General features: G+C 42.4%; 4 protein-coding genes across 7 annotated transcripts; 1 reads left to right on the top strand and 3 right to left on the bottom strand.

The window, feature by feature from the left end:
* Positions 1–16105: 16105 nt before the first annotated feature.
* On the bottom strand, positions 16106–52083 carry LOC106606354 (uncharacterized). 2 transcript variants are annotated; one of them, XM_014202515.3, is made up of 8 exons: positions 51655–52083; positions 34261–35096; positions 28299–28460; positions 23156–23321; positions 20949–21082; positions 20661–20782; positions 18521–18626; positions 16106–18324 (listed from the first exon to the last, which is right to left on the bottom strand). In XM_014202515.3, the coding sequence occupies exons 1-7, from the start codon at positions 51731–51733 to the stop codon at positions 18530–18532; spliced, it is 1596 nt and encodes a 531-aa protein (XP_014057990.1). In that variant the 5' UTR covers positions 51734–52083; the 3' UTR covers positions 16106–18324; positions 18521–18529. The 2 variants fall into 2 exon arrangements, with proteins under 2 accessions (XP_014057990.1, XP_014057985.1); XM_014202510.3 differs by having other exon boundaries at positions 18525–18626; positions 51655–52082.
* Positions 52084–73264: 21181 nt separating this feature from the next.
* On the bottom strand, positions 73265–75433 carry calhm3 (calcium homeostasis modulator 3). Its single transcript, XM_014206760.3, has 4 exons — positions 74869–75433; positions 74612–74739; positions 74313–74440; positions 73265–74058 (listed from the first exon to the last, which is right to left on the bottom strand). Exons 1-4 carry the CDS (start codon positions 75153–75155, stop codon positions 73606–73608), a joined length of 996 nt encoding a protein of 331 aa, XP_014062235.1. The 5' UTR covers positions 75156–75433; the 3' UTR covers positions 73265–73605.
* Positions 75434–75844: 411 nt separating this feature from the next.
* Positions 75845–92888, bottom strand: LOC106606339 (lymphoid-specific helicase). Of its 2 annotated transcripts, none has more exons than XM_014202496.3 (23): positions 92738–92888; positions 87152–87252; positions 86893–87014; positions 86660–86782; positions 86273–86314; positions 86149–86173; positions 85971–86032; positions 85840–85881; positions 85481–85705; positions 85201–85383; positions 84890–85033; positions 84407–84603; positions 84189–84285; positions 83935–84096; positions 83667–83809; positions 83171–83315; positions 82918–83001; positions 82656–82775; positions 79828–79944; positions 79553–79712; positions 77466–77562; positions 77254–77330; positions 75845–77028 (listed from the first exon to the last, which is right to left on the bottom strand). In XM_014202496.3, the coding sequence occupies exons 1-23, from the start codon at positions 92743–92745 to the stop codon at positions 76943–76945; spliced, it is 2562 nt and encodes an 853-aa protein (XP_014057971.2). In that variant the 5' UTR covers positions 92746–92888; the 3' UTR covers positions 75845–76942. The 2 variants fall into 2 exon arrangements, with proteins under 2 accessions (XP_014057971.2, XP_014057978.2); XM_014202503.3 differs by having other exon boundaries at positions 86893–87011.
* Positions 92889–118742: 25854 nt separating this feature from the next.
* On the top strand, positions 118743–129761 carry LOC106606324 (RING finger protein 122). 2 transcript variants are annotated; one of them, XM_014202480.3, is made up of 6 exons: positions 118746–119947; positions 121546–121702; positions 126886–126928; positions 127133–127174; positions 127326–127408; positions 128021–129761. In XM_014202480.3, the coding sequence occupies exons 2-6, from the start codon at positions 121593–121595 to the stop codon at positions 128139–128141; spliced, it is 399 nt and encodes a 132-aa protein (XP_014057955.1). In that variant the 5' UTR covers positions 118746–119947; positions 121546–121592; the 3' UTR covers positions 128142–129761. The 2 variants fall into 2 exon arrangements, with proteins under 2 accessions (XP_014057961.1, XP_014057955.1); XM_014202486.3 differs by lacking the exon at positions 127133–127174 and having other exon boundaries at positions 118743–119947.
* The last annotated feature ends 2464 nt before the right edge of the window (positions 129762–132225 follow it).

Raw genomic sequence — 132225 nt, 5'->3', positions numbered from 1 at the left:
CAGCAGTTCCTGCAAGAGGAAGGCATTGATGCTATGGACTGGCCCGCCCGTTCCCCAGACCTGAATCCAATTGAGCACATCTGGGACATCATGTCTCGCTCCATCCACCAACGCCACGTTGCACCACAGACTGTCCAGGAGTTGGCGGATGCTTTAGTCCAGGTCTGGGAGGAGATCCCTCAGGAGACCATCCGCCACCTCATCAGGAGCATGCCCAGGCGTTGTAGGGAGGTCATACAGGCACGTGGAGGCCACACACACTACTGAGCCTCATTTTGACTTGTTTTAAGGACATTACATCAAAGTTGGATCAGCCTGTAGTGTGGTTTTCCACTTTCATTTTGAGTGTGACTCCAAATCCAGACCTCCATGGGTTGATAAATTGTATTTCCATTGATTATTTTTGTGTGATTTTATTGTCAGCACATTCAGCTATGTAAAGAAAAAAGTATTTAATAAGATTATTTCTTTCATTCAGATCTAGGATGTGTTATTTTAGTGTTCCCTTTATTTTTTTGAGCAGTGTATTACAGTCACACATTATTTAGATAGTCCGGATCCGGATAGTCATATTATCAACAAACTATATGTTGATAAGCAACTGCTTGCTAAGGTTAGGGTAAGGGTTAAGTTTAGGGTTAGGGCTAGGGTTAGTAGACTTCTTCAGGATCGGTGGATCCCCTGCGGGACAGTTGAGCTAACGTAGGCTAATGCAATTAACATGAGATTGTAAGTAACAAGAACATTTCCCAGGACATAGACATATCTGTTATCGGCAGAAATCTTAAATTATTGTTAATCTAACTGCACTGTCCAATTTACAGTAGCTATTACAGCGAAATAATAACATTCTATTGTTTGAGGACAGTACACAGTTTTGAAAATGAAAAGTTGTTAATTAACAAATTAGGCACATTTGGGCAGTCTTGATACAACATTTTGAACAGAAATGCAATAGTTCATTGGATCAGTCTAAAACTTTGCACTTACACTGCTGCCATCTAGTGGGCTGGAATAATAAATTATGGCCTTTCTCTTGTGTTTAAAAGATGATGATAGAAAAAAAAAATACAAAAAACATTTTTTTTTCTTTGTATTATCTTTTACCAGATCGAATGTGTTATATTCTACATTCCTTTCAAATTTCCACAAACTTCAAAGTGTTTCCTTTCAAATGGTACCCAGAATATGCATATCCTTGCCTCAGGGCCTGAGCTACAGGCAGTTAGATTTGGGTATGTCATTTTAGGCGAAAATTGAAAAAAAGGGGGCAGGTTCTTATTAAGGTGACCAGATTTCTGAAATGAAAACCGGGGACATTTCCAGTTCGGCGGTCAATATATAATTAAAATATCTAATGTTATTGTCTATGAAATAAAAAAGGGGACAATTACAGTTTCATGTATTTAGTCTAACATGCACACTGTGATAGACAGAGAAAACAACTATATTACAGAAACACTACAGACAAGACAGAACAGCCTTTCAGTGGTCCTGGTAGTCTGGGTAGAATAAGAGCAGAAGAGAACATGAGCAAAATTTAAGAAAACAGAGAAATGTCACTCCCTGATCTGTTTCACCTGTTCCTGTGATTATCGCCACCCCCTCCAGGTATTGCTTATTTTCCCCGGTGTACATTTACATTTTAGTCATTTAGCAGACGCTCTTATCCAGAGCGACTTACAGTAGTGAATGCATACATTTCATACATTTTTTGTTCCCGTACTGGTCCCCCATGGGAATCGAACCCACAACCCTGGCATTGCAAACACCATGCTCTAACAACTGAGCCAACTGCGCCCTGTGTTTCCTCTCTCTCTGTGCCAGTTTGTCTTGTATGTTTAGTGAAGTCAACCAGTGTGTTTTTCCTGTACTCTTTTTGCTATTCTCCTTTTTCTAGTCCTCCTGGTTTTGACCCTTGCCTGTTTCTGGACTCTGTACCTGCCTGCCTGACCATTCTGCCTGCCTTGACCACGAGCCTGTCTGCCACTCTGTACCTCCTGGACTCTGATCTGGTTTTGACCTTTTGCCTGTTCACGACCATTCTCTTGTCTACCCCTTTGGATTATTAAACATTGTAAGACTCCAACCATGTGCATCTGGGTCTCGACTTGTGCCTTGATAAGAAAATAGAATATGTGAAATACTTAACAACATAAATAAAGAAATAAGATGATGATGAGATTGGTAACTACATAATATACTTAAACCAACATAATCTGTATATTTCTCAGAAGAATGTATTTTCTTCAGGATTGCTCTGTCTTTGGCCAACTTCTCCATGACCTCCTGGCAGGGGAGGTTGAAGTTTGTCTTCACAATAAGCATGGCCTTGATGGTAGGAACAGTGACCCTATTTCTTGCTGCTGTCCATATATCATTAATTTGGGAGAACACTCTCTCGACTGGTGCATTACTTCCAGGTAAGCCCATGACAACAGACGCAAATCTAGCCAGGTTAGTGTGTGGGATGTCATTCTCTTTGAAGTGGGTAACCACCGTGCTCCATCTCTGACTAAGCGATGTCTCAGAAATCTTGCAGGCCATTAAGCTCGTCAAACAATGCATCCTCATTGATGGTCACATTGGGGCATTTGTACATATTTTGGATTATCTGTGTGCTTTCCCCATGCTTGAAAGTAGTTCACAGCCGTAGTGAAGTATGATCAGGATGTTTTGAGAAAGCTCTCTTTAGACATGGCTCCATTGTCCTCTAGCTCTCTCAGAAGTCCTCTGACCAAAACTGGAATGAAGTTGTCATCACGTCTTGCAGTCAATTTTGCCTCAACGTTTCTTAGAATTGCAGCTGACTCCACAGCACAGCTGTCCTGGCCTTTAAGCATCTTGATCGTGTCACTGAATACGGTCAGGTTTCCATGGACAAAGGCCAGCCAAAGTTCAGTCAGTGGATCTTCGAACGTTGTTCGCAGGACAACAGGGTATTTGTCTTCAGAAAGAAAAAAGGATTTCAATGGCACATACATTTTCAGCACTCTTTCTAGAGCAGGGAGCATGGACAGCCAGCGAACATTGCTGTGTCCTAAAATGCCAACAAACTCACAAAAGCTCTTCAGTCTTTCTACTCCGATGGCGAAAGTATGAACATATCCAAATATCTTTGTGAGCAGGTACTCAACATCAAGGGGAATCATATCCAAAGCTGTTCTGGCCGTGTTATGAATGATATGGGCAGGACAACCTAAGCCAATCACCTCCCGCTGCAGAGCATTTTTAATTTTGGTATGGACATTGACCCTCCCCAGCCTATTCAGTCCTCCAAAGTTGGTATTTGTGTTGTCGGCAGAGAATGAATGCCACGACTTTGTTTTTCCAGGTTACATTTTTGGATGCAATTTCCTCTGCTGTTTCTCCTTTCAATTCAACAAAATCAAGCAGTTTTGTTTGCACGGATGTGCGGCCATCATATATCTTACAATATCTGACTACTATCGGCAGCAGCTTTACATGTCCACGATTGGACGCATCAATGGACAGGGACACAAATTCAACTTGGTCTAGGTCCTGTGTTACCAAAGTAGTTGCCCATGGTGCTAACACGTTACTCACTATGGCTTCACATTTTGTCCTAGCACATGTAAACTTTGGCTCATAAAGCTTCCGTGCCAGTTGTGCTGGGCAGTCCATAGATCTGTAACTATGATTGTGTCGCATAGTGTGGTATGCAAAGACACCCTCCTGCACAGCTAAATCATATTCTTCTTGGGAAGCCTCTACCTTCTTGACGATTTAACTCCCAGCGCTTGTGGGACATTTATTTTGAAGGCACGTATGAATAACAACAGCACGAGGACAGACAGTGACTGACAGGCTGACACGCACATCACATTCTTACGAGGCATAACCCCAGACTTTGAAATTACAGTCAATGAAGAGCACAGCCACAGGGAAAGATTTATTGGAGGAGGTTAATAAGTGTGTGGCAAAGCTTGGACTGAGTTTTGAAAAGTTATCCAGTGTGACCACTGATGGGTGCCCAAACCTGACAGGAAAAAAACGTTGGCCTTTTGAAAAGGATACAAGATCAAGTAGCTGAGCTGAACCCAGATCAGAAAATGATTTTCCTGCATTGCATTATTCACCAGGAGGTGCTCTGTAAATGTGTTCTGAAAATGAGCCATGTGTGGGGATACAGTCACTAAAGTGGTAAACTTCATAAGAGCAAAATCTTTAAACCACAGGCAGTTTGTCTCACTGTTGGAAGAGACAGAGTCGGGTCATGCAGATCTCCCCTACCACACAAACGTGAGATGGCTGAGTTTGGGGAAGGTGCTTTAAAGGGTGTGGGACCTGAAGTCAGAGATTGCTGAGTTTTTGCAAATTAAAGGAAAATATGTGGATTTCCCTCAACTGCAAGATAAAGAATGGTTGGCTGATTTTGCCTTCACCGTGGACATATTGGCCCTCATAAATGAACTGAATTCCAAACTACAAGGGAATGTACAGATGTACAGCCTTGTCAAAGACTTCAAGGGAAAATTACTCCTCCTGACCCGCCAAGTAGAAGCCAACAATCTCACCCACCTTCCGGCACTACTAGTCTGTTCCCTATCAGGTGACCAGTGGGAGAAGTATACATCGCTGCTGTGTGCTTTGAACGGTGTGTTTTCTCGTTGTTTTGAGGAAAATTACATGCTGTTGATTTCCTCTCCTTTCACCTTCCATGTGGATAATGCTCCCACTGACCTGCAACTTGAGCTTATCGATCTTCAGTCTGATGCAGTGATTGGAGAACTATTCAAAACAATGTCCCTGACCAGGTTCTACGCATCTCTCAATGAACAAAACTTTCCAAAGATTAGGAGTCATGCTCAGAAGATGTTTGTACTGTTTGGGTCAACCTATGTATGTGAACAGACATTTTCAATGACAAAATATAACAAGTCAAGGCACAGATCATATCTTACTGGCTATCACCTCTCAGCACTCCTGCGCATAGCGACGTCAGAAACTATACCTGACTTCACTGCTCTAGTCAATGCCCATCAGAGACTTCACTCCTCACACTGATTGAGTAGTTTAAAATGTCATCTCTCTCTTTCTTGTGTTTTTGTGCATACCCGTTAACAAGAGTTCTGTCCGTGGTGCTGAATGCACAGTGGTACTTTTCCCTCTGTGTAGTTCATTGCATGTTTAATAATGAAAATACCTGCCAAAATGAGAACATGGATGTGGTTTATTTCTGTGCATGTTATAAAAGTAAAATAAGTAGCATATCTGAACGTGATTTACAGTAGATATATCTGTCAACACAGTCATACACATGATAATCCTGTAATATGATGGCAAAAATACTATTGGTTGGACCTCTATTTACCCTGGACAATCATTTTGGGCATGTTGCTTTGAATGTGCTGAAACACATTTCTGAGGACCGGTAATTTTGGACGGATATATTTCCCATATATGAATGTTGTAATGTTGGTATCGGTGCAAATATATGATAACATATAAATATATAATAATATATAAATATATAATAATGCAGCATTAATGTATTTTACATAACTCCAAAAAAGTATGTGCACCCTTAACTTATTGAGAAAAGCTCTACTGCAGCATATGGATTTGTAGATGTTACCAAAGTGAACCCAATATTTTTTCTCTTTATAATTAAACATCTTTTCAAGACCTAATACCAGTTCAACATTTTCAAGGTTGTTGATTTTGGAAGTAGTCACACCATTGCGATGACATCACAATGAATTGAAAAAAGAATAAACATTTTAGAAGCATTACAGACTGACAACATTTTGCAGCAATAACTATTGCATGTCATTTTGGTCATTTGATTTGCGTTCTGTGAAAACGTGGCTTTGTGGAAATCTGTGTCATTCTGTAAACCACTCAAATTTTGCCTTACGAAGATTTTAGGGAAGCAATGGCGCCCTCATCTGACCAGAGACAAGAGAACAATGCCTTGAAACAGGTAGTCAAAAATAAAGATTTCAACCTTCCTTTAGTAGGGAAAGGGGGATACCTTCAACTGAAACATGTCTTCCACATTTAACCCAGCTCTGAATCAGAGAGGTGCAGGAGGCTGCCTTAATCAACATCCACAGTGCCTGGGGAACAGTGGGTTAACTACCTTGCTCAGGGGCAGAACAACAGATTTTTACCTTGTCAGCTCAGGGATTCGATCCAGCAACCTTTCGTTTACTGGCACAACGCTCTACCTGCCACCCCTAGGTAAGGTATCTGTGTCAAATTGTAATATCTAAAATATGAGAAATCAGGGATACACAAATAGAAAATGGTGACCTGTGATTGATGTTATTATGTGTTGCTTTGGAGGTTCTCAGATACAGGCCTGTGGTGCAGGCTCTATGGTACATGGCCCTGGGGGGAGATGAGGCTCTCTGCTTGGCTCTGATTGGCTCTGAAAGAGAAGGTATTGTATACAAGTCAAGTGCTAATAGCTTTATGATGGTAAGATATGGGGTCCCGTCTGGCTCAGCTGGTAGAGCATGGTGTTTGATTCCCACAGGGGACCAGTACAAAAATGTATGCATTCACTACTGAAAGTTGTTTTGGGTAAGGGCACCTGCTAAATGTATGTTCATGTTTACCCAAAACATACTGCACAAGTCCACATGAGGGGACGTGCCAGCAAGACTCAATCTCAGAGGAGATGTACACTACATGACCAAACGTATGTGGACACCTGCTCGTCGAACATCTCATTCCTAAATCATGGGCATTAATATGGAGTTGGTCCTCCCTTTGCTGCTATAACAGCCTCCACTCTTCTGGGACGGCTTTCCACTAGATGTTGGAACATTGCTGTGGGGACTTGCTTCCATTCAGCCACAAGAGGATTAGTCAGGTTGGGCACTGATGTTGGTGATTAGGCCTGGCTCGCAGTCAGCTTTCCAATTCATCCCAAAGGTGTTTGATCAGGTTGAGGTCAGGGCTCCGTGCAGGCCAGTCAAGTTCTTCCACACCGATTTCGACAAACCAGTCCTGGTTGGACCTCGCTTTGTGCACAGGGCATTGTCATGGTGAAACAGGAAAGGGCCTTCCCCAAATTGTTGCCACAAAGTTGGAAGCACAGAATCTTCTAGAATGTCATTGTATGTTGTAACGTTAAGATTTCTCTTCACTGAAACTAAGGGGCCTAGCCCGAACCATGAAATACAGCCACAGACCATTATACCTCCTCCACCAAACTTTACAGTTGGCACTATGCATTGGGGCAGGTAGTGTTCTCTTGGCATCCGCCAAAAACAGATTTGTCCGTTGGACTGCCAGATGCTCTTTAATTATTTGTTCCTTTCATTTATGTTTATTTTAATATTTTTTCTTAAAACTGCATTGTTGGTTAAGAGCTTGTAAGTAAGCATTTCACTGTAAGGTCTACACCTGTTGTATTCGGCGCATGTGACATATACATTTGATTTGATTTGAAGCGTGATTTATCACACCAGAGAACGCGTTTCCACTGCTCCAGAATCCAATGGCGGCGAGCTTTACATCACTCCAGCCAACGCTTAGCATTACGCATGGTGACCTTAGTCTTGTGTGAGGCTACTCGGCCATTGAAACCCATTTCATGAAGCACTCGACAAACAGTTATTTTGCTGACGTTGCTTCCAGAGGCAGTTTGGAACTCGGTAGTGATTGTTGCAACCAAGGATAGACTTTTTTTTTACACGCTTCAGCATTTACACGCTACACGCTTCAGCATTTGGCAGCCCCATTCTGTGAGCTTGTGTGGCCTACCACTTCTCAGCTGAGCTGTTGTTGCTCCTAGATGTTTCCACTTCACAATAACAGCACTTACAGTTGACCGGGGACGCTCTAGCAGGGCAGAAATTTGACAAACTGACTTGTTGGAAAGGTAGCATTCTGTGACGGTGCCACGCTGAAAGTCATTGAATTCTTCATTAAGACCCTTCTACTGCCTGTTTGTCTATGGAGATATCATGGCAGTGTGCACGATTATATACACCTGTCAGCAATGGGTGTGGCTGAAATAGCCAAATCCACTAATTTGAAGGGGTGTCCACATACTTTTGTATATATTGTGTATTTCCCTTGCTATGAGGTAAGATAAGTTGGTCCATAGACACTTGACACTGGATTTATTCAGGGGATCTTCTGTTGTGACAATGACTGTACCTCCAGAGCATTGTAAGCTTGGAGAGGAGCTTCTCTGTAGGCTACACAGATGTGGGAATATCCCAAAACTGGAGGTGAGCGCTCTGCCAATAGCGCTCAATATGTGCAAGGATGACATACCGTGTCTCCATGACAACCAAGCTGACCAGTCAAGGAACATTAACACTTGGTGAAACGTCCCCCTGTACTCTTATCACAGCCCCTACCTGCCAGAAAGTGAGGATGATGCTTTCATCAATATCAAGTTCAATGCGATCCATCACGCATTTGAGGTAAGCAATCCCCTTACTGGTCATGTGTCAGGCAGAGAAAGACACATAAGCTGAATATAGTGCCACTCATCCATGTCTGTTTCCTGCACCACAGCACATCCTCAGAGACCCATGGGCCAAACACATCCTGAATGAGACAGGAAAGAGCCTGATATGAGGGCTGCTAGCTTTAACAGGAAAGTTATGTAGCTAGTAGTATACTGGAAAAAAGATGTTCTGTGTGGGGAATAAATGCTTTGGTAGGTATTCTATACTTGCATCGATTATATTAGCTGGCATCAAGAATATAACTTATGACATCTACTGTAAGAGCTTGGCATTTATCAAGACAAGCTCTGAAGGTTTTGAAGTTGTAACTCTCCCTGCTATGTGAAGTGGTGGGTTTAATAGCCCTGTCTATCTCTCAGTGGGTTTGTACAGTACATAATTCTCTATGCATCGCATGTTTGTTCCTGAATTCCTCTGGAGGTGGGCAATAGGAAACAGCCTATTTTCCTCAGAAACACCACACAGTAAATATCAGATATGTCCCAAGTTAGAATTATGCCATTAGACGCCTCTGCGTGTTTGTTTGGGTGTTGTGTGTTGATCTCTGTAGAGCTCAGTGGGTTTTGGTCTGGTATGAGAAAAGCTCATGGCATTCACTGAAAATCCAACACTCGTTGACGAGTACCAAGAGGCAGGGGTGAGCTGCTGTCATAGAGACACATTATATCAGTACCATCCGAGCTCTCACTTTTATACAGTATGACCACATGCTATTGTCAACGTGTCATAACATGAATAGCCACTTTATATTCTTAATTCTATTTGTATATTAGTGTTAAGTGCGCTCCCAACCCTCATAGCAATACATTTGGCCTTATACAGTACAGTGGGAAGAAAAAGTATGTGAAACCTTCAGAATTACCTGGATTTCTACATATAAAATCTTCATCTAAGTCACAACAATAGACAAACACAGTCTGCTTAAACTAATAACACACAAAGAATGATAATTCATGTCTTTATTGAACACACCACGTAAACATTCACAGGGCAGGTTGGATTTAATAACAGGTTGACTCTCCTTTGGCAGAAATAACCTCAACCAAACTTTTTCTGTAGTTGCGGATCAGACCTGCACAACGGTCAGGAGGAATTTTAGACCATCCCTCTTTATAAATCTGTTTCAGGTCCACAATATTCTTGGGATGTCTGGTGTGATCCGCTCTCTTGAGGTCATGCCACAGCATCTCAATCGGGTTGAGGTCAGGACTGACTGGGCTACTCCAGAAAGCGTATTTTCTTCTGTTCAAGCCATTCTGTTGTGGATTTACTTCTGTCTTTTTGGGTTGTTGTCCTGTTGCATCACTTAACTTCTGTTGAGCTTCAAATGGCGGACAGATAGCCTTACATTACAGATAGCTCCAGGTCATCTATAAGTCTTTGCTAGGTAAGCCCCACCTTATCTCAGCTCACTGGTCACCATAGCAGCACCCACCCGTAGCACGTGCTCCAGCAGGTATATTTCACTGGTCACCCCAAAGCCAACTCCTCCTTTGGCCGCCTTTCCTTCCAGTTCTCTGCTGCCAATGACTAGAACGAATTGCAAAAATCACTGAAGCTGGAGACTCATATCTCCCTCAGTTTAAGCATCAGTTGTCAGCGCAGCTTACAGATCATTGCACCTGTACATAGCCCATCTGTAAATAGCCCACCCAACTACCTCATCCCCATATTTTTATTTTTTTGTCCTTTGCACCCCAGTATCTCTACTTGCACATTCATCTTCTGCACATATATCACTCCACTGTTTAGTTGCTAAATTGTTATTATTACCTCCCCAATCTTACTTAATTTGCACACACTGTATATATACTTTCTATTGTGTTATTGACTGTACGTTTGTTTATTCCATGTGTAACTGTGTTGTTTGTGTCGCACTGCTTTGCTTTATCCTTGCCAGGTCGCAGTTGTTCTCAACTGGCCTACCTGGTTAAATAAAGGTGAAATAAAAAATAAAATAAAAAAATAGAACATTCTCCTGCAAAATGTCTTGATAAACATGGGAATGCATTTTTCCGTCGTTGATAGCAAGCTGTCCAGGCCCTGAGGCAGCATAGCAGCCCCAAACCATGATGCTCCCTCCACCATACTTTAACTTTTTAGTGTTGTGTGTTCCTTCCAAATAACTCAACTTTAGTTTCATCTGTCCATAGACTATTTTGCCAGTAGCACTGTGGAACATCCAGGTGATCTTTTGTGAACTTCAGACGTGTTTCAATGTTTTTTTTTGGACAGATGTGGCTTCTTCCATGGTGTCCTCCCAAGAGGACGTATTGTAGACTCGTCAACAGAGATGTTAGCATCTTCCAGAGATTTCTGTAAGTCTTTAGCTGACACTCTAGGATTCTTCTTAACCTCATTGAGCATTCTGCGCTGTGCTCTTGCAGTCATCTTTGCAGTACGGCCACTCCTAGGGAGCGTAGCAACAGTGCTGAAATTTCTCCATTTATAGACAATTTGTCTTACTGTGGACTGATGTACATTAAGGCTTTTAGAGATACTTTTGTAACCCTTTCCAGCTTTATATAGACAAGAAAAATACAATAATTTGTGTGTTATTAGTTTAAGCACACTGTGTTTGTCTATTATTGTGCCTTAGATGAAGATCAGATCAAATTGTATGTCAGATTTATGCAGAAATCCAGGTAATCCCAAAGGGTTCACATACTTTTTCTTGCTACTGTATCTCTATAGAACATTGTTCATCAAAGCACCATGTGAACCTACACAATATACTAAAGCTATTAGAGCTACCTGTATTGTTAAAAGGGTCTGGGGAAACCCGAGTTAGACGTAAAGGGAGCAGTAAGATTTTCCCTGCAGTAAATCATCCTTACCAGAAAGAATTTCCTCCATATTTCACTGAACAATGGCTCTGCTCCCTGCCTGCTATCTTTAGAAGCACATGTTGGGCTTTTATTACATAGTTTACGAGTCCATTGTTCAGGAGCACATTCCAGACGTCTTAAAGCCAACTCTATGCACCCCATAGATCTCAGAGGGCACCAAGTAAACAGTGCACTTATTTTATTCTCATAATCAATAACACATATATTTTTTTAAATCATACATGCACTCAGTATTGATTCTAATGGGATTTCTACAGATGATTGGACATACTTTCACAATGGTAAAACTTGTATCTTATGGTAAACACGTGAAGGTAAAACTTTGTATCTTATGGTAAACATGTGAAGGTACAACTTTGTATCTTATGGTAAACACGTGAAGGTAAAACTATGTATCTTATGGTAAACACCTGAAGGTAAAACTTTGTATCTTATGGTAAACACGTGAAGGTACAACTATGTATCTTATGGTAAACACGTGAAGGTACAACTATGTATCTTATGGTAAACATGTGAAGGTACAACTTTGTATCTTATGGTAAACACGTGAAGGTAAAACTTTGTATCTTATGGTAAACACGTGAAGGTACAACTACGTTCTGGTCAGTTTCAGCACGTAATAAGGTGAACCCACCGCCCACAGTCACTGTCTGTTTTAAAAATGTCTTCACAGACTGTGATGTTCTATGCCTGGCCACAAATTAAGAAGAAGATGGAGTATTTAATGGTAGGATAAAAAAAAACGAGGGTGTGGGCAAAATAAATTCAATAGTATCAATATTTTTCCTTTTATCATACATGCATTACCACATATTACCAGAAGATGTCAGAATAGTTCTGAGGTAATGGAGGCCTGGCCTGGACTGTACCATCCACCAACTGTATGAGGTGTTCAACTACACAGACCCAAAGATTATGTGGGCAGCCTATGGACCACAGAGCAAAACCAAATAATTATACATCCTTCTTAGGGTATGTGACTTTTTGTTTCCCTTCTCTCAACTGTGAGTGAGTTAGCTTGCTTTCTCCTCGGTTGTTCTGTATGCTGAAGTCATTTACTATTGTATAGTATCCTTTCTATGCCAATAGATCCAGTTGCAGTATTTGTCTTTGATACAGACCTACTTAACCATGACGTGGCGATCAAATACTTTTCCTTTGCCTTCAGATACCATTCTTTAATTCTGTCTTTTTATCTGACAAAATTTCAGCCTGGACAGAAAGAGGTATGAATCTCTGGAGTCACTGGCTGTGAAGGTCCTTTCTGATTGGAAAAGGCTTTTCTGCTCACTGTAGTCCTACCTGGATGAAGATCAGTAGTCATTACCTATTAGTGCTGTGATAAACTGAGTTTATAAATGATATGGCCACACATTGATTAATTCACCTGCGTGCAGCTAACTAGGGGGGAACTGCACAGGTGCGAGTAGGACAGGGTAGGAAACCCAGTTCTCTGGTGTTGGGAGCTATTGCGTTGTGGACGCTGCAAGGAGAACTCCTTCATTGTGGTAAAGCTACAGCAAGAGTTGTTACCAGTATTGTTGGGCAGAGCCCAAAGAACAGTGGGTGTATAGATGCACAGACTGAGTGTTGGGTATTAGACCGAAGAGTACCGCACTAGCTAACATAGGTTAGCCTGGTTTATGCCGAAGATGGGAGTGTGCGAGCTAGGACAGCGTTTGGCATTCATTTGACATTTTAGTCATTTAGCAGACGCTCTTAGCGACTTACAGTAGTGAGTGCACCATTTTCATACTTTTTCCCTGTGGGAATTGAACCCACAACTCTGCGTGGCAAGCGACATGCCCTAACAACTGAGCCACACAGGCATTTGTTTGAAGATTTAGGAGCTGCGTAACCATTTCACACAGACTGTGTTTCTGGGCCTCGGCTGAAGAGTGATTAGTACTAGGTTGGAGGGTTGCTCACATGAACTTTGTCAGGACTTTGGTCTGAAGAAGAGTACGGTTTGCACTGTTCAATAAGAGACCGAACCTGGGTGGAGCCAAAAAAATCATTGCCTAATGGAGACAAACATTGCCATTGGCGTTCCGGCTAGGGATGTTGCGGTGACTGGCCTCTATTAGAAAGAGGAGGTTCCCATGCGCTTTCTATAGGCTAGGCCTACTATATTTATTTCTCAACTTTCCTAACATTAAGAACATTGCTTATGCTTTACAACAGGAGTATTGTCTACCTGGCTGGCATGAAAATGAACCACTGGAAAAGCTTCCTCCATTTGCTATTTAATAGATGACATGTATTTTCTTTCCTGCTGCCCCTGTTTAGAGACAGGTGCATGATAATGGTCCATTCTAAGTCAAAACAAATTTCACACATATTATTTAGTATATGTAAAGACAAGATTACATCAAGAATAGTCTGATGGGTGACAATATTAGCCTATTTCTTGTGAATTATATATTATCACTTGTGAATGATGCCCAGCTTAAGGCAAGAATCCTAGTCGCACACCTCATGTAGCCTAGCCCATAGGCCTATATGTTTTGATAAGGTTTGTATCACAACTAAAGTGGCCAAATAACTTCTTAAAATTAAGCACATAAATCAGATTTACAAGTGGTGTAGAGTCTAACTGGTGTACATAAGCAGTGCGAGTTTCAAGTTTGGGGAAGATAATTTTCACCGTATAACGTTTTACCTTTATAATAAAAACATTACATGCATAACCGCATTTGCGGTCACTTTGATAATGGTGTTTTCCCGCTAATGGAACATTCGCGCTTATAGTCTACTGCCTTGTGCGCATTGCTGAGCTTGTAATGTGAAGAAATAGGCTAATAGTTTATCAACATTTTAAGCTAAACTTTCTGATCTGTTATGTCAGCCACATTGTGTAAAAAGGTTTTTTTTGGTGCTAGTGATTGTATTCATTTGGGATCTATCACATCCCACAACTGTCCCAGTCTATGCTTGGAATATTTATTTCTCGCACAGAATAGAATAGGTCAACGGGGGATAGTAGATTGACATAGGCTAATTCGTTAGGCCTACTCATCTTGTAGGCTGACGAAAAATAAATGTGGACAGTTCATCCAATATCTTCAATATGGACCTTGGAAATGGATAAGGACGCACGCAGTTGCTTCCCCGATGTCTGTCTTCACTTGTAGCCTGTGAGAAAGACCCATCATGTGAGCCATGTGAAGCATTCAGGGAGAAGGTCGCAAGGCAGCACTCCGGGCGAAGGGCACAACGGCCACTAGCCGCAAAAGGCATGGATTTTTTTAAGGTGCATTACGGCCATACAAAGGGGATGCCACCAGGAAATGCCAGGCATTAGCAAGTGCTTGTCAAATTGTGAATGAGAGACCGATGATGTGTACAGCCTGCGTAAAAAAACAAAGCAGAGCTCGTGCTTTTCTAGCAATTTTTTCCAAATCATCATTAGAGTCTCATCATGCAGCCTTAGAATGTCTTAAACATCTAAACATAAAGCCCAACATTTGTAGAACAACTAAAGTTACATTAATAACTCTAAATTAAGCATATAGGAGTACATATTTTTTTGTTAAGTGCTCAACACAGAATAGCTGCATGTGCGCACTCCCTCAAATCATTTGGTGAAAATATCCTTTCTATTTTATTCAGCTTTGTTCAATTGTATTCTCCATACTGTAAAATAATACCACGGAATTGTAAGCAAATCTTGTCTGCTAAAGGAAGTAGTGTAGCCCACAGCCATTTGGAATAGCCAGATCAGAGTCTAACATAAGGACAACTCAGAGTATGTGATTCTGTTCTTCTGAAATAGACTACATTATCTTCATATCATGTTTCTTTAGACCTGTCTAAAATAAATAATGGATTTATTGTGAAGGTGTAGGCTATATTACATGGATTTATTAGACTTTTTAAAATGTAGATGTTCCAAAGGTCTACATCAGTGGCTTGTAGGCTATGTGTGGAAGCCAGGAGATGCTAAATGTGTTTATGTTAATTAACGGTCAATTACCGTGAGACCGACAGTTATTTGCTTGACAATCACCGGCTGACGAAATTTCGTGACTGGTTGATATTCTATGTGTTTAATAAATGGATTACTGTGAACTACAAACTCCGTGTTGTATCCATTGCACACTCTACCCTGTGATGGAAAGTGTTATGTTTGTGCTTTTCTATTTACCAATTTCTGTGTTCAATGTTTGTGCTGTTCTAATAACCAATTTCTGTGTTCATGCAAGTGACTGATTGAACGTGCCTGGGAGGAATCCTCACTATCAGTAGAGTAATTTGGTAGTACTCCTAGAACCTTGTTTTGAGAACACAAGGGATATCTCAGTTTCAAGGTCTCAGCTTGGAGAGGAAGCCTTGTGAGGTATTGGTCGGTCACATGCATGAACCAAACGTTAATGATGAATGAATTATGAATGATGAATAGCTAAATCATGCAAATATAACTTGTGTAAGCAGTATATAAGAGAACTAACGGGACTGCCCCAGGAGAGCTAACTTCAGACCGGTATTTTATGCATCTAAGTTTGACTGTGACCTCTCCAGCATGCTGTTAATGAACAATGATTCATTTAAGTTTGGATATCGGGTGTCCCTGTGTAGAATTTCCAAGAAAACCCCATAGTAGGTTTTACTGTAGAATGAATCATAAATAGAGGGGAATCTCTAAGGGCACCCTGTTGAGTATATCTTTCCACTTATTTGGAAACTCTAGTTTCTAGTGAATGAGTGATCTTTACATCTTTCTTTCCATGAGAAACATGATTTGCTTTATATCCTGCAGGACAAGGTGAGTGGTATAAAATTACTGAAAACACAGCATTTCATGTCACTGGAAATGTCAACTTTATTTTGAAAAATAACTTTGAATAATGATACATTATGCATATTGCGATATTCCATCCATGTACAACTTACTGTAACTCTACAATATACAGATATCACAATCTTTAGTCTTTAGATCCCAGTCCTGACAAAACATGTAGGCCTATCATGCATATTGACAGCATTTACTGCCTCTTAAGTTGCAACAGATTTATTTTCTACTTGATTAGAGTATTTAGAAGTACATGAATTCCGTATGATACAGCTACAGCTGTGCTACATGTACAGCATTATTATTTTAATAGGAGTACATGTTGACCATGATGAATAACTCATTGGTGTTGTACAATACTGTTGTTCACATTGCTGAAGTACATACTGGATAACCAACTGTTTTGTTCTTTCTGTGGGATTAGTGTTTTCTAAAAACTGATGACCTCCATTCCTGTTTTAAACAACGCTGAACAGTTTTGAGCATTTGGAATTTACTTCTGCTGTATTTCAATTAGATGTCAAGGCTTTGAAGCCATTTTAATAATCCTTTTCAAAGTTTCTGTGTTGAACTTTCCTTCTGTAGTTACCCAGTGAGATTTCCAAGGTACCATGGCACTTGCCTGTCTGTTATCAAAGGAAGCTCATAGTGATGTAACAAAGGTTGCAAAATTCCAGAAGCTTTCCCCAAATTCCCAATTTTTCAAGGAAGCCTGTTTGGAAGATTCATGGAATTAACGAGGGAAAAGCAGGAAATACTGGGAATACTCCAACCAGGATTTCTGGAAAACCAGGGAATTTAACCGTGGTGTAGAAAAGCTAAATCACCGTTAGCTTGTTAACCAGACTTGCGTGTCACAATAAAAAAAAATATGTCTTGAAGATGAACATATGCAACAGCAGCCTCTGATAAATACATGTTGCAGTGATATGAAATTATTGTTTTTTTCTTTACTATTTTTTTTTTTACATAAATGTTTGAGAGGAACATTAAAAAACCTTGGGGCAATGCATCACAAACGTTTTCTAGCGTCCTCAAAGTGTTTTTTATCATAAGGGATCTGGAACCCCGATCTCCAAAAAGTATACATTTCCATCATATAAACATAGGAATTTACAGAGGCATAACTCCCCTCCTGTACATAAACAATGGCTGTACACAATTAACTTTTGTTATATACAGCACATTCACACAACATCACCACGATCTGTTATCCCTGTATAGTGCATGCACACACAGCCTCGTAGGCCTACACTCAAAACAAGAAGAGAATTCATACAAAATATGTTGAATAGTTAAGTACAATCCTGAAATATGTATGATATGTGTATGTTTCACATTTGTTCAAGGGGGCATGATAGCCAAAGCGATAGTTCACCCAAACACAAAATGACATATTGGTTTCCTTACCCTGTCATGGGACCGATATTAGTATTTTTCAAGCATCATGTTCAAATCATCTATGTGACTTTGTTGAGTTTGACAAGCAACTTTAGATACTTTCAAATTATTGTTACATTTTCATTTTAGTCATTTAGCAGACGCTCTTATCTAGAATTTAAATCATGTATTGATTTGGGCATGATGTGCGAATACATTCGGTCCCATGACTTGAATGGGATTTGTGCCACAAATGCTAAAATGCTAGCATGTTGAAACAGTGGCAGGGAAACTAAACCAAAGGATGCATTGCTGTCATAGCTTGTCCATAGACTGCTTACAGTGTAAGGAAACCAATGTCATTTTGTAAATTGTGTGAACTATCCCTTTACTTTCACCCCAGAATATTGTCTAGGCTATTTCTTAGTTGGAACAACCATATCAAAGAGTTATTGTTTTCTCCAACACATAGTACTGAAATGTCAATAACATAACATATATTTAGAGAAAGCATTACAATATGAATTGAATAGAAAACGATTATAGTACAAGATTAAATAATTTGTATCGTATTCATGTACATTGTGGAGTACATGCATGTCTATTCTCATAAAAATACCAATGTTCCCTTATCTGAAACAATAAAATCCCTTAGTTTGAATTGTATCTCATCCTCTTTTTGTTTTCTTTTCACTCCTCACTCAAAGTTTTGTCATCCATCACAAGTGTTATTTCTCACATCCCTCCTTTCACACTACTCTCTCTGTCCAGTCAAGAATCTGTGCAACTTCACTTTATCCTCTTCCGGGTATTCTCTTCCCACTTCGGGCCATCTGTTTCATATCTGAGTAGAAAACAAAGACGTTCAGTGTGGGCAGTGTTACAAAAGTGTTGCCTCTTCACCTCTATGGATATCTTTATTATACATGTACGCTGAGAATAGATCGTACGATAGCTGCTAAAACAGTTGTACATGCACAGCATGCTTCCAACATGTTTCACTACGCATTAGCAATATTTTGTGTCAGAAATTTGTGTACCAACAATGGTTATCGGGGCCACTGGAAGTCCAGTTTGTTCTGATGGCCCAAGGCGATCATGGAGTTCCTGTTTCTTCCTGGTAGGTCCACTGGTCCCAGGTCAGGGCTGTAGGGAAATGGGTCATTGTTATTGGTGCTCTCCAATGCTATTACAATGAGCAATGCATTAGTTTGCACAATGCTTGAGACCAGGATGGTTTTTCCACACGCATTTCTTTCCAAGAGAGGGTCTCCCTTTTGATCAATTCTGCATCTCTCTATATATCCTTGGACCACTCTGAAATACATGTGGAATTCGCCAACTCCTCCCTGCATACCTCAAACCTGACACTGCAACCCCTCCCCTATTTGTCTGGGTCCGTGCCAAGCTCCCTCCCTCTGAAGAGTGCCCATCCAAGTTGTGGAATACGTTGAAGGGCACAACGAATAGCTGTTCTTTCCTCAAGCTCTTCAACTCCCACCAGATTCTTATGTTCTACAACCCTCAAACAAAATAATACCACAATTCATCCACTGACACATCCCTCTTCGCATTAACAAAATAATAGAAAATCTTGCAGTGCCTGTTGTCACGTCCTGACATAGAAAGCTGTTATTTTCTATGGTAGAGTAGGTCTGGGCGTGACAGTTTTTTTCTTCTAGTTTAGATTTTCTATGTTGTTATGTTCTAGTTTTTGTATTTCTATGTTGTTTTTTGGGATGATCTCCAATTAGAGGCAGCTGGTCATCGTTGTCTCTAATTGGAGATCATACTTAAGTAGTTGTTTTTCCCACTTGGGTTTGCGGGAGATTGTTTTTGAGTAAGTGTATGTTGTAACTCTTCGTCAGTTTGTTGTTTTGTTCATTCAGTTTATTTGTATGTATTGCATAGTTTCACAGTTTAATAAAGAAAATGTGGAACGATACACACGCTGCGCTTTGGTCCGCTCCTTCATTCTACGACAACCGTGACACCTGTCATAGTTTAGTATTCGCCTAAAGTCGCTAAGGATGTCAATACTTTCTAACCCAAAATATCCACGTCTTTTTTGTCTACTCCAAATATGTTGCCGTAGATTCCTGCTTGCAAAAAAAGCTGCATACTGTTAGAGGGGGCCAATTGTGTTTTGTTATAACAAATGAGGGAGGTTGGTTTGTTTTCAGTGGTTTTGAGCTTAGGCCATTTAAACCCAGCGGTGCTAGTCACCAATTACAACCAGTGTAGAGAACCAGTGAACTTGGGAAGTATAATTTTACAGGCTTGTGCTTAGATAAAAACACTTACGCTTATCATATTTGCCTCAGTCATATTGAAATAAACGGTGCGTAGTTGCTCCCTGACACTGAAGAGTGCATCTGCTTTGTGTACAAGTCAGTTTTTTTTGCTTCATTGTGACATTTTACGGATGCTATTTAAGATAGATGCCAGTGGTTGTGGGCTAAGTTTTCCATGACGTATACTGAATGCTGTAAAATATTATAGCCGTGGTTATTACTCGAGATAATTTGTCAAGGCACACACTTCTGACAGTTGTGTTGACTGAGTAACAATATATTCTGGTTAGTGGTACGTTTATTTGATTTTGATGTGTTTAGCTTGGCTGATCATTTGTCACAGGGGAAAGTTAAAATCGCTACTTACAAGTGATGTGTTATAACTGCATTTTAAATAGCAATATAAAAGTAATTTTATTTAAGTAATTATCTCTAAATGGTAAGATGATATGAGTCGGTCGGTCGGGCATTTTCAGTATTTTCAGTGTCAATATTCTTTCTCGGAAGCAGTTGAATCATTCTGCAAACACAACCCATGATCTACTGCCAATGACAGTCTTAACTCCTCTTCATGCTAAGACTAAATTATCTAGAAATAATAGGCACACACAAAAATATGAAACTAAAGCGAGCTGTGATTAATAACTTAACCTCTCCTTCCTTGTATCATGATTAGCTCAAGATTTTCAAACATCCTTGAAGGACCAACAAGCTCCAACTGTTATTTTGAATTTTATGAAGTTAAATGTAATCCTAGTGTTAGTTGTGTGTTTGTTTACAGATACTGTAGTAAGAAATACAGTATTTCGAGTAGACTGAGTGTTTCCTTCGAGAGAGCGAGAGCGAGAGCGAGAGAGAGCACGGGGAGGGTGGGGGTTGTCCTCACCGGTAAAGCTGTGGACAGGATCTCTTCAGGGAGGTGGATGTTTGTCCCAGTCTGCTCTGGTTCCTCAGCTTGGTCTTCTTCACCAGATCCTTCACTCTGCCCCACGTGTAGTTCTCACTCAGCTACACAACCAAACACACATCTCTCAGCATTAACGAATAGGCGCTTTACCCACTGTTTGGTCAGGTAGCATCGTGTTGTGCTCATGTAGATATTTGCACCGTAAACAGGGGTTGAGGGTATTGTGCAGAGCCAGTGAGTCAGAGGAGGGATGTAAGAGTGACTCACCCGTCTGTGTGGGGTAGAGAGACCCTCTGTACTGTCAGAGAGATAGGAGCGCGTATCTCCCTCTGTGTAGCTCATCCGATTCAGGCCCCTCTTCCAAAGGGGCACCAGGGGCTGGCATCCACCCTGGTCACTCTCTATAGAGAGAAAGAGAGCGAGAGAGAATAAATTAATCAGAAGATCTGTTTATACGTGGTTATAGCATGCATCCTTTGTTCTGATCTTGTCCACATTCTGATTGTGCCCACATTTTCAGACCGGTGTAGACTGTAGATGATTGAAATACGCATTGTGATCTGATTGTGATCTTTCTGACCACCTACGAAGGTAGTCAGGCAAGCATTGTGTCTGGATACCTTACAAGTGTAGACGGATCTGGACAGGGAAACCATTTATTCATAATTATCCCACCATCTTAAATCATTGACAGGTGGCACCATTGACTTATGGCATCAATATGGGTCTTAAAATAAATAAATACTTTTTTTTTAAAGAATAGCTGGTCACATTGCAAACACATTGAGACACATTTTAATACCATGTGTAGACATATTTCTGAAAATGTGGGCACAATCAGAATGTGGAAAAGATCAGGACAAAGGACGCATGTTAGCGCCAGGTATAAATAAGGCTAGAGTCACAAGGGCTGGAACCACTCGCTGCTCATAGTGGGGGGAAACTGTTATGACACACGGTGATGGGAATCAGCAGTCCCAGAGGAACCCCTTATTTCAACCTGCCGCCACTGCCCACTCAACCTCACCAATCTGTTATCGCAGTACAGAGAGGACCGTTCGCCATCCTCCTACTCCCCAGCTCCAATTTCCTGAATCCTGCCTACCGGAAGAGCAAGAAATTCCTGAATCCATGGGACTCTATATGTTCCCTCCATTTAAAACTACCTCATCAGTATGTTTTTTAAACATTAGATCTTTATCAATCCAAACGCACAGATATTTGTAGGCTGGAACCCGCTCGATGAGGGAGCCGTCCAATGAGTGAATATGTAGCCCGTCTGAGAATTTGTTTTGTGAATTAAAGAACATCATATTTTTAGTTTTGCCCGCATTAAGTACATGTTTTAAATCAACGAGGGCTTTCTGTAATGCAACAAAATCAGATTGCAGCTCTAACATAGCTCGGTCAACAGTCAGTGCAATGGCATACATAAACATATTGTCTGCATAGTGATGAATATTACAGGATTGAATACATAGACCAATATTATTTATATACATAGTGAAGAGAACAGGTCCCAATACCAACCCTTGCGGTACACATTTCGTAATATAGTGGCAACTAGACTTGACACCATGAGAAAGCACACGTGTCCTGTCACGGGGTTCGTTAACTCTTGAGGTCCCGCTTGTCTCCATAAAGTTTGGTAAATCTGCCTTTAGTTTTAACACACCACAGTTATGGAATATCTTACAAAACAAATTACTCCTGGATTCCCTGGTGCCGATAAGGAAGTTTAAAACTCTGTTGTTAAATGAGTTTACTGAAGTGTGCAATTGTTTCAATGGACTATCATAACTTGTTGTAATAACCTGATGTAATGTATTTATCTTGTGTTTTATCTTTTGTTGTTGTGTTGTTGGAATTTCTGTTCTCAGGGCACCATTACAAATGAGACACTGGTCTCAATTGGTCTTCCCTGAATAAATAAAAGTCAATAATAATAGTCAGAACCACCACACTGTCACCAGCCCACCTGAGGGAATGTGAGCCACTTCGAAAACAGGAGAGTACAAACATTTGGGGAAATAATTATATTTCTGGGGGACTATTGTTGCTCGGAATGTTATATGAGATTATGAAAAGGTGAACATTGGGCGAAAACACACCTGGGGTCGTCGCCCGGTCACATTTTTAAAACCCTCTAATGATTTTTAAATAAACCCAGAAAATCCATTTCAGGAAAACTTAAAGGCAAACATTACTATAAATCGGTCTTGTGATTGTTTGTGACTGAATGATTACCACAGGAGCAGGTTATCAAGTGCTAATCTGCCTGCCAATGAAATAATACACTGTGGTTTTCTGAGGGAAACAAAAGGATAGGGCTGGAAACTTCTGATGAAATTACAGTCAAACTGGGACACAAATACTTTTGGAGAATGTATGGAATATCCATTGGATTTTGAGTGAGGAGAGATGACTGGAGGTAGATTATGGGTTGTTATCATGTTATTAAGTAGTTAACTGACCTCCCCTGGCTGTGAGTCCTGTGTGGTGTGTGACCTCAGGGATGGTGGAGAGGTCAGAGAGGGTGTCGCTCATGGAGGTGGTCAGGAACTCACTCCTAGAGTGTCTTTTCTGTTCATGGAAGGCCATGCCGGCCATTCCACAGCTACAGTGCTGCAGGAAGAAGTCCTGGGGGAAGAGAAGGTACAGGACTGTGAGTAGGAGGCATATGAAATGTATTTTACAATATCCGAATCGAGTTTGTTGTTTTTCTCGCTCGTTGGTCAAGAATGGCCCTCCAATACTGCATACTTGGCTCAGCCAGCAACCATCTGTTACAAATTCAGGAGAGTGAAAATGTGTTATGGCCATCACACTCTTGTATTTCTTGGCCTTATATGCTACCACATTTTTTATAAGAGTCTTTGGGATATCTGAGTTTATTTTTATTGTTTTAAACCTACTTTAACTTAATAACTTACTTTAATTGTTGTTTTCATACATAGTGTGTATTTACTATTTCTTTTCCAGACTGAGTTGGGTTTGTGCTAACCTAACCTCAAAGATAAACTTCTGAACTCAACATGAACTTGTCCAAAGTAGGCCTTATAATCTATGTGCTATGCCGATACATGTATGGTGAATCAAAGAACAATGAACGAGACTTTCCGAGTCATTGTGTGAAGTTGGAATTTGTCAGGAAAATGTTCACATCCGTTTATCCCAGCTGAGGAAACTCTGGATGTCACATCCACGCTAACGTAAAAGAAATCCCCTTATAGCTCAAACAACGCAGACACTCAGCAGTAGCATAAACGGAATAAAATGAAAGCCTGGAGACAAGTGTTGGTTTTTCCTGCTTCATTGTTAACATTTAAACGTGCAGTGTCACTTCTACAGTAGGGGGATTTTTCATCACGTGAAGGTTACACACTCGCCACTTGCACAAATTCAGAACCCAGGACCGATACCCAGGAGGCTCATTAGGTGAAGTCACTTCCTGATCTTGTGCAAAATAATTTCCTTCTCCGCACTGAAGTTACCTCTACCCTGGACACAAGGTGCAAACTTTACACTAGAATAACATCATCACTGGGCAGTGCTCTCTCCCAGAATTCCTTGTTTGAACTCTGAATAGCCTGTTACGAAACCACTGGACGTTTAAACATCAAAAATGGGGTAAATAGCATGATGAATGACCACTGAAGTCACACTCCACGGCTTTGTTTTTGTTTCGCGGAACTTTGACCGTAGTCTGACATCCCCGCTGGAACCACGACCACACTCTACACTCGGTGAAGACACCGCCTCTACTGAGAAGGGTCTTGGCCCAGGTTCCTGGCCCAGGTTCCATGGGCGATAACAGTATGGTCTTTGCACTCTCCAAGGACCTACCCAAACTGTGTGTGCTTAACCCTTAGAAGGAGGCAGCCCACATTTGGGGACTCAGAGAGCCGGCCACACCGGGCCTTTGACCTCAGAAGAGGATTCAACTTTTAAAGGCAATATGCCTCTTTGCACTCGGGAAAAGGGAAGGTCTAGAACACTCCAGCCCTGGAATGTTCCCTTCATCAAATCCTGTTCCTCAATAACCCAGGGACAGTCTGCAGATGGCTCCATTGTCTGAGGTAGTACTGCATTGAGGATAGGGAAAGGGGGAGCTTGAGTCCGTAAGAGTGAGCTCATGTTCATTGCTCACATTAGAAACTTGATTACAAGTCTTCTTCCACTCTAGTATTGACTCTTGCATTTCAGTTCATCACAAGAAACCCCAAAGCACGCTGGTCCTGGTAGAGAACAGATGAAGCTGGAAAAGAGGGCTCTATGTAGGTGGTAACTGGCCATTGTCTCATTGATCTCTGTGTTTATAATGAGCCCAGCGGTGACCCTGGTGTTGATTTGAATGGTGGGCTAGATGTGTGTAGGCACAGGGAACCATGGGTGTCGTTCATGGAGCTTAGATGTGTCCCAGCAGACTTGCTCCTCCTTTTGATGTGTCATCTATGGGGTTCAGCTTGTGGCGTAACCATAGAAACACTCACAGCAGGGGTAAAGACCAACCGCTTGGGAGGTCAGCCGGTGTGGTCCTAAAAGTCTTCTTTCAAGTCAGGGTTTGGCCTAGAGAGAATAACAACACCAAGTTATCTGGACAAATATCATTATCAAGGTGAAATCATGTCAGAATTTGATGACCTCAAAGAATTGTAAGTTCTGCTAAGATTGTTAAGAAATAGCTTTTGTAAGAGAGGATGCAGTTGTCTGAATGAGCACTTTTTGCGATCTCTCTCTTACTGTCCCCCTTTCTCCCTCTCTCCTTTCTCTCTCCCTCTTTCTTTTTTTTCTCTCTCTCTCTGTCTTTGAAGACTTTGTAGTGTATGCTCCTGCTGGGCTCACCCTTTGCTTCAGTGGAAAGCTTTTCCGGCCCCCAGGCCCAAACTGACAGGGATAGTTTGGAACAAGCTCTCTGAAACCTCCTTAACGTAGCCGGTCCGGTATTGTGCCAAAGTCTCAAAAGGAAAGGGAGGCATCCACACAATGCCAAAGTACTTTTCTTTAGAAGCACAGGCAACTGTCACAAGAGAGGGGGCAAAGTTGAATACAATGCAATAGGGTTGGGAGAAATCTTGTGCCAATGTTGTTTTTTTTCATATTCAAGGTCAGGTTTTCTTCTTATGTTGAGCTGAAAACAAAAACATAAAATTGAGGTAGCTTTGGGACTCTAAACTCTGCGAGCCTCATTTTCTATTCAAGTGTGTTAAAATGCCACCCATGTGCCCATGTTATTGCCATACTGATTTTTTTTAAATGACAATGCCACAACTTTTAAAAGCCATGAATAATAAAAAAAAAATGTCTCTCTGGCGTTGGTAAGATAACATTCAGAGCGAACGCATTCATCCTGTTTGGGAACGGAAAGTGAGAGCGAGGAGAGCTGGCCTGGGGATTTTATAGGTTACACATTGTTAACTGAGCAGAATTGTAGCTATTTTATGAGAGTTTACTGGAATACTACTCTAAATGATGCTTACTACAGAAAAACAAGAAACGTAATTTGCCCTATTTTACTGCTGACATTGTGCTTGCATTTCTACATTTTCATAGACAAAAGTTTAACAAACAAATGTGGCTATCTAATTTGGGATAGCTGTTAGAGAGTGATGTTACAGATACAGTACATGGTTAGCAAACATGGACATTATTTCAGATATAAACAGATGTAGATTTTTCAGGTTATCATCATGAATGATGCATCATTGGCCCAACCACAGACTCTAACTTCTCTGCTCTCTCTAAACAGGTGACCGGAAAGCCCCTGATGTTTGTTATTAATAAACATAAAAATACACGTGCCCCTATAAGGACCACTTTACCGTGCTATAAGGACCACTTTACCGTGCTATAAGGACCACTTTACCGTGCTATAAGGACCACTTTACCGCGCTATAAGGACCCCTTTACCGCGCTATAAGGACCCCTTTACCGCGCTATAAGGACCCCTTTACCGTGCTATAAGGACCCCTTTACCGCGCTATAAGGACTCCTTTACCGCGCTATAAGGACCCCTTTACCGCGCTATAAGGACCCCTTTACCGTGCTATAAGGACCACTTTACCAGGCTATAACGACCCCTTTACCAGGCTATAACGACCACTTTACCAGGCTATAACGACCCCTTTACCGTGCTATAACGACCCCTTTACCGTGCTATAACGACCCCTTTACCGTGCTATAAGGACCACTTTACCGTGCTATAAGGACCACTTTACCGTGCTATAAGGACCCCTTTACCGTGCTATAAGGACCCCTTTACCGTGCTATAAGGACCCCTTTACCGTGCTATAAGGACCCCTTTACCGTGCTATAAGGACCACTTTACCGTGCTATAAGGACCCCTTTACCGTGCTATAAGGACCCCTTTACCGTGCTATAACGACCCCTTTACCGTGCTATAAGGACCACTTTACCGTGCTATAACGACCCCTTTACCGTGCTATAAGGACCACTTTACCGTGCTATAACAACACCTTTACCGTGCTATAACAACACCTTTACCGTGCTATAACGACCCCTTTACCGTGCTATAAGGACCACTTTACCAGGCTATAACAACACCTTTATCGTGCTATAACAACACCTTTACCGTGCTATAAGGACCCCTTTACCGTGCTATTTATTGATTTATTTTACCTTTATTTAACAAGGCAAGTCAGTTAAGAACAAATTCTTATTGTCAATGACAGCCTAGGAACAGTGGGTTAACTGCCTTGTTCAGAGGCAGAACGACAGATTTGTACCTTGTCAGCTCGGGGATTTGAACTTGCAACCTTTCGGTTACTAGTCCAACAACGACCCCTTTGCCATGCTATAAGGACGTTCCTAAATGTGTGCCCCATATGTGTTCCGGGGCGGCAGGTAGCTTAGTGGTTAGAGCGTTGGGCTAGTAACCGAAAGGTTGGTTGATCGAATCCCTGAGCTGGCAAGGTAAAAATCTGTCGTTCTGTCCCTGAGCAAGGCAGTTAACCCACTGTTTCTAGGTCGTCATTGTAAATAAGAGTTTGTTCTTAACTGACTTGCCTGGTTAAATAAATAAAAACATGTTTGAAGACTGCAGTGGGCTGGACCCAGCTGTTCTACTTATTAAATACACTTTCCTCCGGCATGACTTACAGCTCCTACTGCCGTTCTGAAACCGCTGGATTAGCACTGGGACCTAATGGTGAGTAATCACTCATTTCAAGGCATGGCTATCTCTGCACCACCTGGGCAGCAGTCAGCTGCAAATCAAAGATCAATGGTCTTAGGTCTGCCCTGCACGACCTACAGCTACGTTTACAAAGTTTTTACAACATTTTTAGGAGCTTTGTATCTCTGACAAATTAGGTAGTAATTGAGATAAATCATAATACCGTAACATTAGAACATTCACACGGTTAAGACCCCTTTGTTTGCTATAACTCATTGAGAGAGATGGTTTGACCTTAAGCAAGCTTTGTCTCAGTACTTACTGTCTTCGCCCTCCCTGATCTGACAAGACTGGATATGTCATGCAAAAGCTATGTGGCGGAAGCCTATCTTTGATAAGATGCACAAGTCCAATCCAGATGTTTTAACCTGGGATTCTTCCCAGGGTCCCATAGCGCATAGTATTGTCTGTATGTGACTCACCTCTTTGGTCTTGGTCAACCTTCCATCCTTCTGCAGCCCACAGATCTGCTTCTGCAGCCTGAGGTTGTGTTCCTGGAGCTGACCAATCTTCTCGATGAGCTGGCAGATGTGCTCCAGGTAGCCCAGTCCAGAGCCCAGTGGGTTGGAGCTGGCCTGGTGGACCTGAGGAAACAGAGAGACAATTTGGTTGGTGAGTTTAGTGAGGTCATTAGGGCTCTGTAGGGCTACCATAGAGCGCACAATCTGGAACAAAGAGGAAGCTTGACTGCTGAGAACTAGTGGTCAAAGGTATTTGGTGAAATGATTCCAGACGTTTATATCACCCATCATTCCTGACAACCAGATTAAAGAAAGGGCTACTGATTTACTGATCCCTAATCCACAAAATGTTCCTGTGTGATAAAAAATATCTTTATGTCCTCTGAAATTCTTGGGTCCAGCTATAACATCGTCTTAAAAGGTGCCCCATATGATCGGTGGATTTAACAAGGTGATGTTTGATGAATGATGTAACCTGCCAGGCAGGTTATCCATCCACTCTGATATTCAACACATTTTTATATTTTATTCCATTTTTATCATAGTCATGTTTTTATGGGATATTTTATGACACTGTTACATGTGAACCATATAGACTGAGTCTGTTTTACTACTCCGGATCATTGTACAAACTCGTAAGTACATTTCCCCCGCTGCCGCGTGGGCCACTTGTCTTCACCTAGCTTCGTGTCATCGTTGACCGGGAGGAGACGAGTCAGAAAGTCTGAAAGGGATTATGTGTGACTCATATGAATTTATCTTAGGGTCTAGCCTCATCGTGACGGTATTGCATAATCTATCGACATACCATAGTGGCAGTGCATACATTTCTAATCGTTTGATGGATGGTAATGGCGGGTGGTTGTGGTATTCCCATGGTAGTTATGAAGATGTTCAATTTAAACATCAAATCGCCTATGAGGCCATTGGCTGGAGATGGGTAAGTGAAAGGTCTGCGATAACAATGTGAGACATAGTGCCTTTGAGAGGGGTGGAACAGAGGTTAAGTCATTGCCTTTGGTGTGGGAACACAAAGTCAGGTGTGTGCCATTTGTTTGTTTGTTTTATGGTGTGACCGTTTGCCCGAGAGGTGCAGATGCTCACGTTTGCAGAAATATGAAAAGGACATTCTGAGCAAATATTTATACAATCGTCCACCATTCCACAGTGTCCAAACAAAAGCAGGAAGTAAGCTCAGGTCGAAGCCTTTCTCCACCCAGAAGGCTTTTCCGTGCCACTTCTGTGAAACTCCAGTAAGGGATCTGTCCACTAATGGAAACGCAGGCCAAACAATGGGACAAAAAGTCATAACAGTCAGGAGAACTGACATCACTCATTTCCTCCGATGGAGAAATGAACCTTCTACCCATTACACACGGTCTTGACTTACTACTCGTTTCCCAGACAGTGGTTTTGAAGCATTACATTTTGTCAATGGCTCATGGAGATGTCCAGTACTGTCCTAGCTCTCCCCTTATCTCCCCAGATATGCAGGTGTCTGCCCAGGGCCTCAGCGATGATATGTCGGGTGGACAGTGAATTGGTGCCTGTTCCTCTAGCCTGTAGCCTGTAGCGTGTAGCCTGGCCATCCCAGCTCTGTTTTACAGGGGTTCAATTAAGATAAGGAGGAGATTCCTCCTCACACACAGTAAGTAAATGGGCAGAGGATATGAGACAGGCAGTCATTAGCAGTCTTCCTGGCAGAGGCGGTGATGGAAGCAGGTTGGGACTGATCTTATCACCCCTCCATGGCCCCCCATGGGTCATGGAAGGGGACTAGAGTGGAAAAGAGAGGGGAAGATATGTCCCCACTCCCTTCCTCAGAACTTCCTCTGGCCCCTTATGTTGTGAGGGGGTGATAATGTTTCAAACGTGGGAATCGCTGACGTGTGGAGGAAATGCCAGGCTTTGGCCTAGTTAGTGAATGACTTTTCACTTGGCTCTTTCCTTTAAAGTTGTGAAAGTGTAAAATAGAGAGAAAGGAGAGGTGCATGTGTTAAAATGACACTTAAGGGCAGGTCCATTTTCCAAAGCAAATACACAATGAGACAATGAGAAACAGAAATAAAAAAAAAACAACTGTGGGTTCTTTTTCTATTTTTCATATCATACAGTATCTAATGATTTTATTCATTTAGCAGACATTTATCCCGAGCGACAGCATACATGGGAATCGAACCCACAACCCCGGCATTGCAAGTGCCATGCCCTACCAAGTGAGCTAGACGCAACATAGAAAATATGAGCATGATATGCCAACATATCAAAGTTGTGGAAAACTGAGACTCTCCTCGGGTCTTGGTTCTGGACATTCCACTGCGTCTACCGCACCAAAAAATACTTTCCTAAACATGACAGCGTTGGAAAGGAATTGGCCGTCAGATGTGGGATGCACACAGAGATAGAGAGAAAGACAGAGATAGGGAGAAAGTCAGAGATAGGGAGAAAGTCAGAGAGAGGGAGAAAAGTATGTGCTGTACACGTTTACTCGTTTTCTATCCAGAAAGCTCCATTTATTTTCAGCACACAGTCTGGGGAGAGAGTTGAGATAATATTCTTGCCTCTCTGCTTTGTTGTTTATCTCCCAAGGCACTCTTTGGAGAACACTGTGTGTCAGTGCTGGCTCTGTCAAAGATTGACAGGAAAAGGGGATCTTGAGGATTTACAGAGAGACAGAATGTATGACGTAATTCCGATAAGGTAAAAATGCTGACAAGGTAAAAATCTGTCGTTCGGCCCCTGAACAAGGCAGTTACCCCACTTTTCCCCGGTAGGCCATCATTGTAAATAAGAATTTGTTCTTAACTGACTTGCCTAGTTAAATAAAGGTAAAAAAATATATAAAATAAAACATATGGGTTGGTGGTGAGATTAACAACACTAATGATGCTAGCTACCTGTCTCAATTAGCCACCAACCACACCTCACCAAAACGCTGGTCTACCTCAGTAGCTCTTACTACCTGCCAACAATAACCAGTGTAAGTCCTTGGGTGTCTTGCATCAATTCAGCAGCTATACTTCTCATGTACTCTACTTCTCATGTACTCTACAGATGCCTTGAGCAAAAGGGCATATAGGAACCAGCACCACAATACACACAGACCAGCTCATCATAAACAGACGAATCAGTGGAATGCATCTGAAGTCCCTAGGAAGTGTGTTTGGTACTGTACATCATGTGCATGTTTATGGGCTGCAGCTGAGGAATTCGACAGGACCGCCATTTTAATTAACCGGGGTTGCCGTCTTCTCCGGTCTTCATTATTTTATGACACCATATTCCACAGTGTTCCACACATCCTTCAACGGAGGGGAAAATATGCTTTGAATGCCCTGTGGTTCCTCCTACGGATAGAGGCCTGCACGCTGAAGATCAGACAGAGAGCTAAACACATCCATATGATAAATCTCTTCTCCTCATGGTGAAATATGTCGGCGCTGCGCTCTGCGCTCTTACGCTACCCTGCAGCCCTGTCTCCATATACAGTAGAAGGCAGTGTTATTGGTAACTAACTGACATTAGTGTTTTTATGTTTAGCATGCTTAGGGAACGCTCTTTTCAAAACATTTGATTGACAGACCATCTTGAGGCCATCATAGCACTTAAAACTATAAAACAGGGGCAGAGGGAGAGAGAAAGAGAGCCTTTGATGTTTGACTGGGGGTGGGGGGGGGCTTCCAATATCTAAATTCCTGGGGCCACAGAGCCCCATTTGGCAGGCAAAGGAATGGCATTATTAGCTGTGGTGACAAGTGATGATGATGATGAAGAGTTTTACCGCCGGACTGCCTGTCAGCAATACACCTCTAAAGTAAGCCACGGAAGGGCCCCCCAAAATATCCGCCACCCGCCGGCAGCCGGCAGTTCCCTTAAAGGGGCCCTAGAGGCTATCAAAGGGGCTTTATCTAGGTAAATATGTGAGTAATTTGAGCAATTTGACACCTGTTTGATGCGTCCAGGTAGACCGTCCAGCTCTGGGCCCAGGGAGCGGCAAGACCCAGATGAGAGAGAGAGAGAGAGAGGGGAGCTGGCTGGCTGGCTGGTTCTCCAGGACAATATCACCACAGTCATCTGCACAGTCACTCAGCACAGATGAACAGGTGCTGTTTGACATGCGGCAGCATGAAATAGGCCCCCGCACTGTAACACATGCCCTCTCCACCTTTCCTTTCAGTCTGTAAGCTACTAGGCCCTGTGTTAAGATTCCCCTGCTGTATGCCATAATACAGCCTTGTCTTCACTGGGTCTTTGAACGTGACATTGTTGTGAAAGGTCTTTGAGGGAGAGATGGGGAAGTATGTGTTAAGAGGTGCATGCTTTGAAGTATGGCCTAGTTTTTCTAGTTTGGCCACCTCAAATTCTTTAACAGATTAGTTTGCTCATTAATATTGGATTGTTGAACATTTTATGTATCATGTAAAGGATGTGAGATCAACTAACAGCTCGTGTGTCATCCAAGATATGATCTGAGGAGATACCCATCTGTGTCCTGGGAAATTGTCAAAAGGTCATAGATGTCATGGGCATCACTTTCACCTTGCCTTTCTTGACACAGCACACCAAACTGTCCACGGTAAACTTTTATAGCTCACGTATCCCTTACTGCCTAATTCAATTGATGACTAGGCTACTTACAGTAAAATAAATGTTAAGCAGATTTTTGGGGGGAGAAGATCAAAGCATCTCAGACTAAACGCCCATCTTCACTCAAAACCAAAATCGACCAGACATTCAGATGAGAGTGCATTTGACGCCGTATCAAAGACAGAGCTGAGAGCTGATAGTGACGTGTACAGCAGCACATCAAACAGGTTATTATGGGTTGGCAAAACTCTTCAACTGTCAGGTGCAGCTCTGCAAGACAACACTGTTTTGTCATTTGGAACATGAAAAATATGATTTTTTTTTTTTTTCCAAACATGAATGAGAGCACAGCTGTCATTCGCAAGCTTTCATTAAGGGAACGTGCCTCTACTGGTCCTATTGAATGGGTAAAGTAGCTTGTTGTTGCTCAGCTATCTCACTAAGGACAAGCTGAGGTCATAGCTATCTTCTTATTTTTACCTTTATTTAACAAGGCAAGTCAGTTAAGAACAAATCCTTATTTTCAATGACGGCCTAGGAACAGTGAGTTAACTGCCTTGTTCACAGGCAGAAGGACAGATTTTTACCTTGTCAGCTCAGGGATTTGATCTCGCAACCTTTCGGTTACTAGTCCAACACTCTAACCTCTAGGCTACCAGCCGCCTCTATCACAGATGTTCAGTATGAGAATACTGTATTTAATTATTTTTTACCCATAATTAGAGATTTAAGCTGAGTTCTTGTCATGTGCTGTTTGTAAAATCAACAAGCACTTATCTCATAACAGCGTGATGTTATCTTATTGCAATAATGTGATGAAGAGGTCTACACCTCTATGGGTTTGATTCACCCGAGTTCTAATCTAGCACGTACTTGTAAACTCAAAGACAACGTTTAGTCATTTCTCTCTAAATACACCCAAATTCCCTGAAATACTTTCCTAGAGCCGTGTTGTCGTTAGAGGTTCCATGATTAGCTGCTGACATAGAGACTGGAAAGGGTTGGTAATCAGGGATAATTAGAGAATGTACAGATCTTTGTTGTCCACACCCAAAATCCATCAAACTACTGAGGGCATCATGTTTAAATTAGTGAGAAGTCACCATAGTATCCCTGGTTTGAATCCTTTTAAGAGATGTGCGTTTTTCATATGAATGAAAAATGAGGTCCTTGATCCTGTTCAAGTAGCCAATACACTTAATGCTGCAGATGAAAGTACACAGATGGCATAGCTACAACACATTTCCCCATCTATAAACCTTTCTCGTTTATACATAAAACAGAATATAAAACATTGGGAGTAAATACCAAGTGTGGGGGGCGGGGATATCTTTACCTCACTCAGTCTACAGCATTCCTCCATATACTCCTCCAGGCTGTCGCTCGTCGTGCTTTTCCTCAGAGGCCGCTGCTCAAAGTTAACTCCTGTCATATCATCACAGGCCCATGTAGAGCACTGGCTCTTGGACCTCGTTTTCTCAGAGTTGATCCCGTCAGTCACAGCCCTGTTCTCACCCAGCTCCTCTGAAACCCTGTCACTGTCCTCAGCAGTGTCCTTCAAGGCCCTGTGTTGGGCCCTCTCCATATTTATGTCCTTTTCAGTTATATGAAAGTCTACCCTCTCAATTTCTGTGTTGAGTTCAGCCCCCGACTCCACAGTAGTACACTCCAGCACAGCACTGTCTACAGTCGTACATGGTGAGTCTCTCATATCCTCTGTTGGTTTGGTGTCAGAGCACTGTTCAATGGTGAGTAGTGGACCTGGGGTAGGGACAGGAGTATTGAGGTTACAGGAGTCATAGGAGGGTTCCCGGCTGTGGACCACAAAGCTCTGCTCTGAGCCGGTGGGTGTGGAGGGAGAGTTGGTTCCACTGGGCAGTTCCACTCCAGAGTCCTCCGACTCAAACTTGTACAGCATGGGAAGCTGAGAGTCTGAGAAAATGTCAGAGAGGTAGCCTGAGTTTGACTCCATCAGGGGCTGTCCAGGCATGTTATCCAGGTCAGCATTCCCCTTCAAGCCTTTGACAGGCTCTGAGACGTCCTGCTCAGATACTGACATGGAGATAGTGGATGAAGAATCATCAGCGTTGTTGAGGAGCTTCTCATGGAAGTTGTTGAAGAGCTTCATCTTGGTCAAGACAACCTCATTATCCAGCACATTGTCCCCCTTCCCTGTGAATAATGAAAAGCACAATTAGTAAAGCAGCTTTTTTTGCGCATTACCTGAGTTGCCTATTTCGAGTGTTCCCACAAGTGACTTGAATTTCACTCACAATTATCCCCAATGTAATAAAATGTATGCGAGTGTATGCCAGTTTTCAAGTGTTGCATAGCAGTCTACTCTAAGGGCTACAAAAATACCATATGCCAGAAAGCTTCAGGTGCACTAAAGGGATGGTGAAACAAAAAGTAAACTCTTTCAGATTACAAAATGTACTTTTCTTGACCAGAGACATAGAATACCTAAGAACATCACTAACATCTAATTACAACATCTCTTTCTTAAGGACAGTGGATGTCAAGAGTAAATGTAAGACTGGAGCCACTCAGGTATTTGAAATATTCTCTCTTCAAGTGTAAGCAGGAGGATGGTGTTTTTGTTCCAAAGGTCTCACAGTTGCATGTCCAATTCCTTTGACCATGAATGACAGATGTACTCTCAAAATATACATCTGAGAGGTATTTGAGGATCTTCCAAAGAAACCTGAAGACTGGTTTTATACAAACCAGCATTCTTTAACTCGGGCGTACACAGAACACACACCATTTATCTGTGCCCTACACTGGACTGTCCAGCTTTGACCTTAAGGTCCGGTTAATACTATGATGGGGTGGATTCATATGTGACATCTCCTCATTCTCGCCACGGGCAATCTGATACTCCTCGGTGTCAAACAAACATTTTTTCCCCCTTACGTTGAATTCCAAAACAACAAACTTACATAACACCATCTCCTAGTGGTCTTCATGGGTCCACCTGAACCCGAATACCCGAGACCCGACCCGAGCTGGTCCAAAATTCTAACTTTTCCTTCCAATCCATGTCGGGTCCTGTTTTACTGTCATTGGGTCTATGTAACTACAGCTGATAGACCCGAATGGACCCGACCACGGCTCTGCATAGCCTATAGCATATTTATTTGACGCTAATAGGGTGAATGTATTGACTTATAAAAGGCTTAGCCAACATATTAAGACCTATTCATTAACCAGAAGAGCAACTTGGCTGATAAACATATTGTTGTTGACACTCGGGTCCAATCGGGTCGTGTCTAAGTCAATGAATTATATATACTCTAGATGACTAATAGGGGCTGCTGTGTTGAAGCCACCGTGCCTCCATCTTCGCAGACACCTTGATGCATACTTTTAAAGTATATTATGTGAGCTAAACATTATTATTATTTTATTTTTTTATATATGAAAACATTAGAGATTACTAATGTAACTGTTCCCACTACAACAAGAAAAACACTTAAATCCATGTAATTTTGTCTTTGAAACATTAAATTGAAATACTGTAGAATTCCATTCATTCCTATGGAGGACTGCTCCTACTATAGAGTACCAATATGGCCGACCTGTGGCTTCAAAGCCTCTCAGTGAACACGTTTACATGCGCACAGTATTCCGGATAGTAGCTGGACCTTTGATATCCCACTCATGAGTTTCCCTGTTACTATGAATAAACAAAATATTCTTAATTTAAACTAATATGGGTTAAATGGAATAGTACCGTAATTTCCGGACTATTAAGCGCACCTGAAGATAAGCCGCACCCACTGAATTTAAAAGAAAATATTATTTTGAACATAAATAAGCCGCACATGTCTATAAGCCGCAGGTGCCTACCGGTACATTAAAACAAATGAACTTTACACAGGCTTTAACGAAACACAGCTTGTAACAAAAAAAATAAAAAATAGCAGTAAGCTTTAGTTGTCCTTTTGCACTGAGTCAATTCCTCACGCTGCTGTTTCCAACGTCTTATCATCGACTCATTAAGACCAAGCTCCCGTGCAGCAGCTCTATTTCCTTTTCCAACAGCCAGATCAATCGCCTTCAACTTGAAAGCTGCATCATATGCATTTCTCCGTGTCTTTGCCATGATGAGGGTGACAAAATGACTACCGTAATCAGAATGATGGGAAGTTTGAGAGCGCTCGATTTAATCTAAACAGTGAACGAAAAAGTTGTTTGACCTTAACCCGTTCGGCAATTTCATTGGTCTAATGAAAGCTTCATGCCGCCAAAAAACTGAGCACGTCACAGAATGTGTTTTTTTGGAGAAAAAAAAATTGAAGGCGGGAAAAATCCATATATTAGCCGCGAGGCCGCGAGGCTCAAAGCCTGGGAAAAAAGTTGCGGCTTATAGTCCGGAATTTACGGTAATTGAAATCTGGACACTGACTGTAGGTCTATTTTTTTTTTTTTTTATTTCACCTTTATTTAACCAGGTAGGCAAGTTGAGAACAAGTTCTCATTTCCAATTGCGACCTGGCCAAGATAAAGCAAAGCAGGTCGACAACATACAAAAACACAGAGTTACACATGGAGTAAAACAACATACAATCAATGATGCAGTATAAAAAATAAAAAAATAAAAAATAGAATAAAAAAAAATTAAAAAAATATAAAATAAAATAAAAAAATATATATAACACTATATACAATGTGAGCAAATGATGTGAGATAAGGGAGGTAAAGGCAAAAAAAATGACATGGTGGCAAAGTAAATAAAGTACAGCAAGAAAAACACTGGAATGGTAGATTTGTAGTTTGAAGAAAGTTCAAAGATAAAATATAAATAATATGGTGCAAAGGAGCAAAATAAATAAAATAAATAAATACAGTAGGGGAAGAGGTAGTAGTTTGGGCTAAATTATAGATGGGCTATGTACAGGTGCAGTGATCTGTGAGCTGCTCTGACAGCTGGTGCTTAAAGCTAGTGAGGGAGATAAGTGTTTCCAGTTTCAGAGATTTTTGTAGTTCGTTCCAGTCATTGGCAGCAGAGAACTGGAAGGAGAGACGACCAAAGGAGGAGTTGGCTTTAGGGATGACCAGAGAGATATACCTGCTGGAGCGCGTGCTACAGGTGGGTGCTGCTATGGTGACCAGTGAGCGGAGATAAGGGGGGACTTTACCTAGCAGAGTCTTGTAGATGACCTGGAGCCAATGTGTTTGGCGACGATTATGAAGCGAAGGCCAGCCAACGAGAGCGTACAGGTCGCAGTGGTGGGTAGTATATGGGGCTTTGGTGACAAAACGGATGGCACTGTGATAGACTGCATCCAGCTTGTTGAGTAGGGTATTGGAAGCTATTTTGTAAATGACATCGCCGAAGTCGAGGATTGGTAGGATGGTCAGTTTTACAAGGGTATGTTTGGCAGCATGAGTGAAGGATGCTTTGTTGCGAAATAGGAAGCCAATTCGAGATTTCACTTTGGATTGGAGATGATTGATGTGAGTCTGGAAGGAGAGTTTACAGTCTAACCAGACACCTAGGTATTTGTAGTTGTCCACAAATTCTAAGTTAGAACCATCCAGAGAAGTGATGCTGGACAGGCGGGCAGGTGCAGGCAGCGATCGGTTGAAGAGCATGCATTTAGTTTTACTTGTGTTTAGGAGCAGTTGGAGACCACGGAAGGAGAGTTGAATGGCATTGAAGCTCGTCTGGAGGGTTGTTAACACAGTGTCCAAAGAAGGGCCAGAAGTGTACAGAATGGTGTCGTCTGCGTAGAGGTGGATCAGAGATTCACCAGCAGCAAGAGCGACATCATTTACGTATACAGAGAAAAGAGTTGGCCCAAGAATTGAACCCTGTGGTACCCCCATAGAGACTGCCAGAGGTCCAGACAGTAGGCCCTCCGATTTGACACACTGAACTCTGTCAGAGAAGTAGTTGGTGAACCAGGCGACGCAATCGTTTGAGAAACCAAGTCTGAGTCTGCCGATGAGGATGTGGTGATTAACAGAGTCAAAAGCTTTGGCCAGGTCAATGAATACGGCAGCACAGTATTGTTTCTTATCGATGGCGGTTACGATGTCGTTTAGGACCTTGAGCGTGGCTGAGGTGCACCCATGACCAGCTCTGAAACCAGATTGCATAGCGGAGAGGGTGCGGTGGGATTCGAAATGGTCGGTAATCTGTTTGTTGACTTGGCTTTCGAAGACCTTAGAAAGGCAGGGTAGGATGGATATATGTCTGTAGCAATTAGGGTCAAGAGTGTCACCTCCTTTGAAGAGGGGGATGACAGCAGCTGCTTTCCAATCTATGGGAATCTCAGACGACACGAAAGAGAGGTTGAACAGGCTAGTAATAGGGGTTGCAATAATTTCGGCAGATAATTTTAGAAAGAAAGGGTCCAGATTGTCAAGCCCAGCTGATTTGTAGGGGTCCAGATTTTGCAGCTCTTTCAGAACATCAGCTGAATGGATTTGGGAGAAGGAGAAATGGGGGAGGCTTGGGCGAGTAGCTGTGGGGGGTGCAGTGCTGTTGAATGCAGTAGGGGTAGTTAGGTGGAAAGCATGGCCAGCCGTAGAAAAATGCTTATTGAAATTCTCAATTATAGTGGGCTTATCGGTGGTGACAGAGTTTCCTATCCTCAGTGCAGTGGGCAGTTGGGAGGAGGTGTCCTTATTCTCCATGGACTTTACAATGTCCCAGAACTTTTTAGAGTTGGAGTTGCACGAAGCGAATTTCTGTTTGAAAAAGCTAGCCTTGGCGTTTCTAACTGCCTGTGTGTATTGGTTTCTAACTTCCCTAAAAAGTTGCATATCGCGGGGGCAGTTCGATGCTAATGCAGAACGCCACAGGATATTTTTGTGTTGGTTAAGGGCAGTCAGGTCTGGGGAGAACCAAGGGCTATATCTGTTCCTGGTTCTACATTTCTTGAAAGGGGCATGCTTATTTAAGATGGAGAGGAAGGCATTTAAAAAAAATAACCAGGCATCCTCTACTGACGGGATGAGGTCAATATCCTTCCAGGATACCAGGGCCAGGTCAATTAGAAAGGCTTGCTCGTTGAAATGTTTCAGGGAGCGTTTGACAGTGATGAGTGGAGGTCGTTTGACCGCTGACCCATTACGGGTGCAGGCAATGAGGCAGTGATCGCTGAGATCTTGGTTGAAAACAGCAGAGGTGTATTTAGAGGGCACGTTGGTTAGGATGATATCTATGAGGGTGCCAGTGTTTGCGGCTTTGGGGTTGTACCTGGTGGGTTCATTAATAATTTGTGTGAGATTGAGGGCATCAAGCTTGGATTGTAGGATGGCTGGGGTGTTAAGCATGTCCCAGTTTAGGTCACCTAGTAGCACGAGCTCTGAAGATAGATGGGGGGCAATCAGTTCACATATGGTGTCCAGAGCACAGCTAGGGGCCGAGGGGGGTCTATAGCAGGCGGCAACGGTGAGAGACTTGTTTTTGGAGAGGTGGATTTTTAAAAGTAGAAGTTCAAATTGTTCAAATCTTGTTCAAATCTTCCCCTACTGTATTTATAACCTCTCACATGTAGCATAATATAATATTAACTCCTGCAGAATTCTGTGTTTCTTGCAATAAAATGATATAACAAATGTTCATTTTGTTTCAGGAACAGGAGTGAAGAAATATGATTTATTTATTTCAGTATCTCTTAAGAAAATGTGAATGCGCACATGTAAATGTGTTATCTTTGACACTGTTATGCAAGCAGACAGTACTTCAACCACATAAAATATGCACCCAAGATGAGTTGAAGTCCTATCAGAAAGGCATTTCATAGTTCTCTCAGCTCTTCATTTCCTTAAAACCGGTCAAACGTATGACATTTGGACATTTTACACAGGACCAATCTGTTTTGGAGTTATTGCGTTTTCTCCCCGGTCCCTAAACAAAACAGTCAACTTTACAGGTGTTGACTAGATTTCTAATGCATTCATTCTATCGATGTAAGACATTATTCTGGTGAGCACTACTTTATTTAGTCTTCTGGGTCAACAAGTTATGACACAAGAGAAGCTGCATTTATATAACTATAGCTGACAAACAAATGGCCTACCTAATGTTGGAAATTATAAATCAGAAAGTTGTCTAGATATGGGGTGAAAGTAGCCAGCAGGCTATACGGTCCAGTAAGGAGTATCAGCAAAATAAATTATTATGGAATTATAGGGGATGCAACTGCACAGGTAGCCTACTTTTAAAGTGATTTCTTTGACAATCAGATGAAAAAATCATCACAGAACACCCATGTTATGCGAAACTGAGCCTGCGCAGACCGCGAAAAACAACAATAAACAAGATAAGATGTTTACATGCCACAGTATCCCCTCTAAAATCAGCATATCCCAGGCATCTTATCCGGGTTTCTCATAACCGAGATACAAGCTTTTTCGGGTTATTGTAAACGGGATATGATGTTTACGTGTCAACTCAAAAACTAAATACTTGAGTATCCCGAATAATAACAGGATATTGGTGTGCATGTAAACGTGGTCAGTGACCAATACATAGTATCAGCAATCCAGGGTTTATATACATCATTGGTCTAGGTTTGTTTGTCGTCGGGTCCATTGGGATTCGGGTCTGATTGTTCTCGGCTCAGTTTGGGTCCGGGGTCCCACCTTTTTTTATTTTTTATTATTGGGTCCTGGTCTGATTGTTCTCAGGTCCCTTCGGGTTCAGGTCCAACTTTTTGGACCCGAGAAGACCTCCACCATCTCCTTGAGCATCTCATGTGTTTTAATTAAATCTGAGTATTACTTTATTCTATTTATTTAGTCCTGTGCTGCAAATCTAACCCAAGCATCTTTCTGGTATAACATAATAGTAGACTGTTAGATAAAACTTCAACAGTAGAGGAAGTTTGGCGACTACCGGCTATTTAAATTGAAGATCTGGCCAAGGCAAATGTGAGATTAAAAAGGACTTTGAAGATGTAATCCAGTGCTTTCATTCACTTTATTGAGGGGAGTTGTTGAAGTAAACGTTTGTGAGAACTTAAAGAAAAGTTCAACTGAATTCTTTTGAATATTAGTTGAATCTCATTACCACGTTACCTCATTACCAAACAAAACAAAACTTCCTAACATGATGCCTACTTAAATTATACCTACTTAAGGAGTTGTGGTAGGCCATTTAAAATATTTTACTGCAGTGGGCTGCAGGCATGTATAAACACTCCCAGGGGAATTCCATAGCTGATTGTTAGGAAATTTGGCAGGCAGAGTTTGTGATTGGATTGGAGGGTACATGGATAGAATGATGATCAAATTCACAGGAGCTCAGGCTGAGTGATGATCCTAAAACCTAAATTGGCAGGAAGTTGGTCACTGAGATGAGCACACAAAACTGATTGGAATTAGGTGTAACCACCATGTTTTGTTATAACATTCTACTGCCAAACTATTTGGAGATGGTGACGTGTCAGATTTAAAAGCAGCCAGTCAATTACATTATAATAAATCATATTACAGTGATACCCTTCCGTCATTTTTTAAGTTGAATGAATTATCTTAGCATGGAATTGCATTTGAATATTAGTGGGGGTTGTGAGGTGGAGATACTTCCCCCCCTGTTTGCTCGCTGCTTTTTCTCACAAAACGAAACCCATTGTTTTATTATTTCACTGTGAATAACATCCACAACAATGGAGGCACACCCATGTTTTCCCTGAGAAAACAATCAGTTGTGATAATACTGTTATGGGGTTAGATAGCAGCTCCTATCAGCCTTGGTTCTGGCTCAGGTCTCTTCCCATTTAAAACAATGGCCTTGTTTTCCCAGTTAGTTGACATTTACCGATTTTGGCCAAAGCTTGTGAATCAAGGTAGCGGAGCAGTTTCGTGGGGTTTTCCAGACCACAACGTTGGCCTCTTGGAAATATTAGAAGATTCAGAAATTCCACTGGTGGACAAATAACTTTAACATTAGTATCAGAAAGCAATACTTGCTAGCATATACAGTCAAATGTAGCCTACATGTGTTTTCTCTTTCAAATTTTGAGTTCAATGTGTTCAACTGAATTGCATTCAGTCAAAATTCCACTGTTTATTTAAGTAGATATCATGAATGAGTTTTAATCGACAAAATTGCATGTGGTGTACATGTGTCATTTGGTATGTCCACTTAATTAGAATGAGATGTGTACTTTCTACATTACATTCCCATAGAACTAATGTTACATGTGGAAAGAATTTCACTGGCTTAACTCAAGACAGTATTCTCAAAACAAATTATTGCAGTAGAGGCTAGGGAATGTATTTCCTGTTTTCTTCAAATGCCGGGAAAATGTAGCACAACTGTTTCCACTGTGGTCAGAGCAAAAGTACAACTACAGTGCCTTCAGAAAAAAAATCTTTGAAAAGACTTGAAGATTGCTGTTCACCGCCACTCCCCATCTAACTTAACAGAGCTTGAGAAAATGCCCAAATCCAGATGCGCAAAGTTTATACAGACATTCCTAAGACAACCCAAAGCTGTAATTGCCGCCATAGGTGCTTCTAACAAAGTGTTGATTCAGGGATGTGAATACTTATGTAAATGAGATTTCTGTATTCAATTTTCAATACATTTGCAAAAATGTATAAAAACATATTTTCACTTTGTCTTTATGGGGTATTGTGTATAGATGGGTGAGAGAAAAAAAATCTATTTAATAAATTTTGAATTCAGGCTGTAACACAACAAAATGTGGAATAAGTCAAGGGGTATGAATACTTTCTGAAGGCACTGTACTTCAACACTGTTTATGCCCTATTGTGTCAACGATTACCTAGCAACATCAGATGAAAGACTTGTCCAAGTGTGAGTTATTTCTGAGGTAAGTCATTCTTGAACAGTCTGGAGTATACAGCCTTTTGATCAAATCAAAATCAAATTTTATTGGTCACGTACACATGTTTAGCAGATGTTATTGCGGGTGTAGCGAAATGCTTGTTCATGCTCGATCTAGCCTGAGTCCTGAACGAAAGCTTATACAGGATCATATGGTGCTTCCCTTAATAGAGGTTTCACCAGTACAAACAACAGCAAGACTGCAAATAAAAATACACTTAAAGACATATTTAACCAAGACCTATTGCTCCCAGATAAACACATAGCATGGACACTCCTGAATCCTGAGCAGCCCAATCAGAAGTATGGAAATGGATGTCTGGGATGGTCCTCAAGGTATGACTGTACACTAAAGAACTAGTAAATCTCATATGTATACCCATTTACAGCGGCTCCCTAAGCCTTGATAAGGCTGTGGTCCCTTGGGAGAGATATGAGAGATATGAGAGACTGCAGTCCATGTGAAACCCTCTAGCAGTACCGCACGGACGTTCTCTTAAATTGTCTTTATCAGGTCAGTCTATGGTCAGTCGTGTTATCAATACGAGTGTAATGGGAACTGGTGTTTCTCACACGATGGCAACAGACCAGAAGGAGTAGATAGTTAAAGAGCAACATTGATGATCTCCTGCATAACAACTACCAGAGCCGGTTCCATGAGCTCAGTCGAGGTCTCAACTTACTATTGAGAGTAAGAATATTAGAATACACCGCGCAATTTAAAAATGTGGTTATGCATCAGCGTTTTGTCTCTCGCTATGTCAGTCACTCAATTAGCCACTGACAGTCACTCAATCAGCTAAACTATTTTTTATTGGTAGTTAGTCTAGCCAGCTATATAAACTGACCTCCAGGGGGCCCCCATTGATTTGTTAGTCATTCTCACTCAGATATCATATTAACATGGCATAAATCATTACGAAATGGGTAGAATTGCAGGAAATTTGCTGTAAAACTGCACGTTTGTTCTCTCTGCCCCATGGCAAAATCTGCAGAATTACAGGAAATTAACTTTCAAACATAACATTTTCTCTCCGCCATCAAGAGGGGGGCCACTAAAATGTTTTGCCATGAGGTGGGGAGACACTAACCCAATTTTGCTTAGGGCCCCCACAAGACTAGAGCCGGCCCTGACAACTAGTGTACTGCACTTCATCCTATAGACAGACATACTGCACAACATGTAGGCTGTTGTATTTTGGTTGAAAGTTACTAAATGTTTGTATCTGCTACTGTAAACTAAAGCCCCTCAACTGTCCCACCAAAAATAACTCACCTGAGTTTTCTTTAACTTCTTAGGGCTAGGCCCCCTTTTTCTCAATTTCCGCGGAGTTTTCTTTAACATGCATGCAAATTGTAAACTGCATTGCCATAATGTTTATGCTAGCAGCCAAAGCTTTACTCTCCCAAGGTGTCATTCACCTTGTACTTTGAAGTTCACTGACATCCTAGGTATTGATATGCACTAGTATTTAAGGCAGTGCTGGGCTTCTAATTGAGCACAGGGATTTTGCTGATGAGGGGGCATTTTTTCTGTTGTCCTGAGGAGAAAGCAATCTGCATCCAAATCCCTTTGGATTTTCAATGAATGACCCAGAGACCTGGCTCCCTGTTCAGAGAGATCAAACAGCACCTCACCCAGCTCCAGGCAGCGTGGAATGTGAATAATGCAATACAATGTAAGTGCCCAGGAGTATGAATAAAGTGGAGGTATGTGTTTTGTAAAATACAAACAAGAGAAATAGGTCAATGTCTGTGTTTGCAGGATGTGTAGAGACCCTATTTCCCAATCAGTTTTCGGAGTTTTACAAACTCTTTATTCAAGACCTTAATCTTTCAGCAGAAGTACTGGAATGACTTCGTTGGAGTAGTTGACCTGGTTTTGGTCAACTGGTTTTGGCTATAGGTTCTCACTCAATAGCAAACCAAATAACTAAAGGGTGGCTGTGTTTCAGGTTGTCTACACAGAGCAAGTTAAGAGGAAATCATTTCTGAAGTCCCTTTATCCAAGCCATCTTTTTCAACAGCACCGATTGACACGTTGATGTGCAAAGCGCTCTGTGAACGCCTTAGGGTCTCATGCCTTATAATGACAGGAAGCCCCATCTGTGTCAGGTTTCAGAACCCACATTTGCATAGGGAGTAACGTGTTATGTTTTCTGGCCAATCCAGACAAATAATCTATTCCCTCTGAGTGAGTGAGCCCAGCCTGGAGCGCCCATATGAACGGTGACAGTCTAGCGAGTCCAGTCGTTATGGTTTCAACTGGCTGTGGGATTGTTCCACCTCAAAAAGCACAATATAGAGGATTTCATCACCAACCATCTCAAGTTGTTCTGAAATCATTTCTGTTGTTAGAAACAAATAAGATTACCATTCCTGCAACATTATTTTGTTTAAATACAATTTGATCTCTGATAAACTAAGATAATTGATTGCACCCAAATTGGCAATTTTAATTTATAATTTATAATAATCAATAAATATAGTACCTAACATCCGATTTCGACCAAAGTCGGAATATTGTTTCTTCGCCATTTGTTATGTATTCTCAGTGAATTCAGTGATGTTTTTCCCACCTGTTCAGAGAAATTAGTAATTGAAGTTGTTAGGTCTATGTCCCATCCTACATCCTGATATGACCAGGTTCTGTCCACTAGATGGTGCTGTTCCTGCTATTAGGTAATTTACAAAAAGACCCAATGTTAAAGGGATAGTTCACTCAAATTACAAAATGACAATTTATAACTAACTATTACCAGAATGGTGAGTTTTAGACCTTTCTAAAACTATGTTATTGTTTATGGCCATCTCATGAAAAATAATTACATTTGGGTATGTCTATTTAGGAGGAAATAGAAGAGGTTTAAAGAGAAAACATATTTTTCTGTGACTGAAGAAACTAGGAACCTATTTTCAAAACCAAGAATGTGGAAATTAATAAAAAGCTGGAGATTACTAAAAACATTATTTCATGGATTAAAGTTAATCAAGAAATTGGTTCAAGAAATTAGAAAAACAATCTTGCTTTGTGAGAATTTTTTTTGTTGCCTCTTTTCTTCTCTGTTTATGCTATCTGATCCTTACTCATAAATGAAGTTGCCGGTTCCTCTGAATTAGCAGCAGACAGAAATTGGACCAGAGTGACATTAATCACACACTGAAGTCACCTTGCTTATTCAACCATGGAATCCAACTACTACCATTGTGATACAATCTGCTTGGCTTGATCCCTCAAATCATCTGGTATTGCACCCAAGCAAGTGTCAACATCATCCAGGTGTCATCATCGGAAAGACAAAACAGATCTGAAATCCCACACTGTAGTTGAACAGACAGCTGAGTCAGCCAGTTTTCAGTAAGGCTGAGTAACCCCACAACATATAATTAGACTGCACACTGTCCGCCCCCCTAGACTCGTCTTTAGCGTCCTTTCTGTCATAAAAGATGGAGTCAGGTGTTTCCCTTAACATTAATTTCACATTCCAGACACACAGTTGATTATTGTAAATCAGCTTAGCCAACAAAAATAAGCCCCAGATAATCAATTTCACAATGATCTCTCTAAAGGGGAGTTTAGATAAATGGATCGCCCTGCCGCCCTCCCAAATGCCTGGAGCCTCCACTCTACTGTGAGAACAACGGTTTAAGCTCCTGGATGGCTGTCACTCCCTCACAGGGAAAACACAGCCAGCCAGCCAGTTGGCAGAAGCTGGTTGGATTGGGGAGGGGCTAAAATATGTGCTGTAAGGAGGGGTAATATCCTTTCCTCCTCTCTGCAGTGTGTGTGTGTGTGTGTGTGTGTGTGTGTGTGTGTGTGTGTGTGTGTGTGTGTGTGTGTGTGTGTGTGTGTGTGTGTGTGTGTGTGTGTGTGTGTGTCCTTCATTAGATTTCACGGACCCTCCCTGAGGTGTGTTGACCTGTGTATGTGCAGACTCAACATTCCACTACTGCTCTCGCAGTAGGGTAGAAGTTGGGATCCCAACAAAAATATGATTTACAACTAGAACGTGACAGATGTTGTTAGGTTGAGCATGTACAGTATATTTCTACTGAAATTCTCCCATTAATTAAACTAAGCCAAGAAGAGTTTCAAATCAACTTTTTTTCCCACTCACTGAAAAGGGTGTTTTACCCGCTTAGTGTTTTTGGAAGTAGGCTTTACCTCCTCAAGCAGGAGTGCTCCTCCGAATGCAAAAGGCGGGCTCCAGCAGCTCAGGCTCTGGGCAATGGCATGTGTAAGCCCCGGGCAAAACTATTAATTCAGTTGGCCCCTTGGATCCTAAGTGGAAAGGTCATAAACAGGTTGTGACAGGCGTGCTATTTTTACGGCCGGGGGGCTTTGGAGAATGTCCGTTCTCTGTTAGCATTTTGAGTGGTTAGTTGGACTGACCATAAGTCTGCTGGTAGAACTGCTGGTAGAACTGCTGGTAGGCCCGCTACTTGTCACTGTCATGAAATGTTTTTTGATACAAGTTTCAACCTCAAGTTGTTATGGACGTAATGGTAACTGGAGGTGAATACTCAAGAGACATTTATAATTCAAGGAAAACACCATTATGTTCCAATTGACCGAAAGAAAACAAAAAACATATTTTCCAACATAATTTCAACTGCAGTTCAGGTGACAGAAACAAGATGCCCTGATGAGGTGTGAAATACCATGACCCACCCTTTCCCTCTCACCCCTTCCCCCATCTCTCACCTCATCCCCCAAGGAAACCCACCAGGGCACCTCTCAGCTCCATGCCTCTCAACACACAGGCCTTGTATCTTTTTTCCAATTACACCTCTTCCTTGGACGTGATGGTCGACCCTACGTAGGATTCCCAGACTGCGAGCTAGGAGCTAGCAGGGACCCCGCTCCCCACTATCAGACGCCATTAGGATAAGGCAAGAATGAGCGAACTCAAGTCAAGTCTCCTTGGGGCTAGTTTCCTCCAACAGCTCAGGTCTGGAGTTTGAATCCTCCCACAATCCCCCTCACCAACCAACTCTGATGTTTTTAAATAACACATTTCACTTCAAAATTTAACACAAATCAACATGAATATGTTTAAATAGGTGATTCCCAATCTTGTTGGAGGTTTGATGAAGGAATCCTATAGACACTGCCATTGGCTTTTGATTATTGTGATCATGAATTATTGTGGCAGGATCACACTGGAAAAACTAGGGCATCAAGACACAGTTAAACTTCACACATAGTAGAAGTAAATCTGATGTTTAACATGTAAAGTACTCCCCTTACTCCCTTCAGGTGCTCAAATTCCTTAGAATCTGAATCATACCTCAGCCTGTCCTCACAGGATGATTCCATTCCATATATCAGTGAATTCCACTGTGTGCAGTTCTGCCTGGTTGTTTATGAGTCAGGGTGATGAATACGGAGAGGCTAATGTTAACATTTTAAAACATTGCTGATATAATTCCTTAGTATATGCTCAGGGAAACGCTATACACAAAGGGTGTGTTCGTAAATGCATCAGTTATTCTGCGCTCTGGCACACTCAGACGAGAGTGCTCTGAAATCAGAGTAGATAGCCAGAGTGAATGTACAAAGTAAGAGCCCAAGGATGTCGCTGATTGTTAGCTCTTTCACACCCTGATCTGTTTCACCTGTCTTGTGCTTGTCTCCACCCCCCCACCAGGTGTCTCCTATTTTTCCACATTATCCCCTGTGTATTTATACCTGTGTTTTATGTTTGTCTTTTGCCAGTTCATCTTGTTTTGTCAGGTCTTACCAGTGTGTTTCCCATTTCTCTAGTTCTTGTTTTTTAGTCTTCCCTGTCCTGAGCCTGTCTGCCGTTCTGTCCTTGATTGACTCTGCCTTGGATTACGAACCTCTGGCTGCCCTTGACCTGCCCTTTGCCTGCCCCTTTGTCATAATAAATATTCTGAGAACCGAACCATCCACCTCCTGTGTCTGCATCTGGGTCATATCCTGAGTTGTGATAAACTCCTTTTTCCCCAAAAATAATTAGTGTCATTGTATTTCACCTTCTCTTGCAATCCTCTTTCTGTGAACTAAACAGGGATCGAAGACAACAATAGCGCCACACAAGAATACACCAATAAATGCCTTGATGTACTGTACACAATGTGAGCGTTATCTTTACAATGGTTATTTTCTACCAACCCAAGGATCATGGCAAACAACATGATTCCTGCCAAGGGGAGTCTAGGCTCTTTCACAACTACAACAATGCTGAAAATTCTCGGTCTCAGGACAAAACAAATTGAGGATCTGAGGGGGGAACAATCCTTCCCAACATGTGTTGGTCATACTGTACATAAGCTGAGATCGTTATCTGATAGAGGCGGATTCTTGGAATGTAGATAAACCTGTAAGCTACAGAATAGTCCCATTATAAAGGAGAGGAAGGAGAATGAGAAGTTACACTGTATCACAAGAGCCCCATAGATTCTGTGACTATTAACAGGTCCTAAACACAAGATGATTACTACGTTTTTGAGTCAGGATATTTCAGACCTTTTTTTTTTCCTTAAAACATGCAATATATAGCTATTATGCTTTATCAGATGTGATTTGTCAAAGCACTGGGTTTTGCATTGGCATATAACATAAAGCTTTTTGTCTGCTGATTACCATGTGTAATGTAATATGATATTCTTCAGTTACCACAGACATGAGGATGTGGATTGATATGAACGTGTTTCACAGCTTTTTCAGAACGGCTCCACAGCACCGACTATTAATGTCCCTTTCCTCCGAGTTTTGAAGAGTCAACCTAATCTTTGGTGGCACGTCTGTACAATATGCTTTGCTTTAGCTTGGATCGTATATAACAAACAGATGGTACATAAATGAGAATGATAAAAAAAAAATGTCTCACTCCCCGATGGTATAGTAATTAAATGTATTGCCATTGGAAAGCAAATGTAATTGTTCTGTCTGGGCTCCAAATTAAAACCATGCTAGGGTATATAAGAGCATATTGTTGCTTATTCTGATCAAGAGACCATTATACTGTATCAAGTCCAGTTCTCCTCAATCCATTCTATTGGAACATACGTCAGTAAAACTCTGAATTTAGAACCTGCAGATTCACAGTAAAGCAAATTTGTTGTCTTCCCCTTGCAACTTTTCACAACTTTTCACAAAATGCATCCCTAGATCTTAATTTGAGCCAGTTTGCAACAGCAGGAAAATAATCCTTCATCAACAGGAAATGTGAATTATTATGTGGATTATAAATAATGGACATTTCTGTAGGGGTTGATACATTTTTCATTTGGGCAAATAAAGTGGAAATTTCAAAGTGGAAATTACAAATTTAGAAGAGTTTAAAAAAATCAAATACACTACAAGTTTGCATTTCCTGCTTTTCAGGAAAATTCTCAGCAACAAGTGATCAAATTAAGATCCTACATCTGTATGTGAGAGGCAACAATACTACTTTACTCTCCTCTGTTCACTGAGAAAAAGTCCATGTGGATATGAGTCAATATATGTTTGTTTTTGTCTATGTTAGTGGTTCCCAACTCCAGTCCTCGATTACCCCCAACGGTAAACATTTTTATTGTAGCCCGGACAAGCACACCTGATTCAACTTGTCAACTAATCATCAGGCCCTCAATTAGTTGAATCAGGTGTTTTTTGTCTGGGGCTACAACAAAATATGTGCTCTGTTTGGGGTACTCGAGGAGTTGGAAACCACTGGTCTATGTGATGAGATTATCAGTCTCCCAAAATCCTGACACCATAACAACCCAATGCTCTTAACTAAAGACACCCTCTACTTTCAGACTGAAATTACACCTGTCTCAAACCACAAAAACACATCCATCAGACACTCAAATTACAATTTGTGCTGGCAAATCTAGCTGGTAGGATGAGACAACATGATGGCACAAGAGATAGAGACAGGTTCAACATGAAGCATACTGTACCTTTCCTCCAGGGGTTCAGGATGGCAAAGGACTTCTGCCAGCTGAATACCATGCTGGCTTTAGTCCTCCCCTGGCTCATAGATGTAATTCCACAAGTTCAGCAACTACAGAAAAAGTGTGTAAAATACCTCCTCCTCCTCAGCCAAAAAACAGCAGTCAAGAACTCCTCATCCCGTCTTGTTATTTGTCTTATTTTCTGCTTATTCCAGCTGCACTGAGGCTCTCAAAGTAAACTTCAGTATTCAGTTCTGTGGGAGGCATCTGTTGTGACAGAGCTGAGTCTGTCCCCTGTTTGCGTCATGGTGCCTGCCTCCTGCTTACCTGTCTGCCGGTCTGTCTGGTAGCGTGCCTGCCTGTGGCTTGTTGCGTCTGTATGTGTGTCAGTGAGCTTCACTCCTCCATCTGAGGAGAGAGAGGGGGCCGGCCTCAACCGACAACATACACCACTACCACAGGCACAGATCCGCTGGGAGGAGTGGCAGCCAGCCAGAGGGAGGAGGAAGGAAGAAAGGAGGAGAGGGAGGAAGGGAAAAGACTAGGGAGAAGTATGGGACTCAAATTCAACCTGAGGGTGAATGTCTGAGAATAATAACAGATGGATAGGAGGAGAGAGAAAAGGGTAGAGGGGTTCAATTGCCAGATAAGGCATTATTCACTGAGATATCGTTTTTGAGGATTTTCTTGAGGACTTTTTTATCCCCCTTGTCATAGGGAAAGTGAGGGGGGTGGAATCTGCATCATGTGTCAATTACTCTATTGGGAAAACAGATATGTTTCACTTCTGCATCTCAGAAGAGAGGCAGGGTGGAGAATGTGCTTTGCTGTCTTTCATTATAAACGCTCACATGGGCCAGGAAATACCAAGGAAAATGGACTGGATGATCCAGTCTGCCTCACAGTAGAGTTCCTAATCTACTTTTACACCAAAATAAAATCCCCAAGTAGATTCTTGACTAGATATCTGACATTTTATCCCATTGTTAAAGCCAGACTGTATTGGTATCTGCTAACATATAACATCTCAACAAAACAATGGATCTGGAAATGTTTCACTACACTTCAAGCCTGCTACTGTACTACTGTTAATCAGTGATAGCCAAAGTGAGACATTTGAAAACATTCCAGAAATATACACTACATGGCCAAAAGTATGTGGACACTCCTTCAAATTAGTGGATTCGGCAATTTCAGCCACACCTGTTGCTGACATGTGTCTATGTGACCAATGCAATTTGATTTGATTTGATTGGATTTGGACAGATGTATAAAATCGAGCACACAGCCATGCAATCTCCATAGACAGAAATTGGCAGTAGAATGGCCCATACTGAGGAGCTCCGTGACTTTCAACGTGGTACTGTCATAGGATGCCACCTTTCCAACAAGTCAGTTTGTTAAATTTCTGCCCTGCTAGAGCTGCCCCAGTCAATTGTAAGTGCTGTTATTGTGAAGTGGAAATGTCTAAGAGCAACAACGGCTCATCCGTAAAGTGGTAGACCACACAAGCTCACAGAACGGGAGTGCTAAAGTGCGCAAAGCATAAACATCTACTGTCCTCGGTTGCAACACTCATGACCAATTCCCAAACTCTCTCTGGAAGCAACGTCAGCACAATAACTTTTCGTTGGGAGCTTTATGAAATGGGTTTCCAAGGCCGTGCAACCACACATAAGGTTAAGATCACCATGCACAATGCCAGGCGTCGGCTGGAGTGGTGTAAAGCTCGCCACCATTGAACTCTGGAGCAGTGGAAACATGTTTCCCTAGAGTGATGAATCACGCTTCACCATCTGGCAGTCTGACGGACAAATCTGTGTTTGGCGGATGCCAGGAGAACGCTACCTGCCCGAATGCATAATGCCAACTAAAGTTTGGTGGATGAGGAATAATGGTCTGGGACTGCTTTTCATGGTTCCTGCTAGGCCCCTTAGTTCCAATGAAGGGAAATCATAACGCTACAACATACAATGACATTCAAGACGATTTTGTGCTTCCAACTTTGTGGCAACAGTTTGGGGAAAGCCCATTCCTGTTTCAGCAGGAAGCGAGGTCCATACAGAAATGGTTTGTCAAGATCGGTGTGGAAGAACTTGACTGGCCTGCACAAAGCCCTGACCTCAACCCCATTGAACACCTTTGGGATGAATTGAAACGCTGACTCCGAGCCAGGCCTAATCGCCCAACATCAGTGCCCGACCTCACTAAGGATCTTGCGGCTGAATGGAAGCAAGTACCCGCTGCAATGTTCCAACATCTAGTGGAAAGCCTTCCCAGAAGAGCGGATGCTGTTATAGCAGCAAAGAGGGTGTTGTGGAAATTCTTACACAGGGACACTCAAAGTCAATCTTCAATGAATCATTGAGCTGGCAAGGTTCCAACAAACTTAATGCACCATAGTGGCTGTCTGTCAGAAGCTCTGCTGGGGCAGTCCCAGCAATTGTCTTATATACGGCTATGCACAGGCTGTCACGGTTCCTCCTGGCACCAGAAGGCAACAGAGACCGCCCTAGAGACTTTTATTGGACTCAGGTGTGTCTTATTATTTAATGAGTGTTTCCCTGTTAAAAGAGGTGTGTTTTCTGTGGTCCTTTGCAGAAGCTTGAATTGTTTACCGTGTGCGTTCATTTCCTGAGTGAGTTTTATGATTCCCCATCTGGTCTCTTCTCTGCACATGGGTCCAACCTCATCACGTCACAGCAAGCTTCTGCCACAACATGGACCCAGCAGAGATCACCCAGATCCGGAATGTGGTAGCCTACCAAGGAGTGCTGTTAGGACGGCAGCTAGAACAGCTCTCCCAAATCTCTGGGACCCCTCAGAGACTTGCCGATTCTGTCACATCTGCTCCTGCCACACCCCCTAGTGGACATAGTGTCTCCTTGACCTGCTGCCATTTCCCCCAGTACACCCTCCCTCTCCCTCTTTCTCTGTGTGTGTGATTGTATGGTTGGAGACAGGTGTGCTGGAGTCAGAGCAGATCCCCACCAGCTGCAACCCGTTCCATAATCAAGACCTCTACAAATACTCAGTCCTGCCACTTCCACTCTGCCAGATCGTAATCTCCGTTCAGTCAGTCATGCTTCTAGATTTTTGTTGTAATTTAAGATCCTGTATCCTGCTGTGCCTGTTTTCCTGCCTGACGCTGTTTATCCTTGGGGCAGCAGGTAGCCTAGTGGTTAGAGCGTTGGACTTGTAACCGAAAGGTTGCAAGATTGAATCCCCGAGCTGACAAGGTAAAAATCTGTCATTCTGCCCCTGAACAAGGCAGTTAACCCACTGTTCCTAGGCCGTCATTGAAAATAAGAATTTGTTCTTAACCTGTTTGGGTTAGGGGGCAGTATTTTCACGGCCGGATAAAAAACGTGCCCGACTCAATCTGGTTACTACTCTTGCCCAGAAACTAGAATGTGCATAGAATTTGTAAATTTGGATGGAAAACACTCTAAAGTTTCGAAAACTGTTTGAATGGTGTCTGTGTATAACGGAACTCATATGGCAGGCAAAAACCTGAGAAGATTCCAGGCAGGAAGTGGCCTGTGACAATTTGTAGTCCTTCTGTTGCATCTCTATCAAAATTACAGCATCTGTGCTGTTACGTGACACTTTCTAAGGCTTCCATTGGCTCTCTAAAGCCTTTAGAAAGCGGAATGACGCGTCTCCTGTCTCTGGGCAAAGTACAGCAGCAGAGTTTGTAAGTGGACTGCCTGGGGACAGTGCGTGTTCACGAGACCTCACCATTTTTTTTTTCTTTCACTCTTTGAATGAATACAACGTTGCCCGGTTGGAATATTAGCGCTATTTTACGAGAAAAATGGCATAAAAATAGATTTTAAACAGCATTTGACATGCTTCTAAGTAAGGTAATGGAATTTTGTTGCATTTTTTTTTGTCACGAAATGCGCTCGCGCGTTACCCTTCGGATAGTGACATGAATGCATGAACAAAACGGAGGTATTTGGATATAACTATGGACTATTTGGAACCAAAACAACATTTGTTGTAGAAGTCCTGGGAGTGCATTCTGACAAAGAACAGCAAAGGTAATCCAATTTTTCTAATAGTAATTCTGAGTTTAGGTTGCCCCAAACTTGGTGGGTGTCAAATTAGCTAGCTGTGATGGCTGAGCTATGTACTCAGAATATTGCAAAATGTGCTTTCGCCGAAAAGCTATTTTAAAATCTGACATAGCGTTCGCATAAAGGAGTTCTGTATCTACAATTGTTATGTATTTTGTCAACGTTTATCATGAGTAATTTAGTAAATTCACCGGATGTTTTTGGTGGGTATGCTAGTTCTGAACATCACATGCTAATGTAAAAAGCTGTTTTTGTTTTTATAGAAATATGAACTTGATTGAACAAAACATGCATGTATTGTATAACATAATGTCCTAGGAGTGTCATCTGATGAAGATCATCAAAGGTTAGTGCTGCATTTAGCTGTGGTTTGGGTTTTTGTGACATATATGCTTGCTTTGAAAATGGCTGTGATTATTTTGGGATGGGTACTCTCCTGACATAATCTAATGTTTTGCTTTCGCTGTAAAGCCTTCTTGAAATCGGACAATGTGGTTACATCAAGAAGTGCATCTTTAAAATGGTGTAAAATAGTTGTATGTTTGAGAAAGTTGAATTATGACATTTTGTTTTTGAATTTGCCGCCCTGATATTTCACTGGCTGTGTCCCGCAGGTGGGACGCTAGCGTCCCACGTAGCCCATAGAAGTTAACTGACTTGCCTAGTTAAATAAAGGTAAAATACATTTTAAAAATCCTTTCATTGCAGTTTTGCCACTCTGGTTCCTGTCTCCTGTTCCACATCTCACTGCTACCCTGTTCTGGTTTCAGCTCACCACCACTCCCTTGGATTCCCTTTCGGACCTGTTAACCCTGTCCCAACCCAGCTCACTCCAACCTCAGCCTCCACATCTGGTTTCCTACAACTCATCCGAGCTTCCCCGGATCTGCACTCCATCTCTCCCTGGTTTACAATAAATACCTTGGTTCATTCAACCCTGTTTCCTTGTCTGAGTTTGCTCTTGGTTTCCCCTGTGCTGCTTTGCCTAACAGAGTCCCTCCAAAAATGACAAGCCCCCAACCCAGGAGGAGCCAATGTCCAGGTCTCATCACCCAGTGTTACAGATGCTGTCGTGGTTCTGCATCGGTAGTCCAAGAACCCAGCCCCCGAGCTGTAAGACAGCCACCCGGGAGGATGCAAGGGGTTTATCACTGTGTTCTCTGGTGTTCGAGCTACAGTCCACCTCATTCCACACCGATCGGACCATGATCGCCTACATCATCTCTCTACTCTCGGGCAAGGCCCTGGCGTGGGAAACGGCATTGTGGGAACAGCAGCCACTATCTTGCAGATCCATAGTAGCCTTGACTCATCAAGCTGCGACGAGTCTTCGACCACCCAGTCGGTGGACTTGACGCGGCCAGCCAACTGTTCAACCTCCGCCAAGAGGCCAGACCAGTGGCTGACTTTGCCATTGAGTTCCACACCCTCGCCGCCGAGAGTGGGTGGAATACGGATGCACTAGTTACTGCTTTCCACCAAGGTCTGTCTAACTCCATCAAAGATGAACTGGGAGAGGACCTCGAGTCCCTGATAACGCTGTCAATCAGGTTGACAACCGCATCCGGGAACGGGTAAGACGGCACCCTTTTGACACCACTCCATCATTCTGGTTTCCTGAGTACCCCAAGGCCACTGAGCCCAGCATGGAGGATCCCAGGCAGCTGGGTCACACACACGTCTGAGCCCACAGGTACATGCGCGAAGGCTGCTGCCTCTACGGCGGAGGTCTCGGCAATCTCTGTGCTACCCGCCCAGAGCTTACGGAATACGCCAGGGCTCGCCAGCACAGGGGAAGAAACTGACGAGCTGTGCAGTTACCTCTCGGCTACCCAGTCACCATCTGTTACGACCCGCAAGCCTCCACTGGGACAACTGTCAGCCAGATTCAAGCCCTTGTGGACTCCGGGGCTGCGGATAATTTCATTGATCAAGACTTCACCAGAGATTTACAGATCCCCTGCAAGAAATGTCCCATCGATCTGCAGATTCAAGCCCTCGATGGACGCCCCATTGGCACCAGTCAGGTGGAATATCAGACCAAGCCCATTCTACTGCAGGTTGAGGTGAACCACTGAGACACTTAGTTTTCTGTTGATCGCTGCTCCCGAGAACCCCCGTTATACTAGGGTACCCCTGGCTAGCGCTACATAACCCACTAGTTTCCTGGTCCACGGGACACCTACTAGACTGGGATATGGACCGCCAAACTAAATGTCTAAGACCCCCACCAAGAGCCTCATCGTGTTTTCCTGCATCCCTTGAAGACCAATACTTTTTTTTCTGCTCCTCGTAGCTCCGGGAGACCTTCAGTAAGAGGCAGGCCGCCACCCTTCCCCTTATCGTCCTTACGACTGTGCCATAAAACTCCCAGAGGTCATCTGTGCTCCCTTTCGACCCCTGAACCAGCAGTCATGAACAATTACATCCGGGAGTCACTGGAGGCAGGTTTCAATCGCCCCTCTACATCCCCTGCTGGCAAAGGCTTCTTCATGGGTAAGAAGAATGGAGGCCTGCGTCCCTGCATCGACTACAGAGGGCTGAACCAGATTGCGATCAAGAATTTTTACCCCTGATGTCCTCCGCATTGGCGTTGGTCCAAGGGGCCCAATTCTTCACCAAACTGGACCTCTGTAAGCGTTGCAATCTGGTGAGAATCAGGGCGGGAGATGAGTGGAAGACTGCCATTAACACCCCTAGTGGCCACTGAGTATTTAGTCATGCCCTTCGGATTATCGAACTCACCGGCAGTCTTTCAAGGGACATGTTGAATCGGTTCATCTTTGTTTACCTTGATGACATCTTGATCTTCTCCAAGACCATTCTGGATCACATACTGCATGTCCTCCAAGTCCTGAGACACCTCCTGCAGAATCAACTATATCAAGATGGAGAAGTGAGTTCCACGTATCCCAGGTTTCCCTCCTGGTAACATTACCTCTACCACAGGCATCCAAATGGACCCCGTAAAAATTGACTGGCCCTGTCCCACCTCACTCAAGCAGGTCCAGTGGTTCCTCGTGTTAGCCCATTTTTACAGCCGTTTTATACGCAACTTTGGTGTGGTGGCAGCGCCTCACACAGTCCTAACCAGTAAGTCCCAGACCCATTTTTGCTGGACCCCCGAGGCTGACAGGGCATTCATGGAGTTCAAGGGACATTTCAACGCTGGACCCATCCTGATTCGACTCATCCCTTTGTGGTGGAGGTGGAGCAGAGACGGTCCTTTCACTGCGGAACGAGGAGGACAAGAAACTGCACCCATGCCTTTCTCTCCAAGCGGTTCTAGCCAGCGGAACGCAACTACGATGTAGGGAACCAGGAGCTCTTGGCAGTTAAGTGGGCTCTTAAGGGGTGGAGATGCTAGTTGGAGGGGGCACCTCATCCTTTTGTGACCTGGGGAGGTACTGTCATTGTTCCTCTTGGCACCAGAGGGCGGCAAATACCACCCAAGAATCTTTTATTGGAGGTGTGTATTATTATGCCTAGAAGACCAGCATCACGGAGTCACCTTTTCATTTTTGATGTTGAGACTGATATTTTGTGGGTAATATTTAATTAAGCTGCCAGTTGAGGACTTGTGAGGCGTCTATTTCTAAAACTATACATTCTAATGTACTTGTCCTCTTGCTCAGTTGTGCACCGGGGCCTCCCACTCTTCTTTCTATTCTGGTTAGAGCCAGTTTGCGCTGTTCTGTGAAGGGAGTAGTACACAGCGTTGTACGAGATCTTCAGTTTCTAAACAATTTCTCGCATGGAATAGCCTTCATTTCTCAGAACAAGAATAGACTGACGAGTTTCAGAAGAAAGGGCTTTGTTTCTAGCCATTTTGAGCCTGTAATCGAACCCACAAATGCTGATGCTCCAGATACTCAACTAGTCTAAACAAGGCCAGTTTTATTGCTTCTTTAATCATAACAGTTTTCAGCTGTGCTAACATAATTGCAAAAAGGTTTTCTAATGATCAATTAGCCTTTTTTAAAATGATAAACTTGGAGTAGCTTACACAACATGCCATTGGAACACAGGAGTGATGGTTGCTGATAATGGGCCTCTGCATGCCTATGTGGATATTCCATAAAAAATCTGTCTCCAGCTACAATAGTCATTCACTGTATTTCTGATCAATTTGATGTTATTTTAAAATGACAAACAATTTGCATTTCTTTCAAAAACAAGGACATTTCTAAGTGACCCCAATCTTTTGAACGGTAGTGTTCCTTAGAAAAAAGTTAGGGGCGTGGATCATAAAACCACTCCATATTTGGTGTGACCACCATTTGCCTCATGTGACACATCTCCTTTGCATAGAGTTTCAGGCAGTTGATTGTGGCCTGTGGAATATTGTCCCACTCCTCTTCAATGGGTACGCGAAGTTGCTGGATATTGGCGGGAACTGGAACATGCTGTCGTACACGTCGATCCAGAGCATCCCAAACATGCTGAATGGGTGACATGTATAGTGAGTATGCAGACAATGGAATAATTGGGACATTTTCAGCTTCCAGGAATTGTGTACAGATCCTTGCAACATGGGGCTGTGCACTATCATGCTGAAACATGAGGTGATGGCGGCAGGTGAATGGCACAACAATGGGCCTCAGGCTGTCATCACGGTATCTCTGTGCATTCAAATTGCCATCAGCAGTCCGGGTGGCTAGTCTTTGGCGATCCTGCAGGTGAAGAAGCTGGATGTGGAGGTCCTGAGCTGACGTGGTTACAAGTGGTCTGCGGTTGTGAAGCCATTTGGACTTACTGCTGAATTCCCAAAAATGACTTATGGTTGCAAAATGAACATTTCATTATCTGGCAACAGCTCTGGTGGACCTTCCTGCAGTCAGCTTTCCAACTGCACGCTCCCTCATAACTTGAGACATCTGTGGCGTTGTGTTGTGTGACGCAACTTCACATTTTAGAGTGGACTTTTATTGTCCCCAGCAAAAGGTCCACCTGTGTAATGATAATGCTGTTTAATCAGCTTCTTGATATGCCACATCTATTAGATGGATCGATTTATCTTAGAAAATGAGAAATGCTCACTATCAGGGATGTAAACACATTTTTGCACAATGTTTTAGAGAAATACGCTTTTTGTGCATATGGCAAACTTTTGGGATCTTTAATTTCAGCTCATGAAACGAGACCAACATTTTACATTTTGCATTGATACTTTTGTTCAGTATAGTTTTCATGAATCTAATTAGCCTATTTCTCAGCGGCGCCGGCCTGCCTCAGCCTCCTCACCTAATTGCAGTGGTGTAAAGTACTTTAGTAAAAATACTTTAAAGTACTACTTTAGTAGTTTTTGGGGATATCTGTCCTTTACTTTACTATTTATATTTTTGAATACTTTTACTTAACTACATTTCTAAAGAAAATAATGTACTTTTTACATTTTCCCTGACACCCAAAAGTACTGGTTACATTTTTCCAACTTTTCTTTCCAATTTGCTCGGTTGAAACCAGAGAGCTGTATAAAAGGACAAGATGCTCATGTCTCCACCCTAACAATGGGAGTCTTTGTCCCAAAGGCAGGAGACAAGCTTAGGTTTGCATCTTATGCCCATAGAAACATTGACCTTATTCTGGACAGAGTTTGGCAAGAGTGAGACCTCTCGTTTCACCTCTTCCTCTCTGCTGAAACTGTGCATTCTGAAACTATTCATACCCCTTTACTTTTTCCACATTTTGTTACGTTACAGCCTTAATACATTTTGGAATATCTGTTTTTTTTCATCATAAATCGACACACAATACCCCATAATGACCAAGTAAAAACAGGTTTTTAGACATTTTGGCAAATGTAGAAAAATAAACTGGTTTACATAAGTATTCAGACCCTTTGCTATGAGTCTCAAAATTGAGCTCAGGTGCATCCTGTTTCCATTGATCATCCTTGGGATGTTTCTACAACTTGATTGGAGTCCACCTGTGGTAAATTAAATTGATTAGACATGATTTGGAAAGGCACACCTGTCTATATCAGGTCCCACAGTTGACAATGCATGTCAGACATGGCGGTGTTCGCTTTAGCAATCTCACTGGAATAAAGACCTCCTCCATTCCTGACATTATTGAAAGACATTGTGACACCTCACATCTCAAAATAAGGCTACTTAATGTTAGATCCCTCACTTCCAAGGCAGTTATAGTCAATGAACTAATCACTGATCATAATCTTGATGTGATTGGCCTGACTGAAACATGGCTTAAGCCTGATGAATTTACTGTGTTAAATGATGCCTCACCTCCTGGTTACACTAGTGACCATATCCCCCGTGCATCCCGCAAAGGCGGAGGTGTTGCTAACATTTACGATAGCAAATTTCAATTTACAAAAAAAATAAATAACGTTTTCGTCTTTTGAGCTTCTTGTTATGAAATCTATGCAGCCTACTCAATCACCTTTTATAGCTACTGTTTACAGGCCTCCTGGGCCATATACGGCGTTCCTCACTGCGTTCTCTGAATTCCTATCAGACATTGTAGTCATAGCAGATAATATTCTAAGTTCACATGGAAAAGTCCACAGACCCACTCCAAAAGGCTTTCGGAGCCATCATCGACTCAGTGGGTTTTGTCCAACATGTCTCTGGACCTACTCACTGCCATAGTCATACTCTGACCTAGTTTTGTCCCGTGGAATAAATGTTGTGGATCTTACTGTTTTTTTTCCCCCATAATCCTGGACTATCGGACCACCATTTTATTACGTTTGCAATCGCAACAAATAATCTGCTCAGACCCCAACCAAGGAGCATCAAAAGTCGTGCTATAAAGTCTCAGACAACCCAAAGATTCCTTGATGCCCTTCCAGACTCCCTCTGCCTACCCAAGGACGACAGAGGACAAAAATCAGTTAACCACCTAACTGAGGAACTCAATTTAACCTTGTGCAATACCCTAGATGCAGTTGCACCACTAAACATTTGTCATAAGAAACTAGCTCCCTGGTATACAGAAAATACACGAGCTCTGAAGCACGCATCCAGAAAATTGGAATGGATATGGCGCCACACCAAACTGGAAGTCTTCCGACTAGCTTGGAAAGACAGTACCGTGCAGTATCGAAGAGCCCTCACTGCTGCTCGATCATCCTATTTTTCCAACTTAATTGAGGGAAAATAAGAACAATCCGAAATGTCTTTTTGATACTGTCGCAAAGCTAACTAAAAAGCAGCATTCCCCAAGAGAGGATGGCTTCCACTTCAGCAGTAATAAATTCATGAACTTCTTTGAGGAAAAAATCATGATCATTAGAAAGCAAATTACGGACTCCTCTTTAAATCTGCGTATTCCTCCAAAGCTCAGTTGTCCAGAGTCTGCACAACTCTGCCAGGACTTAGGGTCAAGGGAGACACTAAAGTGTTTTAGTACTATATCTCTTAACGCAATGATGAAAAATAATCATGGCCTCTAAACCTTCAAGCTGCATACTGGACCCTATTCCAACTAAACTACAGAAAGAGTTGCTTCCTGTGCTTGGTCCTCCTATGTTGAACATAATAAACGGCTCTCCATCCACTGGATGTGTACCAAACTCACTAAAAGTGGCAGTAATAAAGCCTCTCTTGAAAAAGCCAAATCTTGACCCAGAAAATATAAAAAACTATCGGCCTATATTGAATCTTCCATTCCTCTCAATTTTAGAAAAAGCTGTTGCACAGCAACTCACTGCCTTCCTAAAGACAATGTATACAAAACGCTTCAGTCTGGTTTTAGACCCCATCATAGCACTGAGACTGCACTTGTGAAGGTGGTAAATGACATTTTAACGGCATCAGACCAAGGCTCTGCATCTGTCCTCGTGCTCCTAGATCTTAGTGCTGCTTTTGATACCATCGATCACCACATTCTTTTGGAGAGATTGGAAACACAAATTGGTCTACATGGACAAGTTCTGGCCTGGTTTAGATCTTATCTGTCGGAAAGATATCAGTTTGTCTCTGTGAATGGTTTGTCCTCTGACAAATCAACTGTAAATTTCGGTGTTCCTCAAGGTTCCGTTTTAGGACCACTATTGTTTTCACTATATATTTTACCTCTTGGGGATGTCATTCAAAAACATAATGTTCAATTTCACTGCTATGCGGATGACACACAGCTGTACATTTCAATGAAACATGGTGAATCCCCACAATTGCTCTCGCTAGAAGCCTGTGTTTCAGACATAAAGAAGTGGATGGCTGCAAACTTTCTACTTTTAAACTCGGACAAAACAGAGATGCTTGTTCTAGGTCCCAAGAAACAAAGATCTTCTGTTGAATCTGACAATTAATCTTGATGGTTGTACAGTCGTCTCAAATAAAACTGAAGGACCTCGGCGTTACTCTGGACCCTGATCTCTCTTTTGAAGAACATATCAAGACTGTTTCAAGGACAGCTTTTTTCCATCTACGTAACATTGCAAAAATCTGAAACTCTCTGTCCAAAAATGATGCAGAAAAATTAATACATGCTTTTGTTACTTCTAGGTTGGACTACTGCAATGCTCTACTTTCCGGCTACCCGGATAAAGCACTAAATAAACTTCAGTTAGTGCTAAATATGGCTGCTAGAATCCTGACTAGAACCCCAAAAATGTATCATATTACTCCAGTGCTAGCCTCCCTACACTGGCTTCCTGTTAAGGCAAGGGCTGATTTCAAGGTTTTACTGCTAACCTACAAAGCATTACATGGGCTTGCTCCTACCTATCTTTCCGATTTGGTCCTGCCGTACATACCTACACTTACGCTACGGTCACAAGACGCAGGCCTCCTAATTGTCCCTAGAATTTCTAAGCAAACAGCTGGAGGCAGGGCTTTCTTCTATAGAGCTTCATTTTTATGGAATGATCTGCCTACCCATGTGAGAGATGCAGACTCGGTCTCAACCTTTAAGTCTTTACTGAAGACTCATCTCTTCAGTAGGTCATATGATTGAGTGTAGTCTGGCCCAGGAGTGTGAAGGTGAATGGAAAGGCTCTGGAGCAACGAACCGCCCTTGCGGTCTCTGCCTGGCCGGTTCCCCTCTCTCCACTGGGATTCTCTGCCTCTAACCCTATTACAGGGGCTGAGTCACCTGCTTACTGGTGTTCTTCCATGCCGTCAGTAGGAGGGGTGTGTCACTTGACTGGGTTGAGTCACTGATGTGGTCTTCCTGTCTGGGTTGGCGCCCCCCCTTGGGTTGTGCTGTGGCGGAGATCTTTGTGGGCTATACTCGGCCTTGTCTCAGGATGGTAAGTTGGTGTTTGAAGATTTCCCTCTCGTGGTGTGGGGGCTGTGCTTTGGCAAAGTGGGTGGGGTTATATCCTGCCTGTTTGGCCCTGTCCGGGGGTATCATCGGATGGGGCCACAGTGTCTCCTGACCCCTCCTGTCTTAGCCTCCAGTATTTATGCTGCAGTAGTTTGTGTTGGGGGGCTAGGGTCAGTCTGTTATATCTGGAGTATTTCTCCTGTCTTATCCGGTGTCCTGTGTGAATTTAAGTATGCTCTCTCTAATTCTCTCTTTCTCTCTCTCGGAGGACCTGAGCCCTAGGACCATGCCTCAGGACTACCTGACATGATGACTCCTTGCTGTCCCCAGTCCACATGGCCGTGCTGCTGCTCCAGTTTCAACTGTTCTGCCTGCGGCTATGGAACCCTGACCTGTTCACCAGACGTGCTACCTGTCCCAGACCTGCTGTTTTCAACTCTCTAGAGACAGCAGGAGCGGTAGAGATACTCTTAATGATCTGCTATGAAAAGCCAACTGACATTTACTCTTGAGGTGCTGACTTGTTGCACCCTCGACAACTACTGTGATTATTATTATTTGACCATGCTGGTCATTTATGAACATTTGAACATCTTGGCCATGTTCTGTTATAATCTCCACCCGGCACAGCCAGAAGAAGACTGGCCACCCCTCATAGCCTGGTTCCTCTCTAGGTTTCTTTATAGGTTTTGGCCTTTCTAGGGAGTTTTTCATAGCCACCGTGCTTCTACACCTGCATTACTTGCTGTTTGGGGTTTTAGGCTGGGTTTCTGTACAGCACTTTGAGATATCAGCTGATGTAAGAAGGGCTATATAAATTTGATTTGATGCTGTCTGGCCAGAAATAGTATGACATGACATACACTTTTGATCCAAATAGCATCAGATACATGGTCTACAGATACTGAGACAGAAGACAGGCAAGGAGATGCGGTAGGGTGGGCCAGGCACCCTAAGTCTCGCCCATAACGCCGGACCTGCCAATGTGTAATTTAAATAGGCTACCAGCTAAATACTGTATATAGCTACTGATATGCTAGTAGGCTAGACTGCATTGTCTACATAATGAAACAATCCCTATTGGTTTGACGGTGGACTTTGTCACATGCACAGAATACAACAGGTGTAGGTAGACCTTACTGTGAAATGCTTACTTACAAGCCCTTAACCAACAATGCAGAGTTATTTTTTTAAGTAAGTAAGAAAATATTTGCAAAATATGACCTGAAGATCACTGACGTCATGATATTACCTAGTTATTTTTCTTCTCCAAGTTCCCAATTGTCTTGAAAGCAACATGACCATCATTCCTACAGAACTGTTTTTATTATCTTAATGTTACATTTTTTTAAGTCATGTTTCTTTTTTTTTATCTGAGCGGTAGATCTCAGCTTGCTTTTTGACTGCGAAAGTGATCTTGACTCAGAAAAGGTTGGTGACCACTGCAGTAGGTGGTACATATTTTAGTTGTATCAGCTTGAACATTTTGAGTAACTAAACCACACCTCCACTATAATTTCCCAGTGTGCCTTGCCTTTGAGTGAATTGTAGTTACCACCCACGACTCTCTATTAGTGATATAAACATGGTTGTTGAATTCATTCATTTTCAGTTCTGTGGCCTTCACCAAGTGAGTTTCTAGGGCAGTGTTTCCCAAACTTGGTCCTTGGGACCCAAAGGGGTGCATGTTTTGGATTTTCCCTAGAGTTACACAGCTGATTAAAATGATTAAATCTTGATGAGTTGGTTATTTGAATCAGCTGTGTAGTGCTAGGGAAAATAATTTTTTGGGGAAACCCTGATATAGAGAGCAGCTGTTACTTCATGACGTATCTCTACCTGAAAGTACATTATCTAAGTGATTGATAGTTGGTATTCAGCAGTCATAGAAGTATACTTATTTACTTTAAAGAACTATAAAATAGTGAGTTTGTCAGACAGCATTGGCAGCAGCTCTATAGAGATGAGATGATGACTTGGAATAAAATAATACTAATCAAATAAAACCAATGTAATATACACAACTGAAATATTTTCTTAAAGTAATATATTAAAGTAAAAAATAAAGTATGGCTAATAAGTGATAAGCAGTAATGGGCAGTCACTACCATCATGGGACTTTTATTCTGTGTAGTTAGAGCATTCAACCTACAAAATGCATAGTATAAAATAATCTCGAAATTGAAAACTATGATTATTTTTTTCATAATCGAACCGAAACCGAACCAACATCAAAAAGCATTCAACACTAGAAGGTATTCGCTCCCCTTGACTTTTTCTAAATGTTGTGTTACAGCCTAAATTTAAAAAAGATATATTTTGTGAATTATGTTTTTATCATTTTTATTATTATTATCATATTTCTTAAATGAATAAAAAATGAAAAGCTGAAATGTCTTGAGTAAATAAGTATTCAACCCCTTTGTTATGGAAAGCCTAAATATGTTCAGGAGTAAACATTTGCTTAACAAGTCACATAAGTTTCATGGACTGTGTGCAATAATAGTGTCGGTACCCAACACATATACAATTAGCTGAAAGGTCCCTCAGTTGAGCAGTGAATGTCAGACACAGATTCAACCACAACGACCAGGGAGGTTTTCCAATGCCTCGCAAAGAAGGGCACCTATGGTAAATGGGTTGTATCAATATACCCAGTCACTACAAATATACAGGCCTCCTTCCTAACTCAGTTGCTGGAGAGGAAGCAAACCGGTAAGGGATTTCACCATGAGGCCAATTGTGACTTAAAACAGTTACAGAGTTTAATGGCTGTGATAGGAGAAAATTGAGGATGGATCAACAACATTGTAGTTACTACACAATACTAACCCTAAATGACAGAGTGAAAAGAAGAAAGCTGGTACAGAAAAAAAAATATTCCAAAACATGCATCCTGTTTGCAGTAAGGCACTACAGTAAAACTGCAAAAAATGTCGCAAAGAAATTAACTTTCTGTCCTGAATACAAAGTGTTATGTTTGGGGCAAATCCAACACAACACATCACTGCGTACCACTCTTCATATTTTCAATCATGGTGGTGGCTGCATCATGTTATGGGTATGCTTGTAAATCGGCAAGGACTAGGGAGTTTTTTTTAAATTAAAATAAACGGAATGTAGCTAAACACAGGAAAAATCAGAGAGGAAAACCTGGTTCCGTCTGCTTTCCAATAGACACTGGGATACATATTGCTTACCAAGACGACATTGAATGTTCCTGAGTGGCCTAGTTACAGTTTTGACTTAAATTGTCTTGAAAATCTATGGCAAAACTTGAAAATGTCTGTCTAGCAATGATCAACAACCAACTTGACAGAGCTTGAAGAATTTGAAAAAGAATAATGAGCAAATATTGTACAATCCAGGTGTGTAAAGTTCTTTGAGAATTACCCAAAAAAACTCACAGCTGTAATCGCTGCCAAAGATGATTCGAAAATGTATTGACTTAGGGTGTTAATACTTACGTAAATTAAATATTTCTGTATTTAATTTTCAATACATTTTATACAAAACATTTTTTCATTTTGTCATTATGAGGTATTGTGTGTAAATGGGTGCAATATTATTTTTGAATCCATTTTGAATTCAGGCTGTAACACAACAAAATGTTCGCTACACCAGACCTCCGGCTGCACTTTCCATCACGAGCAAAGAGACGTCCCCCCCACCTGATCCACCAGCTTTTGTCTTGATTTCATTTGATTGAAAGAGTTTGACAAAGACATCAATGGGACAGACCCCAAATGAAAGCATAAGGGCACACTCATCCACCTACACTTATACAGTATGCCAATGTCATTGGCTTCACCGTACCCACATCTAAGCCTTTAATTTTGTCACTAACTGACTAACCTAAGAATAACCCAATTTGGGGTAATTTGATTCTGGTGGTCAGAAGATCAGAAAGAAGGGCAGTTGAGAGGTTTTATTAAGCCCCAAACATAGTAAGTTGAGAGGGGGGGTTGTTTTATTTCAGATCAAGCTCTCTCGAGGAGGGAGATGACCTCAGTAATCTGATTACTGTCTGTGTTATCATAAGGCATTCTGACTCCTTTTGAGTAAATCTGACTGTGTGCCTGCAATGGTATTGCTGCTAAACAAACATATTAGGTGTTCCTGAACTTTAGTTAAGTTATATAGACTGAAAGCCCCGGGGTGCACCTTTAACCTTAAGCAATAAGATAGGGGCTTATTATTTAAGATGTCAGTCTAATATGTGACAATTATTTGTGAAGATAATGGTACTAGCAAGTCATCTCTAAAGAGTTATGACTAACATGTCAATCAAGGCAGAAACCTGTCAATATTAATCAGACAATATACTGAATGTTGTTTGATTAATAATTGTATGTTAACAACAACTGTGGTCATAATAGTGCCCGCATTAGTAGAAATGAAAGAGCATGCACGTCCAGTTTCTTTTTTTCTTTTTGACACCATGCTTGGAATGAAGTTGTACATTTATTTTAAATGCTGACACTTCAAAACCCATTGATAAAAGTGTGTGTTGATTTGGAATTCTAGCCGTTTCTGTGTGAAAACCATAACAGGTTCTTGAAACCAATTTAAGTTCTGATCCAGTCCTTTTTCCTCTTGAACTTTAAAAGGCATTTTGAACTACATTTGGCCTTAATGAGATTAGTTTATGCACACATGATAATGATTATAAATCAGAACAAATGTCAGAATGATTTTATTAATTGTTAAGGCGTGTGGGACTTGTGCTGCGTCTTTCGCAGTACTTAGAATGCAGTGTTTTCCACATGCAGCATGTGGACAGTTGCAATGTATCATTATCATGTTAACACTGGAAAATAATTGATGTTTTGACACCCATAAAAACCAAAGTCCTCAGCTCCATAAAAGTATGTCAACGTAAAGAATTTGACCTAGCTATACAATTTAACGCTTTAATAGCTAAGCATTGTTACACTTTTTGATTAATATGGTTTTTTTTGTTCTGCTTGTGTGAGATAACAATAACAATATGACCTGTGGGTGAACAAGCTTGAGAAATGCTTCAACGTGATATATATCAGTAGATATCGCAACAGAGAAACACAAACAGTAGCTGAAGAAGCAAATGTAATGAGTCTTTGCACCAGGGTATACCAAGATCAACCGTCCTGAATCACACTGTAAGACACTGTCAGGGAGTCCTATCTGATAATATTTACAGCTCACACCTTGACTACCACATCGCAACATGAACACTGTCCCCAGTAATTCAAGCCTGCTTGACTCTCAACCAGTGTGTAAGTCTATACTTACCGATGTTGACTCGATGGAGGAGGCTTGCCTTTAGCCTCTAGATTTATGATGAGAGGGGATGGCCTTGATGTGTCCACAACAAAAACCCAGACAAGTCGTTTCTTGCATGTTGCTCTCTTGGTTGAGGGTACAGTGAGAATAACAATGTAAAAAGGAATGAACAATCAGGCTTTGATGAAAGTGGGGAACTTGGTGTTAACGACATTTGGTTCTATTTGGAACAGTAAAGCAAAGGAACAGTAGCCCTATAAAGTATCAAAGGGTATAGGAACATGTACAGGCCTTTTTAAAATAAAGTACAAAGCTTCCTACACTATGGGACAAAAATAAAACAGAGTTGATGAGCCTTTTGCTAAACTAACAGACGCAGCGATGCAATGGAGGAAATGGGTTAATGGGTCGTTTCCATATGTTTACAGCTAGCAGTCTCGTTGATAACCTCACAGATAACCCAGCCATATTTCTCTCCACCCCCAGCACGTGGGCCCAAAGCCTGCACATGCTGACTCAACAAAGAGCATATTTACCAGCCCAATGGCTGCTCCTTAGTGTGGGGTTTGTAGTCTAAAACTGGCAAGTCATCCTGGGGTTACAGTATTGTTTCACAGTTTCTTTTTTATCCTCATCACACACAGGCATGACTCACTCCTGTGAAATTAATATAGGCCAGGGTGTGATGTGGGGGATTGTGTATTTTCTGATATCTTACCAAAGGTCAATTTGTGGTTGAATGGGGTTCCCATTGCGTCGATAGACCATGAACCGCAGTAAATAATGCAGAGCCCATGTAAAATTACTTTATTCCTTATGTACTTTTCTTTCCGTTGGATAACAGATTATCTATGTTTTTTGTAACTTTTTCATGCGCCTCCTTGATTGAGCAACATCAGTGATTGTAAAAACATGGGCACACAAAACGTTGCTCTTCAGGACATCTTTGCCACAGATTTACACAACATGGTTAGCTAAGCCTGTGCAAAACACACAGGAATGCAAGAGGCACACAGCAGCAGCTAGTTTACGCCATGTACAAGTTTCCAAATACACTGTCTCCCTGTCAAGAAGCCTATCACATGCAGTCTAAATGTCCATGATTACACCAATCAAATGATATTGATTGTTCAGTCTCTCAATCTTGTGTTATGGTAAAATAACCAAAAAGTAATTATCTAAGGCAAAAAGCAGGATCACAAAGAGAGCGCCACAGAAAAGGGCTCAGAAAAGGAGAGGGCGAACTTAGGATGGGGACAAGCTGAACTGAAATGTGACACAGATCACTCACTTGCCCTGGGAGAAGATAAGATGGAATAGGGGAGAGGGGGGCAAGAGCCTTGTCCCTGGACCAAAAGTTGTTTTGTAAAATGATCCACTGTTATCAAGCATGAAGAATTCTAGAAGTGCTTTGGACTCAGCCTTTTTGCTTGTGGCAGTGGTCTCTGGAGCCATGTCTGCACTGCATTAAAAATACAAAAAGAAAACCCCAAACCAGGAAGGCTTTGAGTCAAGCATTGCTACAATACAACATCCTGAGAGACTTCAAAGCTTTGATTCCTATAGGAATCATTTCATATCATAAAGATGAAATTGGGGAAACCACGGCACAGGATCCAACTTCCATTAATAACTACGGGGTTTCCAGCACACCCTGTATACATGCAGTGTGAAGTCTCTGCATTCACAGTAGTCTTTGTTGCATGAGACTTTGTTTCAATTCATTATTTCAGAGCCAGCACTATATGATCATGGCTTGAACCAAAGACAATACACCTATTGGCTAGTCTAGGATAGATATACAGTGCCTTCAGAAAGTATTCACACCCATTGAGTTTTTCCACATTTTGTTGTGTCACAGCCTGAATATAAATGGATTCAATTGAGACTGTGTGCCACTGGTCTACACACAATACCTCATAATGTCAAAGATGAATTATGTTTTTTGAAATGAAAATGAAAAGCTGAAATGTCTTGAGTCAAGTATTCAGCCCATTGTTATGACATGTCTAAATAAGTCCAGGAGTAAAAAAGTGCTTAACAAGTCACATAATATGCTGCATGGACTCACTTTGTGCAATAATAGTGTTTAACGTGATTTTTGAATGACTACCAAACACTAATTCAACCACGAAGACAAGAGTTTTTCCAATGCCTGGCAAAGAAGGGCAAGTTATTAATTACACTTTGGAATGTGTATCAATACACCCTGCCACTACATTATACAGGTGTCCTTCCTAACTCAGTTGCCGGAGAGGAAGGAAACTGCTCAGGAATTTCACCATGAAGCTTTAAAACTTTAAAACAGTTAAAGAGTTTAATGGCTGTGGGAGAAAACTGAGGATGGATCAACAACATTGTAGTTACTCCACAATACTAACTGAAATGACAGAGTGAGAAGGAAGCCTGTACATAATAAAAAATATTCAAAAACATGCATCCTGTTTGCAATAAGGCACTAAAGTAAAACTGCAAAAAATGTGGCAAAGAAATTCACTTTATGTCCTCAATACAGTGTTATGTTTGGGGCAAATCTAACACAACACATCACTGAGCACCACTCGTCATATTTTCAAGCATGGTGGTGGCTGCATCATGTTATGGGTATGCTTGTCATCGGCAAGGACTAGGGAGCTTGAAGAATCCAGGTGTGTAAAGCTCTTCAAGAATTACCCTGAAAAACTCACAGTGTAATCGTTGCCAAAGGTGATTCTAATATGTATTGACTTAGGTGTGTGAATACTTATGTAAATGAGATATTTCTGTATTTCATTTTCAGTAAAAAAAATAAAAAATCCTAAAAACATGTTTTCACTTTGTTATTATGGGGTATTGTGTGTAGATGGGTGAGAAAAAAATGAACAATTTAATCCATTTTGAATTCAGGCTGTAACACAACAAAACGTGGAATACGTCAAGGGCTATGAATACTTTCTGCAGGCACTGTAGCTGAAAATGACTAAAACCATGTTTGCTTTAGTACATATATAATAAATTACAATATACAATAATAATATTTATTGGCACTTTATGTTATGGTACAGAAATGACCAGGGATTCTTTAATATATATATATATATATATGGTACAATTCTAATTACAAAGTAGTAACCTCTGAATTACTTATTTGTTGGGATTAGATGAATCAGGCACCACTAGGGACTATTTGTCAATCCATCTGTAATTTGCATGTCTTGTATTCATGGAGTATGTAAAATGAACTATGCAAAACTAGCTAGTCTAAATCCCAGCATATTCAAATATTCAGAGGAACAAGATTTCTAATGTCCGCTCTCTAATAGTATTTTCGACATAATCATGTTGAATGTATTGTTTGTAGCTTATAGCTATTTATACTATTGCACACACACATCTAAACATCTGAGTAGAGGGTTTGTCCATTGTGGTCCTCCCAGGTGACACACACCCTAGGTCTGTAGGCCATCCTAGTGACATCCAGCTCAGGCTTACACTGGAACCATGTTTGAAGCAGTTGATCCATCTGTTCCTGCTTGGTGATCCCATGGAGTCTCTCCTCCTCTTCATCCACCATGTCTTCTTCCCCCCTGTACCTGACTTCGGGTGAGAGAGGCAGTCTGAGTACTGTGTCTTCCCGCATGCCCTCGAAGAACTGCACAACGCACTTGCGGGCAAAATCGCGGCAGTGAAGGACGCAGGTCTCATCGAAGAGCTTCTGCTCGATGTCCAGGTAGTTGCTCCAGTAGCGCGTCTGGAGGTTGGTGGCGTGGTCGTCGAAACAGGGCTTGATGAGACGGCCCAGCGCACCCAAGAGAATGAAGAAGAGGAGGATAGACCAGCCAATCGCCTGTCAGGAAATACAGTACAAAGCATTGGCATTCTCGAATGGAGAGTGGAGGACATCAGTCATCAGGGTGATTGTTTCTGACACACCCCGGTTTAGGAATGGGATTTGACTGTACAAATAACGAACAACAGCCAGCCTACCTAAGTAGTACAACAACATTTTTTTAAATCCCTTTGAATACTAAACCCATCAACTCAAATACGCAAAGTAAAGACATGCGTTTCAGAGGTATTTAAAAATGGGAGTACACTCACTTGGGAGTAGCAGCGCACGTAGCGTGAAACAGCTTTACGAAATGTGCTGTTCCTGAAGATCATATCCTCCTTGCAGGGCACCTTGGCCATGAGCTTGATCAGGTCCAGGCCAGTAATGTTGGGCATGCCTGTGAAAGTATAGAGTACAACTAAAGTTTGTGTTTGAGTCCAAGTTAAAAAATGATAGTGGACAAGACTAGACTATTTTGACTCTGGGTGAGGGTTTGGGTGAAAGTCAGAGTTAGTTACAGGGCTATGAGTTAAGGTTATGATTGACAGGTGTTTCGGGCTATAGTTACCTGAGAAAGGCTTGGGGTCTACACTCATGCTGAAAGCACAGATGAAGATCTTCCCATCCAGCAGAGTGACCAGAATCCACACCATGGGCGCCAGTAAAGCCCTCTGCATCATGGCAGAGAACATGTACCTGCAGCGGGTTAGGAATAACATCCCAATAATTACAGGAAGTAGTCGTCGTTTTTTGGACGAAAAGCTGTGATGGTAGTGGTCGTAAACACAGGAACATGTGGTTTGACAGCAGCACTTGACAACTCACTTGACAATGGCAGGATTTTTGCTTCTCTTCCCAATGGGCCTCAACCATTCTTCCATCATGACCCCTGTGTGTCGATTGACCAAGATTCCCAGGAAGAAGAATATTAAAGGCGGGACAAACATCACCCCCAGTGCGTAGAGTTTGTTGTATTGTGGAATACAGGGGCAGTTGAAGTCAAAGCTGGTGTAGAGCTTCACACTGATCAGGGCCAGTACAATACAGATTCCATTTGATATGGACTCGGAGTTGGACTGGAAATACTGCAGAACTAACTTCAGACGGTCCATGGTTTAGTGAGACCGAAAACTTATGGCACACATATGACAATGATCCGGTAAAGTGGTCAGGCTAGGTTAACACACTGTCAAAATAGATACACAGTACAAAAGTAACCACAAACACCTTATTTTTAAAAACAAGATTTGCCCTACCACAAAATAGTCCTCACTGAAGAATCAACTTAATTCCATTGTTGAATAAAAAAAAAAAAAGGTAAATACCGTACTAGTATTTTTTTTGGGTCGAGTCTCGAGAGTCAGAGCAGAGGTTGAAAAACGCACAAGCCAGGTTAGTGTCATCTGACCACACCCCAGTAGTACGTGTGCAGGTCGGAGCACAGCGACAGAGGCTTTAGGAGAGAATGGAGGGTGTGTTCACTAGCTCCTACTGTGCAGGTGCAACAGAGTTCAACACTGTATAACAATTACTGATCTTTGAATGACAGGTGCTTGTAATGACTTTGCTGTACTCTTATAAGAGCCAGAGCCTTTTCTACCAATTATTTTTTACTCTGAATAACCCCAATGTGAACTGTTCACGTGAACTTTTGGTGGCTCACATTGCTTCCCAAACACGACATATGATACATAGTTTTATTAATACATGTGAAAATGGATACTCCTTTCAAAGACAAAGGTGCATTCACCAGTGCTGCTTACAGACAGACTATGTACCTCTATAAGAAATAGAACTCACATGATTATAACTACACATTCAAGTGTTTGTTTATTTTTAGAAAACAAGTTGCATACAAAACAATTAAAAGGACATGGTCTCAGCATGCATAAAGTGCTTGGAGTTTTGCTCCAACATACAGTGTCAATGAACCCGTTAAGTTCAGCATTTACTTTAGCATGCATTTTGAAAAGTAATTGATTCCAATTCAAGTGGGGCTTATGAATGATTATTTCAAGTGATTTAATCGCCGCACCTAAAATGGGCAAAGGTCCAACCAGCATCCAAATCCACAGCAAAAATAGCATAATGGCAGTTATGAGATTTGTCTTAAGATTTCAAAATACTTCATTATACACTGAGTGTACAAAACATGCTCTTTCCATGACAGACTGAGCAGGTGAAAGCAATGACCACTTATTGATGTAACTTGTTAAATCCACTCCAATCAGTTTAGATGAAGGCAGGAGACAGGTTAAAAATTATTTTTAAACATTGAGACATGGATTGTGTTTGTGTGCCATTCAGAGGGTGAATGGGAAAGACAAGATTTAATTGCCTTTAAACAGGGTATGGTAATAGGTGCCAGGTGCACTGGTTTGAGGGTCAAGAATTGCAACGCTGCTGGGTTTCACAACAGTTTCCCACGTGTAAGTAAAATGGTCCACCACCCAAATCGCCAACTGTGGGAAGCATTGGCTTCAACATGGGCCAGCATCCGTGTGGAACGCTTGACACCTTGTAGAGTCCACGCGCCAACAAATTGAGGCTGTTCTGAGCGCAACTCAATATTAGGAAAGTGTTCCTAAAGTTTTGTACACTCAGTGTATATGAACACTAGCTTCTGGAAAACAGGAGTCGGTCTCCACCATAACCAACAGCATTTGACAAACTCCACAACAAAAAGATAAACATTTACCATAGGCAGTAAAGAAAACGACATCAACTTTAGTATAAAACAGTCGTTTCAGGAGAATGGGTTGAGTAAGTCCTCTGGTTTCCGTCTCAGTTGGTTCAGTACTACAACGAACATCAGAGCAGTGGACCCTTATGATCCAGCTCTAGCTTAAGGTTTTTTTAGGTTATGCCATTAGGAGTATCACGTCTGCGCCTTTCAAACTTAGGTCAAGCTGATCTCCGATGATTCCTTGGCGTCGATCACCTTGAAAACGCCAACCTTCTGTTTGGAGCTGCTCTTGGCCTTGTCTGGAAAGAGACAAAATGGTTACATTACACACAATACAACGGAGGCCAAACAAAAGCAAGGTTTCATCAGGTGACCATGTTACGGGGTGAGGCACTGGTGCTCTGCAGTGGTAAAGCATCCTGACAAAGACCGAGAACTTTAGTATATTGTGACGCAGGTATGATCAACATCTCATTCATGATAACAGCAGTTGTGAATTGAATAGAACCCACAGCTTAACTCACCCAGAAGGTCACTGCGGTCCAGCAGAGCCTCCAGGTCCTTGTCACTAATGACCTTCCCTTTGGTGCTTTTCACCTCCCTGAGGAAGACAAGTCATCAGATAACCATAGACTTCTGACCAACCTAATATAAAATATTTCTGAGTTTCATAATGAAAATACAATATGAAAATTGATCAACAAGAGAGGGGGAAATAACACTAAAAAACAAGTACTTCTCGTAATCTCTGGTGTTGAGAAGATCCATCAGCTCAGACACGTCGACGCAGCTCTTGGTCTGTTTGAGCTCAGCCTTTCCTCCTTTGAATTTTTCTAATAAAAAAAAGGTCTGGTCAGTCAATTCAGAGAATTAAATTCCTCAATTCAATTTTCACATTAATTCCAAAAATTCTATATCATCCCCACAATTCCCTCAGGCTGATCATGTCACTGTTCAGACAGCCTAGCTATACAGGAAATCTAGTTGATAGTGCATTAGTAACATTGTCTCAAAGTCTAAACCGTGGGGGGGGGGGTTCTACTAGGTTAATAAACATATGGAATGGTTGAGGTCCTACCATGGATCATTTAGTAATTTGATTTTGAATTTTAGGTACACTATTATTTGATAAAATATAGAATTTAGCCTTTACTACTATAGCCCATAGAAGCGCATTGAACATTTATGAATGCATCATAAGGAATAGGGCTTTAAAGTGTCTGTCCTATATCTAGGAGATAAGGAAGCTCAGGAAATGTTTTTTTTGTTGTTGACGCATTTAAAACCAAATTTTTGTTGGCACAAAACCACCTACATATACTTCCATTCATTTGTATGGATTACCTTCACACAAGTCCTTGTGGGGGTTGTAGAGCAAAACAGAGAACACCATCATGGTTGTGAGAGTCATCTTACCAGAGAGGACAGTTTGTAGGCCAAACCATTCAGACGTTTGGGGAAAAAAAATACAGATTTTCAGGATGTCTCACGGTCTGGCAAACGCAGCAGTAACTCGGCCACCTTCCACCGCAGATGCGGAAGGCCGACATAGGTGATTGAGACGCAGCCCATGCAATTAAACTGTTCTCTGACGGGGATGTTTTGTATTATGTCACTTAAATTGACACACGGGTGAATTCAAGAATTGAAATTTCAAATGAACACACCAGACAGGAGTTGAATATTTAAGTAGTTGAATATTTAAATGTATTTGGAAATACACTTGGAAAGGTTGTTTTTTGTCCTTGATCAAAAAAGGGGCTTAGGTGGTTGGCGTGGCAGGGAGCATGGTCGGCCATTTGAATTTGAGAACATTTTAGAGGCCCACCCATCTTGGCGGTATAGAGGCATGTTAGCATTTAAGTACATTCCCTGTAATTCTACAAATTTCTCCATGGAGCCACGGTACAATTTATGACCCCCACCCTCGGAGAGCGGGGCCACGGCCAGAAATCAGCCATTATTGACAGCGACCCTGGAGCAATTACAGATAAGTGCCTTGCTTTCACCTTGTCGGCTCGGGATTTGAACTACTGACTCAACGCTCTAACCGCTAAGGTACCTGCCACCCCATATCTCAAATACTATTTTCAAATGCATAGGAATGTATTTAAAATATACTGAACAAAAATATTTAAAACAAAATGCAACAATTTCATTGATTTTACATAAGAGGAAATCAGTTGAAATAAATAAGGCCCTAATCTATGGATTTCAAATGACTGGGAATACAGATATGCTTCTGTTGGTCACAGATAATACAAAAATCCTCACAATGGGACTCAGGATCTCGTCACAGTATTTTTGCACGTTCAAATTGCCATCGATAAAAATGCGAATTGGGTTTGTTGTCCGTAGCGTATGCCTGCCCATACTATAACCCCACCATGGAGAACTCTGTTCACAATGTCGACATCAGAAAATTGCTCGCCCACAAGACGCCATACAAGTGGTCTGTGGTTGTGAGGCCGTTTGGACATACTGCCAAATTCTCTAAAACGACTTCGGAGGCAGCTGATGAAAATAACATTACTTTATTTCAGTTCATGAAACATGGGACCAACACGTTACATGTTGCGTTTATATTTTTGTTCGGTGTAAATATTTGATAAAAATACAATTTATGCGCCGTGAATATACCAGACACTCAAATACAGATGCATTTGAATCCAGGTCTGGAACACACACTCCACAATAGTTTTGTATTCTGACATATTTAGCAGCTCTTCCATGCACCTTCTATTAAGGTGGGTTTCACATTTACCTCAATGTAATAACAGTTTTGATGTGTCCTGGATGTGAGAGGCGTGGTACTCTACTCACTCTTGTGAATGACCATCTTCTCCAGCTTCCTCTTGGCTGACGCTCTCTCCAGGATCTTCTGGTCGATGGTGTTGGCAGTGACCAGTCGGTACACCACCACAGGTTTTGTCTGCCCGATACGGTGGCATCTGTCCTGGGCCTGCAGGTCAGCCTGAGGGTTCTGACAGAAGAAGAGTTGATTCATTATCGTGTGGCACTAGAAAAATCAGTACCAAACATGTAGCAGTAAGCAACAGTTGTTAAGCTCAACCTGAGAGCATGAGTTCGACACCTACCCAGTCACTGTCAAAGATGATGACCGTGTCAGCAGCAGTCAGGTTGATGCCCAGGCCACCTGCTCTGGTGCTCAGTAGGAAGAGAAATACCTCTGGGTCAGAAGAGAACTTGGTCATCTGCAAAAAAAATAAAATAATAATTACATACGGAAGGAAGAATAAGCTCACAACAAGAAATATTGACAGAGAAAGACTGCTACATGATTATAAGTAGAGCTGCACAATATGGGCAAATGTCATTTGAGCAAACACCGCGATTTACTTGCAATATTATTGTAACTCGATGGTTGGAATATAGTGGGCAACTCGAATACAGTGTTGTTTAGCATGACAACGAGTGAAAAAAAACAGGGAGGGGTTGTGATGGGCAGGAACCAAAGTGTTGGTGTTGTCAGTGTTTCCCAGGGGGGCCTAATTACATCCTACAAAAATAAACGTTAGTTCATATACATTATTTTTTTAATCTGTCAATTAAAATGAATTCATTAGGCCCTAATCTATCGAATTCACATGACCGGGAACACAGATATACATCTGTTGGTCACAGATACACATCTGTTGGTCACAGATACACATCTGTTGGTCACAGATACACATCTGTTGGTCACAGATACACATCTGTTGGTCACAGATACACATCTGTTGGTCACAGATACACATCTGTTGGTCACAGATACACATCTGTTGGTCACAGATACCTTAAAAAAGGTCAGAGCGTGGATCAGAAAACCAGTCATATCCAGTGTGACCATTTTTGCCTCATGCAGTGCGACATCCTTAGCAAAGAGTTGATCAGGTTTTGATTGTGGCCTGTGGAATGTTGTCCCTCTCCTCTTCAATGGATGTACGAAGTTTCTGGATATTGGCGGGAACTAGAACACACTGTCGTACACGTCAATCCAGAGCATCCCAAACATGCTGAATGGGTGACATGTCTGGTGAGTAAGCAGGCAATGGAAGAACTGGGACATTTACAGCTTCCAGGAAGTGTATACAGATCCTTCCAACATGGGGCCGTGCATTATCATGCTGAAACATGAGGTGACGCGGCAGATGAATGGCACAACAATGGGCCTCAGGATCTCATCACATTCAAATTGCCATTGATAAAATGCAATTGTGTTCGTAGCTTTTGTCTGCCCATACCATAACCCCACCACTGTTCACAACATTGACATCAGCAAACCGCTCACCCACACAAGATACAGTTGAAACCGGGATTCATCCGTGAAAAGCACACGTGGCCATTGAAGCATGCCAGTGGCCATCGAAGGTGAGCATTGTCTACTGAAGATGGTTACAACGCCGAACTGCAGACAGGTCAAGACCCTGGTGAGGATGACGAGCACGCAGATGAGCTTCCCCGAGACGGTTTCTGACATTTTGTGAATAAATGATTTGGTTGTGCAAGGCTACAGTTTCATCAGCTGTCCGGTTGGCTGGTCTCAGACCATCGCGCAGGTGAAAATGCCAGATGAGGTCCTGGGCTGTCAAGGTTACACATGGTCTGCGGTTGTGAGGCTGGATGGACCTACAGCAAAATTCTTTAAAACGATGTTTGAAGGGGCTTATGGTAGAGAACCGAACAGTATATTCTCTGGCAACAGCTCTGTGGACATTCCTGCAGTCAGCATGCCAATTGCACACTCCCTCAAAACGTCAGACATCTGTGGCATTGTTGTGTGACAACTGCACATTTTAGAGGGGCCTTTTATTGTCCCCAGCACAAGGGGCACCTGTGTAATGATCATACTGTTAAAGCAGCTTCTTGATATGCCACACCTGTCAGGTGTTTGGATTATCTTGGCAAAGGAGAAGTGCTCACTAACAGGGATGTAAACAAGTCTGTACACACAATTTGAGAGAAATAAGCTTTTTGTGCGTATGGACAATTTCTGGGATCTTTTATTTCAGCTCATGAAACACTTCACATGTTGCGTTTATATTTCTGTTCAGTCTAGATATTACATTAATCAAAAGGCAGAGAAAAATGTAACATTCATGCGTCGCCTATTCCTCTCCAACATACCGTTGCACAAACAATATGCTGATCTAGTCCTACAGCACCATAGCCTGACGACTCACTACATTCTCCCGCTGCTCTGTCTTTCGCTACATACTTCGGCCATCATTGAAGTCGTTTGTGGTGATGAGGAGCATTGTACAAAAGGAAGACATCAGCGATTGGATCGCCTCTAACCAATCAGAGTATCAAAGCCAATGACGAATTGACAACCGCCGCTTCACCTACGTGTGTTCTGGCTCAACCCATCGGTTTCTGGACCCGAGTCTCGGTAGCCAGGTAAACCACACCAGTGGTATCAGACTGTATTAGCTAGCTACGTTTGCGCTGGCTCTATGCCTTTAGCTAACACCGATTATTTTGGCCCCAACTTGCTAAGAGAAGACTAACTAGCTGTTTGCAGAGAGTTCTATACACAAAGTAATAGCAGACTTATAAAAAGCATGTGGATTTATATTAAGACAAGGTGGAAAGCAGCATCTTTGTCTTTACGATTTAGTTTTGTTGACCATGAGCGAACTTAAAAGGAACAGCAAGTGGGTAAAGCGAGCAACTGCGCTCCTTGAGTGACGGGCCGGGGCTTGGTGTGTGCGTGCAGCGGGAGAGAGACGGTTCAAGTAGCAAACTATAAAATCGGATGTTAAACACCGCGGCGAGGAGCTTCAAAATATTGCAGACATGTGCAATTTAAACATTGCACATGTCAATATCAAAATTATATTAATTGTGCAGTCCTAATTATAAGTGCTTTATTACTGCTTTAAGGATAATTCCATTGTGGGGAGTAGACCATGCCACTACTCACGTTCTCTTCTCTGTCGGGATAGGCCATGCTCCCATCCAGTCGGCTGTACTGGTAACCCCGCAGGTAGCAGTAGTCCATTAGGATATCCAAGATGGACGTCATCTGGCTGAAAATCAGCACCTGTCCACAAGGTACACAACAGGTCAGAAGTGGTCACAAACATCTTCCAATACATATTTCTGGTCAAGTTTGATTTTTAATCCCCAAAAATCTATCACTTGACTGAGGACATTAAGTATAACAACTGAATTTGGACTTTTACCTTGTGTCCTCTCTTCTTCAGCTCTGGCAGCATTCTGTCTAGAATGAGGAACTTCCCTGAGGTCTGGACCAGTTGCTCATCAATCTGCAATGGAAAGAGATTCAAAGGGTGAAACAAGATCAAGTATTTACATGAGCTACACCAACTGGCAGTCTAACTCCCTAAACACTCTGACAAAGCCTCTACTTAGCTGTGCTGAGTGAAGTCATGAACGCACCCACAACATTCATTGGCCATGTAATTTCTACATTACCTTGAACTGCTGAGTGGCAGGGTCCAGTGGGTACTCTATGAGGTAGGGGTGGTTACAGCACCTCTTCAGCAGCATGAGGATGTTCTGCAGTTTCAGGTTGATTTGGGAGTCCAGGGGCATCTGCACGTCCACAACCGGGGCGGGGCTGGAGAGGACCGGGACAGGCAACGAGTTAGACCTCTGCTGGGGCAACTCACTCACGTGCAACTATCAACCTCAAGTCTTTAGTTAATTTATTTTAAAAGGGAGCACACATTAAAATGTTTAACATTCACAGAAAGAAAATGGAATTGGTACAATCATGTAGTGTGTCTTCATGGACACGTGTGCATCAAGTCGTATAACGGAGAAAAGATGGACTTGATCAACTGTCATTGGTATGACCAGTGCACCCCCTAGTGAGTAAAGGCACAAGCATTCAAATATAATCATCCCATTTCTATGGTCACCGCAGTGTTTGCTTCACACAGAACACTGCCATAGAAGATATTCTGACCTCTGCTCAGCCTCCTTCTGAACCCTCTCCAGGTATTTCTCCAGGTCGTAGGGCGTGTCACCATCAGTCTCTTTGTAGTCCACGGGCCTCCTGGTCCTGCGCTTAGGCCTGCCGTCGGCCGTCAGCACCACTGGAGCCTCCACCTGACACGTCAAAGGGGACACGTCTGTTAGAAAGCTCCTTCAAACCAAGTCTGGCCTCTGAAAAGTCGGCAATACATACATTTGCCATTCTATATAACAGTGTAGCAGTGAACTGAGGGCCTTACCTTCACCTGGCCCAGCACTTTGGCGATGGTCTTGTTGACCACAGCAGTGTAAAAAGACTCCTGTTTGGCAGTGAGTGGGGCGTACACAACAATCTCCTTTTTGGGCGGCACCTCCAACGTCACGTCAGCCTTCAGTCTTCTCAGCAGGAATGGCGTCAGAATCTGCAGATGAAAGAAAGTTTATAGACTACCTACTGGTTTAACCATTTTATCTTTTCCAGTGTATTGCAGAGCTAGTCAGTCAGAGGGCTTACCTGGTGGAGCATGTGCAGGATGTTCTGCTCTCGTTCGTTAGCCACAACATTTTTTGCATCCGAACCAATGGTATCGATGTCAAACCACGACTCAAAGCTGTACAGATATAGGTGAAGGGCAATTACACTTGATTTTTTAACAAGGCAAAATTTAAAAAAATACATTCCATATAGTCCCAATCCAACAGTAGAGATTGACAAACAGACATGTCCCCTACCTCTTGAGGTCGTCAAACACCTCAGGCAGAAGGAAGTTGAGCAGTGACCACAGCTCAGCCAGATTGTTCTGCAGTGGCGTGCCCGTCAGGAGCAGCTTGTTGTCCGTGGGCAGCATCTTCAATTCCCTCACCAGTCGGCAGTTCAGGTTCTTGATCCTGTGGCCCTCATCCACGATCAGGTACTTCCAGTGGAAGCGCTGGGGAGGAAAAGCAGGGGGGGGGGGGGTCATCAGCGAGGGGCTGAATGGGTTAAATAGGTGGCACAAGTTGAAGTATGCATGCATAACTCAAACTTCTACGCAAATTTACCTTTGATATCAATGCATTACTTTCACGAAAAGTTATGCTCATGCCCTTCAATAGATAAGAGCTCAGTATCTTAAGTTCCAACCAACAGCTACATCAGAATACTAAGTACAGAAAAGTAACACATGTAACTTCTACAGCCTTCATAGAGATATGAGTAGGGGAGTTGGGGCCTACCTGCAGAAATTTCCTGTCTATCATGGCAATCTCAAAGGAGGTGACCACCACAGGGAACATGTTGTGAGGTCCCTGGGGCTTACGAATCCGCTTTAACAACGCCATCCTATCCTTAGCAGGCCCATGGTACAGCTGCACTGACACCTTACAACACAAGATGAACATTGACAATTTAACAGTGAAGTCAATCAGTAATTGGCATTGGTGATACACATGACATGAACTCCCTTTGAAAATGGTATCAATAGCACAACTTCTGTAATACCTTGAATACTTATTTTTAGCGAGGAGTGTTTTTAAAAATGTTTTACCTCTGGAGTGAAGCGCTTGAACTCATTGATCCAGTTGGGCAGAGTGGACAGGGGGGCCACTACCAGGAAGGGACCCATTACCTTTCTCTCCAGCATCATGGCCACGTGGGCGATGCACTGGATGGTCTTCCCCAGACCCATCTCATCTGCCAGGATCCCATTGATACCATTCTCCCACAACATCTGGAGAAAACAAAATACAAGCACACCAAGGATGATATGAAATACTGTATCTATGATCAAACAAACAAAATGTGCATAACCAACAGTCCACACTCACCCTGAGCCACTCCACACCCTCTATTTGGTAAGACCTCATGACTCCCCCAGTGAAGAGCAAGGGCTGCTGGGCGGTCACAGCCTGCCCGTTCACCTTCCTGTCTGGGTCCAGTAGATGCTTGGCATTGTCTCTCACAGTCTCTGACAGACGGCCCTTGATGTCAGCATTGGAGTCACTCATCTTTTCAATGTCCTCTGCTTCTAGCTTCTTCATCCCAGGGACCTCCTGTTATTCATGTACAGAGATATATTATTGACATTTGAGGTACGGTACATCTAAACACTCTCCAAGTTCTTGACTCTGTAAGAGTAAATCAGTCCAAAAATGTCCCTTGCAGTGAATAAACAAAAGTCCTTTACCTCTTCCTCCACTTTACGTTTCTTGGCCTTGGACATAATTTCCTAAAACAAAAACATGGGCCAAAAAGTAATGTTAAAAAAAAGTCAGAGTGAAATAGGCCTTGATTTATATGTTGAGAGACACCGTTTACCTCTTTAGACATGACATCAGCAATTTTATAGTCTTCCTCTCGCTCCCTTTTATTTTTTTCAACTGAAAAAAACAAAGAAACTTAAGTCGGATATTGTCACTATAAACTGTTTCCACATCAACTATAGAGGAACTCAATTGTCATGGATGCAAAGTAATGGAACACAAGTGCTGCCTACCTCTCCCAGCCTTTTTGCCAATGCCCTGTGATAGAAAAGTTGATAAGGTTAGTGATTAAGGAGCTGCAGGCAGTAATTGTAACAGAAACATAAAAAATGACTCAAAGAAAATAAACTCACTCACCTTCTCTGCCTTCTTTACCAGTCTTTCCTTCTTCAGCATTTCCTGGGTTTACAGGGCAAACGTACAGTTAGAGACAGCTTTTCAAAGACTCCTCACACTCCTTGGGTAGATTTGACCCCTGCCTTTTTTTTTTACGTTTCCATGCATTTTCTGACCATCAAACATGAGTAAGAAAGCAATTAGGGATAGCTACAGCAGAGTTCTCCATGAACATGACCGCAGAGGAAGACTGGGAAGAGCAGGGCTAAGGAGCCAAGGTACATTACTGTGGTCATTTGCATTTGTTCAGCCATCACACATGAGCGGTAACAGGATAAGTAGTTGTACAATATGCTGTGCAAGGGCTACTTCTAATGTTCACACCCTTTGCACTGGTATTAGACTTACCTCCTGCTGCTGCTGTTCCATCTTCGTAAGAAGAAATTTGGAATATATGTTACTTTTCTCCAGCAAGTGTTGCAGTCTCTTGAAGCGAATGTCATGAGTTTCCTTCTTCTGAGCTTCTCGAGCCTAGTAAAAAAAAAGCGAATGTCAATGTTGGGCATTAACAACATCCACACTTGCCGAACAAGACCATTACAGTTTTCAAAGATGTTCAAAAAAATAATTTGAACAAAAACCTTTTTCATAATCTCCTCTTCTTTTTTCTCTCCTTTCTCCACCAACTGCATCTCCTCTTCCTCCATCTCTTTTGTGATGACAACTTCAGACACTCCATCTTCAGCTTTCACACTTGCAGCTGCTGAGAACAAGTGGTGATATGGTTAATTTACATAAAGGGGAGAATTCTCAATCAGCTAGCAACTTCTAATGATAGTTACTTCATGCTATTTACCCAGGGCTGGCCAATTAATGCATTTTTAAACTAACTTTACTTACGACTTCCAGGCAAAGTCTCCTCCATAGCTGTACCCAGCGGTTCTTCAGATTCGTTAGGCTTCGGACAATGAGGAGACACGCTTCGGGTTTCTTCCTTTACACTGTTGTTAGTGAATATTCAATGAATAAGAGTGTGATACATAACCTTGCCTGTGTTAACTGTATAGCAAGTTAGCAGTTCAGCTAGCTAGCCTTGAAGCTATGAAACACCACACTAACGTTATTACCATTACGCTCGGGCAATTGCTTTGTCCCGCAACTAGCCATTGCAGACGGCTCGTTTCAGAAGCGTCGGTAGCCAGGCATCGTTAATCAACCAATTCTAAAATATTCGGTTTCACCAAGGTAACGTATCCAAACAAGAGGCATATCCAATATCTCTAGGAACAATACCTAACGTTACGATTCGACGTGTTGAATGTGTCCTTCGCTAACAAAAAAAAGCATTTAAAAACACGTTATCCAGGGTCTCCCATTTTCCGCATGTAGAAGACCGATTGTTACGTATGTAACCACGGTTATGTGAATTATATGGATCACTCCAATATATTGGTATCACTCCGCAGCGGAGGGATACATCCGAGGTGAAGATTTACAGATTGATCCATATAGCTCACATAACCGTGGTTACATACGTAACCTTCGTTATGTTTCACTATATCGGATCACTCCAATATATTGGTATATCCGTATCAGATTAGTCGGTGCTAGAGGGACCTGGCCAGCCAGCGGCAAAGTCCCAGCGCTGGACCGTTAACCTGTTATGGCTAGGGGGCAGTATTTTCACGGCTGGATAAAAAACGTACCCGATTTAATCTGGTTACCACTCCTACCCAGTAACTAGAATATGCATATACTTATTACATATGGATAGAAAACACCCTAAAGTTTCTAAAACTGTTTGAATGGTGTCTGTGTATAACAGAACTCATTTGGCAGGCAAAAACCTGACAAGGTTTCATGCAGGAAGTGGCCTGTCTGACAAGGTGTCGTTCTTCTTGTCTCTGTTTATTGAAGAGTGAGGATCTTAGCTGTCCCGTGACACTTCCTACGGCTGCCATAGGGTCTCAGAAGGCGGTAAAAAGCTGAATCGTGGCTTTGCAGGCTCTGGCTGAAAAAAAGTAGCGCGTTTGGGTAGTGGCTGGTTACAGTACTGTGAGACTCAGGCTCGTGCCCGCGTCGACCGAAAGCTTTGTTTACTTTCCTCTGTTTAGCTAAATGGACATTCCCGGTCGGAATATTATCGCTTTTTTACGAGAAAAATGGCATAAAATGGATTTTAAACAGCGGTTGACATGCTTCGAAGTACGGTAATGGAATATTTAGAATTTTTTTTGTCACGAATTGCGCCATGCGCGCGACCCTGATTTACCATTTCAGATAGTGTCTGGGACGCACGAACAAAACGCCGCTATTCGGATATAACGATGGATTATTTTGGACCAAACCAACATTTGTTATTGAAGTAGCAGCCCTGGGAGTGCATTCTGACGAAGACAACAAAAGGTAATCAATCTTTTATAATAGTAAATCTGATATTGGTGAGTGCTAAACTTGCCGGGTGTCTAAATAGCTAGCCCGTGATGCCTGGGCTATGTACTGAGAATATTGCAAAATGTGCTTTCACCAAAAAGCTATTTTAAAATCGGACATATCGAGTGCATAGAGGAGTTCTGTATCTATAATTCTTAAAATAATTGTTATGCTTTTTGTGAACGTTTATCGTGAGTAATTTAGTAAATTCACCGGCAGTGTTCGGTGGGAATGCTAGTCACATGCTAATGTAAAAAGCTGGTTTTTGATATAAATATGAACTTGATTGAACAAAACATGCATGTATTGTATAACATAATGTCCTAGGGTTGTCATCTGATGAAGATCATCAAAGGTTAGTGCTGCATTTAGCTGTCTTCTGGGTTTTTGTGACATTATATGATAGCTTGAAAAATGGGTGTTTGATTATTTCTGGCTTGGTACTCTGCTGACATAATCTAATGTTTTGCTTTCGTTGTAAAGCCTTTTTGAAATCGGACAGTGTGGTTAGATAAAGGAGAGTCTTATCTTTAAAATGCTGTGAAATAGTCATATGTTTGAAAAATTGAAGTTTTTGTATTTGAGGAATTTGTAATTCGCGCCACGCCTATCATTGGATATTGGAGCAGGTGTTCCGCTAGCGGAACGTCTAGATGTAAGAGGTTAATGTGGAAGGGGTCCTGGCACAGCCCCTGGAAGGGTTGGCGACGCCCAGGACCGCTGAACCAACCGCAGAGGGAGGTGCCAAATTTACCCGATTGTACCTAGCAAAGGTGCAAAAGGAAGCCCAGCACAGATATTAGCGAGGGGCACTCCTCTCGGTAGAGCCCAGGATGCAGCCACACCTCATGTTGAATGTGCCACCACAGATCCCAGCACTGGCCTGCCAGCCAGGCGGTATGCTGTCGTAGTCTCAGACGATGAACCCCCTTCATAAACCTGGAGACCAAGGGATGGCGCCCCACTGGCCTGTCCATCCACCCCGCATGGCAGGCAGATATAGCGGCCAAATACCCTCTCAGTGTAGAGGCTGCCAAGGCCTCATCCAAGCGAGACTGCAGGTATTGGAGGACATACGGCACCCGCATGACTTGGGCACAACCTCAATACCTGTGCACCAAGAGCAGAACAACCGGTATACCGCGGTTGTAACCAGCGCCCTTGCGCTCTGCATGGTGTTCATTACACCCTTCTGTAGTCCTAACATGGACCATTGGTGCCGTTCAGTGGCCAAGCCCACAGACTGAGGTGGTGCGGCCTCGGATGCCAGAGTTCCCGACCTGAGACAGCAGGTCCGGTCTCAGGGGAAGTTGCCAAGGTGTCCCGGACAACAGGGATAGGAGAAGGCTGAACCAGGGTTGTCTGGGCCAGTATGGGGCCACCGGAAGCAGACAATGCACTGCCATCCTGGTCCTGTCCAACACAGCCTGGATCAGTGGAAAAGCGTAAGCTCCAGCCCTGGCCAATCGTGAGCCAGAGCATTCAAGCCCAGAGGCCCTGACATGGAGTACCACAGGGGGCAGTGTGCATTATCCTGGGAGGCAAACTGGTCCACCCGCACCATCCCGAACTTGTCCCACAGGAGCTGCACCACCTGGGGATGTAGGCTACAGTCCCAAGGTGGCAGGCCCTCCTTCGAGAGCATATCCGCTGCCACATTTAGTATGCCAGGTAGGTGCGCTGCTCGTAGAGACACTAGACGTCCCTGAGCCCAGAGAAGGCGCTCCCATGCCATAATATGGAGGCAGTGGGACCTCAGTCCATCTTGATGGTTGATGTAAGCCACAACTGTGGTGTTGTCCGTTCTCACCAGGACAAGTCTTACCTTCAGATGCGGAAGGAAAGACTGCAGGGCCAGCAGTACAGCTCGGAGCTGTAGTGTATTGATGTGCCTGCCGCTCCAAGGGGGTAGCCAACAGCCGCTGGCCGACCTGCCTTTGGTCACACCCCCCCCCCCCCCCCCCAGCCAATCTGGGAGGCGTCTGTGCTGACCAGCTCCCGGCTGCACATCCTCAGCTTCTGCACCCCATCTGAGAGAAAGGAATGACAGCGCCACCTCAACAATGCCCTGAGACACTGTGCGGTCACCCGCAGCTGGCAGTGGTGCTTTGGGTGCAGCTGGTGGGAGTTGAACCACCGTTGAAGAGGCCGGAGATGGAGCAGGCCCAGGGGAAATCAACAACGAGGCCGCCATCAGCAAGCCCAACAGGCGTCGGCAGGTTAGGGCTGATACCACCCGCCCCGAAAGTTGTCGAGGCAAGATAAGATCGCCCGAAACCTTCTGGTGGTCAGGCATGCTCTCATGAGGACTGAGTCCAGTTCCATGCCAATGAAGGCCACCCTCTGGGTGGGCGTCAGACGACTCTTGTCGTTTACAGTAAAGCGAAGCCCACCAATGTGGGTCAGGAGCACGCCTCTGACAGGACCTGGGTGCTGGCCAGGGGACAATCAGCCAATCGTCCAGGTAATTGAGGATCAACAATCCTCGAGAAGTGCCAGGACAGCATCCGTGCACTTTGAGAAAGTGTGGGGTGCCAAGGAGAGGCCGAAGGGAAGCAGCATGAATTCGTAAGCGAATCAGAGGTACTGCCAATGACCTGGGTGAACAGGAAAATGGTAGTACGCAAACCACTGGTCCCTGGACACGACCTGCAACACGCGGGCTGGGGACAGCATGTGGAACCTCAGTACCTTCAAGTACCCATTGAGATTGCGGAGGTCCAGAATCGGACGAAATCCTCTGTCTCTTTTTGGGACCACAACGTAAGTGGAGTAGAACCCACCTAGCCATTCTGATGTCGCAATCCTGCGGACGACACCCTTGTCCCTCTGGAGCAGAGAAAGCAGGCGACACATCTCCATCACTTCCCGGAGGAGCTCCTATGTGCCCTCCTGCAGCCAGAAAAACAGAGTCTGCAGGTAGGCCTGCAACAGCATGGCCGTGTTGGTAAGGCGGCCAAGAGAGCAGAGGGACCCATATGTGGCTCTCAAGTCCGTCTGGATTTGAATGATTTGTAGGTAGGGCTGCAACAGCATGGCCGTGTTGGTAAGGCGGCCAAGAGAGCAGAGGGACCCATATGTGGCTCTCAAGTCCGTCTGGATTTGAATGAAAGACTCTTTTTTTGGGGGGGGGGGGGGGGCTCCAAAGTTAATGTCTCAACATAGTGGCAGCCCACCACCATACTCTTACATTCTGCAGGTGAAAGAACAAGGAAACCCTGTAGGGTAATTAGCAGAGAACTTAAAGCAATTCACAACACATACACAACTAGCCGATTGGCTTGTTTTGTAAGGCAAATACAGTTTGTGGCAGCAAGGGCCAGCAATATATTAATGGATGCACACAGAGTCGTAATGAACTCTAACGAAACAAGCACGACAAACCATGGGCGGAAGATACAGATCAACTGCACGCTGTAATTATAGCCCTCAAGAGGGGCTGGCCATATGGCCAGCTGCAAACAGCCAGTGAGTAACTTCAACGCAAGTCTGTTACAATTACCAGAGATTTACCAAGCGCACTTCAGAAAGTTTGTACCTCAAACCATACTGAAAATTAAAGAACGTGTGTCGGGGCCATGGGGTCTATACATATGGGCGGACCCCAGCCGTGACACAGGTGTACACGGGAGTAAATCCTCGGACCCCCCAAAGAGTCTCTCCCTCCACTGCGGAGTGATACCAATATATTGGAGTGATCCCTTACATCGTTTTTACCCTTACACTACTATGTGGTAGAATGGACTACAATGGCAGCCCAGTGGCACAGGCGGAAAATAGGATACTGCTGTATACAAAACGTGTTTTAAAACACTTATTTGATAGCGAAGGACACATTCAAAACCTCGAATCATAAGTATTCTTCTAGAGAAACTAAAATATATCTTGACTGTAAACGTTATTTTGGTGAAACCGAATAGTTTAGATTTGGTTAATCAAAGGACGCCAGCCTACGGAAGCTTCTGCAACGAGCCATCGACAAAGGGTTACTACTAACCTTATATAGCTGCTTGCAACAACAAATACAGTTTTGAAACAAACAGAAGGACTTACCAACTCATATTGAAAAACTGCCAAACTAGATATGTAGTAAAATGTTTACTACTATTTTCCTGGGATATTTGTTTGAAGAACCCGTTACAGCAAGTTACACAACTTAAAGCATGCAGCAGTCTGTGTGTGAGAGTGTATAATGAAGAAGGCGGGGCTTCAACATTTCGCGCCAAAGTGGATAAAACCAATGTAAAAGACAGGGGTGACTGATATTTTGCAAAACCAAGTCTCTATATTTTTGGTTTGCAGAGCATCGAAAGAGAGAAGACTTGCTAGTATGATCATTATCAAGATCATATACACATTTTTACTCACAATATAATTGTTCAGAATTGAGATATGAAATCGCTTCATGAAATATGTACCCCTTCTTAGGATATCTAGATCCATTGCCTTAATATTTCCCGCAAAACTCTTGTGTTCATTCATTCGGCGACACCGTGGGTGATTCGTTTTGCATGGCCTGGCCAGCCGCCCGTGTACATGATAAACCATTCCGTTGGACTTTTAGAATGGGTAACTAGAAATAGTCGCGCTAAATATCTCAAAACTAAAAGCATAGTTTTTGGGACAAATCACTCACTCAACCCTAAACCTGATCTAGATCTATTACTGAATAATGTGGTGATTGAGCAAGTTGAGGAGACTAAACTGCTGGGTGTAACCCTAGATAGCAAGCTGTCATGGTCAAAACATATAGAATCAAAGGTTGCTAAAATGGGTAGTCTGTCCATGATAAGGCGTTGCTCTGCTTTTTTGACATCTAAATGAACCAGGCAGGTCCTACATACCCTAGTTTTGTCGCACCTGGACTACTTCCCAGTTGTGTGGTCATGTGCGGCAAAGAAGGATATATGAAAATTGCAGTTGGTCCAGAACAGAGCCGCACGTATTTCACTTAGCTGTACTGCACATGGAGGGTGAATGTCAGTGGTATGCATGTCAATCTCTCCTGACTCAAAGTTGAGGAGAGAGTGACTGCATCACTGTTGGTCTTTGTGTGAGGTGTTGATGGGTTAAAGGTACCAAACTGTCTGTTTAAGTAGTTGGCACACAGTTTAGACACTCATTGATACTACACAAGACATTCAGCCAGAGGTCTCTTCACAGCCCCCAGGTCCAGAACAGAGGCTGTGAAACGCACAGTTAAATAGAGGAAATCTCTGCCACCCCAGGTAACTCAAGCTATCAATAATAAAAAAATAAAAAATGGGGTCTGTGAAGAGACACAGACATTTTATATATTTTGAATTGTATTTTTCATTGTATTATGTACTGTAAAATGTAGTGTTAGTTATTGTATTTGTTGTGTTTTGTTTCCTGTTTGGACCCCAGGAAGAGAAGCCTAGTTGGGGACTGTTGTTCCTGACGCGACCACTAGATAGAGCTGTAGGCCTACTCCATTTAGCCACAACTGTAGAAACGTAAACAAACCATCTGTAGCACAAATCATCAGTATCAATAAGTAGGCTATGTTCATCATACTATAACCTATTAGTAATTGAAGACATCTGAATGTAATTAATGTTTTGAAAACAAAATACTTTGTTTGGACAAGAAAGATTATCCCTTATCATAACACTATCCATTCCAGATGAGAATATTGTGTTACTTTTTCCTCCTCAGTAACCAGGTTTCCCTCCAACCTTTTTACGTGAGTAAAGTAAATGTCGGATATAAAATGACAGGTCTGATGGAAACAACATTTTCCGGTAAACTTTCCAAATGTCTACAAAATAAAATACGCTAGACACGGTGGGATCTTTTAGTGTTGTTAAAATTAATTATGCGAAAAATGTTGGTGGAGACGCTTTTATGCGCAAATATTGATATAATAACCATCATATCGAAGTAAACTTGGAGTCACGCGATGACATGTTCTGTGGTCCTCCCACAATGACTAGTAGGCAAAGCATGCAGTTTATTATGCTACAGATGAAATATATTATGATGACCACAGGGTGGTGAACGTGCAAGGTGATGAGCTTGATGTTCCTTTTCAATAAATATAAAGGGTCTTATGATGGTGACATGATCATCGATGCTTGGCTGCCCTTTGACAAAATAATCTTGCTCTTTTGTCCACTATAATCTCATCATGTAGGCCAGTGGCTCCCAACCAGGGGTACTAGGACCTACTTGGCCTATCTACAGGGGGTATTTGAAAAGACTCATGAGTCCATATGGTTACTGGTACAATGCACATGAAGGGGTACTTCAGGGGTACTCCGGGCAGAGCAAAATTCAGTTCTGTGGTAGGGTAACCAAAAAAGGTTGGGAACCACTGATGTAGGCTATATGTGCGCTCAAGCCAATAGTGGGGAATAAGAGTACAGTGATGGGCCTCAACATTATGATCTAACTGGACAGCTCTATACAGGGCAGAACCAAAGTCGTCAGGTCCAGAGTCATTCTCCCTGTCAGGTTTGGAGTCAGTTTCCCTGTCAGGTCCAGCATCAGTTTCTGTGGCAGGACCAGCGTCATTCTCCCTGTCAAGTTCAGAGTAATTTTCCTTGTCAGGTTCAGAGTCGTTCTCCATGTCACTTTCAGATTCGTTCTCCCTGTCAGGTCCAGAGTCAGTTTCCCGATCAGGTCCAGAGTCGTTCTCCCTGTCAGGTCCAGAGTCGTTCTCCCTGTCAGGTCCAGAGTCGTTCTCCCTGTCAGGTCCAGAGTCAGTTTTCCTGTCAGGTCCAGAGTCATTCTCCCTGTCAGGTTTAGAGTCAGTTTCCCTGTCAGGTCCAGCATCAGTTTCTGTGGCAGGACCAGCGTCATTCTCCCTGTCAAGTTCAGAGTAATTTTCCTTGTCAGGTTCAGAGTCGTTCTCCATGTCACTTTCAGATTCGTTCTCCCTGTCAGGTCCAGAGTCAGTTTCCCGATCAGGTCCAGAGTCGTTCTCCCTGTCAGGTCCAGAGTCGTTCTCCCTGTCAGGTCCAGAGTCGTTCTCCCTGTCAGGTCCAGAGTCAGTTTTCCTGTCAGGTCCAGAGTCAGTTTCCCTGTCAGGTCCAGAGTCAGTTTCCCTGTCAAGTCCAGAGTCAGTTTCCCTGTCAGGTTCAGAGTCAGTTTCCCTGTCAGGTTCAGAGTCAGTTTCCCTGTCAGGTCCAGAGTCGTTCTCCTTGTCAGGTCCAGAGTCGTTCTCCTTGTCAGGTCCAGAGTCGTTCTCCTTGTCAGGTCCAGAGTCGTTCTCCTTGTCAGGTCCAGAGTCAGTTTCCCCGTCAGGTCCAGAGTCAGTTACCCCGTCAGGTCCAGAGACGTTCTCCCTGTCAGGCCCAAAGTTATCAGCACTAGGCTCTGAGCCTTCAGCCGTTAAGTTTCGCTGTGTCCAGCTCTAGCCGGCCCTCAGTCCACTGCTCTGCCAGGCTATAGGTTCTCTGCCCCACTAGGTCTGCAGCATCTGCCCTCAGCTGGTCCGTAGCCCCCAACCTCTGTCGGCAAGCAGTCAGCTCCCTCAGTGCTACACTCCAAACCCCCCGCCCTAGTTCTAGGCCTTGGGTCTCCCGCCCCGCTAGATCCAGAGTTATCTGCTCCTCTAGGTGTGCAGTTAGACCGTTCGCAGCACTCAGCCTGTACCCAGTCGCCTATACTAGCGCTAGACTACACAATCCCTGCTCGGCTAGATTTGCAGCCTGCCACCATACCTGGCTTGAAATCCTCAGATTTAGTAGTGAGTTCCAAGTCCCCTGCCCTGCTAGGCCCTCAGCTTCCTGACCAGGGGGAACCACCATTCCCTGACCTGGGGGGCCTGCTGTCTCTAGTTCTGGGGGGCCGCCTGCCTTGGACGACCCTCAGCCTTTCCCACGTGGAGACCACCTGACCTCTACTCTGGGGCCCAGCCGGCCCCTGCCTCCAGATCTCTGATGATCATTGCCCAGGGATCGCCACATGGTCCACCATGGGAGGCATCGCTTTCAGCAGTGGTGAAAGAGTCACCAGCCACAGCCAGCGAGCTGCCAACAACAGTTGTGGCCGGCATGCAATATTCCTCCGCCACAGTAGGCGAGCCACTTGCTTCAACCGTGGCATGTCTCCGGCATTGCACTCAGTGCCTAAGGATGGGGCTCAGCTGCTTAGCACCAGCTGAGTTAGAGGGCCCTCCCCCACCCGCTTGGTGTTCCATGGGGCGGCCCAGGACTGTCTCCGCGTATCAGTGTGATTTCAACAGATGTGTCAAATTAATTAATTACTGTCTTTTGTTGAATTTATATAACAACATTCCAAACTTGTTTAGCATTATCTAGTCCAAATTTGGCATGATTCCACTATTTGTATCCCTTTTTGTAACTTTCAAAGAGGGAGTTTTATTTTGAAGGCAAACTGTAAAAGCCACTATTGTGGCTAATCCTTACTGTGGCTAGTTTCACATAGATGTCGGACCCGGTCCATTTAAGACACGGGAGCCGGATGAAGCTAGTTAGCTGCTTATAACGTTAGCTTGGTCATGTGGTTTGGTAAGAAGAATGCCCCTCTCCCCACCGGTGTGATTACTACCTCTGAGGGTTTAGAGCTCGAGGTAGTCATCTCATACAAGTACTTGGGAGTATGGCTAGATGGTGCACTGTCCTTATCTCAGCACATATCAAAGCTGCAGGCTAAAGTTAAATCTAGACTTGGTTTCCTCTATCGTAATCACTCCTCTTTCACCCCAGCTGCCAAACTAACCCTGATTCAGATGACCATTCTACCCATGCTAGATTACGGAGATGTTCTTTACCATTCGGCCATCAGATTTGCCACCAATGCTCCTTATAGGATACATCACTGCACTCTATACTCCTCTGTAAACTGGTCATCTCTGTATACCCGTCGCAAGACCCACTGGTTGATGCTTATTTATAAAACCCTCTTAGGCCTCACTCCCCCTATCTGAGATATCTACTGCAGCCCTCATCCTCCACATACAACACCCGTTCTGCCAGTCACATTCTGTTAAAGGTCCACAAAGCACCCACATCCCTGGGTCGCTCCTCTTTTCAGTTCGCTGCAGCTAGCGACTGGAACGAGCTGCAACAAACACTCAAACTGGACAGTTTTTTCTCAATCTCGTCATTCAAAGACTCAATCATGGACACTCTTAATGACAGTTGTGGCTGCTTTGTGTGATGTATTGTTGTCTCTACCTGCTTGACCTTTGTGCTGTTGACTGTGCCCAATAATGTTTGTACCATGTTTTGTGCTGCTACCATGTGTTGCTACCATGTTGTATTGTCATGCTGCCTTGTTATATTGTTGTCTTAGGTCTCTCTTTATGTAGTGTTGTGTTGTCTCTCTTGTGTTTTGTCCTATATTTATATTGTATTTTATTTTTATCCCGGGCCACTGTCCTCGCAGGAGTCCTTTTGCTTTTTGGTAGGCCGTCATTGTAAATAAGAATTTGTTCTTAACTGACTTGCCTAGTTAAATAAAGGTTAAATAAAAATAAATAAAAAAGCTTGGGGTCAACGGGGGCGAGGTAAGAGGGACTTTTATTTTGAAGGTGAACCGCAAAGTCCACGATTGTGGCTAATCCTTATTGTGGCTATTGATGACACCTAGCTAGATAGTTAGCTAGTTAACGATAGTTACTGAAACAGATGATGTCGTGTTAGAGAACATTCTTTGCATTCATCAGCTAGCTAGCTAACTAACCCAAGATAGACCACAGCCTGTCATTTTCAATGGGAAGAAATTTGTGATAGTGGGCAGAACAAGCAAGGAGGGGAGCATGAGCTAGCGAGATCCTATTGCCTCGTTCTAGCATGTATTTTCATATTTGCGTTAAGAGAATGCGTACTCTATGAAGTGTACATGTCCAATAACTCAATTCTCGCACACCTAAACAACGCAATTTTTTTTTTTACTTTGGCAAAGGGTAAAATCTGCAAAACGTCGTCCACTCTGTTCGTAACAGATTTTAGTTCGGGGAACAGAAAACTGTATTGAGTTCAAATGTTTAATCAATATGAAATTTTGCATAATTTCAGCCAAAATGGATCTTGCTCCACCTTCTCCCACTGCCGGCCACTCATCTCCATGTTTGGTAGTGAGTGGAAACGCCAACTGGATGCTTCACACTTATACACTGGGGAAATATCTGGTTCATTGTGCCAGGACTGTATGGAGCCAGATACCTGCCAAAAGGTTGAATGTACATATCGTTAGGATCGTAAGATATAGAATACTTTGACATTTATTTCATCACTCAAAATATCATCACCTCTTGAAGAGCTGTTACGGTTGTCGTAGGATGAAGCAGACCAAAGTGCAGCGTGTGTCGTTCCACATTTTATTTGCACTGTGAAACTATGCAATACATAAACTAACGAACAAACCGTGACACAGCGGTGAAACATACACTACTCAAAAACAATCTCCCAGGTGGGAAAAACCCTACTTAAGTATGATCTCCAATTAGAGACAACGAGGACCAGCTGCCTCTAATTGGAGATCATCCCAAACAAACCCCAACATAGAAATACAAAACTAGAACCTAACAACATAGAAATAGAAAACATAGAATACAACAAAGAACTACAAATCTCGAATGCCCACCCAAATCACACCATGACCTAACCAAAATAGAGAAACAAAACGTCTCTAGAAGGGCAAGGCATGACAAGAGCATAGTCAGAACTACAACTTTTTCGATTATTCCATTTAAAACAATTGCGCACATTTAGCTCTATCATCAGAGTTATACAGCAAGTAACTGCATGCTTTCATGATCAGTAAACATCAATTGATCATGTCATTTCAGATACGTGAGATTAGCCTCAACATATCTCTCAATGTTGGCCACCATTAATTGAGTATTTGAGTGCTATAAAGTCAAAGTGAGCTATACCTGACAAGTTTGATTGATTTAGGTTAATTTCCCATGTTTGTGGGCTCTGCCTATCTAGCAGCTGCAGGGCGCATTTGCCAATGTACTGTTAGCTGATAGTGTTTACTTGCAAGCTAGCGGTAGAAACGTTGTACAGTTGGCTAAACAGTGGTAAATAGACATCAACTTTTTTTCTCCAACCAACATAGGCCGACCTAGTGAAGTTAGCTAACATTATCCCCTTTTCAACAGTGTTTTTAAGAGTGTTTAATCACGATTGCTGCTGACAGGCATGATAGGCTATATTGATTGATGGACCATGTTAAAATGGCTAGCTAGCTAACAACAGATCACGTCAATATGGCTAGTAAGGAAACTAACTTTCAGGGGATAAACTAGGTGGCTATATCCAAATATTGTTTTATTTGCTTGCCGTCTACACGGAGTGTACAAAACATTAAGAACACCTGCTCTTTCCATGATAGACTGACCAGGTGAATCCAGATAAAAGCTTTATTGATAACGACCTATACTGTAGCTTTGGAATCGTGACGTTACGTACTTTTCAGGAAAATAGGCAGGTTTTGACTCATACCCTGACTTTGAGAAGGGATTGCTGACGCTTAGCAACCACTTGACGCAGCATGACGACGTGAACGCGATTGATCGACAGTCTGCTGGGAGAGGCGTTATACGTTCCTCCATTCATTGCTCAATGGGATTCCTATCTCCTCCTTTCTCTAATAGCTCTGCCTTTTCTGTTCAGCGGTAGCTGATTGACTACATTTTGTCCCTATAATCAATATCCACATGGTGTGACAATTCTGTGATTAAACAACGAGCCTGCATTTGGGCACCATTGCAGGGGAAGGTTCTCCTGCAATGAGGAAGTACAAAAGATATTGCTGGAGCACATGGTCTGAACAGATTGTAAGCTTTATCAAAAATATGAATAAAAATATTGTACTTTTCTGCCGTCATCAAAGAGATTTCTTACATGCTGACCACCACTCACATACATGTTATTAAATAATTGCACCCACACTGCTTGCTCACATCAACGAGCGTCTGTGTAGCCAGGCACTAAAATAGAACTTGGTTCTATTTATGACGTTTGATGCGCTGCAAGTCCCGCCTCTCTCATCTCCTCATTGGTTTTTAGGAGCATATACCCACGTGGGTGATTGAAAGATGAACTGAGGTCCACACTCCAGTCGGTGATGGTAATGCACCTTAAAGTTGGTTGCCAACCTCCATATAAAGTCCAGAGAAGAAGAAGCCTGAAGGAGGAGAGATGGCTAGAAACAAACTCAGTTTACCCTTTTATCTGAGGATTAATTGTCAGAGTAGAGGACCTTGCAAATTTCATGTAAAATAACAACCCAATGTTTATATCCCAGGACAAATTAGCTAGCAACAGCAAGCTAGCTAGCTAAATTGCCATAAATGTTTAATGCTTTTCGACCTGTCCCCAAATTAATATAGTTGGTTCAGAGTTCATTTTGATATTTCAACCTGCATGTCCTGACCACATCTGGTGTGGGTGGACAAAATCACACGGTGTGGTCATCATGCTAGTCCTTTGGTGTGAATCATTTTGAATGTATAATTGAAAATAAATATTATTTGTGTCACGGTGGTCGTCGGATTTAGACCAAAATGCAGCGGGGAAATGTGCACTCATCTTCATTATAAACAGACAAGAATGAGAGCCAAAACAAACACAACACCTAATCACAGGCTGGTAAGGCACAAAGCTATACACAGCATAAACTCCCACAAAGTACTCAACAAACACATACCTATATATAGGACTCTCAATCAGAAGCAACTAGAAAACACCTGCCTCCAATTGAGAGTCCAACGCCAATAAACAAAACATAGAAATACAAAAGACTAGACAGAACATAGAAATACACTAACATAGAACAGTGCCCAAAAACCCCCGGAATACAAATACCCTACTAAACAAACCACCACCCCGAACCACATAAAACATATACCCTCTGCCACGTCCTGACCAAACTACAATAACAAATAACCCCTATTACTGGTCAGGACGTGACAATTTGTTTAACAATTGAAGTATAAAAAGCAATGAGAAAATGTTCTGGTGAAATCAAATGCTAACAATAAGGACCAAAATGGACCATACAGCCTGAGATTTCCAACGCTGTGACAGCTTTTTTTGCTTGGTGTGACATGAATGTGTCACATCAGAGGAAATATCTGCCACTCCAAGCGACGTTAATAAACTTCTATAACGACCCTTTTAGACTTTTTTTCCCATCAAATAACACTTTTTTTGTATTAGACTTATTTGTATCCTGTTGCAATTTAGATACAGATCTGGTTTCTCACACCCTGCAGGTGACCATTGCTTCCCCAACCTCTGGGTCATCCTAACACCGACCAGAATCAGTGACACTTTGTGTTTTTAAAACCTTGTTATTGGCTCCATTGTGCGGTATACTCCAACAGAACACATCTCGAGTGGTGCCTCAGCTCCCACAGCTTCCACATCTCTGATGAGTTTCAGAATAAAGGTATTTTTGGTTTTGGCCATTTTGAGCCTGTAATCGAATCCACAAATGCTGATGCTCCAGACACTCAACTAGTCTAAAGAAGGCCAGTTTTATTGCTTCTTTAATCAGGACCACAGTTTTCAGCTGTGCTAACATAATTGCAAAATGGTTTCCTAATGATCAATTAGCCTTTTAAAATGATAAACTAGGATTAGCTAACACAACGTGCCATTGGAACGCAGGAGTGAAGATTGCTGATAATGGGCCTCTGTACGCCTATGTAGATATTCCATAAAAATCTGCCATTTCCAGCTACAAGTCATTTACAACATTAACAATGTCTACACTGTATTTCTGATAAATTTTATGCTATTTTAATGGACCAACAAAAAGTGCTTTTCTTTCAAAAACAAGGACATTTCTAAGTGACCCCAAACTTTTGAACAGTAGTGTGTATGTATATATATATATATACAGTTGAAGTCGGAAGTTTATATACACCTTAGTCAAAAACATTTAAACTCAGTTTTTCACAATTCCTGACATTTAATCCTAGTAAAAATTCCCTGTCTTAGGTCAGTTAGGATCACCACTTTATTTTAAGAATGTGAACTGTCAGAACAATAGTAGAGTGAATGATTTATTTCAGCTTTTATTTCTTTGATCACATTCCCAGTGGGTCAGAAGTCTACATACACTCAATTAGTATTTGGTAGCATTGCCTTTAAATTGTTTAACTTCACTACGGTAGGGGGCAGCATTCGGAATTTTGGATGAAAAGCGTGCCCAAGGTAAACTGCCTGCTACTCAGGCCCAGAAGCTAGGATATGCATATAATTGGTAGATTTGGATAGAAAACACTCTAAAGTTTCCAAAACTGTTAAAATAATGTCTGTGAGTATAACAGAACTGATATAGCAGGCAAAAACCTGAGGAAAATCCATCCAGGAAGTACTATTATTTTGAAAGGCTATTTTCCATTGAAAGCCTATCAAATCAAATCAAATTTATTTATATAGCCCTTCGTACATCAGCTGATATCTCAAAGTGCTGTACAGAAACCCAGCCTAAAACCCCAAACAGCAAGCAATGCATGTGAAAGAAGCACGGTGGCTAGGAAAAACTCCCTAGGAAAAACTCCCTAGAAAGGCCAAAAACCTAGGAAGAAACCTAGAGAGGAACCAGGCTATGAGGGGTGGCCAGTCCTCTTCTGGCTGTGCAGGGTGGATATTATAACAGAACATGGTCAAGATGTTAAAATGTTCATAAATGACCAGCATGGTCAAATAATAATAATCATAGTAGTTGTCGAGGGTGCAACAAGCACGTCCGGTGAACAGGTCAGGGTTCCATAGCCGCAGGCAGAACAGTTGAAACTGGAGCAGCAGCACGGCCAGGTGGACTGGGGACAGCAAGGAGTCATCATACCAGGTAGTCCTGAGGCATGGTCCTAGGGCTCAGGTCCTCCGAGAGAAAGACAGAAAGAGAGAATTAGAGAGAGCATATTTAAATTCACACAGGACACCGGATAAGACAAGAGAAATACTCCAGATGTAACAGACTGACCCTAGCCCCCCGACACATAAACTACTGCAGCATAAATACTGGAGGCTGAGACAGGAGGGATCAGAAGACACTGTGGCCCCATCCGATGATACCCCCGGACAGGGCCAAACAGGCAGGATATAACCCCACCCACTTTGCCAAAGCACAGCCCCCACACCACTAGAGGGATGTCTCCAACCACCAACTTACCGTCCTAAGACAAGGCCGAGTATAGCCCACAACGATCTCCGCCATGGCACAAGCCAAGGGGGGGCGCCAGCCCAGACAGGAAGACCACGTCAGTGACTCAACCCACTCAAGTGACGCACCCCTCCCATGGACGGCATGAAAGAACACCAGTAAGCCAGTGACTCAGCCCCTGTAAAAGGGTTAGAGGCAGAGAATCCCAGTGGAAAGAGGGGAACCGGCAAGGCAGAGACAGCTATCCACCATACAAAGACTTAGGACCCAGTTCACGATCTCTATGGCTTCTTCTACATGTGGCCAGTCTTTAGGCATCGTTTCAGGCTTTTACTCTGAAAAATGAGGGAGATACAGCATTTTCAGTGGACAGTGGAAATTTCCAGACATGAGTCCTGCGCATGACCGGGAGCGTGCCTTTCTTGTTTCTCCTTTTCTATTGACGAAGCTTTTGTCCGGTTGAAATATTATTGATTATTTATGACAAAAACTGCCTGAGGATTGATTTTAAACAACGTTTGACATGTTTCTATTAATTTTTATTGTACTTTTTTGATTTTTCGTCTGTCTGTTGTGACCGCGCTTTGTTCCAATGGATTGCTGAACAAAATGCACCAACAAAACTGAGGTTTTTGGACATAAAGGGGGACATTATCGAAGAAAACCAACATTTATTGTGTAACATGGAGTCTTCGGAGTGCAACCATATGAAGATCATCAAAGGTAAGTGATACATTTTATCGCTATTTCTGACTTTTGTTACTCCTCTTCTTGGCTGCTAACTGTTATTTAATGATTTGCTGCTGGGCGCTGTTCTCAGATAATCGCATGGTTTGCTTTCGCCGTAAAGCCTTTTTGAAATCTGACACAGCGGTTGGATTAACAAGAAGTTTGATCTTTAAGCTGGTGTATAACATTTGTATCTTTTATGTATGTTTATTATGAGAATTTCTGTTTTGTTGAGTTTCACGCTCTGCAATTTCACCGGATGTTGTTTGAGACAGTGGATTATTGAACAAAACACGCAAAAAAAACTGAGGTTTTTGGATATAAACATGGACTTTATCAAACAAAACAAAAATTTATTGAGTAAATGGGAGTCTTGTGAGTGCAAACCTATGAAGATCATCAAAGGTAAGTGATTAATTTTATCACTATTTCTGACTTGTGTAACTCCTCTACTTGGCTTGTTATTGTTTGTAATCATTTGTCTGCTGGGCACTGTTCTCAGATAATCGCATGGTATGCTTTCGCTGTTAAGCTTTTTTGAAATCTGACACCGTGGTTGGATTAACAAGAAGTTTATCTTTAAACCCATGTATAACACTTGTATGTTTCATGAATCTTTATAATGAGTATTTCTGTTTTTGAATTTGGCGCTCTGCAATTTCACTGGATGTTGGCCAGGTGGCGTCCCACACCCCCTAGTGAGGTTAACTTGGGTCAAACATTTCGGGTAGCCTTCCACAAGCTTCCCACAATAGGTTGGGTGAATGAATTTTGGCCCATTCCTCCTGACAGAGCTGGTGTAACTGAGTCAGGTTTGTAGGCCTCCTTGCTCGCACACGCTTTTTCAGTTCTGCCCACAAATGTTCTATAGGATTGAGGCTTTGTGATGGCCACTCCAATACCTTGACTTTGTTGTTGTACCATAACTTTGGAAGTATGGTTGGGGTCATTGTCCATTTGGAAGACCCATTTGCGACCAAGCTTTAACTTCCTGACTGATGTCTTGAGATGTTGCTTCAATATAACCACAACATTTCCCCACTCATGATGCTATATATTTTGTGAAGTGCCCCAGTCCCTCCTGCAGCAAAGCAACCCCACAACATGATGCTGCCACCCCCGTGCTTCACGGTTGGGATTGTGTTCTTCGGCTTGCAAGCCTCCCCCTTTTCCCTCTAAACATAACGATGGTCATTATGGCCAAAGTTCTATTTTTGTTTCATCAGACGAGAGGACATTTCTCCAAAAATAACAATCTTTGTCCCCATGTGCAGTTGCAAACCGTAGTCTGGCTTTTTTATGGCGGTTTTGGAGCAGTGGCTTCTTCCTTGTTGAGCAGCCTTTCAGGTTGTCGATATAGGACTCGTTTTATGTGGATATAGATCCTTTCGTACCTGTTTTCTCTTGCATCTTCACAAGGTCCTTTGCTGTTGTTCTGGGATTGATTTGCACTTTTCGCACCAAAGTACGTTAATCTATAGGAGACAGAACACGTCTCCTTCCTGAGCGGTATGACGTCTGCATGGTCCCATGGTGTTTATACTTGCGTACTATTGTTTGTACAGATGAACGTGGTACCTTCAGGCGTTTGGAAATTGCTCCCAAGGATGTACCAGACTCGTGGAGGTCTACAATTTTTTTCTGACCCATGATGTCAAGCAAAGAGGCACTGAGTTTGAAGGTAGGCCTTGAAATACATCCACAGGTACACCCCCAATTGACTCAAATGATGTCAATTAGCCTATCAGAAGCTTCTAAAGCCATGACATCATTTTTTGGAATTTTCCAAGTTGTTTAAAGGCACAGTCAACTTAGTGTATGTAAACTTCTGACTCACTGGAATTGTGATACAGTGAATTATAAGTGAAATAATCTGTCTGTAAACAATTGTTGAAAAAATTACTTTTGTCATGCACAAAGTAGATGTCCTGACCGACTTGCCAAAACTATAGTTTGTTAACAAGAAATTTGTGGAGTGGTTGAAAAACGAGTTTTAATGACTCCAACCTAAGCGTATGTAAACCTCCGACTTCAACTGTGTGTATATATATATATATAATGTGTGTAATTTTTTTAATTAATATTATTAACAACAGATTAAGATACCTTTTATATGGATCCCTTGAAAAAAGTATCTGTGGAATAAGTGTGTAATATACTGCTCAAAAAAATAAAGGGAACACTTAAACAACACATCCTAGATCTGAATGAAAGAAATAATCTTATTAAATACTTTTTTCTTTACATAGTTGAATGTGCTGACAACAAAATCACACAAAAAGAATCAATGGAAATCCAATTTATCAACCCATGGAGGTCTGGATTTGGAGTCACACTCAAAATTAAAGTGGAAAACCACACTACAGGCTGATCCAACTTTGATGTAATGTCCTTAAAACAAGTCAAAATGAGGCTCAGTAGCGTGTGTGGCCTCCACGTGCCTGTATGACCTCCCTACAACGCCTGGGCATGCTCCTGATGAGGTGGCGGATGGTCTCCTGAGGGATCTCCTCCCAGACCTGGACTAAAGCATCCGCCAACTCCTGGACAGTCTGTGGTGCAACGTGGCGTTGGTGGATGGAGCGAGAGATGATGTCCCAGATGTGCTCAATTGGATTCAGGTCTGGGGAATGGGCGGGCCAGTCCATAGCATCAATGCCTTCCTCTTGCAGGAACTGCTGACACACTCCAGCCACATGAGGTCTAGCATTGTCTTGCATTAGGAGGAACGCAGGGCCAACCGCACCAGCATATGGTCTCACAAGGGGTCTGAGGATCTCATCTCGGTACCTAATGGTAGTCAGGCTACCTCTGGCGAGCACATGGAGGGCTGTGCGGCCCCCCAAAGAAATGCCACCCCACACCATGACTGACCCACCGCCAAACCGGTCATGCTGGAGGATGTTGCAGGCAGCAGAACGTTCTCCACGGCGTCTCCAGACTCTGTCACGTCTGTCACGTGTTCAGTGTGAACCTGCTTTCATCTGTGAAGAGCACAGGGCGCCAGTGGCGAATTTGCCAATCTTGGTGTTCTCTGGCAAATGCTAAACGTCCTGCACGGCAATTGAAGACTACCCCATGACAAGGCACTACAAGTCCTTACACCATGGCAACCCTGCCTCCCTACAGGCTATGGGTATTGATGATATCCCGGCCTCTATTAGAAAAGGGGACCGTCTTAAACAGTTAAACCAAAGGGAAAGTTTTTGGATTTACAAACTACGGGCCACTAAATACCCGGGTTTAAATGAAGATATGGATTTCTCACCCTTCCTGTAGGGTTGTGATGGGTACATTTGCTGTCATCTAGTGGATATTTTGCTCAATTGCCCTCAGCTATGTTTAGACTCTTGTTGTTCATGTTTTGCTGTGTTCTAGTGTACTATGGAATGTATTGCTTTCTTATTCTTGACACTTCGCCCATACATATTTAAGGTTAGAACTACCTTTCTAAGTGTTCTGATACTTCTAGTTTGGAGTTACATTTTTATGATAACATAGCTGCAGCATTTCACTTTAAAGTGTGTATACTATTGCTTACTAGGTGTCCAATCAATTTTAACCACTCCCCCTTCTAATTAGGATTAATTGGAAAAGCTGTTAAATAGAGAACATTGTATTATTTCTTTGTACACCCTGATGAAGGCCATGCAGCCGAAACGCGTCGGTTTTTAAAAAACATTGTTTCTATTGAACATGCCATACTAATAAAGGCATTTTAATCAATTATATGAAGAGTGCCTTGGTCCTCCTTTCTTTTTGAAGACGTCCTGCACGGTGTTGGGCTGTAAGCACAACCCCCACCTGTGGACGTCGGGCCCTCATACCACCCTCATGGAGTCTGTTTCTGACCGTTTGAGCAGACACGTGCACATTTGTGGCCTGCTGGAGGTCATTTTGCAGGGCTCTGGCAGTGCTTCTCCTACTCCTCCTTGCACAAAGGCGGAGGTAGCGGTCCTGCTGCTGGGTTGTTGCCCTCCTACGGCCTCCTCCACGTCTCCTGATGTACTGGCCTGTCTCCTGGTAGCGCCTCCATGCTCTGGACACTACGCTGACAGACACAGCAAACCTTCTTGCCACAGCTCGCATTGATGTGCCATCCTGGATGAGCTGCACTACCTGAGCCACTTGTGTGGGTTGTAGACTCCGTCTCATGCTACCACTAGAGTGAAAGCACCGCCAGCATTCGAAAGTGACCTGCAGAACCCCACCTGCAGAACCACTCCTTTATTGGGGGTGTCTTGCTAATTGCCTATAATTTCCACCTGTTGTCTATTCCATTTGCACAACAGCATGTGAAATTTATTGTCAATCAGTGTTGCTTCCTAAGTGGACAGTTTGATTTCACAGAAGTGTGATTGACTTGGAGTTACATTGTGTTGTTTAAGTGTTCCCTTTATTTTTTTGAGCAGTGTACAATACAATACAATGTAATATCATCTACAATTTATGTTCTTAACCTTGGAGAATATGGGCCTGGGAGGCTCACAGGGATATTGCTATTCACATATCGTTATACTCCACCATTTATCAAATGTTCAACTCAATACTATTCCCCAATTTTAAAAATATAAATGCACTGTCAAATAAGCTTTAAAACTGCAAAGTTTTCTCTCTGCCTCGTGGCAACATGTGTAGAATTACAGTATTTTAGCTTCCATAGTCTGTTACAGACGCGCTTATCTCAATATCAAATCATTTCTTGGTAACAATTAAATACCATACTGTGATTGTTTTCAATTCAAATGGTCAAAAATAAACAAAATTATCTTCTTAACAAAGGGCAATTTCTCAAGCAATAATTGACGGTAGAACTGTATGGAAGTGCTCTCAGTGGAGAGGGGAAAACTAAAAACTAGCTGTTAATGGCAGAGAGGTTTTGAACTGTCTTTCTTTTCAGTGTATTAAGTAGTTTACCGCATGGTGATGTCACCATGGAAGGCCAAAACTCCATCCCACCAAAACAGGCTGAAATTTCAGGCGGTCTTTTCAAACTGCTCTTACACTAAAAGGGCATTATCATCCTTTTCACAATTTCACAGTATTATTTCAACCTCATAGTGTGGAAATATACAAAATGACAGACTTTTCATGACAGACTGACCAGGTGAATGATATGATCCCTTATTGATGTCACTTTTTTATTTAACCTTTATTTAACTAGGCAATTAAGTTAAGAACAAATTCTTATTTACAATGACGGCCTACCAAAAGGCAAAAGGCCTCCTACGGGAACGGGGGCTGGGATTAAAAATAAAATGAAAATATAGACCAAAACACACATCACGATAAGACAGACACCACAACACTACATAAAGAGAGACCTAAGACAACAACATAGCATGGCAGCAACACATGACAACACAGCATGGTAGCAACACAACATGTCAACATCATGGTAGCAACACAACATGGCAGCAGCACAACATGGTAGCGGCACAAATCATGGTACAAACATTATATGGCACTGACAACAACACAAAGGGCAAGAAGGTAGAGACAACAATGCATCATGGGAAGCAGCCACAACTGTCAGTAAGAGTGTCCATGATTGAGTATTTGAATGAATAGATTGAGATAAAACTGTCCAGTTTGAGTGTTTTTTTGCTGCTCGTTCCAGTCACTAGCTGCAGCAAACTGAAAAGAGGAGCAACCCAGAGATGTGTTTGCTTTGGGGACCTTTAACAGAATGTGACTGGCAAAACGGGTGTTGTATGTGGAGGATGAGGGCTTCAGTAGGTATCTCAGATGGGGGGAGTGAGGCCTAAGCGGGTTTTATAAATAAGCATCAACCGGTGGGTCTTGCAATGGGTATACAGAGATGACCAGTTTACAGAGGAGTGTAGAGTGCAGTGATGTGTCCGATTTAACCTGTTGGGTCTAGGGGGCAGCATTTGCACGTCTGGATAAAAAAAATGTACCCGATTTAATCTGGTTACTAATCCTACCCAGTAACTAGAATATGCATATACTTATTATATATGGATAGAAAACACTCTAAAGTTTCTAAAACTGTTTGAATGGTGTCTGTGAGTATAACAGAACTCATTTGGCAGGCAAAACCCTGAGACATTTTCTGACAGGAAGTGGATACCTGATGTGTTGTATTGACTTTAAACCTATCCCATTGAAAAACACAGGGGCTTAGGAATATTTTGGCACTTCCTATTGCTTCCACTAGATGTCACCAGCCTTTACAAAGTGTTTTGAGTCTTCTGGAGGGAGATCTGACCGAACAAGAGCCATGGAACGATGATGTCCCATTAGACACCTGGCGCGCGTGTTCATGTTGGGTACCCTCGTTCCAATACGTTATAAAAGAGTATGCATTCGTCCACCTTGAATATTATTCATGTTCTGGTTAAAAAAGGCCCTAATGATTTATGCTATACAACGTTTGACATGTTTGAACGAACGGAAATATATTTTTTCCCCTCGTTCATGACGAGAAGTCCGGCTGGCTTACATCATGTGCTAACGAGACGGAGATTTTTGGACATAAATGATGAGCTTTTTTGAACAAAACTACATTCGTTATGGACCTGTGATACCTGGAAGTGACATCTGATGAAGAGAATCAAAGGTAATGGATTATTTACATAGTATTTTCGATTTTAGATCTCCCCAACATGACGTCTAGTCTGTATCGCAACGCGTATTTTTCTGGGCGCAGTGCTCAGATTATTGCAAAGTGGGATTTCCCAGTAAGGTTATTTTTAAATCTGGCAAGTTGATTGAGTTCAAGAGATGTAAATCTATAATTCTTTAAATGACAATATAATATTTTACCAATGTTTTCTAATTTTAATTATTTAATTTGTGACGCTGACTTGACTGCCGGTTATTGGAGGGAAACGATTTCCTCAACATCAATGCCATAGTAAAACGCTGTTTTTGGATATAAATATGAACTTGATAGAACTAAAAATGCATGCATTGTCTAACATAATGTCCTAGGAGTGTCATCTGATGGAGATTGTAAAAGGTTAGTGCATCATTTTAGCTGGTTTTATGGTTTTGGTGACCCTGTCTTTGACTTGACAAAACATTACACACAACTCTTGTAAATGTACTGTCCTAACATACTCTAAATGTATGCTTTCGCCGTAAAACCTTTTTGAAATCGTAAAACGTGGTTAGATTAAGGAGATGTTTATCTTTCAAATGGTGTAAAATAGTTGTATTTTTGAAAAATTTGAATTTTGACATTTATTTGGATTCAAATTTGCCGCTCTTGAAATGCACCTGCTGTTGATGGAGTGCACCACGGGTGGCACGCTAGCGTCCCACCTAGCCCCAAGAGGTTAAGAAGCATTGGTGGAAAATCTGATGGCTGAACGGTAAAGAACATCTAGCCGCTCGAGAGCACCCTTACCTACTGATCTATAAATTACATCTCCGTAATCTAGCATGGGTAGGATGGTCATCTGAATCAGGGTTAGTTTGGCAGTTGGGGTGAAAGATGAGTGATTACGATAGAAGAAACCATGTCTAGATTTAACCTTAGCCTGCAGATTTGATATGTGCTGAGAGAAGGACAGTGTACCATCTAGCCACACTCCCAAGTGTATGAGGTGACTACCTCAAGCTCTAAACCCTCAGAGTTAGTAATCACACCGGTGGGGAGAGGGGCATTCTTCTTACCAAACCACATGACCTTTGTTTTGGAGGTGTTCAGAACAAGGTTAAGGGCAGAGAAAACTTTTTGGACACTAAGAAAGCTTAGTTGTAGAACGTTTAACACATCATCCGGGGAGGGGCTTGCTGAGTATAAGACTACATCATCTGCATAAAAAATGGATGAGAGAGCTTCCTACTGCTTGAGCTATGTTCTTGATGTAAATTGAGAAGAGCGTTGGGCCTAGGATCGAGCCTTGGGGTACTCCCTTGGTGTCAAACGGGCTGAGACAGCAGATGTTCTGACTTTATACATTACACACTTTGAGAGAGGTAGTTAGGAAACCAGGCCAAAGACCCGTCAGAGACACCAATAGTTCTTAGCCAGCCAACAAGAATGGAATGGTCTACCATATCAAAACCTTTGGCCAAGTCAATAAAAATAGCAGAACAATATTGCTTAGAATCAAGGGCAATGGTGACATCATTTAGGACCTTTAAGGTTGCAGTGACACATCCATAACCTGACCGGAAGCCAGATTGCATACCAGAGAGAATACTATAGACATGAAGAAAGCCAGTCAGTTGATTATTGACACGTTTTTAAAACACTTTTGATAAACAGGGCAAAATAAAAATTGACTTAAAACAGTTAGGATCAGCTTGATCTCCCCCTTTATGAAAAGGATGAACTGTGGCTGCCTTCCAAGCAATGGGAACCTCCCCAGAGAGGAGAGACAGGTTAAAAAGGTCAGAGATAGGCTTGGAGCTGATAGGGTCAGCAACCTTAAAGAAGAACGGGTCTAAACCATCTGACCCAGATGTTTTTTTGGGGTCAAGTTTAAGGAGCTCCTTTAGCACCTCGGACTCAGTGATCGCCTGCAGGGAGAAACTTTGTAGTGGGGCAGGGGGAAAAGAGGGAGGAGCATTGGTACTTGTCGCATTAGAGGGGGTGGGAGATGAGGAAATGTTGGATGGGCAAGGAGGAATGGCTGAGTCAAATAGAAATCCTGACTTAAAACCTCTACGGGATCGGTCCTAAACCGGGACTGTTGTTGCTCAATATGCGATAATGTGACTAGAAAACGTTGTATACAACAGCCAACTTTCCAGGACATAGACATGTCTTATATGGGCAGAAAGCTTAAATTCTTGTTAATCTAACTGCAGTGTCCAGTTTACAGTAGCTATTACTGAAAAAAACATAGCATGCTATTGTTTGAGGATAGTGCACAACAACAAAACACTTTTATCAAGGCAGCTGGTTTGACACATTCACCTCTGAATGTACTTACATTCAGTAATCTTGCTCTTATTTGTCATCTTGAGGGTCCCAGAGATAAAATGTAGTTTTGTTTGAAAACATCTATTTTTATATTCAAAAGTAGGAACTGGGTTCTACAGTTTGACCCCACTGCTGTCTCTGGCTCCACACCCACTCCGCCCGGCCGTCTAGATGTGTGAAGGTTAGTGTTTTCTGTAGGGAAGCTAATGATCCATCATGTATGACATTCCTGGGAGTGTGTAAACTCAAATTTTTTATTACCATAACATTTTTGTATGTTCTCTATAGTTATGTACTTGAAAATGTATAAATTGACCAATTTGGAAAATTTGGGCAAACTCCTGGCAGACTTGATGCAAAATATTGTGTCGTGAGGTAATTCTTCACTGGATCAGTCAGACACACACACTGCTGCCATCTTATGGACAAAATGTAAATTACACCTAGGATCCTATCTTAGCGTATGGCCATTCTCTTCCATTTCAAAGATGATGAAAAAAATATATATAGAAAACGCATGTTTTTTTGTTTGTATTATCTTTTACCAGATCTAATGTGTTATATGCGCCTACGAACTTCAATGTGTTTCCTTTCAAATGGTATCAAGAATATGCATATCCTTGCTTCAGGTCCTGCGCTACAGACAGTTTTTGGGTATGTAATTTTAGGCGAAAATTGAAAAAAGTGTCCGATACTTAAGAACTCAGCCATGTGCTCCTTGTCAGTAATGACCACATCTTCAACATTAAGGGACATGGGCAGCGGTAAGGAGGAGGGTTTATTCTCCAGGTCTTTAACCGTTTTCCAGAACTTCTTGGGGTTAGACCCACAGAGAGAGAACTGCTCCTTAAAGTAACTAACTATGGCCTTCCGGATAGCCTGAGTGCACTTATTTCTAATTTGTCTGAACAAGAGCCAGTCAGCCTGAGTATGCTTGTGCCGAGCCTTTCGCCAAATTAAATGGTCTTTCCTCAGGCCCGAGACATGGTTCGTCCAGCCAGGCACTGCAGACGTCATAGAAAAACTCCTTGTAGGCAATTTTTATTACACTCGAGTTGTGTTGCAATGGATGACTACCGTTTTTCGGGCTCCTGACCAATTCTTCTATTTTGTGTGGTTTTTTGCACTGATCTTAACCTTTTTTATACATAATGTTTCCGCAATCATTTCCAATGACCGAAAACACCTTCTGAACATCAGAACAGCAATCACTAACCTCGATTTGAATGAAGATTTCTACTTCAACGAGTCGGCGGCATATGACATACTGCTCATCCCGAACTAGACCCTAATCCCTGAGACTCAGAAAAGGAAGAGACGGCGTAAGAGAGGCCGACATGCAGGAATCCTGACGAAACTAACTCGGCGAGTAAATAATCTGACTCTACTCTCTGTTCTTTTGGCGAATGTACAATCACTGGAGAACTAATTGGACAAGCTCAGTTCTAGACTATCCTATCAACAGGACCTGAAGAACTGTAATGTCCTATCTTTCTTGGAGTCGTGGCTGAACAAGGACATGGATAATAGACATCTAGCTGTTTTTTTCTATGCATTGGCAGGATCAAACGACAGCTGGTGTGCGATCTCTAATATTAAGGAAGTTTTGAGGTTCTGCCCGCCTGAGTTAGAATACCTTGTGATAAGTTGTAGACTATACTATTTACCAAGAGAGTTTTCATCTACATTTTTTGTAGCAGTCAAACCGATGCTAGCACGAAAACCCTACTCAATGAGCTGTATAGGGCCATAAGCAAACAAGGAAAAATGCTCATCCAGAGTCGGCACTTCTAGTGGCCGTTAAAAGTAGTAGTATTTATTTGGATCCCCAACTCTTCCTGGGTTCCAAACAGGAAACAAAACAACAAATAAAATACATAATATAGTAACATAATATACTTAATATACATAACACTACATCATACTACATAATCTCCTGCCTCTGCCTCAAGCTTCAGAAACAGGAGATGGCTCCCGCCCTATGGGTGATTTTAATGCAGGGAAACAGAAATCCGTCTTACCTCATTTCTACCAGTGTGTCACCTTTGCAACTACAGGAGACAAAACTCTAGATCACTCGAACTCAACTCTGGACCTCGAAGCCAGTTCCACTGCATTTTTTCATTGTTCCCCTTTAAATCAGGGACTGTGTTAGACCTGGGACACCAAATGGGTGCAATTAATTATCAGGTAGAACAGAAAACCAGCAGGCTCCGGTTCTCATAGGGTGAGAGTTGAAATCCCCTGCTCTAGATCACGCCACACACATAAACACAAACAAAGCTCAACCTTGCACTCCATTTGGCAAATCTGACAATAACTCTATCCTCGAGATTCCTGCGTACAAGCAAAAACTCAAACCGAGAGTACCAGTGATGCACTCAATACGGAAGTGGTCCGATGAAGCGGATGCTAAGCTATAGGACTGTTTCACTAGCACAGATTGGAATATGTTCATCCGATGGCATTGAGAAGTTTACCACATCAGTCACCGGCTTCATTAATAAGTGCATTGATGACATCGTCCCTACAGTGACCATACGTACTGTACATATCCCAACCAGAAGTCATGGATTACAGGCAACATCCGCACTGAGCTAAAGGCTAGAGCTGCCGCTTTCAAGGAGCAGGACACAAATCTGGACATTCATAAGAAATCCTGCTACGACCTCTGATGAGCAATCAACCAGGCAAAGTATCAATACAGAACTTAGATCTAATCCTACTATGCTGGCTCTGGTGCTCGTCAGATGTGGCGGGGCTTGCAAACTATCATGGATTACAAAGGGAAACCCAGCCATGAGCTTCCCAGTGACACAAGCCTACCAGATAAGCTAAATGCCTTCGATGCTTGATTTGAGGCAAGCAACACTGAACCATGCATGAGAGCACCAGCTGTTCTGGATGACTGTGTGGTCACGCTCTCCGATGTGAATAAGACCTTTAAACAGGTTCAAATTCACAAGGCCGCAGGGCCAGATCTATTACCAGGATGCGTACTCAGAGCATGTGCTGACCAGCTGGCAAGTGTCTTCACTGACATTTCCAACCTCTTCCTGACCCAGTTTGCAATACCTACATGTTTCAAGCAGACCATCACAGTCCCTGTGCCCAAGAACACCAAGGTAACCTGCTCAAGAACGCCAAGGTAACCTGTATAAATCACCTCATAGCGCTCACATCTGTAGCTTTGAAAGGTTGGTCATGGCTCACACCACCATCAACTCAGATACCCTGGACCCACTTCAATTCGCATACCGCCCCAACAGATCCACAGATGACGCAATCTCTATTGCACTCGGACCCCAGTAAGACTAGCTGTTGCTATTGGCGTCAGCTAATGGGGATCCTAATAAATCAAATCACTCCACAATGCCCTCTCCCACCTGGACAAGAGGAACACCAATGTGAGAATGCTGTTCATTGACTTCAGCTCAGCGCTCAACACCATAGTGCCCTCCAAGCTCATCACTAAGTTAAGGACCCTGGGACTGAACACCTCCCTCTGCAACTGGGTCCTTGACTTCCTGACGGGCCGCCGTCAGGTGGTAAGGGTAGACAACAACACATCCGCCATGCAGATCCTCAACACTGGGGCCCTTCAGAGATCTGGCAGTGTGGTGCCAGGACAACAATCTCTGCCAAGAGTGTGCAAAGCTGTTGTCAAGGCAAAGGGTGGCTATTTTGAAGAATCTCAAATATAAAATATTATTTAATTTGTTTAACACTTTTATGGTTACTGTCAAGGTTGGCTCAAGGAAGCAGGAGAGGCAGAGTCAAGCGCAGGAGACAGAAAATCCGTGAACACACTTTAATGGGCATCCACAATGTCTGAACATGGTAGGGCAGGGCGCATACAAACAAATGCTCCAAAAACACCCCGCTGAACCACTAAACAGTGACGCAGCCCACAAAACCTCTGCGGCAAACAAAAACACAGGCAGAGGGAAAATATACGTTCCTCAAAACGACATCAGTCCTTACATAGACAATCACGCACAAAGCACAAACCTACCTAGCTCAACTAAATACCCCCCCCCCCACTAACTACTAAAACAAAACAGGTGCGTGCCTAACCTAGACCTAACCAACAGAAAGTGAAACAGAGGATCGATGGCAGCTAGTAGGCCGGCGACGACGACCGCCGAGCGCCGCCCGGGCGAGGAGGGGCGCCACCATCCGTCGGTGTCGTGACAGTTACTACATGATTCCTTGTGTTATTTCATAGTTTTGATGTGTTGACTATTATTCTACAATGCAGAAAATAGTACAAATAAAGAAAAACCCTGGAATGAGTAGGTTGTCCAAACTTTTGACTGGTATTGTACATCAAATCAGTGATGAGAATAGTCAGATTAACCAATACTTAACAGGGACATGGTGGCGTAGCAAGAAGATTTGTGTAACATGAACCTGGACAGTTTTATCTCAATCTCTTCATTCAAAAACTGAATCATGGACACTTTTACTGCCAGTTGTGGCTGCTTTGTGTGATGTATTGTTCTCTACCTTCTTTCCCTTTGTGCTGTTGTCTGTGCCCAATAATGTTTGTACCATGTTGTTGTCTTAGGTCTCTCTTTATGTAGTGTTGTGTTGTCTCTCTTGTGATGTGTGTTTTGTCCTATATTTATATAAAAAATATATTTTTTTTTAATCCCAGCCCCCGTCCCCGCAGGAGGCCTTTTGCCTTTTGGTAGGCCGTCATTGTAAATAAGAATTTGTTCTTAACTGACTTGCCTAGTTAAATAAAGGTTCAATAAAAATAAATTAAAAACCAAGAGGTTGTGAGTCAAATCCCAGGTAAGGGGAAACCATTTGTTTGATGTTGTTGATACCTTTCCACTTATTCTGCTCCAGCCATTGCCACGAGCCCGCCCTCCCCAATTAAGGTGCCACCAACCGCCTGTGACATGAATGTGTCTAGAACATTAATGTCGTATATATTCTGAGAACATGGTAACCACCTTCTGGATATGTTCTGTTTGACATTAAGGGAAAGTTCTAACTCTAATGGCAAAACATGCTAAAAAGGTTCTCAGAAGGTTTTTGCTAACATACATCGAATGTTCCCCTATCTATTGGGAAAATTGGGCACTCAAACATTACGGGAACATCACGGGTAACATTACAAATATGTTCTTTCTGCCTCTTCCTGTTAGCTGGGTTTCTGCCTGTCTGCCTGTAGGGCTCCTGCTCTGTTGTCACCTAGTAATAGCTTACAGCTGGAAAGAGAGGGGGAGGGAGGGAAAATGAGAGAGGGAAAGTGAGCAAGGCAGAGAGAAAGGAGGGGGAGGGTGAAAGCAGAGCTATGATGCAGACAGCGAATCACATGAGCAGGGATATGTTTACAAACTGAGCTGAGGAGGTATGCTCACTAGCTCCATTGTGAGGAAGAGGGACTGAGAGCAGAGAGAGAAAAAGAGAGAGTGGGACCAGAGGAGAGCGGCTTCCTGGGTTAAAATTATCAGTGTTAGGCTAATTTTCGCTGTCTCCTTTTTCACCCCCTCTTTGTCTGTTTTGGAAGAAGGGGAGCAGATGGTTGGGCCTGACAGAGCAGAGAGCACAACGCCAGTGCAGGCGTAAATAGCTGCTTTTACAGGAACACTGGGCACTGCAGGGAACCATTCAAGTTCTTCCTTTGTTTCCCATAATTAGCAGGTTTTCACAGCAAGAGAGAAAATCTATGTCGAGACGAGTATTCAAGGAAGGCGGAGGCAGAGAGAGAGAGGAAAACAGGACTTCAGAGGATCAGGGGAGGGAGGGATAAGCCTTGTGACAATGTTTTGAAGGGGAGACAAAGCAAAGCAGCGACTGCACTCAGCTGGATAGATTGAGTTAGCTGCATGGGAGTTCTCTCCATTTGGAATATTAACAATAACATTGATGTGTCTTTAACCTGCGAGGCTATGATGTTTATCCCATAATATAAACACAGCTATGCTCTGGAAATCCCTTTGTTTATTTGAAGAGGGGAGCCATTGCAACACGGATATATTTGATTCTGTTGCCTTTAATATCTTAATATCTTTTCACACTTTTTAGCATAATTTTGGATTTTAAAAAGTAGCTATCAATTCCTGATGAAATTGTTGCTTGATTATTCACATAATGACAAATCATCACAAAGAAGAGTGTGGATTTCAACAATGAGTGAGTTGTTTTAGTAATGTTTTACTGGAAAACAGAGCATCATCCACAGGAGAGCTTCTTGGGGAACTGACAATGTTTATCACAACGGGACTGACTCATAGCCTACAAATAAAAGTCATTTTCATTGGGGACACAGAAGAGGTTGGACTCACATCATTGTCTGGAAGACAGTGACTTTTTTGGGGACAACCTCCTCGATCTGTCGGCACCCCAACAAACAAAGACCCAGGACTGGTTGTGACCCCAGACACAGTGAGTCTAGAGGTTGTGAGTAACTTCAGACGTTTTGACCCCCATCCACTGATTCCCTGGGTCCCTCTGGCTTTCTTGAGGCTGATTTCACCCAGTCCAGTGGTCTCACGGTGAGTACGTTCTTCCTATGTGTAGTGGCGTAATAATGACCTTTGTGTTTGTGGTGTAATAATGACCTTTGTGTTTGTGGTGTAACAATGTGTTGTCTCGTTACAATTGGTTTGTATTTGAGTGGGTATGACTTGTATGGTCCTGTCTGTTTTGTTGTGTGCCTTTCCTTTCGACGCTAGGCCCTAGACGCTCTCCCAGACAGCATGTGTTCAGAGTGTCCTACCTCTTAGACCTCGACTGTCAATGATTTACTAACATCCTGCTAAGATTACAGATGCCCCTTCCCTCACCCAAACCCAGCACCCCACCCCCCTCAGAGACAGATCTGGTGGAATGGCCCTTCTGGCCAGACCCTCACACAGGCAGAAGTGACCTTTGACCCAGGAAGTACTCTACTTATTGTGGGACTATGGGTGGCATTAGACGTTAAGGTTGCTCACCATTCTCTCCATAGGTAGTGCTGCTGGTGATAGTCTGAAACGCCTGCATGGACTGAAAGGACCAAATTCCAATTCCCCATCTCCCACTCAGGGCCATAAAACGACACACACACACACACACACACACACACACACACACACACACACACACACACACACAAACACATACATACACATCCCCAGGCCGAAAAACAAGCGTAACACATTGAAGTCCAACAATATACTGCATATTATACTACAGTGGTATTCAAAATCGGGATTAGGAGCAACACATTTAAGAGTACACATTATGGTATGGGACAATATACAAACGTTTAAAAATATATATTTCATTGAGTAAATGTATTTCTTGGTTTCTATTCATTTTGATAAGAGATTAAAATGCAATGAATTGAAGGTTATTTGTTAATGTAAAAATCTAAATGTACCGATTTTAAGGTTTTGTCATTAGATTTCTTGTTGTCATTGTGGAGTGCCTCATTGCTGGAGTGGCCTTCAGATATGGGACTCACACACACCTGTCAAACACACACGCACAGGCCTTACTGGGGGAGCTGGTTCAACACTGAGAGCTCACTTTTCAGTAGAAGTAACGCAGTACATTTTGAAAAGTTCATGCAACACAATGAAGTTCAACAATGGAAGTAGTGTTACATTGATACAGTACGTAAAACAAGAAGTTGCTGAGTGGCTAACAGTATGCAATATGCATGTCCACCCTGCCTTAGGCACACACATGCAATGAGATGAGCCGAGAGTCCAGTACCGGTCTGCCATACGATGCACAGCCCACTTCACAGTAAATAACGCATTTATGCTAATAGGACATTCCAAATTCCAAATTTAATTTGATTCGGTCTGCTTTATATGTAAAACATATTCTGTGCACTTAGTAGATGAACACACACACACACACAGAGACACAGCACAATGTTTTAAAATGCCACATACTAATTTCTTGAATGTAAAACATCCTCCCTACATTGTAAATGAAACACACACGTCACTGAAACATGCTTCAGAATCCATTATTGAGGACGACATACATACTGAACCCCTTTTGTCTTTTGCCTGTAACGACAGACGGGCCTGTAGAGTTTGATCAAGTAGACTCAAGGCTCTCCGTCTTCTTCCTCTCTCTGTCTTCCTCATCTCAGGATGTCTGTGCGGTTTAAGATCGCAGATCTCAGACCCTTACGGCAAGATGACATCGGAAGACATCTACCACCTGCCCCTCAACATGTACGTCATCATCCTGGGCATTGGCCTCTTCGTCTTCATGCTCAGCCTGATCTTCTGCTGCTACATGTTCAGGTGAGGCTTAGGGGAGAGTGTTTAGCCATTTTTTTTTTTACATTTGGCATCACTCCGTCAAGGGAGCTATAGTATTCTTTCTAACAAAGATATCTACATATATTTCACGATGTTGTGTATCCCTGGAAATAATCTGAATTCATGTAAACATGACAGTTTATATACTTCGGTTTAGATACAAGCATTATGAAACCTCTAACACAAATTCAATTGACTTGGTGAAAATCCGTTTTTTGGACCTAACTTGCTTAGCACTTTTTCCATGAGGTTTCTTCCTTCACAGACTCCTACACTACCAGTCAAAAGTTTTAGAACATCTACTCATTCAAGGGTTTTACTTTATTTTTTAGTATTTTCTACATTGTAGAATAATAGTGAAGACATCAAAACTATGAAATAACACATATGGAATCATGTAGTAACCAAAAAGTGTATTTGAGATTCTTCAAATAGCCACCATTTGCCTTGATGACAGCTTTGCACACCGGTAGTGTAAATATTTGGTCAAATATTACATTTTGTGTATGGTTTCCTAGAAAGGTGACTCAACTTACCCCTTTGGCAAAACTTACACCACTCTCCCCTACTGCACAGCAGTGATCACCTAGCGCAGCAGGGTTCCCCAACTGAAAGGTGATTTTATTTGGCCCCCAAGTTTTCTGAGCAAAAACATAATAATAGAAAGATATATATGTAATCGTATACAAATGTAAGCAAATTTTGAAATTATTTTCTATTCAAATATTTTACTGAACAAAAATATAAATGCAATATGTAAAGTGTTCGTCCCATGTTTCATGAGCTGAAATAAAAGTTCCCAGAAATGTTCCATATTCTCTCAAATTTGTGCTCCAATTGGGTTTACACCTCTGTTAGTGAAGATTTCTCCTTTGCCAAGATAATCCATCCACCTGACAGGTGTGACATATCAAGAAGCTGATTAAACAGCATGATTACTCGGGTGCACCTTGTGCTGGGGACAATGGCCACTCTAAAATGTGCAGTTTTGTCACACAACACAATGCCACAAATGTCTCAAAATTTGAGGGTGTGCGCAATTGTTATGCTGACTGCTGGAATGTTCACCAGAGCTGTTGCCAGAGAATTTCATGTTCATTTCTCTACCATAAGCCGCCTCCAACATCGTATTAGAGAATTTGGCAGTGCGTCCAACTGGCCTCACAACCACAGACCACGCAACACGCCAGCCCAGGACCTCCACATCCAGCTACTTTACCTGCAAGATCATTTATATTTTTGTTCAGTATATATCTGTTTTTTTTGTCAATTTGAAGTTTTGTTTGTAATTATTCCGACCCCCTGACCATCCGCTCAAGAAAAAGATCTTCCCTCGGCTGAATCTCGTTGATGATCAATGAGTTATGGGCTTGTTAATCACAATAACCCTTAGTCAGCTATAGCTTTCTGAATAGATCAGGGCCTGGTTTCCCAAAAGCATCTTCACGCTAAGTTCATCATTAGAACCTCTGTAGGAGCATCGTTAAATCTCAGAGCTGTTTCCCAAAACCATCGTTATTAACTATGCATTTGAAAACACATGTCATTTAAAGCCTGCCTTAGACCACTTGTAGAACAGATTTCCGCTAAACAGATAATCACATGGGTTATCTGTCTCTCTGTGACCGCCCATAACGTCAAAACAAAGTTGACTACAAATACACAGCCTGGTCTCATAGACTGTACGTAACGTAGTAAATATAAATCCAAGACATTGAAATTAGATTGATATGTTACGTTTTGTATGGTTACATAAGAAATACTGTAAGATTAAGGCAAAAACAATATATATATATATATATATAATTTAAAAAAAATGTTTTACTTTACTTATCCCTTTTTCTCCCCAATTTCGTGATATCCAAATGGTAGTTACTGTCTTGTCCCATCACTGCAACTCCCATACGGACTCGGGAGAGGCGAAGGTCGAGAGCCATGTGTCTTCTGAAACCCGACCCTGCTAAGCCGGAACTGCTTCTTGACACACTGCTCGCTTAACCCGGAAGCCAGCCGCACCAATGTGTCGGAGAAAACACTGTACAACTGGCGACCGGCCCGCCACAGGAGTCACTAGAGTGCGTTGGGACAAGAACATCCCGACCGGCCAAACCCTCCCCTAACCAGGACGACCCTGAGCCAATTGTGTGTCGCCTCATGGGTCACTCGGTTGCGGGCGGCTACGACACAGCCCGGGATCGAAACCGGAGCTGTAGTGACAACTCAAGCAATGCAGTGCCTTAGACCGCTGCGCCACTCGGGAGGCCCTTCATTTTAAGGTAAGATTGATCTGAGAAAGCTGATCCGAGAGTAGCGCTGCCTTTCTTTCAATCCCATCAGTATCGACATATGCTTCAACGACACACTTAGCAACTTTTCTCTCTGCGTGGTGTTTTGGGAAACGCATGTTACATCTTCGGCCGTTGTAGGAAAGATGCATCGTTAAAACACTCGTAAGCCTAAGTTCCATCGCTATCGGGAAACCGGGCCCAGAACATTTGAGTTGTGTTTTTTGTCAAAGTTAGCTCAGCTGGCTAACCTATTAATCCTGCTTTGGAAAATACAACCCTGAGGCAGACACAATCAGGTAGTACAATATGTTTTAAAGCTGCAAAATATAACTTTGTGCGCGACCCGACCAAATTCACATGGAAATGTGAGTTATAGATCTGTAATTTTTATTGAAAGCAAGTCTAAGAAGCGGTAGATATGTTCTATGTGCTTTATTTCTATGCTTCCCATTCTTAAGTTTTGTTTTTGTGTCTTTTACTTTTGGTTTTGTACACCAGCTTCAAACTGCTGAAAAAACAAAAATATTTTAGGTTATGGAAAATATATTTCACAGCAGTTTACATGGTGCAATGATTCTCTACACTATACTTGCTTGTTTTGTCACATAAAGTAAAATTAGGCGAACTATTAGAATTTTAGCAACCAGGAAATGACGGAGTGATTTTTGCATAGTGCATCTTTAAACATCAATGTGATCAATGCTAGGTGTTGAACAACCAGCCGCGAGCCTTTTGCTAAGACTGTGTTTACACCTGGAGCAAAATGTGTTTTCTGGCCAAATCTGAGGTGTCTTCTTTTAGACTTTCTTGTTGTCGAGATGTGGAACCATAAATACATACTCACATCTGCTCCTGATGAGGTGCTTTGCAGCTGTAGCACAGCCAAGTGTAGACACATTGTGACTTGCATTTGGCATACTATTCATGGGTTGCATGTTTCATCACAATACTGTTTTGAACGTTCGCTTTGGACTGATGCCCGACTGAGCGTTCTACTCAATGCATCGTCAATGAGCGCTGATGAAGATTTCATCAAATGTGCATTACAGTGGCATGGAAATACAATGCATTCAAAATGAGGCAAATAATTAGTAGGAAAACCTTTTGTCATGATTTTGATGTCGCCAGATTGACTTTAGACTTTAGATTGAGGGGAGGCCACCGGATTTTAGCTAGCTAATGTTAGCATTGCTAGCTATTTTTGACGAACTTTGCTAGCTAATGACAACATTGCCATCTGTCTATAGTAAATTTGATGATATGATAATGCTGGCAAAGTTGTTTCCTACTAAACATTTGAATTCTTTAGCAATGTCATCGTATTTCCAGGAACTATAGTGGAATTTAAACGAAACAGTAGTTAGCCTCCATCCAGAATGACTGTGCTTCTTCTTCTCTAAAGTTTTATGGCAGACTGCACCGATTGTTGTATTGCCACCACCTACTGTATGGGGTATTGAAACAAAACAAAAATAATACTGTATATTCCATTGCGGGGGGGGGCAAGATAATAGAAAAATAAATCAAACAACCATCCCTCTCTTTCAGTCACATTCAAATCAATCCCTACACAGGCTCAGGAGTCTGTGAGGACGGGCATTCATCGACAGGATTCCTTGTAATGTCTCTGCAGAAAAGTCCCTGAGGCCCCCCAAAAAACTCACGATGATGCCTATTTACTCCGATTTCCTCTCCGTTTGCACTGTGCAATTGATAACCAAAGTAATAAACACTACAAAGTCCACCTTCTTAATATGCAACATGTTAGGATCCCTCTGTTGACAAGGAACATCATCTTGTGTCTCTACTCCTACTACCATTACTTCTTCAACTTCACTCCTTTCTTCCACGCTTCTCAATGCCTCCGGATAGGAGACATTCTGGACAGCCCTTATTCTTGCCAACTCCATCTCCTTCACCCTAACAGGACACAATGTTCACCACCACAATTGCAGCATTTAGGCTCAGCTGACATAATATTCCTCCCGTCTACATACACTTGACACATTTATCACACTGCATGAGTTTGGGCACGGAGGCTCTCACAGGGAATCTCATGTAACCTAAATACAAGTGAGAAGGGAGAGACTCTTCATCAAAAAACAATAGAATGGATGGAGTGGGCTTCCGCACTCCATCTACCGTACAGGTCAGTCGTTGTGCACCAACCACTTGATCCTATTCTTCACATATATCCTTTGCATTTACTTCTAGAGCCACCCCAGAGATAACACCCTTGATGGGTGCCCTGCTTCAAAGATCCAAACACACGACACATTCCAATCCAACATCTTGAGGCGCGAAGCACGCTCCTTCTGTTCCGTGGAAAACCCCTAAAAGCCCACTTCTCGTTATTCTCATCGACACCACCAATTTTTAATAGAGACTCCAAACCGATCTACCAGGTAACAAAATTGATCCATCACCCTTAACCCTTAAAAAATAATCAGACCTAGGTTTGGATTTACTAGTTTTCACTACCACTTTACTTCTCTTGTTTCCTTTTACATTCGCCACTGTATTCCAATTCTACTCATTCTCATCTCCACTCGACAAGCCATCTAATTTAAACAGAACATCTGCTTCCATGACTGTGCTTATCACCACTTCAGGGCACCACTATGGCGCCGCCGGTAGAGGGCGGCTTGAACGTTCATAACAATGGCATGACGTGACCGTGTGACGGAAGTGCAACCTATGAATAGCGGTCTCCATGACAACACATCAGGCATGATGGGACATATGATCGAAAGATGAAAAGTAATGGGACAAGCATTCATAACAGATCAATGTAATATGGAATTATGAAGTGTCAATTATATCAGTCAATGTCAAAAATCCTTTTTGAATATGCCTTTTTATATAATTCTGTTTCAGGTTAAGGCGACAAGGCACAAGGGAGCAATATGGATATAATGAGGTAATTTCATCTTGTATTAATAAAAAATCTCTCAAACGTGGTAAATTTCACAAATGATGAGAATGACTTGTTTGTTTCTTCTTGATATCTTTGGATTGCCAGTTGTTTCTAAAATCAATCTCTATTATATTAATTTAAAAAGGTGTTATTTTGTTGCGCTTTTATTGTAAAAAAGATTTCCCATAAATTCATCTTTATCTCTAGGTTGTTTTGAAAGGTGCAGGAAAGAAACTGAGTCTTCTTGGAGTAAGTTTTGTTGTTCCAGCTATGCACTTTGCAAATTGTTTTTTGCAGGGGAATAGAATTTAGGCCTCAGCATCAGAGAGTTAGGGTGGGGAGTGAGAATTTGTTTTCCTTCCAAGGATAGTGTTAACGTGATTTCTTTCCCATCCTACAGCAGACCTGTGCCGTGTGCTTAGAAGAGTTCAAAAGCAGAGACGAGCTTGGAGTGTGTCCCTGCTCACATGCCTTTCACAAGAAGTAAGGCCCCTCCCACAGTCCTGGCTTTGATGGCGTGAAGTGAACAGCTGAAGGCATACACAGGGAAGAAGAGATCAAAAGCTAGTTTAATTTAAAAAAGAGACAAAAGCCTTGACAAAGCCCTCCAGGTCTAGTGTGAAAGTGACAGGCATTTACTGTCTGTGTGACTTTCAGTCATTTGACTATATGCACCTGTTTACCCCTAAGGAAAGACCCCTATGACATTGTTTGCAGACTGTTTGCTTGAGATGATAGACTACCATCTGTTTCTCCCTGGACCAGGGTAGAATAGTATAACGACCTCTCCCACAGGATATGTTTGGCATGTTAGTAGCCAATGGGCGTATATAGTAATATACAAGGTAGTGTGTACTGTTGAACCGTCCCTGAATTGCGTCTTTCTCTCTCATGCGTCCTTGCTCTCTCTGTATGCCTGTCTGCCTCTCTCTCTCTCTCACTCTCTCTCGCTTTGTCTGTCTCTCGTTCCCACTTTCTCTCTCGCTCTCTCTTTCTCTCCACCTCTCTCTCTCCTGCTCATTATCTCTAATTTTCTTCTCCATATCTCTATGTCTTTCTGTAATCTAATATGTTCCCCTCTCTCCCCCTACGCAGGTGTCTGTTAAAATGGCTGGAGATCCGCAGTGTCTGCCCCATGTGTAACAAACCCATCTGCCGTTTGCAGCCAGACCCCCCACAGGGCGCAGAGAGGCCCCAGAGCCCAATGGCGGTGTGAGATGAGCGAGGGACCACACTGCAGCACCTCAACACCCCTAATTACAGTTCCAACCTGCCTCAACCCACTCCAGTCCGCCGGACCCCTAAAAATCACACCCTGGTCCAGTTGAAGTGAATCAGGCATTCCATCCTGACGTCTTCCATATACCCCCATCCTAGAGTTCTGACAGACTCTACTCTGGTTTTGAAGGTGTTAGACCCCTGAAGGTGTGAGATGAGACTTTGAAGTGGAACTCATAGAACAATATTGGAGAACAAACTGAATGTTTTTTTTATCAAAAAGGCAGGGGATGGATGATGAGACCCTGTCCCATGACCACCGGCCAACCCCTACTGGAGAATTGTATTTAAAAAAATATATATATTTCACCTTTATTTAACCAGGTAGGCTAGTTGAGAACAAGTTCTCATTTGCAACTGCGCCCTGGCCAAGATAAAGCAAAGCAGTATGACACATACAACAACACAGAGTTACACATGGAATAAACAAAACATACAGTCAATAATACAGTAGAACAAAAGAAACAGTGGGTACTGAAAAAGAGTTGGGATGCTGTGCATTGGGCCCTACTTTCCCAGATCATAGTCAATAACCCACCATCCCATGTTCCCAAGTGAAGATAGGGTGTCCTGATTGGTCGATGAGTAACATGGGGCCTGGATGGAGGTAACACACACATACCATGCCCACAGCTGCCATCATGGGCCTATGAGGTATTCAGCTATGACATAGGGTGCAGTGACCATGTCACTAAATAACCCATCAGGGTCATTCTTGACTTGCATTGCCATTTGGGAATGGTATTTTGGAAGAAATGAACTTCATTTTTGTTTGTTTTTATTTAAATGTACAGTATATGGGTACATCTTACTATTCTAAATAGACTTTTATGGCAGCTTAATGACTTTAAATATCAAGGATGGTAATGACACATTTTAGGTAATTGAGTATTTTCTTAAATGGAGAGCACAGATGCTCAAATGTCCTTAACCCTAAAGGGATATGATTAGTCTTTTAATCACAATGTAATTTCCCTTACATTTTTAAATTTAAATTGAGTAATACCAATGACAATTTTTATTTAGACACCAAGTCATCAATGGAATCCTCAAAATTATTACATGCTAAAAGGGTGTGATTAGCTAAGAACTTTCTTTAATATAGACCCCTCCCCCGATAACAGTTTGCAACTGGAGGGAATGCTCAAGGTCCTTGTATATTTTTTGTGTAATGAGTAATTTCAGAAACCCCTAACTAAAATTTGGCGTAATTGCATCAGATGCCCGATTAGCTTCTGAGGGAGATGTATGAGAAAAGACAGGCCTTCTAACGAGACTAGAGAAGTCACTTTAAACAATGCATTAAATATACAGTTTTGCAGTAGAAATTGATTTATATATATTTTATCAATGATAAACAGTACAATATAAACAAAAACATGTATGATGTGTAACTATTTGTTATTTTAAAGTGTTTCTCATTGTTGCAAAGCCGAGAGATGCAAATGCCACTGCAATTCAAGAATGACCCATCAATTAAATATATAATCTTTAAATTATTTCTAAGGAATTGTTTTGTATTATAACTGGCTTTCAATAAAGTGTATTGTTTCAGTGATATGTGATATGATGTTATTCATTCTGAAACATTAACCATGCAAATGTTATTCAGTTGGGGCATAGTTATAACCATTTCAAGTATCTGCATTTACATTAAAAAAAATGTTTTATTACCTTTATTTAACTAGGCAAATCAGTTAAGAACAAATCCTTATTTACAAAGACGGCCAAACCAGGGAAACGCTGGGCCAATTGAGCGCCACCCTATGGGACTCCCAATCACGGCTGGATGTGATATAGCCTGGATTCGAACCAGGGACTGTAGTGACGTCTTTTGCGCTGTGATGCAGTGCCTTAAGATTACTGCACCACTCGGGAGCCCATTTGCATGCGCCATTTCGGAAAATAATAGTTAGCAATGGATGTGCCACCAGTAAAGAAGATTTTAAAAAATGAGGATAAGAGTTTTTTTCAAATGAGTGCAAAGGATTGTAAGTAAGGTTCTTGGCAACTGCCCACACACCACCCCTGGCAAAGTAGCTGGAAAATGTGAGTGCTTCCAGCTTAGATGTCTTTAACTTCATCACAGTAATTATGAGTCATGAAGGTGTGTTCCATGAGTTAAGACTTTGTTTGGCGCTATCATGATCATGGCAGTAGAGTAGAGTGACAGCTGTAAACAGACAGGCAAAGAGAGAGAGAGAGAGGCCAGAAACACAGCCAATATTGTGAACCGCAAAAATTGCCAATGCAGCCGCATGGCTACACTTATGATCTCCACTGGGGCAATCACATGTGGTAGAGAGAATCCCCTGGTCACCTATAGAGACCTGCCAAGAGGGAGGATGTTAAGTGCCACATGCCTTTCAATTCATGACTTTGAACACCTTGAAATGCATTGGTTGTAAGAAATGTAGTATATAAATAAAGTTTGATTTGATGGATGACAAGATTTGTCTCTGGTCATGAAACTACACTGGCTGGATGTCTAAACCATGTCAATTCTGATTGTCAATCGATTTTCAGAGTCATTCTCCTCAATGACAACATTCTATAACTGAGTTATAACTCATCGAAGTCTGGTATCTGGAGTAATCTGGTTAATGATTATATCATTGATTAAGTGGCTCTTTTCTTGTAGAATGTTGATAGCTGTATAGAACATTGCATTGCTACGATGCTCAAACTTAACTTAATAGCTACACCCACCCGACACAGGATAAACTGTATCCCCCCTGACCAAACCGGTAAATTGCCCCTCACTATGGCTGCACATCTCCACATGGCCAGACTTATAGTGGTCTTCTTCCCTTTTAATGCTTTTATGCTCATCCTTGAAAAATGCCATAAGGTGAGAAATAGACACAAGTCGACATACTGTACAAACCGTAGGCTAAGTAAAAATAAAGTTTTTTTTGATCTGCTGCTCTACTAACTAGACTACTAAACTACTAACTTGACTACTAAAGTGTAGTCAATGGCTAGCTGAAATAGAGAATTGGGACAGAAGACCTTTGTGGTTTGGACACGGGTCTCTGATCGTGCTGGTGAACAGTAGTTGACAGTGTCGTCTAGAGATGTAATTAGCATTTAACATTTTTGAAAGTAAATTGAGGCTAATTTAATGATAGAACTCACCTTGTCTGAGAGAGTCTTACAATGCTATCAAAACGTCACGCCAGCCTACACGAAACACAGACCTTATATCAAGTAGTTCTTAAATCCCAAATTCAAAAAAAAGAAATAAAAGGAGGTGGAACCATTACCAGGTTTTACTGCTAGATTTAAAGGTTATGACGCGTCCACTGTGCCTGCCTATAAATTTCTTCAGCGTAGGCAACCTGCATCGCAGAAACCACACCCCCAAACTACTTCCCGCAGCTATGTAATTGTGTAAAGTGGAGATTGATTCATTTAATTTGGACCTTTCATGCCTACTTAAAAAGTTTATAGCTGTGTATGTTACTGCTTATTATTACAGTATAATAATTGTAATATAAATTGAAAATATTACGTTAAATTACAAACCACCCAGCTAGCACATTTGGTTCCTTGGAAGCTGTGGGAACGTGCGTTTTTGGTTTCCCATTGATTCTGGGAACGAAGCCATACATTTCCTGACCGGTAAAACTGAACGTTTTTAAAATATTCTGAGAACAGAAGTGAAAATTTTGCCTGTTCTGGGAATGTTCATTTTTAGGTTGCAGGGAGATTCTGAGAAGCTTTTTGAATAACTTCCTTAAAACTTTCACTGAATGTTTCAATAAGACTTTTAATAACACTGCTAGCTTAGTTCAACTGTTTTGAACTCCAAGCACAGATAAGACACATGAAAATGTATTTGCTTAGGTAGTTATCATTCAAACACATTTATTTTTTATTGCATCAGTGAGATTCAAACTTATGATCTTCTGTTCTCTATCCATGGAATTAGTCCACTGCGCCACCAAGATGGAGCTAGCATGTTTTTATTTATTTAAACAAAGCTACACATTTTAGTCTATTCAAACAGACCCCATTTC

This window comes from Salmo salar, chromosome 01 (assembly GCF_965601325.2).
Source record: "Salmo salar chromosome 01, fSalSal1, whole genome shotgun sequence".
Lineage (NCBI taxonomy): Eukaryota > Metazoa > Chordata > Actinopteri > Salmoniformes > Salmonidae > Salmo > Salmo salar.
The sequence above is the reverse complement of the archived record's forward strand: the minus strand, read 5'-3'. Positions and strand labels throughout refer to the sequence as shown.

Coding starts and splice junctions, on each gene's coding strand:
- LOC106606354 (XM_014202515.3), bottom strand. CDS start 51,733: ATGAGCCAGGGGAGGACTAAAGCCAGCATGGTATTCAGCTGGCAGAAG. Junction 28,461..34,260: donor AATGCTGTAGACTGAGTGAG/GTAAAGATATCC, acceptor CTGTTTCCTCAG/GTCCACCAGGCCAGCTCCAA. Junction 21,083..23,155: donor AGGACTCACAGCCAGGGGAG/GTCAGTTAACTA, acceptor TTCTCTCTATAG/AGAGTGACCAGGGTGGATGC.
- calhm3 (XM_014206760.3), bottom strand. CDS start 75,155: ATGGACCGTCTGAAGTTAGTTCTGCAGTATTTCCAGTCCAACTCCGAG. Junction 74,740..74,868: donor AAAAATCCTGCCATTGTCAA/GTGAGTTGTCAA, acceptor AACCCGCTGCAG/GTACATGTTCTCTGCCATGA. Junction 74,059..74,312: donor ACGTGCGCTGCTACTCCCAA/GTGAGTGTACTC, acceptor ATTTCCTGACAG/GCGATTGGCTGGTCTATCCT.
- LOC106606339 (XM_014202496.3), bottom strand. Junction 86,033..86,148: donor TGGCAAAAAGGCTGGGAGAG/GTAGGCAGCACT, acceptor TGTTTTTTTCAG/TTGAAAAAAATAAAAGGGAG. Junction 82,776..82,917: donor TGAAGAAGAGAGGACACAAG/GTAAAAGTCCAA, acceptor CCTTGTGGACAG/GTGCTGATTTTCAGCCAGAT.
- LOC106606324 (XM_014202480.3), top strand. CDS start 121,593: ATGACATCGGAAGACATCTACCACCTGCCCCTCAACATGTACGTCATC. Junction 126,929..127,132: donor AGCAATATGGATATAATGAG/GTAATTTCATCT, acceptor CTTTATCTCTAG/GTTGTTTTGAAAGGTGCAGG. Junction 127,409..128,020: donor TCACATGCCTTTCACAAGAA/GTAAGGCCCCTC, acceptor CCCCCTACGCAG/GTGTCTGTTAAAATGGCTGG.